The 133173-nt window shown below is 38.9% G+C and overlaps 2 protein-coding genes and 1 long non-coding RNA gene across 5 annotated transcripts; all 3 read right to left on the bottom strand.

Annotated features, from left to right (window-relative positions):
* Nucleotides 1-11954: 11954 nt before the first annotated feature.
* On the bottom strand, nt 11955-68737 carry UVSSA (UV stimulated scaffold protein A). Of its 2 annotated transcripts, XM_026064597.1 has the most exons (13): nt 68524-68737; nt 67892-68222; nt 62742-62862; nt 61148-61582; nt 59943-60052; nt 59151-59279; nt 45105-45219; nt 31992-32169; nt 30331-30483; nt 26128-26311; nt 25166-25277; nt 17170-17353; nt 11955-12581 (listed from the first exon to the last, which is right to left on the bottom strand). In XM_026064597.1, the coding sequence occupies exons 1-13, from the start codon at nt 68619-68621 to the stop codon at nt 12488-12490; spliced, it is 2244 nt and encodes a 747-aa protein (XP_025920382.1). In that variant the 5' UTR covers nt 68622-68737; the 3' UTR covers nt 11955-12487. The 2 variants fall into 2 exon arrangements, with proteins under 2 accessions (XP_025920382.1, XP_025920383.1); XM_026064598.1 differs by lacking the exon at nt 61148-61582 and having other exon boundaries at nt 68524-68694.
* A 6652-nt stretch (nt 68738-75389) lies between these two features.
* Nucleotides 75390-88409, bottom strand: LOC112965571. The gene is made up of 3 exons (XR_003253340.1): nt 88209-88409; nt 77455-78433; nt 75390-77365 (listed from the first exon to the last, which is right to left on the bottom strand). It is a non-coding gene; the product is annotated as an uncharacterized LOC112965571 (long non-coding RNA).
* A 648-nt stretch (nt 88410-89057) lies between these two features.
* MAEA (macrophage erythroblast attacher) lies at nt 89058-124990 on the bottom strand. 2 transcript variants are annotated; one of them, XM_026064668.1, is made up of 9 exons: nt 124804-124990; nt 120955-121158; nt 107189-107311; nt 106156-106269; nt 104056-104132; nt 95821-95929; nt 91589-91722; nt 90694-90889; nt 89058-90263 (listed from the first exon to the last, which is right to left on the bottom strand). In XM_026064668.1, the coding sequence occupies exons 1-9, from the start codon at nt 124909-124911 to the stop codon at nt 90168-90170; spliced, it is 1161 nt and encodes a 386-aa protein (XP_025920453.1). In that variant the 5' UTR covers nt 124912-124990; the 3' UTR covers nt 89058-90167. The 2 variants fall into 2 exon arrangements, with proteins under 2 accessions (XP_025920453.1, XP_025920454.1); XM_026064669.1 differs by lacking the exon at nt 106156-106269.
* Nucleotides 124991-133173: the final 8183 nt, after the last annotated feature.

The following is a 133173-nucleotide window of genomic DNA, read 5'->3' as shown; positions in this document are numbered from 1 at the left end:
CCCGCCGCGTCTGCACGCCGCAGGTGAGGCCCGCCGAGCCGGCTGCAGGCACCAGGGGACACGGCCTCAACATGCCGCGACCCCCACTCCCCACCAGGCGCTCATCTCCCCTCACTTAGACCTGTGCAAAAGTCAAAAGTTTTGATCCAGACTTGCTTGCATTTGTGAGAATAAGTCTATAAAAGAAATGTTGTTCTGAAGTGATTTTACAGGGGAAAAAAAAGAGTGTCTTAAAAGGCATCGCCTTTCAGGTTATAGATATAGCTGACAGCTATTTGGTGACAGGATCCATCCTCCTACTATCACTTCAACCCTCTCGTTGAATACACTAATCAAAACCCAAAATAGTTCGGGTAGGATTATGCAAAAAAAGATACAAAATGTCAAACTGGTTTGGAATGTGAAACTATTTTTTATAGGAAACTAAGAGCATTATTTGAAACTAMTGTCTCAGCTTGTTCAAAATACTATTGCCAAGAGAGGAGAAGACACCCGTGCGCAGCTGGGTGCGGGAACCTGTCCAGCCGGGTACCCGAGGGCAGCGCAGGGAACGTGCAACAGGCCTCGCCTGAGCTTGGCTGAGCATAGCTGGTGCAGACACCTTGCTGCTGCAATAGGGCTGTTTTACAGCTCTACAAGCAGTGCTTAGAGTACAGCCCTCCACAGCTATTACTGACAGGAGAGAGCCGGCAGAAGGGCAAACGGCTGCTCAGGAGACACTTCTGCACCATAAAACTAATGCGTTGCTGACCAGGTTTGAGCAAGAGCTGCTGTTAGCTCAGATGGGTTAAGATCTACTTCAGCGCCATTAAGAGAAATGTCAAAGGCTGTCTACATACTTCAAACTCCAAAAAATTCCCCCTGCTGGAAAATATTTCAGCTCCAACAAGCTGATGCTCAGAGCTTTGGAGCAGATGACTTTCCTGCTCCAGGTCAGTTAGCATCCTGCCAGTGAAACCTGTTCTCCAGAGCATTATTGCCAACAGCTGTTGGATGAAGGGAGTCACTTAGCCTGAGATTCCTAGTCATTAAACTTGTTTTAACAGCTTCATAGCAACGCTGAAAACAGAGCTGCGGGTATCTTTCTCAGCATAGTTTAGGAAGCCTGCTATTGATAATTCTTGTTTGAATATCTCATCGKGGCACCTGATCCTCTGCTCGTAGACGTCAAGAGCAAAGCTGTATAGCCTCAGCTTTAGTGTATGTTTTCCCCAGTGTGCAGACCGTGCAGCAGTACATAGCACACCATCTACTAAAGTCTCAAGTCACAGCATGTGGCCTGTGTGCAGAGACCAGTCTCAGCACGAGCAGCCCTAACGAACTAGCTCTCAAACAGTGCTCTCTGGGCCACCGCTTTGCTGCTGGTTCATGAATTGGATCAAACTGTGATAGTTACAGACTTACCAGAGAGAAGTTTGATGACATCCGCACAGGGCAGCCTTTGAGGAACATCTCTGGTCTGAATGCTCAGCGACCAGCATGCTAAAACTAAAATCTCTCACTTGTCTGAATGCCCTAGCTCCATCGCCTGGTAATAACTCTGACTCTCTAAAGGCGAGAAACAGAATGATGCAGCCATCATCTAGGGTATCATACTAAGGAGATCACACTAGATAGTCATGCTAGCCTCTTCTGGCCCAAAAAGCTATTAACATACTGACTCCCAGCAAGGCCCGAAAGCTGATTCCCATACCATGATGTACCTACTGCACTAGTACAATGGTCCATGCTTTATCCTGCATGGAGCTTTTTGGAGGGATTCAGCTTGTTTTCGGTGAATTATCAATTAGAAATAGAGAGCCTTGTACACTAAGAGTGAAATCAACTGATTGAAAGAAAGCTGATTATTTCTCAATGATGCCAGCAGGAAGTGGTTGCTCTGGGTTCATTCTGCGAGTTAATTTTAAGAATTAATTTATCTTTCATTCATAAAACAGGAGATTCAGAACGCTAAACACATTCAAAAGGACCTTTAGCAAAGCATTTGCCAGAGGACAAATTCTTATCTCAAATACACTAATAGTAGCACATTCAGAGTCTGATTCAATATTTTCAAGTGCCAGAGAAGATCTGGGGCATTGATCCTGGTGTCACATCAGCATATTTTTGATCTAATTCCCATAAAGTCAATGTTAAATACAAGGGTGCAAGCCCATATTAGTGAGAAATGATTTGGACACTAATTGCTTCTTGCCATTGTTCACTACGTTTATGACTGAATTAGGTAAAAAGAGAAGGAAACCACATCTATTTTACCTTGCTGTGAATATTTCAACTTATATTGAACTTGAAACAACTTTCAGTTGTTYACATTCACTGAATGAATGACAACAAAATGTCTTCCAATCAAAAGAACAGAAAAAGCATGTAAATACATTCTAAAAGATTGGGACATAACAARATATTTTGAGGTATATTAACTCATTGCTTACACACAACAGTCAATAAAGTTATACAAAATGATTAGAAACTAGTATTCTCTATTTTTGTCCCCAAAACATTTCTTAGTGTTATTCCTAGCTTGAGCAGGACCTTCATGCGTTTTTAGTGAGTAGTGTCTTATTTTTTTTCACACATATTGCAGACCTTCTGTTTCAGACTTTGAACTCACAGTCACGTTACATGTTTCTCTTCTCATACTACAGAAGCAAAATGTTAAAAATAAAGTTTTCTCTGTATGAACTTAAATCCATTTCCTGAAAATGCACTGTGATGTCTGCTTAAGGTCTGCTGTGTTGGCCAATATACTTACCCATTCATTCATGTGCTACGGGTACAAAATAGTTCTGCTCAAACATAGCTATATTTAACTTAAAAACTCAAAGGAATTTTATAGTGTCTGGACAGTTCTGATATTGAGGTCCCATCTCAAAGAGTAGGCAAGCAGACGTGGTTGTTGTAGAGCCTTCCTTAAGGACAAATAAAAGAAGATTTTTTTACGATGTTGGAAGATTTGGCAGGCTCTGAGATTTAAACCAAGGCACAGATCAGCGTGGGCACCGAAGGTGAAGGGGACAGCCAGGTAAACCAGTGGGGTCCTAATCTGTTTGTCTCACAAACTCAGTTTACATAARCTGTGTTTTTCTCTGTCTGATTGTGCACTGTAAACTTTTTTTTGCCTTCTGACCATAGTGCTCTATTCCCCATGCTCACATTACATAAATGTCTAAGGTGGACAGAATGACTGTTGCTACAATACAAATAACACTGACAGCAAGAGCTTTTTCTACTTTTCCGATCCTGCCTGGCAGAGATGTGGATTCATCATACAGAATAGGCTTCAAAGCAACTCGAGATGTTATCACAGCACCAGAAATCTAGAGCTGCTAAATCAGCTATCAGGAAAAAGGTTGGCACTGAAGCTGTGCTGCAGTGCCCGTTCAGGAGAAATGCTGCGGAAGCTGGATCTGGCACCCGCTGTCACTAGGGAAACACCAAGGACACAGAGGCCAACTCATGATCAGGACCCAAAAGTCTGGGCATGCAGGTTCAGGCAATGTGACAAATAACAGCTGGATCTGATATGTGATTTATTAATTTAATCTCATTTTATGACAGATCTTCAACTAGTTAAAGCTGTCATTCTGCCCAAAGTGCTAGAATYTATTTTAAAACATATCAGAATCTTTTATATTTTCTTCACTGTAATGTCACAAACCAGTAACATTTTACAATAACAATAAATGAGAGATGACACTACAGCAAAAAAATGCAAGAAACAGAAATATTTATGTGTGRTGATGATTGATAAAATAAAGATTCACCCCCTTTTGTAAACTACTGCTTTCTCAAAGGAAAGAAATCTACTAATCTTAGTACAAATATCTCAATTATTGCCCATTTCCTGTTTTTTACAACCACAGACATTCATTAGGAGAACCTGCCCTGTACAGCTGAGCATAAATGGACTCTTTCCCATCTCTCCACCCTTGACATCAGTAGGGTGACAAGCCTCATTTGCTCTGATCTGGTCCCTTGAGACCGCATGGGGGGAGAGCAGTGCAGGAAAAGCACTTGGATGGGCTCCTGGTTGGGCTTTCTTAGCAGGCTGTGTTGCYGGAGAGACTGTAGTATTGAGCTACGCTCTCTACGATCTGTTAAATATTTTGAGATTTACAAGTAAAAATATTCCTTGGGACTTGAAGCACCAGCATTACTCCTTGGGGTGAAGCATGAGAGTGACAAACTGCTTTTGCTTTGAGCATGCTCTGCAGCACACCTCATCAGACTTTCATTTGCCACCTCTGCTTCAGCATTCTGTAAAATAAAGGTTCTTGTACGCTTTGAAGCAATATCTAATTTCAGCCCTAGTAACTGCCTGTGGCGGACTCTCCTCCTTCAGCTGACAAAAATACTATTACAAAAAATCCAAGATATCCAAAAGCAATTTCCAAACAAGCAGAATCATATTTTATATTTCCATATACCTTTTATAGTGCACGAGGATAAGCGTGCTCCATAATGGCATTATAAATATAGCAAATTAATGGTGGATGCAATGCCAACACCTTGTCATTATGCAAATTGGAATGTCGGCAGAAATGGTTATTCAACAACCCCTTTCAAAGTAACCAGACGCCTAATGCTGCTCATTACATCTAAACTAATTAGCACCACATTTAAACAATTTTAATAAGCTTTTTCCTTAACCCCTTGACAGAGGGGATTCCTGATGCTAATGCAAAAATGCACAAGCATTTCACACAGGAGTGGTGGGGTTTTGCTCAGGGCGCTAACAGGCAGAAAAGCAAGGGAAGGCTACCCCCAAAGCCAAATGACAATATTTATGCTACAGACACGTAAGGCTGGGGAAACAGATTGCACTGGAGTAAAGACTAGCTCTGCTGCAGCCACTCACTGCCACTTCCCACCATGTGCCCTCCTCCCAGTACACCAGTCTGCACCCAGACCGCAGCACACTGCATGCGCGCACTCTCCTGAGCTGCTATGAGATTTAGGCTCTGTATTGGCACGTACCAAAGGGGATGGATCTGAAGCCTCCTCCATTTCAGCCACTGCTCTAGGAAAGAAGCAAGGATGAGATTCAAAAAATGGCTTTCACATATTAATACTGATGTTTTAGGTCCTTGACCCCAGAGAAGAATCCATGCTGCAGCAGCCGGACTCTGCACCCGGCTTGCTGAGGGTCAGGTGTTGCAGTAGCATGATGTGACGGCTGAGCAGAGAAAAACCCAAACCTAACTAATACAAAATGCTCAACAAAGGCCTGATTTCATCTCTCTCCCTGCACCACAGTCAAAAGGAAACTCCTTGAGAACTGCCTTCCTTTCTTCAGTGGAGCCCCCAAACTGTACTTGAGGACAAGATACATATGTAAGTGGCCTGTGAGCAAGCAAACGTGTATTCAGATCTTGCCCGAGAAGAGTATGACTGGTATCCAAACATCTCCTCAGACTCAGAGGATTCAAATCTGCTTCTCCCTTTGCTTCTCCCTCCTTTTGGTAGCTAACAGAGGGGAGACCACATGATTTCTGTCTTTTACCCAGGGCCTGTATGAACTGCCTGCCAAACACTGTTACAAACACTTTGTTTGTGAACAAAGGCCAGGTTCAGTCTTCAGGAATTTTTACTAAACCATAAATACCTCCAGCTCCAAGACACCCTAAAAGCCTGGATGAGTAAACTGTGCTTCCTGAGCACCGCAGAGTGAGTTCCCCACTTGCAGAGCTTGGATTTAAAGAGGGATAAAGCAGATGTAGTCCTGAGGAGAGGAAGAGGAGGGAAAGCACCAACCCAGAAACGAGTGGTTGATTAACAGCTTCCAACCCTTCTGCCTTTAGAGGCYGCACCCTCCTTCCACAGATTGCTTCCAGTTTGTTGTGGAGCTTCTTGGAAGTCTAGCTGCTAGGCAGATCCTGCTCTCATCCGCATGTATTTTCCAGGTGATGCGCTAAGTTTTGGGATCTCTAGCATCGCTTCCAGCTGCTGCTGGATGGGGAGGGTCCAGGCTGGAGTTCCTCATTGAGGTTCCTGCTCTGAGGCCTTAGTCTCTATCAGCACTTCCTATTTTCTTTCATAAATCCTTCAGCTTCTTCAGAGGATTTTGTAATACAAAGGACCATCACCGCATCCGTTTAAGAGAGATGCTCCTAGGGCTCTGAGTGCACCAGCAGGCTCTAATTGCTCTGACTAGCCTTTAACTATCTTTCTCTGTAACCCTCTTCCCACACCCCTGCCAGGTGTTCAAGGTCTTCACAGATATGGCACAGCTGTATAATCTTGTATCAGACTGCCATGAATACAGTTAAAATGTGAGAAAGAGGTGTGGGAGGTCTAATCTGGGGTCCCCCCTTTCCATCCTCCAGCCATTAGCATGGGAACTATATTTAAGTGGAGGCCTTGCCTGAGCTGTGGTGTAGATATGCTGTGCCTGGTCTTGTACCTTACTGACCCTGACCTTGCCTTGCTGACTTGACTTCAGACCTGCCTTGTCTCTATGGTCTTTCAAGTGATCCCTGAACTGTTGCCTGGTTCTGGTTAACATCACCGAACCCGTTCTGCTCTTCTTGTCTGGGTACTGTGGGACCGTATCCCTCATCAGGAAGGTCACTGCCCCTGCCTGCCTTGTCACCTTCTGTTCCTGGCTCACCTCCCTCTAACACGTGGAGTTTCTATCCCATTTTTTCTTTCCCACCTTGCCTTGGAAGGACTTGAATTTACTGTGCACTCCCTGCACTGGTTAGAGTTCCCCTTCGGCACCACTTGGTGCAGAACTCTCTTCCATGTTTCCAGACATAAATGCAAACATTATATTCACCCAAGAGCAGAATGGTGTTAAATACTTTGCTTTTATTTAAATGTAGCTGTCCCAATCTGTCCTAAGAGAACAATTCCTCTGTATGGCTATTTAGTAAATGCCAGAATAACGCCCTTCTCTTAGGAACTAGTATCCAGCTGAAGACCTCCGGACTGATCTTATAGCTGGTGACAATGGCTGCTATGAGGGAGCTCCAAGCTCTTGCCTCAAGACATGAGCATCAGCAGTGCTTTCAATGGYAGGTGTCTAGGGTATGAGGATGAAGATCCAGCCCTCCCTTGCCCCATCGAGGGGATTGTAACTGCTAAGGCTCTTTTCTGCCTCTCCCCTGGTCTCCTACATGAAGCATTTCTAGCTCCACTGTGGCTACAGTTCCCACAGCAGAATGGGTGGTGGAAAATTGTCTCCTTCCAGCTCCCTTGCATTTAGTTGCCTGTGGCTTGGACTGCCTCCTGAGACGGGACATTTGAGTGTCCTATCTATAATGAGCTGAGAAAGGAAGTTGAACTCCACCTTCCCTGAACATGTGTTCCAGCCTGACAGCTATTACGCACATGAAGAGGAACACCGTTATTGCCACTGCCTCTTTAAAAACCGTGATGTTTGTTAGGATCTTTGATGGGTGTAAGGCACCCTGTGAAAATACTTGTCGGGTCAAGCCTTCTTGAGTGCTCAAACATTTTTTTTTCCTGTGTTTCATTAAAAGTATAGTCTAGGTGGGAAGGCCAGTGCAGCCCAAGGCATTTACAGAATTCTTAGGGGCCCAAGAAATGTAAGCAGCTACTGGACTGCAATGTTGGACTTAGGCATCCCCTCTTGGGAACCAGTGCAAAGTTTGCATGCGGTCCCCTTCTATGCCTGCTTGTTATGATCTAGAGTCAGACTATCCTGTAAAGGGGTAAAGTTTTCCTACATGGTAGTATCATTTTAAAAAGAGTCGTTTTAAATTACTGATTCTCTAAGCACTCCTGTAACGTTCAGATGTCCTTACTTTTTCTGATGCATAATTTGCACAAACATTTATATCACTTCCGTGATTACGACCATTAATGTGTTTAATAGCACTGGATAAGCTACAAAGAGAGTTGCCTGAACAGTCAGGTATTTGCATGAGTATTAGAGACCACCAGATGGCTATCTCTGCTAAACTATTTTGATACATCCTGGATTAGTTTTTGCTGTCTGGGTTCCTGACATTCAACTGTTCCTGCTTCTGGCTAGTAGCTCATTACAATTAGCAACATCCTTATCAGCCAATTCAACATTCCCTTTCAGTGGAACAGATTTCTTCTTTGTTTTCAAAAAAAAAAAAAATTCTTCCATAGTGTCCGCTTTGAACTCACTGATACCTCAAACCTGAAAAATGTTTTGCATGGCATAATGTTATGTCCATGCAGAACCATTTACAAATCCTGGGTCTTTGTCTTGTTTCCAAAACAACCAGAAAGAAATCTCCTAAAGATCATTTTTAGGAGATTTTAAGGGTTACAATTTTCTAATAAAAATCTTCAGCCAGAACTGCATTGCTAAAGCCAAACCTAATGGTTTAACTAGGTTTAGAGATAATGAAATAGCAAGATATTATGCAAAAGATGAGTATGGGCCCATCATCTTGCATCAGTAACTTTAAAAGGAGATGTGCTGAAAGATTGTTTTCATTCAGAAGCCCTGCTCATAAATTCCACGTTAATCTTATGTCACTATGTTCTCTGTATTAGTTTCCACATATTTTTGACTTCTTCTAAACAAAACAAAGTGCTGCTGCTCTCCTCCCACACCGAGGGGAAGGTGTCTCAGCATCCTTCTTCATAGTGCCACCCTTAAGATAACATCTGAAGGTAATCAGTGTCACTTTGGCCTTGAGTTCCCAGAGGTCTAAAACAGAAGTTCTAGAAAACAGTCATATAACCACCTTTCCAGAAGCACAGCATCAAAGAAAAAAAATCCAATCTGTTTTCTTCAGATACTTAATCTAGCACAATGTAGTACCATACCCTAACTAAAAGGCTTGCAACATATGTATTAGGTCACAGAATATGTGTAACAGAGCCCTAGGAAGCACTCAGGACACAAACCTGCCAGGAAGGGGAACTGACAACTATAGACTTTCCTTTTCTTTCAAAAACATGAAAAATTACCAATGAACATTTTCAGCTTTCTAGCATCAATATATCATGCTACTCTGAGCCAAACCCTTCTTTCCAACCTTAAGCTGCACTAAATTCATACACACTATAGTCTCTTCCTTCCAGGTTTTTCTTCCCAGATGCAACCACGTGCTCAGGTAAGAATAACCATGGAGAAGTTTTTGCTTTCAGTTCTTCTGAACTGAAATGTACCACTGAAGCAGCACAAGTTGCAAGGATGTCTTAGATGAACCAGCACAGCTGACTCCAGCTCAGAGCTAATATGTCCTTTTAAGAACACAAGAAATTCAACCTTTAGTACAGCTATTCACCTTAATAACATAGACTAAAGGCCAAATCTTCCAAGGTGTTTAAGTACCTGGAAATCATATGGAGTATCCCCAATAAGTGAGTAGAAATAGGTTATAATGCAATTGCAAAGGCATTTGAGTGAGTTATAAAGACACAAATACACAGCAGAGGTTACATCAATGATATTTTTTGGACAATAAGAGGACAGGAATAGGGAATTTCTAGTAGAAAAGTCACATAGACAGTTTAACAGCTAAGCTGTTTGAATGGCCAGTGAGCTTGGAATCATGAGATGTCAAATCAGYAAGTTGTTGTAAGTAAAGTGATGCATCTAAAAAGTGGATTCATTCATCTTGCAACTGAAAGGATGTCTATTTAATGAAAGTGTGCTGTATCTTTAGTGACAGATGCCTTTTTAAAAATTTACCTCCAGCAGAGCTACAGACCAACACAGGAAAAGGAGCAGGCTCCTAAAATCCACTCTGAATTATGTCTGACCAGATCTAATTGAAATAGGAACCACTGGTACAACCCAGCATGAATCTCTAGCAGGTAAAATCCCTGAGAATGGTTACAGAGGTGAAGTATTTTGAAATCTATCAGATGTATATGCTAAGTTCTCCTTACATAGGGGAATCCTTTGATTAAATGAGGCAACAATTAACATGGAAGGGGAAACACCTGTTTCTCAAACACTGTGGATGAGGGGAAGATGTAAGAGTAAGAGATCAGGGTAGCATAAAGGCAGTGTTACAGAGGGTATGTGTTTACRCGTATTTTTCTGAGTCATAGTCTTTCTTGCTTCAAGGGCAAGAGAAAGAAAAAATTTCCTATCCAAATGATTATATTCCCTGACTGACAAGGAAAGCTCTAACATCAACATCAAAGTCAAGAAAAGTATCTCAAAAAAGAACAATCTCTGTCATTACTAACCTGGCCCAAAATCCCTAGGCCGGTGTCTGAGTTAGCTAGCTCCAAGCTACTTGCCGGGAAACCTTCATTCTGTAAATTGTAATTCCACATGAAAAAAGCAACCTAGAAAAACACCCCTTTGTAAAAATGAATGATCTGATCCTATAGTGTAATCTGCATATTCATTTAATTGGTGGATTGAACACTCAGGTCTAAGGTAAGTTTCACTTCATAAATCTAGAGCTGATACRACCCTGAGTAGCATCACAGAGTAGCATAACTCACTAAGTGCGTTCTTTCCTCACAACTTTCTATCATTTCCCTTTCCAATCTCGGTTTTGGGGATTTTTTATTTTATTTTATTTTACTAAAGCACAAAATGAGAACTCTATAGGGTGCGGTGGAGCACACCTACAGCTTGCTGGCAGTTTTTTAGTGCTGATTCCTCATGTCCACAGCAAAGACGGGTTAAGTGCCACTGCGCCATATAAAATCCGCCCTCTTTTTACAGGGAGGAAAGAAAACATGTTTTATAAATGAACACTGTCAGTCTTTGCAGGCTCAAAAATCTCTGGAATAGTGGCACAATGACCATTGTGACACATATGAATGTTAAACGCCAAAAATCAAACAGTTTAATTTAGACTGTTCTATGATACCAACATCCAATGGCCTATGTGTAATTTTTGCCTGTATCTCTGCTAAGAAACAAAATCAGTTTAGCAGCTCATACCGCTGACCTGGCGACGAACATGGTTTGTTCTTGTCTACATTTCCACTTCAAGTCTTCACTGACAAATTAGCTAGACTGATGGAAGTGGCTTTGCCTTTCCAGTGCAGCAGAGATATTTGAAGTTCTTGCTTTCGATTAGCTATTTATTTCATTTGTGGTGGGTTTAGAACTACATCTTTTAAATACCTGTATGAGAGAGAAAGAGTCTTCCAAATGGCAGAGCTCTGCAAGATAAATTATCAAGATTCAGTATTAATTGCTTTCTAAGCAGCACTTGCATAAGTCAAAAGGTATTTGGCAAAGCTGTAAATTAGCTTTTGTCTGAGGTGGTCAGAAGCTACACTGAAGAGTTTAAAGTTTTTAATTCCTAAACAGTTTCTTGCTGCATGACAAGGTGAGCGACTAAGCCAGTGCTGTACAGAATCCATTCCAATTTGTGTTCTGTATTTTATTGGAAACATCTGCAGTTCAATTTGAAATTTAATTTCAAACAGGCCATCCGCCTGGATATTCCATATTTCTTTCACGCACAAAGCTGTATGAAACCTAGCAACAGCAAACTTGTGTCAGTGTTTGGTTCACTCCACTTAAGGCATGGCTATGGCAAGCAAAGCATGTGAGAGATCTGGCTAAGTCCTCAGCCAATAACAACATATTGGATCCAGCTGCTTAATCTCAATGTATGTTAAGTCTCCAGAGGCAGAGGAGAGTCCAGATGCTCATGTTTGTGTTTGGGTCCTTAGCTGCACTCTCAGTCCTGAGAGTGAGGTACTTTTAACTGATTCAAGCCAGGCAGCTCACTTGTACAGTAGGATGCATGAATAATTTCTAAACCCCTCATACTTTCACTTTGCGCTAGGGCTTTTCTGTATGACTGAAACTGCAGCACATTCTCTACAACCTTTCAGATCATGCTTTCCAGATGTAGCTGGTTATAAAGATATTGGAAGACTATCCTGGTAAAACAAGAAGCAGACCAGGACTAACTCAATCATTTCAGCTTCTCCACTGGTGCCATAGCTTCTGACTCCAAATTAGTCCCTGGACTTGCCGCAATCAAGGTTGATTCCATTCACTGTCAGAAGACATCCAGTCGATTTGGAGCTTTTTTAATATGCACACAAGAGGTCTTTAGGAGTACTGCAGGAACTGGTATGCTGCTTGATATGGTACATTTTCTAGAATAGTAAGCTGAGCAAATACTCTGCACTGCTACCTTATGTATAAATCTAATTGTTTTTAAGGCATCTTTCTGAAGGCAGGGAAGACGAGGCAAATTACAAGCACACTTGTTGACAAACAAAGTATAAAAATTACATGAGTCCATTAGAAAGGCAAAAAAAGAATCTGCGAATATTTTAATCAGAGTATGTACAAGCCATAAAACTTGTTCTAGTTTATATAAATTTCAAGTAGTTACCAGCTTGTTAAATGCATTCAGTTATATACCACATCTTTGCTAAAATTCATGTCCATGATCAAATAAGTTAGAAATTGATAACAAAAATAACCCCAGTAAAAATGCTTAGCACAATTATTTTAGTTTAAATATGAAGGTCTGTGATAAAGGCTTTGTACAGCTGCACTCTTGTTAATCCTCTTCTTTGCCCGTCATTTTATTACAATTTAATTCAGTGCATAGTTAAACTGGTTGGCAAACTTCTCATGCTTTCTCTGGTCCACTCGATTCATTGCTTTCACCACTCGTTTCATGGCACCTCTGAAAGAAAAAACAAAAAACGAATACAAAAAAAGTTATGTTGATGCTACACAGAGAATGTTTATGAATGTTATGGGGAAAAAAGAACTATGATTAATCACTATCAGGCTTCTGAACACCACACTGATGAGGCTGAACAAATTTGTCTTGTTAACCCAATTAGCTGCAGCAATACAAATAGTTTAATTCAGCAATGATTTTATTAACAGGAGTAAACAAATTAAAGTCTTTCAGTTTAATGGCTGTGCATTCCACCCTTCTAGCATTATTTCTGATAGTCACACATCTGAAGTTTGATTTTCAAAAGCATTTAACTGCTCTAGGAAGAAAAAAATAACTAGATGCACTTAATAGGATCTAAAACCCAGCCTCAGACAGCCTTGTGAAATCCAACGTGTAGAACGTAGAATGTTTTTTGTAAGGGAAGGGCTTGCTGTTCAATTAATGTACATGTAAGTCACTTAATGACTTTCTTTTCAAAGGTTCCTACAAAATGCTTCATCAGTAATGAGCAGAATAAGATCCTCTCTCACTCACACCACCAACATCCCTATTCCCTGAGCAGCGACTATCTAATATGCAAGTAGCAAACACTAGTTTAGGAAGACAGCAGAAATTATCATGTATCTATATGCAGAGAGGTAAGTTAATGTTGCAGAATAGTTAAGTGCTCAGAATTTAGCATACTCAGGACAACGTGTCCAATATCTTATGCTTACATGAAGTGGAATGGGACCTCTACTACCTGGTGATGGGCAGGCCTTCATGCCCTACGCAGTGCCTGCTGTGCTTGAAGGCTCTGGACAGTTCCCCAGACCAAAAAAGGAAATCAAGGAATGAATTTTGGGGCTCTTAAGCTTTCTGGTGCCCCTAAATCTGAACTGAGTGTGCCCCCAAGTTGCTGCTCTTTTTCTGCTGCTCTTTTTCTGCTGCCATGGTTTCTTCCTGGTAGAAGGTGCCCAGAGATTTCCCTTCTTTGGGAACCGGCTGCTGTGCTTTTGAACTGGGTGAAGAGATGCACATTTTTCTTCTCTCCACAAAGCTTTGAGTGGAGATCCTTGCAGTTGAGATTTGAGGGTGGGGGAAATGGAAGAACCTGATGCCTAAATAGCAAGAACAGGAGCAGAAGCAGGAGGTTCTTACAAAAGCTGTAGGGAGGGTGGGTCTAAACATCCTTTGAGTAAGAAGGCAGAAGGGACTCACAGCGTATTAAGATGCCACCCCTACCTCTGTTTATGAAGAATTAAGTTATCTCCTAATACTCCTCTGTAAAGGCCTAGATACTCTGCCTAACTGGGAGGTAAACCACCTAAGGGCATGGTTTGAGGGACTACATCCAGTTTAAGAAAACAGTGCTGACTGATGTGTCTGCTTTCATTTCTACATCAGAAGCCCAGTCCACACGTTCTATCCCAAGACAAAGTGAATGGTTTCAAGTCTACTGCAAATCTGTTAGACTCCACATTGTCACAGCCTGCCTTTCTCTATCGGCTGTGAGGCTGCTGCAGGTTGGGCTGTAAAATGACAATAGGACATCTACCGGGTAGTGTGCACTAGCATTTTTTCAGGATCAGGCCCTACACACTATTCTAGCTAAGCTCCTGTGGCCATATCTATGAGATGCTTACCGACCTCTGTATAGCTAACTGCTTTCTGTAACTGTTTCATTTTAAGAGCCATTTTGAAACATCTGAAAATAGACGATGCTTCTTAATAAAGCTTCTAAATGGTAGGATTCAAGATTTTCTCAGCAGCAACTGTAACCAAATCCAATACTCTGAAAAAACACCTTGGAAGCGGTATTCTTTTAACAAAATTCTGCCAATAAAGTTATGAGGAATAAGGAAAATGTGGTCATGGTTTTGCACTTCAAATATTGCCTAATTGGTAGGAGAAAAGTGAGCCTTTAGCACTGCAGAGTGGCCTTGACACTTTCATGTCATGTAGGTTTTACATTAGCACCATTGGATTGTGCAATACTGTAAATGAAATGAGATCCCACTTTGATGATTTGTGTGCAATTTCACTTAACTTTATTGGCAGACTAGAGCCTGGGTTTATCACCTATACATTTCAAGTAATTTGGGGTTGTTAAAAGGAGCCAAGGTTATCATCTTGTTTAGTGCTGCAAAGCATGGAACCTATTAAAACATGACAGGTTTGATTCCCCACGCCTGGCACTAACACACACTCAAAATCATTAGTACAAAGCATATTAAACCAAAAACAGGTTTTTAAATTTATTTTGTAAAAGCTGATATGAAATTCTGACTATTGGGACTGTGTGTCTTACAGACCTCTATGATCAGGTAACATGAGAATTTCACAGAAAATGTGCTGTTTTGTAACCAAAAGGAACATGCATTTGGTTTTGTTCTTATAACCATTACATTAGAGAAGGGAAAAGAGAGTTTAAACAAATACTGTGCCTTGGATGCTGTTCAAGTCATTCCGTATGTTTAGGGCATAACGCAGCATTAATGATTTTATAATAAYAACTTTACTTTTTGATTTGATAACTTTGCACTGTTTTTGTCTTGTTTTGACCATTTTATTTTTAACACGTGAAACTTTAAATATTTGCAGCTGCTTCCCATTTGAAACGAGCCAGAGCATGTTCGGGCAAATTTATGCTGCAGCCGTATCTAACATAGACTGGATATCAGAAAGAGCATAACAGAGTAGACATATGGAGCTACTATATATTGTAAAACCCATTCAGCTTAGTGAGTTTGTAGGCTCCCACTTGTATCTGAACTAGCTTGCTTGTTCACTTATGGTTATCTCATATATTTCTGCTTAAGTCATGGACACATCTTTGCAATGTCCAAATGCCAGTGGCAGTGTCAGGATGTCATGGGAGTGTTCTCTAGAAGCAAAATCTGTTTCAGAAAGAAAAAGATTTCATTTAACCTGTAGCATCCTAAAATTAAGTAAACAGAACTGTAAACAGGTTTCTACTAGCCTGTCTTTACTGCAGTTATAAATCAAGTTATCTGCATAACTAATGGTCCCTGAATAACAGTGGCCTGAAGCATTTTAGCCCTGCAGGTTCACCTCCTTTACTGCTCTATCAGCCAGAGTGTTAACCTCAGGGGACAGTCGACAGTGGCAACCTCAGACTCTATGCCCAGATTTGCCAACTTTAGCACCRTATTCACAAGCCCAGCTTGAGAGATGCAGCCAGACTGCAAATCACTTTGAACGGTGCCATGCCTGCAGTAACAATCCTGCACTGCTTAACTAAGTTTCTGTAATATTCTTGCTTCAGTGGAACCACTTTACTAACAAACTATCTAGAGTTTTAGAACTCAATTTACCTTGAGCTAGAGAGTTGGGGAGGGGGTGTCAAATTGTGAGAATATTCAATCTACTCATTGAGCTGTCATCACAGAAGAGCAAGCTTCCTTACAGACAAGTAGCTATAGGTTACATTTTTAAAAAGTAAAGGTAACAGTGCATAAATTATCTTGTGTGCATTAGTACCTAAATTTACTTCAATAAGCATAAGTTATGATATTTTAGAATCTTAAACATTTTTGATCTTTGTTTTTTTTGCAGTCCAAACAGTTTCTTCCATAGCTAGCAGTAGGCCAGGAGCTACTGTTTGCACATGTGCCAGGAGGAAAGGGAGAAGTATAGAAACAGCACCATCCTGGAAACAACACTGTGTCCACATGTCATTGCGTAGGGAACGCTCAGCTCCTAACTCGTACATTGAGAAGAGAAGAGGCCTGCAGCAGCTTCCACTTCTTCATATTAACAAAGGACAGTGAAGTGAACAAGACCATAATGTAAAGGTCCAAATATAGGGATATTTTTTATCCAGTTCAATTCATTCTCAGTAAAGGAGGAAAAAATGCAATGGCAGAATGTCCCTGAATAATATAGAAAGGAATCACTGTGTGTACATACTGGAATGGGAGGCACTCTATCAGGCTCAGCTACAAACTTAGCTTACCCAAGAGCAAGAAAAAATACACGGGAGTGAAGAAGCCCAGGCAGCAGTCAAAAGTTTTGGAAGGTCTCTGAACACACACTAGAGTCTTGAGAGCAACTGCCGAGACACTGCTACATGCCAAAAGCCAAGTGTTTTTGACAGATCCTTTTATTAATGACAGTTCTGCTCAGGACAGTCCATTTATGCCTTTCAAAAGGAAAAACTATTCACTTTCACTCCATCAACACTAGTGAAGTGTGTGTCTGCTGCTGTAAGTTGTGTCACTTTGAACACTTAATCTTCTTTTCAGATCCAGTACCATTTGCACCCATACAGTAGCAATCTGATTAATAAATGATAATCCAGAAAAGCCACTACAGAAATTAGAGGATTAAAAGAATTTAAAAAAAAAAAGAATAAAAAAAATAGCTTGTACATGGGAATTTTATAAGTTAGCTGCAAATGATTCTCTAAGAAATAACCCTGTTCATCACTATCTGCCAGTCCTTACCCTCCAGACAGATGGAAGGCATTCCTGCTCTGCATTTGGCTAAGAGAGCTAATATTTGCATGTTCAAGTAGAAACAGAAACTACCATTCAAAGGGAAACAGCAAGTTAGCAGGCTTTAGATAAGGCAAGCATCTTACTTATTGAAGACTTTCTTCTCAAGCCGGGAACGAGAAGTATTAGCCTGCTGCTTCAGGTCTGTCAGATTTGGATATTTTTTCTTCTTCCCTTTCTTTTTCCCTCCTTTTCCATTATTTTTAGAGGACCCAAGATCCACTCCTGTAGCTGCTTCAACTTCTCTCATGAATTCTGGATCTCGCCACTCTGTTTAAAAGAAAAAACACGCACTTTGAAACTCCAAACCCAAGTACAATTTGCAAGCTCCTAAGGTACAGGTTCTTGTCACCACTAGGCGAGAGCAGAATCACTGCGCTGTAGAAGTTACATACACAAAGGAAGGGGAGGATAAGACAGCGAGCCAAAACCACCGATCTTGATGAAAAAGCCCTGCCACTCTGGGATTAGTACCTATTATCAACTGCTATAGATAAAACTGTTCTGCAAGAAGACTTTAATCAACTTTTACAGCAACACAGTAGCAAAATTCCAAGGAGACTATTCCATGTAGGAGAGGTGACAAACATAGTGATCATTATTTATAAATTGAACAAAATGCCAACAATGTAGCTGAGGAGCTTATCTGCAGAAATAAATTTTGAATAAGCAAACTTAAAAATACGGAATATGTCAACTTTAGTGCAGAGTGGAGACTACTGAATGTTGCAACATTTCTGTACCAAAGAATCATATTTGCTTCAAAATATGCAACTGGTATCTGACATCAAAAGAGCATTCTTGAATAAGACGACATGACCCTGTTTCCATGTGCTTAATTTTGCATCCAAAAAAGATACTTCTTTTGAAGTATCCCACACTTCATTAGTTTAATTATCTAAATCAAGTTTCTTCTCTTGAAAATAGCACACGAGAGAATTTATCTTGTCGAAAACTTGTTTGACAGTTTTATCAAAGCCTTTAAGCTTCAGAATGCAAATAACACTGTAACTAGATTCTCATCACAGATGCCACAATAGGAAAAGGCATAAGCAATTTAGGCTAAACTCTTTGAGAAAGCAGTTGTCTTTCATTTTTGGTATAGTCTTACATATCAAAACAGACAGAATAAAAGTTAATAGTAAGAAGTAAAAATGTGGCTAGAGTATAGATAACTTTAAGTAGAAAAACTGAGCTGTGTAAACTTAGGAAAATGAGACCATTTTAAAAAACATTTTGAGAGTATGGGTTGGGAAGAGTAACAAATGCCACTTCAAAGAGTAACATAGTTCTAACTCAGCATAAATACGAGAAACATGGATTTTAATAACCAGTAATTGCCAATCATTTGTCATATAGGTTCATGTATGTCATTCAGCCTTTCTTATTTGCAGAAATTGTAAAATCAAACTGCTACTAAGCTTATTTATCACCTATGTAGATATGAAAAAAATATACAGTGCTAAATGACAATACAATTTCACTTATATACCGAGTTGGTCATTGAGTGTGACAAATATTGGTAACAACATTTCAAGAAGGTCAGTCCCGCTTAACAGTATTTAAAAGGATGTTGTTTAGGAGTACTAGAGCAATTCTCCAAGGAAAGGTTAAATCCAACCTACTAATATTATATATGAAAGCAAGGACGGGATAAAAATCCAACACAAACAAAAGGATGAGGAAAATGAAGCTGTATAGGAACTCAGCAGGAGAAATATAGAGGGAGAAAATAGAACACATATACTTGATAGATCATAAGACTTCACAGAGTTTATTTTTTTGAAGTGAAGGAATACAGAACAGCACAATTCAGATACAGGAACGATTAATCCAAGATTAAGGAAAACTGTCTAAACAGTTTATCTCCCAGTAATAAGAAGGCGTCACAGTTTAGGAACCCAGTGAATGGAGCAATTGTTTAAACACAACGAAAAAATGCCGGCATCCAGTAGAGATGAAATGAGCATTTGAGTAAAATGAAGGAGCAATTTAAAAGCCTTTGAGAAAAATCAATAGGATGCCAGGGAAGAGCAGCCTTTTTGAGCGCTGATGGGCCCCTAAAGCTCTTCATACATTGTTACTGAGTTTAGCAGCAGGGAAAAGAAAATTACACAGTTTGCAAGGGTAGGCGGGAATCAATACTGTAGTTAGTAAAGAGACGCTATTTCACATCTGACTGGCCAGCGGCCTGCCTTCACCAGCCTGTCCTGATACCTGTTTGTTAACAAGTCACTAAGGGCTGAAAAACCAGATACTCTTCAGGGTTGACACAAAAAATAGGCACTTAATTTGCTCCTGTGTGTGAACTATTGGAAAAGGATGAACACTGCAGATTAGCAGGTCAGCGTAATCCCTCATGATTCATTGTTTCAGGACCAAAGAGCCCAAAGCACCATTTTGTGGACATCTAGATAGAATCTAAAATTTTACACTAAGTTTAAAAAAAAAAAAAAAGCTTCGTAACAACAGTGATGGTGTTGCCAAAACACAGCCATTATCACATGAACTGTATTACTTTAACATAATTGTTTTCCCATTCTGCCACATAAGGATGAAAATAACCCCCCTCCAAGAGGAAAAAAACCCTAGGAAGTATTTTTGTGCAATTTAACCATGCAACTGATCCCCAAGTTTTAACGTTTGACATTTTTCAAACTGCGGTCTTTAATAAATGATGTCGTGGATCATAAGACCAAAGGGCTTATTGTACAGAACGGGTCTCCACTTGCACACTCGCAGCAGCGCTGGTCAGACTTGCTAACAGTACTTCAAGTCCTTTGCAAAAACAAACAAGCAAGCTGAAAGCAAACAAACAAATCCCACCCCCAACACAAACCCCAAACAACAACCGAAAAACCACCTTTTTTAATATTTCCATTAACATTTTAAAACAAATGTAAAAATACGGAGGCCCTGGGGGGAAAAAAAAAAGTGTCAGAAACAAAAAGCAATGGAGATAGATTGATATCTGGTATACATATGGCTTTAGAAAACCTTCAAGTTTTTGTCCAATAAATTAACTGCCACAGATTCTTCATCATCTCCCCCGACAGACAGGACGGACCTTTGCAAGACATCGCAGCGCAACAACAGCACTCAATAACCAACGCAGCAACGTCAGCACTGGTTTGGGACTAACACACGCATCCTGTGGGCCAGAGGTGAGAAGCCTCTAACAACACCGCGCTGACACTGTAATAAAAATAAGTATTATGGCTAGCCTAGAGCAACAGCAATTTCACAGAATAAAAGAAGAAAAAAAAAAAGAAAAAAAGAAAATCAATACTTCTCAGTGCAAGTGATTTTCTTTTTATATCAAGAGTACTCGTTTCTAGTTGGAAGCTAGTCCCTCAAGAAACACCTACTAGTTTAAGCTGCTGGTTTTAGTTTGTCATAACTAAGTTGGCAACTCTCCTTTTTAGCACAACATCCACACTCCTGGTCTGGCTTCGGGGGACCAGTGCGACCTTTCCAACGCCGCTGGATGGATGCCCGCTTAGAGACTTCACTCCATCTGGACAAGGATGGAGACTGCTTGCCAGCACAGCACCTCTTGACATATGCAGGCAGTGGAAGGTGCTCAGTAACGGCTGCCTTCACGTGGTGCTGGTAATGGGCCTAGCAGAGCTGCTCAAAGCTGGCCAAATCCGTATTATGGGAAGCCGGTCAGATCATTTATATGTTTAAATGCACCTTTATTCTTTTGGATAACTGACCAGCCTCCGTTGTTTATGCTCTGAGGAGGTTTCATGGGAAAGCTCAGGAGCCTCATTAATAATACACCTAACTTGGAGACTGATGAAACACTGAGTCAACTAGAACTGTAAGAGAGAAAAATGCCTCTCTCCTCCTTAAAGGAAGCACACTAAAAGGTATCAAAATGATAAAGCCTAATTGGGGTAAAGCTTTAATTAGAATACAGAATACTCAACTAGAACAAATAGTTTAAAACAGAGAAAACTAAGACCTGCTGGGAGAAGGCAGATTAATAAAAGCTTTGAAAACAAATCTGCCCCCTCCGATTACACACTATGTCTTTGCTGACTAGATCCTTCTCTTCAATCCTTCTTTGCAGTCCATCAGCCTCCAGGAGCTTCCTGGTCGCAGTCCCCCTCGGGCTCTGAAAATCTACCTTCTGTCCATCACTAACGAGGTTTCGTTGTACTACTGCAAAAAAGTCCGTTACTCCTCTTGGAAGTCTTCCTGCCTGCGTATTCTCTGCTCCCTTGCTTTCTCACTGCCTTATCTAGCAGGCCAGAGCTTCACTCCACCTAAAAATGTTCAAATAATCTTGGGGAAGGACAAGCCTTCACTCCAGAGTATTCCACCTGAGCGCAGCAGCCAGGACAGGGCCTTCGGTTTTGTTGCCAACCCCCCTGTTTAAAAACAAAATAGAGAGAGTACCGCACCGTAAACTGAACAACCAAATAACACAGGTGCTTCTGCTCCCTTCTCTGAGCCCAAACGTCATGCCTATCAGGACTTCCAGACTAGCCAAAACACCAGTGTAACAAATTAAAGCCCAAGGTGAGGGCTTCCCTAGTTCAGGGTATTTTCTAGCAATTCTGCACAGAAGCACAGCAAAAAAAAAGTCCCAAGAGTTCTCCTTCTAAAACATAACAGGAAATACGAATGAGTGGATACTGGAAAAACAAGTTCCCGCAATGTGACAACAGAAACACACTGCCAATGTTCATGGTAACACAGTGGTCCTAATATTATTGTTATGTGACATAAATCACAACTGCTAGGGACCAGCAAGGTTAGATGACTTTTTTCAGAAGCATAGGAACAGTTGCTATCAAGCATTTCCCAGGAAATGGGCATAATTGTTTTTAATATACATGCTCCTCATGATAAAGGATGTAATTCATCTGTTTGGAAAGTGTTAGGCACATTATGAGAACTACTGGAAATAAAGAACAAATGCAACTGTTAACCTTGCAATTGTTTATCTTACTCTTTGTATACATGCATCCATATATATATCACATAAGCAAGAATCACTGCAAATGAACTGCAAGTTAAAATCGACAGGAATTAAAAGGAAAGAATGGGGCTAGCAATGAAACAGAAACACAATCCAGTTCTGAGGATCTTAATTTGCGTCTTTAACTGCAAAAAACAAAATCTGCTCTCTTCCTCCGTATAGCCAGCCTCATTTGTTGTCCAACTGTGTACTGAGATGAGGGAAAGATCCTACAGGGCAAATTTTATATGATCCAGACAACAACATAAATGCACAAATAAAAGGGAGTAAGTTTACTAGGGTGTAAGAGCAGCGATGTTTCTACTTTGCAAGTACATGATTTCACAACTTTCATAGTTTTTGGAAATAATTTCCCAGGTTGTTCAAAATCGTCATGTTGAACCACGCTGCCTAAGTTATTGACACGATTGGGTCTCAAGATCTTAGGCACAGAGGATAAATAGGGCAAAGACAACAGTAATTCTCTCTGTGAGCTAGTTATTAAATTAAGAAAACAAGGGCATTGTGCCAGTAGCTTTTACCAGCACTTCCTGAGCTGTAGGACAAAGTTAGGGATTAAAAATCCTAAAACATAACCCGTAGTCTCAAAGGTTTGCATGTGGTCTAGTGATTGCTGACTGCATGGCTAACTCCTCCCATTGCTATCCGCAGTATCCTTCAGTTCCTGCCCTTCTCATGTAGGGTACTCGTCCCTGCTCAGTAAAAAGGTCTGGGAAATGTGTAGACAGGTTATTAACAGCAACCAGCAGAGCTGAGACTGAAACTTCAGGTATCTTCTTGTCTCCCAAGCTCATTTTCTTCGCAGAACTTCACAGATCTTTTTGCTACTCCTGTTCTGCCTGCCTGTTTCAGTTTGAGAGGGGATTCTCTGGGCATTTTAGGTGTGTAGGAGTTCTGTGGGTTCAAATATTCATTTAAACACAAAGAAGAGCCAGCAATGCTAGCAGCAGACCTCTATCAAGCTCTGAGCACTTTTAAGTGTCACAAATTTAAATTGACCACATAATTTTCTGTTCCTAGCCCAGAAGTTTACTGGGAAAAAAAAAAAGATTTAAGAAAAAAAGAAGCAAGGAAAGTTATTTCAAGGTTGATTCATTTCTCTGAAGTGCCAACCATAGTTGCTGAAGCTTTTAAGAAAAGAAAAAACAACACAGCCCTTGCAAACCCTTAAACCCAAAACTCAGAGCACACATAGGAAAAGTTCAGGCCAGGTGATGGAAATCTGCCTAAAGGGGCAGACAGACATTCCTGCCCCTCCATGGATGGCAGTTAGACAGGAACCCCCCGAGCTACCTGCGGAGCTGTCTGTTGTACACAGAGAAGTTCCCAGGAAGGATGCTCCTCCCCTCCCACCCCAGTTTCTCTTTCTCCTTTTAGGTAAGCTATGTGCCCCAATGTACAAATCATATTTAGATCTGCCTTTGGCTGTATGTATAATCCTCTGAGTAGCTGTGTAGAGCCACGAAGACATCTCCCCAATTACAAACAGAATCCTTTATACAGGTTGGAGTTAGCATGGGGCTCTCAAGATCAGCTGTTTTAAAATTAAATTTTTATCTTAAAAAAGGTGTTTTCCAGACCCTCACAGCAGCAGTTATGCTCATGCAACATTTTCTTCACATTCATAAGGGCCAAAACAATTTTGGCTTAATAAAAGCTGCGGTTTTCAGGATACATCTACAGTGTTTGCACTTTAATGGAATCCAGGCCAAAGTGGCATTTGGAAAAAGAAATACTAGCAACGTAAATCATAACTGTTACTACAAGCCATATCTAACACAATAGCCACGAATTTTACAAGTTCTTTTAGGTACTAATCTTCAGCCCATGTCATCACAACTCAATGAGCAATGGTCACAAAAGCCTCCTTTTCCCCCTTGTTTTCCTCCATTAAATCAGTTTCAGCTAGTTGGAAACATTCTAAGCGGTTCTGCAAAAAAAAGACAATTCATCAAAACAACCTTTTCCACTTGATCATTTCAGTTTCTACAAAACTGCAGAGAAAGGTTCAGCAGATCCAGATTATTTTTGTTGAAACCATGAAAAAGAAAAATCTGTCCCATAGGGCTGAACAGCTTGAACACATTCCCTGGGGATGCAAGAGATGAAGGTTCAAGTCCCCAGAATGACCTGAACCTCCCAAAACTCCAGGTGAAGAGTTGACTATCAAGTAACTTCCTTTTTGATCTCTCTCCCTCTCTCTCCCCCACAACTTTCTGTTCTCTCCCCATTTCTCCCCACCTATTAAACCTGCCTTGCTGGTTTTCATGGAAAAAAAACCCTAACAACAAACAAAAAAAAAACCCCTTTGAAACATTCTGGTTTTGTCACACTGTGAAATGGTAAATAAACATATAAAAAAAAAGTAAATCCTAACAGCAAGAAAGAAAAATGGTCCCCAAGAAGATCCCAAACTCAGCACTACCTGCTTGCCCACCAAAACTGTGATTACAGCTTGTACAGGCACTTCTGAGCTAGCTCACTGGACTGCCAAGGAGATCTGCGCAGTTCAAAGCCTGCTGAAAGAAACCTGATACTGATACCTAAACTAGTTTGTTTAAAACTAGCGTAGTTATTGCTGCACGAGCCACATCACACCTTTACACAGTGGGGCAAGCAGTGTGTTAGCACTGTCCCACGTGCTGGGCTTCAGTTAACTGTAGTCTGTTCAACAGCCGATTAGTTTAAGACTAAAAGAGAGATGTGATTTTGGACTTGAACAAAAAAACAACCAAACAAAATCACTTTTGGTAATATCTGGAAAGCAGCCTCAGCTTATAAAATTTTATGTACTGCCACCTTGACCAAAAAGTACTTGCACTTGTAAAGTCTTCGGGAAAGGCTATCTTTATACACAATTAGGTGCAAGATAGCAGTATCTGTTGTGTTTTAGTACTGAACAGTTTTCTTCCAAACTCTTGCCTGTGACACTAAATTATGCCCATAAAGCAATTGCTTTCAGTGAAGGAGTAGATTAAAAAACAATGTTAGTATCTTATGCTTATATTCAAGGCTTATCTCCCACCTCAATCTACTATTTTGACCTTTTTTTTTTTTTTTTTTTTTAAAGATGTAATGTAGACACAAACCTGGCTGGGCTGCTTGCTTCTCAAACTGCATCTTTTCTTCTCTGGCTCTGTCCTCTGAGTTAAGAGGAATCCCAGATTCATCCCGAGGAATTATCTTTCCATGGAAAGGGCACTTCAGAAAGAAAGGAAAAACTCTCAAAATTTCTGAATGAAAAGAAAACTTTTTCATGTAATTCAGCATAACTCATAGCCAGACACTGGAATGAAATGATAAAACTTACACCTGATCCCCAGTCCCCATTAGAAGGCGTTAGGATCCCTTAAACATCACACATTGAATATATTCAGAATGTCAAAGAGATAAGCTCTTTATGATAGCAATTCCCATTTTCAAGAGGCCAGGTAGCATATCCTGTCACCTCTGGAACTAATGCTACATTGCACTTTGTTATTTAAGCTGTTTCCCTATCATGTAACAGTTCCATTTAAAGTATTTTTAGCACATTCCAATCCTTCAATCTTAGATAATATAGGAAGAACTGGAATATTAGAACAAAGTATTTAAGCAAAGCATTTCTGCTCAAAAGTGCTCATAATTTGAAGTTGCGTAGGATTTGTTTTTCATAAAACCTAATCTGTAAATAAAATCTGTCTCTTTGCCACCAAAACACCCATGTTTCTAAAAATGGTTAATATCAAATATGCCTTTAAATGAGGAAAACTATTCAGCAGCCAACTCATTGTCTCTGCTTCATTGTCAAGGAATCAAATATCACAGTAATAAATATAATATAAATATCTATGATCAATGCCAAATATGAGAGACCTTTAAACATCTACAATTTCCTTAGAGAAAGGATGCTTCCCATTAGCAACAGAACAGCAGCAAATTTCTCCAGATACAATTTTCATTCACTCCTTTTAGCTATATTTGGAATTGGAATAAACATTTGTAAAAATGTTTTTAGTGAGATCTTCTCCATATAGCACATATCTTGGAAGTAATATTATTTGGTGCCCACCTTAATCCGATCTTGTCTTTCACACAGACCTCCATTAGGCATTGGTGCTCGACATTTATGTTTCACTGGTTCAAACTTCCCTGCAAATGTTATATATCTCGTTTTTAACATTTCAGTTACTTCTTTATTTTCGACCTCCTCCTCCACTTCACTGGGTGCCCAAAATCGATGCTGAGAAGAAACTCTGGGAAAACAATGAAAAAAATTATTTGTCTACAGGCGAAGTTGTGCCTTTCCAGTCCAGTCTTGTTGAACTACTTGGATCAGACATAAGCCCAGTATGTAAGAGAGCAGGTAAAGATGTCAGTATCATCCTTTGGTAAACTTGCACATAAAAGAAGGGGAAATTTTATCAGTGAATTATATTTAAAAAAAAAAAGGAATATTTTTTGTTATGACTACTATATCATGAAAACTTTTTTGAGAATATTACTAAAGCCTGACTAACATCCTGAATTTCCAGATATCCTGTCCACCTCAATTTCTTGTTTAACCTGCTCACCTATTACCAGTCTTAGCTCTAGTTTGTGATCTGGCATTTGGAGTCATTTATCCCATATCCAATTACAGTAAATAACTTTCTTTGTAATTCTGTAGTTGATACTCTTCTTAACAAAATACTTCTACTATGGAACGCAGAGCACAGACCAGGGAGGGAACAGTTAAGTATCTACTAACTTGTCTGATCTTATCCATGGCAGCTGTACTCCTGCAGCAGCAAAGAGGGAGCTGAACCCAGAATTTATTGCAATATTCTGAGACCAAAGAGCACAGGAAAAAAACAGTTGAACCTTAAGCAGATTCTTTCTTGTAGGTTCAGTAGACTGTTCTTCTATAAACCATTAACAGCTCTGAGAAACTTATAGGGTGTTCCTCTGGGAAATTAAGTGCAATCCACTGAAAATCTACTTTAAAACTAGTGATCTCACCTATATTTACAGGCATATATATGCAAATATAGTCTCTGTTAATATGGTGTAAAGAAGATTAGTACCATGTCAGAGGATGTGGGGAGTGGGAGAGAAAACAAGGATCCTTGAGTGAAAAACTTTTGAATAGTACAGTATTTTAGCTTCATAAATGTTAATAACCTTGTAGACACAAGGAGGGGAAAGCATTCTAAAAAAGATACCATACGAGATTGCTGTGTGCACAGTAGTCTCTCAGAATCTTTGCATAAAATTCTAGTGCCCAGCAGCAGTCTGAACTCCCCTCCGCCTCTAAATTACCAAATTGCAGTTACAGGAGAACGATGAAGCATTCAACGGTTGTGGGGGCCAACATTTCTATTAGGAAAAAGTTCTATTCAATATTTTGACTCCCCTCCCAAAAATCTACATCCAACAAATCTCAAGGGAATCAAAACTATGTTTTACTCTATATAGTGTTGATCAGTATTTGGGAATTAGACATAAAACAGACTGCCTTCTACACAGATATTCATAAGTATTATTGTTTACTACAACCATATAAATAAAAAGAACAAAGCAGTGTCGAATCCCAAAGTTTTCTGATTTCCTGTTGCTCTAATTTAAGCAATGCTTTAAAGGGGCAGAAAAACACAAGAGATCTTTGAAAAAAGATGCATGAGACAAGTAAAACCTTTTTGCAAGAGGGATCAGCAGAGAAGCAGATGATCAGCTAGAAGATCAACACCCCACTCAGAGAAAGTGTTTTTGATCTAGACAGAGGCTTTAATGGAAATTTTATACATACCCATACATTAGGAGGAATAACAGACAAATAATGGTTAAGTGAAATCTAAAAGAAAGTCCAGCTACTGGACAAGTGTTGCACCCTTTTGACAAATTTATATAAACTTTGTTACTAAGATGATGGGAAGCTTATCAAAAGCTTAGGTAAATACAAATTCTAAAAGCAATACAACATACACAAGAGATCCTGGAGCAAGCTCTAGATGAGCTAAATATCAGAAACACTCCGGCCACAGTAATAAAGAGCTGGGTGCCACCTAGTTTACCTGATCCTAAGAGTAAACTAATTTAACTCAAAGAGGAGGGTAAATCAGCTGGATGGCCCATATTACCCCAAAAGGTGGTTTAAGCTGGCATAGTGGTCTCTATACCATACAACACTCTGCAGTATACACATACCCCCTAAAAATACAACTAAGCTATATAAACTCATTTTAAGAGTTCTTAAACCAGCTTAATGAGTTGAGCGAATGCAAAATGGGGAAAAATGATTTCGGCCAAGCTCTTTATAAAGCCAACAGTTGCTCTCACCTTTTAGAGAAGGTGCCAGTTCATCATTTACCAGCTAATCAAAACCTTTTTAGGAAATGGTCTTCCTGATAGCTACAGTCTCACTATCAATATTTCAAAACCTTAATTTCTCCTAAATGCTGTACTGAAATGTACTGTAGTGTTTAAAAAAAAAAAAAAAAAAAGAGAAAGGTTTTTTCACTTCAGATTTTAGAAGCTCAAATTCCATACACATTCTATACGTGGTGTCTGTTTTTGTTCTAAGCATCCTATAGAGACCGCATGCATGCATACAGAAAAAGTTAACGGGGTTGGCCAATGACTACCTTAATTTTTCCATAAATATATTTTATACCTGGGGCCAATGGTATTGTGTGCGCAGAGTTACTTAAATTATCTTTGGTTAGATTGGCATATCTGTAGTTATAGACTATATGGTTCAGAAGTGTGCCCTCTATTTTATTAGAAAGCATAAAAATAAAACAGTACAGCACAAGACAGGCAGAGAAATATGATTTTGATTTCACTTATGACTTGAATAACTCATTTGCAATGTAAAATAAAGCCTTACTACCTTTTTGGCATTATCACAGACAAATGCTTCTTAAAGCCTTGCTGAAAGTCTTAACCATTTTATAGGCCTTGAAGAGCTTACACCTCACCAGACAGAACCCAAAGCTTGGAGTGACTGTGTTAAAACACTCTGCTGTATCAAATTCCACTGGCCTTCAATAATTTAAAACATATTCAGCATTTTATAAAATCAAGTACAGGGACAGAGCCTTCCTCTTGTTCCTTTCTGCAAAAGCTGTCACTGAGAATTAAGTCAAGCTGGACTGAATTGTGACAAAAGCAGTCTAACTGACGCCATTTAGTGCTTCCCCCTGCAAAAGGCATTGGAAACCAGCAAGCAAGGACRGCAAGTGTGGCAAGACAGTCATCTAGCTACTGTTCTGAAAAGTGGTAGATGAAGAAAAGTATTACATGAAATATTAAAATACTACATGAACATCCGGCAGAACAGAAGAACCTGTGTCTGGGAAACCAATACTCAGTGTGCAAATGTGGAAAAGTTGATGATGATATTTCGCTTGGGCTTCATGCTGCAGCACCATTTATGGTTTGTTTATATAGCATTATTACTCCAGTCCACTTTGCAATTATATAAGTTTGATTTGCAACCCACCCAGTCAATGATTTTTGTCTTTCTTCAAGCCAAGTACGATGCATACTGATCCTAAATTTCTAGAGGCTTTAAACAAAATTTATATATAGGAGAACTAATATTTTTATATGGAGTCAAAGAAGGGGCTAAGAAAAGGCTTTAAAAACTAACTGCTAGAAACAAGTTTTTGGTGTACAGCTATAATCAGTTCTCCCCAGCGCTGCTAAAGCTTTCCCAAAGCTAGCACTGCTTCATGTCCAAGAAACCACAGAACCTTCCTGGACAAGAGTGAAAAGTGAACTCAGAGCTGAGAGATCCAAATTCAAATTCTGGCACTGCCACATATTTCCTGGGCGACTGAGAAAGCTTATCAGTTTCTTCAGTTAGCGCTCTGTAAAGCCAGGAAAAGTACCTTCCCCCACCCCACTCCCCCCAGTCCTCCTACCTTGTCTATTATTTATTTAGACTGTAAAACTCTAGCAGAGGGACTGTCTATTATGTACTTGCATAGCACTTTGCAGAATGAGGTACTGATTTAAACTGAAGTGCTGCCATGCTGCAAATACTACACAAACATGAAAAGAGCAGAAAAATGCTTTGAACCATCAAAGGGTATTTCATTAGTATCACATCTTCTTAAAACAAATATCATTTTAAGTTAGAATTTCTGACTGTGTTTACGGGTCCCATAACACAAGGGAAAGAAGAAAAGTAATTATCAAAAGCAATAAGATTTACCCTTCTGCATGACCTCTGAGTACAAGTAAATCTATTTATTTATTTAATTTGTCTTAAAAGAGAAAGAGCATTTACTTGAGAATCTTCCCAGCACTTGGCTCATCCTGTCCCCAGTAGTGAAGATCTAATCCAAAAGGCATGATGGGAGCTTTAGCTCTTTCTTCTTCTAGTTTTCTTATCTTACTGTCAGGCTCTTCCAAAGCTGCTTGCTCAGGAGTTGCAGACTTGCTGGAGAAAGTTTACGAAAAGTCAATAGAAAACAACAATTATCACAACTTTTTCCTCTGTTTCCATTAACTTCTCATGCAAACACTAACATTAGCTTAGATCTACAACCACCTTTTGCAGGGTTTTCTCCCTTTTTTTTTTTTTTTAAAGGATGCAGACTATTACACTTCACACTAAGTACAGCACAGTGCATGATGAATCTTAACTGTACATTCAGCTACAGCTAGCTAAAACATATCACGGGTGTGGAGGCCTAGAAGTCTGTAGGTGAAGCAGTACGGATGGATCACATGTTGCTGTACTGTGATAGGAGCTACAGCGTTGGTCTTGCAGACTGAATTTAGAATAGTCTTGCTTCTGTGAATTCACGGCCACGTTTGCACGGTGGTTGCAGAGCGCAGTGTTTTTGTTGGCAGAGTGCCAGCTCGCATCTTTGGGACATTTTGCTAAGATAAAGATGGAACTGGAAGTGCGGTGTAGTACTACACTACTTATGGATAAAAATGCTTAAGAAAAGAAGCAAGCTGTACAAGCAAACTGCACAACTTTCATGTATATGCGCAGAAAAGGGATTAGATATAAACAGCAAACAAATGAAACAAAGTAAAATAAACAAATAGGATAAGTAGCATAAGCAATGACTGCAATTTGCTTTCCTTTCTTTGACCAAAGAATACTGGAGTCCAAAGCTATAGTATTCACTGTGCAATATCACTTTAGAATTCACTAGCCCTTAAAAAGCAGAGTACTACTATGGCAACCTCAGGTATTCTGTAATACAATGTTGAATGGTCTCAGTCATCCCTTCTGAAACATTAGCTTTTTTCAGATTAAAAACCAAAATGCAAACCTAAATACTCCAGAGATCTAATGGAGTAAAGCTCTTACTTGCTGAGATTACATTCCAGTTTGCTAGGTTTGGGCTTTTTTTTTCCTGGACAATGTAGAAGTGTCTTTTTGAAACAACATACCATTAATTAATTAYTCCACTCTCGTGGCCACAGACTCACAGGTAAATCTTAGACAAGGCTGGAATTTCAGCAAGCTTTGAATAGGACTGACAATAAATAGTTCTTTGAAATCAATGCTTCCAAACCAGCATAAATCACTAGGAAATCTGAGACTGTTGAAACTAATTTCCAGTTTAGCATAAGTATTATGATCTGTTTAGCTGTAAATCAAAAAATCTCCCAATAAATGGGGATGGATTTTTTGGTTAGGAGAGGGGAAATTGTTTTATATTTTCATAGATACCACTTACACCAAATACAACTTAAACCAAGTTATTAACAAAAGATTTCTGAGAAGCCTAGTGCAATCATTAACAAAAGCTCCAATTTTAAGCAGCAAATGTACATCTGAGTAAAAGAACTGTAACTTTAAAGCGAAAGCAACACAGCCTTAACCTTTAGCTTACCCATTTGAGGATGCACTTTTCTGAGTGCTTTTGTCATTAACAAATACAAGTAATAGAGAGCAGACTCTAAAAGAATTAAAATGAAGATAACCTTGTGTATGGAGGTGATAACTTCGGTAGCTTGTCTCTAATAAGTTTTAGTGTTGCAGCTGCACAGGTTGGGTCAAGTTCATCTTCGTTGCCTTTTGGCCGGGCCCAGGAACTCAGCGGAGCCAGTCCTATCGATGTCTCCCTTGCTGGTGCACTTGGAGGCGACGGCGGCTCTAGCCCTGCAAAAAAGTTAGATGTTTATGAGGGGTCTCTTTCCTTCCCTGAACACTCTGCAGCAGGGCCAGACAGCTCAGAATGCAGATTTTGCATCGAGGAGCTATCTTACTGCTTTCAGTCCACATTAGACACCACTTTACTCATACAGGCTAGGAGACAGCAGTGGTATTTCCATCTGTGAAATTTTTCTTTTTTTGGTACAGAAATGTACTGAGTAACTGAGTATACCAAAACAATATTTTTATTCCTGTGTTGTGGCATGATGACAAAGAACGATATTACTTCACCTTAGAAAAGAGGAGTTTTAACAATACCTGTTTGTTTAAATTGCAATATTGCTTTTTGTACACAAGTTTCTAGGATCACATGAGCTTGCTCATATGTCATTTCTATTTTCAAGGTTACATCAAGATAAAACAGAAGAAGGGAASTATTAACACTACGCAAGTTCACTATGTAACATCCAGAGCCCAAAAAGAAATCCCAGAGCAGTAGAAAGCAAAAGGAAAGTCAGATATCCATATCGTGCTGTGTGCCAAGATTAATTCTCAGTGGTGTCTTAGCAAAAAGTACTGCAAAAACTCTTCCAGCATGGCAAAGAGTGGGAGGGTGATTCACTGCAGAGCATGGGAACCCTCAGCACGTGGCACGGCTGGCAGGGAAACAGCACACCAGGTGAAAAAACAAAGTCTGTTTGAGACGCTTCCCTGTCCTTTGATGATTCTCAGCTACCACGCTGAGCCTTCAGACCTGAGACTGTAACACAACTATCTTTCAGAGGGGCTGTATATACAGTCTCTTCTTCCTTAGCAATTTGTTAAAGGGCAGCACCACTCACAACAGTGAGTTTCGAATCCAAAATACATTCTCACTACAGAACTTTCTTCTTTCACAGATACTGGGACACACTATTAGTCAAGATAAGATATGGAAGTGCTGACAGAAGCACGGAGTGCAGCCACAGAGCACTCGGAAGAGACGCTAACTACCCGAGTTACACCTGAGTTACCAGCCCACCGCGAGGCAGGACCAGGCATAGATTTTCAGCACCAGCAGCTCTGCAGTGGGGCAACATAATTACTTTCTACAGCTAGATTAAACAGTCAGCGTAGACTGTAATGATGCAATTAGACAGGCTGGGCAGTTGGACAGCACATGCCTCTAYCAGTGAGCTGGAGAAGCAACTCTATTAGCTGGCAGTAGTAACAAGAACTTTTCAACCAATGACATCTAAAATGGAGAGACATGATCCCTCACACTAACATAATAGACTACATCTTCTCCTTTAGAACAGAAAACAAAAGACTTTTTATATGAGAAGCAACTGAAATGCAAGGCCGCACTCCCCCAAAAAACAAAAATCAACAAAAAAAATAATCATGATTTCACAGGACTAAAACTTTCAGCAAATTATCTCAGGCTTCATTTAGAAAACAATCCGAATTTACCTGACGTATTTAGCGATCATCTAATTGGGGCTTTTAGTCTCTTGCCACTTCTAGCCAGCACTATTCTTGCTTAGTTATCTTGTTTTACTGGTCATTAAATATAWCACAAGACATCAACTAGAAAAGTTAATATGATATCTACACTCTCAGCACTGAGTGGGCAACTGCAGGACCAGTAGTGTCAGGTAACTTTGGTGCATAAAGTATTTTCATTTCAGAGAAAAGCATATTTAACACGTACAAAATTAGGGCAACTTGCCTTTACCAGAGTCTGCATAAGCATACATTTATGAAATATGTCAGAAAATATATAAAGTCTACTGTACACTTATTTTCCCTTAGATATCTACAATAACAAAGTACCACAACACTAAATAACTATCAGTAACTAAGAATTCCATAACTTAAGATTAAATTGTACACATTTAAAATATGGAAACCTCATAAGGGCATGCAGAAATGTAAACGTGTAGAAATCAAAGTTAGGTGCCCCTCCGGAGAATGCTGTGCTGCAACCAGGACCTGTGAGACAAGATTATTCAGTAAGTCTCAGGCGTGATGACTGAGCACAGCATAAGCTGTCCAGCGCTTCCTGGGAACTGAACTTAGCATGGACTGCGATGCCAAGAAAGATCACCCCTTTTTGGCTTTTCTCTCCTTAGATGGGAGGTGAGAACCTGCCTAGCAGCTGTAGACACAGGTAGGCCAGCTTCTGCTGGCTGTTGGTGATGCCACCACCAAGCGTACCTGACACTTGTACCTCTTGCTCAGTCATGCCCACATCACGTTTCCTAATGAAAGCAACAAACACAGCATGCTCACCTCATCTAACTTTCCTTCCCAAAGTTAACAAGGCTTAAAAAGAAAAAAAAAAGTTAAAAATATATTCATTCAAAAGAATAATCTGTACATTGGAAAGTCATCTGTCTTTCATGCCAGATGGATCATGGATGGTCAAAGGACCATCAATAAGGGAAATAATAATTAAGCATAATGGGATGGAACTAAGCAGAGTAGCAAAAGAAATGATCTCATGAGATTTATTAGGCTGTGGATTTGCCATTCAAGAGAGAATGGTGACTCCACAAAAGTGGGGTTTTTTTGTTTGTTTGTAAAACAGCACTTAATATTCCACTGATGGGAGCACCCTTTAATTAATAGATCTGGAAAGGGGACAGAACAAGATTCCATCTTGGCTTCCATTGTAGCCAATTCAAGCAAAGGAAAGGAAAAAGCTTTTCCTGGCAGGTGCTTTGCATCAAAGTGAAACAGAACTAACCCAAAAGATTCAGTTTTAAACACACTTTAACTACAACCATCAGGATTTGCAGTAAACTTCCTTTTACGATAGAAATAGTTACAAACAGACCGACCCTTTGGCATGTACAAGGTTAGTTGAGAAAAACATGATAGGCTGTATCTGTAACTTAAAATTGCTTCCCCTCCCCAAAGGACAAGAACACCTTTCTGAAAACCATTGCTTAAAGCAACAGTTTTGAGAGCACTTGTATGTGTGCGAGTCACAAATTGTCTCCAAGTGCGTGTCTCTCACCACACCTCTTTCCTCTTCAGGGAAGATGTGTGTATGTGTTAAAAGTTCTCAGAAAATCCTTGTTTTATTCCAATTTTTTCCTATAATTTTTATGGAAAGCGTAATCACTCATTCACTCTACTGATGCAGGGGGAGAAGAGACAAGAAATCAGCAACCCACAGAAAAGGCAAGAGAGATAAATGGACAATGTGACGTTTAGACAGATAAAAATCACATCCAAAAGATCAATATAGGAATTCTTAAGGGCTACAAGAACAAAATATTTTTCCATTGATTTCTTATTTTAAACCATTAACAGAAAAATGGCTAAAGGTAAATACATAACTACATCATTAAAACCACCACTGCTGTGGACTTTTTTTAATATTTGTTTATAAAATTAGTTTTTGCTGACAAGATAAAGAGTTACTAAGCAGACAACAGTAGTATTTGAATTGTATCTAACAGCACGGTGGGGTTTTTTGTTTAAGACATACATGGCATTGAATGAAGTTTTAAAAGTAAAATTTCTCTTAAGAATTGTGGTGCTCTGTGTATTTTCTGTAATACAAGCACAGTACCTGGGTTAAAATTGTTCCAATAGCAGCTTTTAGAAAGAATCATAAAAATGTTCAAATCCCCTTTTTTGTTTAAACTGACCAAATGGCATCTATTTGCCTGAAGCAATAAAGTAGACCGTGTTCACAAGATAAATCGATAGAAGGAAAGAGAGAGGCTGGGGTTTCAGCTGAAGTTAGGCTGCTGAATGCTGACATTATTGATTTTAGCTAGTTCAGCTGGCCTTGTAATTAAAATGTAAATTTGAGAAAGAGATTATGTCCTGACAGAAATGGTGGGATTAGGGGGAGATAAAAGCCCCTCAGTGAAAATTCAGAGAAAGAGCAAGCACAGGTTTCCTCAGCTGTGTGGATTTAGACAAAACCTAGCTACTTCAAATTCACTTAAGTTTAATTGAAAAAATGGAGATAGAATATAAACAAGTATTATGGACTTCAACTTTCCCAAAAGAATATAATAATTTGTTTCCCATTTGCTCAATCTTATTCAAGCCAAATATACATGATTTAGTACAGATACACTGCAAGAAAGCCAGGAAAATCTAGCAGTTCAGGTAAAATATTCACTCACTTACTCTCTACTGTGATCAAAAAGGAAAAAAAAAACAAAACTGAATATATTTTACTCAGCAACTACAATAGACTTCACCGCTAAGGGAAAAGAACTTTGCAAAGTTTACTCTATACAGACTTGTGGATCAGAGAGTTTAAGTCAATGTCTGTGGCGGAGCTCCCAAACAGCTTCCGCGTTTCAGGATCAGTCCTGCAGTACCTACCCATGCATAAATGGATATGAACAAAAATGAACATAGACGTAGGAACAACATTAACATAGGTGATCAGGTGGTAGGAAGACTTCACTATCTCTGAGGGATGAAGCTTTGAATGAATTATACAAGTCATCCCTGACATATCTGATCTTTAATCACAAATTAAAGGAATACTTAGGTTTTTTTTGTTTTTGTTTTTTAACTGGGATCAAATTTCATCTCTACCTATAAAATCATCAGGCTCTTCTCTTGTTAGTACCACTTCATCTTAAAGAACTCTAAAGTGGGGGAAAAAGCAATTATAAAAATAGCTGCTATAAACAAAATCTAAAAAGTATCTTCAGTTCATACAGAGATAAGAAAGAAAAAAACATTTAGCACTTATTGTGGTAGAAAACTTCCCCTTTAATTTTTAAATTGTACGATAGACACAGTTCCCTTTCTTGCCCTCAGATGCCACAAAACAAACTGCTCTCTACACCTACTGGGGGAGGATGCTAAGACGTCAGAGGTGGTTCATGCAGACATGAATATTATGACAGCACAGGTAAGCCAAGGGCACACGAAAAACAATCTGTCACATGGTCAACTGCACATATTACCGTTACCGTGTACATTACAGTACTTTTACAAAGTTGTCGAGGAGTCTTTTGTAATCGGTCTTTTATAATCAGAAGCTCCCTTTAAATGCAGATATGTTCATTTACATTTATCTAAAATTTTAGAATTCTGCTTTGGAAATTAAAAAGAAAAAAGGTAACAGCTGTTAGTTAACTACACAAGTTCAATAGCATTACATAAAGTATTTGGTTTGTCTTAAGGGAATTACAGAATATGGTAATTTGTTCTAATATTAATTGTCATTAATTAACCCTATTTACTATTGTTTTACAATTATAGTTGAGAGAGGCCAAATAAGCAGAGTTTAAGTCAAAACCCTTCTACGCTTTTTGTCCTGATCTTTTAAACTTCTTGCTAATCATTCTGTGCTCCCTGGCTATTATGTAATTCCTTTGAAGTACCTGATATCACAAACACCTCAGACATATTACCATCCTCCTGTTCAGGGATTATTAATTTCTAAGAATTTCAGTGGCAATTAAATACATCCCATGTCCTGTCAGATTTTCACAGAACTTTATCTGCATAAAAGGACCTTGCTTGAGAGTGAGGAAGGGTTTGCGTGATCTGCTGATTAGGATGCATCAGAAGAAACATCTACAATCAATACTACTACATGCATGTAGAAGTATTTTATTGGAGGTGCCAATCAAGTTTTTTGGTAAATGTGCAAAGTTATCTTCATTCCAAACACTGTATTATAATAAATTTTACTCAATTATTGTCCTAACTGTAGCTATATAGAATACGCATTTGCCTATATACAGATATATTCAAAACATGCTAATATAATGAGGCAATCTTACATGTACGTTTATAATTAGACACTTCTAATGTTGCATATGCTAAGAGAAATTGAGATCATGCAATACAAATATATTTGATTACAGCAGATCAGGGCTAAGGTCCTAACTTGAATGATGAATATCTGTTTTCTATATATTTATGGTAAATCAATGTATGCTATTTCAATCACAACTTGCATAATAATCCTAACATACTAACAACCCTAACTGGAATGCTAAATCAGTTATCTCTTTATTTATGGCAATTCAATCATATAACAACTGTCTGCTTTTTTTTTTTTTTAAGGATTTATAGCAATATTAATAGAAATCTTATTCTAAGTATTAGCCTCTTGTTCAGTGAGAGACAAACAACTGTGTTAACTGTACTTTCTTAATTTGTGAAGGGGGAAGCCAAATTTCACAGGGCAGTGAAAGTTGAAGGTAATTCTACCTGGCTGCTCCCCCTACAAAATCTGTTTTAGGTTTTCCCATAAAGAAGTCAAGTAAAATGGACAAATATTTATGYAGCCTAACAAGAAGTAGCGTGACGTAATGGTGATAACGTAGTTCTAAGTCTCTAATTTGATTCCTGAGAACTGTGCTTCATACGTTCTGATGTCTGAGGGTTTGCTTTCCCTGTGGTCTCCACGGAGCTGTTTCTCCATACAAAACCGCTCTCCATATTCTCCACATCCAGGAAGAATTCCCTCAGGAAGTTCCTGAGGTATGGAAAACAGACAAATCAAACCAAACTAAAAAGCCATTAGCCTTTTTAAAGCACAGGCCAGAAAATCTGAGAAGYGTGTGTAATAAGAAAAGCTTAAGTATAATTTTTAATTCCCATCTGGTCAGCAGGTGTGTGTCCATTCTGTGAGTCAGCAGCCAGCAGACCCCTTCAGACTCCTCAGCAAACGATAATGGCATCAAAACCACTTGTTTTCATTACAACTAAGGTAGGGCACGACCACTTGGTTAGTTACAGTGATCTACTCTTTTATGGCTGGTAGCTGATGAAAGCAATTTGTAACAACCTGCTCTTCAGACATACATCCACCCCCCAAATAAACCCACTTTTCCTCTTGTATGAGACMCGGCGACATGTTAGCAACAGAAGCTGCTGTACTGATCTCACACCCGTGTTCTCTCACTTGCACTGACTCTTCCTTGAGTCAGGTCTACTTCATGGTCATCATCATGATAATCTAGCTCTCTCCTGTGGAAGTCTAGGCTCAACCAACACCATACTACCTTTAAAGCTATTGCAAAATTATTTTGATTAAGTTCTTGAAAAATGCTTACCAGCAGGGAACCCTAATCAATCCAAATCACAGACAACTGAACAAAATCTTTCCCTGAAAGACTAATAAGCAAAGAAAGAAGTCCCTCTTTCTTTGAGTATTTCAGAGATGTTTAGATGCTGCAGTTAAGACATGTAAACTCAACATCAAGTGTGTAGGATTGGTGTTTCTTCTCCATGTTTTCCATGCATACAATTAAAAATCACAGGACTGAGGAAAATTTGGCTGGCAAATATAAACTGGTATTTAACAGCTGTAATTTGATTGTTAATTTGAACATGGAAGAACTGATTAACATTTTATTAAAACAACTTCATTTTCAAAGTTTTAAAACAAACAAACCCACCCACGACTGACACTCTTGTTACACACAACTCAGCAAAAATAATAAATAATCATTCTGTWTCAACTAAATCTGTTAAAAGCCTATATGGAGAGAAAGAGACCAGCAAGAAAGACTATTTCTTCATAGGTCGAAATAAGTGGTTTCTATTTCACCTCGTGAACACTTGCATGAATGCTCTTTTTGTCACGTTCAGCTTTAAATCTTTTACATATGACAACAAAGCAGCTTTTTATGGCAGGAACTTCATTTGGATGTAGCATAAAAGAACAGATTATTTTTGTATGCAATAATTAACACTGTTTTCCTACTTTTGTGCTTTTGTAACTACTGCATCAAAAAGGAGCAGGTAAATAACAGCTAGGAAGGCATCAGCACAGAAACTATACAGCCATACCTTTGGTTAGGTAACATGCAAGGCTTAAAATTCAGTGCCACTGTGCGCCGCATGACACAGGTGAAACAGTATTCTCAACCCCACAAACAGAAACAGATTTTCTAAATGCTTCAAAATGTTATGTAGGGAATAAAAGAATCAGATTCCAATAAATTAGCAATGAATTTTTCTATTTTTTATCTCTAATGGTGACTGTTCTATTATATTTCACATTTCCGAGGCAGTTTTGCTTTTAATCAGCGTAAGGACAAAACTTGATAACCAGAGTAGACTGCTTCCACACTCATCTTCCCAAGTCAGGCAGCTTCCTCATATCTCCACTTGTAAAGTTGTAATACCATTTCCCTATACCTCAAAGTAGTATTGCGCAAGTAAATCCATTAATGCATGCACTGGGACGCAGACAAGAATTACAAATAACCTATTAGGGAGAAAGATCAAATGGTAAAGAGAAAGCCTATTAGCACATTGATATTACATAATTAGAATGGGATTCAGCTTTCAGACTAAAACACTCATTTATGTATCTAAACATAGGTGCCTGAATTCCTCCTACAGTAAAGATTTATTCAACACAACCAGTGGTGTCTGGAGAGCTAACGCACGCCCGTGTTTTATAACTGGAACCGCTCCCCAGACGCTGCTGACCTCGCTAAGGCACAAGTAGTGGAGAGAACGGTTGCTTGAAAGGTGGTGCTATGAGCTAGGTCAAACAACTGTTCCCTCTTTATATAGCAAAGCACATCTCAAACCAAGTCACTTCCGCATAGGGTTCACAGCTCAGCTTCAAACGAATGATGTCCAAACAACCGAGGGAGTAAGACAGGGCAGGAAGGAATACCTTATCCTAGTGTCAGCACCAAATTCTTTGTATGTCACAAGAACTGTGTCCCAAACAGCATAGGTCCATCCTTCACCTTATCCACCGTAGGGCTTTAAGCCATTGCAACCAACAGCTAAATAGCAAAGGCTGTAATGCGGGAAATCACAAGTGGACACAAGATTTTACCTGTCCCCTAAGCCTGCTTGGAAATAACACCTCAATTTTTAAGTGGTCAGCAGTGCTAGCTCTACAGAGCAAAGCCGCTCTTCAGTGGAAGTAGGTAACATTGGTGCAGAGTGCTGAGAACCAGAGTAACCTTATGGAAATTATTTTCACGGCGCTGTTGCTCTTTCAGCCAAACGTTCTCTTTAGCAGCATGATGCATTTCAAGCAGCTCTGTGGTACCACGGGATGGCTGGTTTCTTGTCTCTTGCAGACATCAGGTGCAAGTGTAAATAAGGATTATACAAATGGGAGGTCGTTAAAAGTCTGGTAATGCTAATTTGGCATGACACCCCTAATGGGTTATATCTTCACACTTCAGTTATCTAATCACCTAAATTCTTTTAACAAATTTACATTTCATCTTACACATGGAGATTCAAATTGACTTGTTTAATTCTCCCTCCACCCAAACTGCACCCATGCTCAGCTCATCTTACATATTAAATATTATCAACAATTTGGGGGTCATCGTCATCAACTACATATACACATACACACAGACATTACACATGTGCATATATTTATGCATACAAAACCTCCCTGTCTCCAAATATCTCTTCCCTTCACACAGACGTTTCGGATCTCAAGAGAATCACAAATATGTATGCCATCAAAAATAGCATCTGAGCTTGAAACTTATTTTGTTGGTAGAATACTTTCATTTTCTTAAGAGCAGTGAAAGGAAATAAAGTGACTTTTAAATCAGTTATCTAAATGTCACATTTCAAAAGAGTTCCATGGCCATGATTTACACCCTTGTCTTACTACTTAGTGTAAAAAATTTGATCTGATGAGCTGTTCGGTTTTCCTGGTTTGTTCATGTAAAGTAACATGAGGAAAAGCCTTTGATTTGTTCACACCTTCTATATCACAGTCAGAATATATTTAAATTGAAGGTTTAATGTTGCAGTTAAGACATTCACTCAGACTTCTAGATCAGAGTCCTCGCAAACTAAACGTGAACTACACTACAGAAATGTAGCAAAACAAAACTTGGATTATATTAAGATACAGCTGAAGTCACTGCTAACTGCACTTGTATGTGGCACAAACGATCCTATTTGTAGACAGCTGACCTTGTAACACAGCTAAGTCTCCATGGTAGCATATGGCCATGAAGTCAATTTATTCTCATGTATTTTACTTTGATAATTCACTCTTCTAAACAAAAATGTGCCATAAGGATGCTTAGTTTGTTTTTTTCTCATTAAAAATATAAGCACAACTGAAGCCAGTAGAGCAAATACAGTTCTGAATTTTACTTCTACAGACCTGAAGTAATTACACAGAAGTCAGTTGATTTATGCTATAGTTATACAGTGGCTTCTAAAAACAGAATTTGAACTAGTAACTGACAAGTTGGTTCAAGAAAGCACTTAAGTACATAAAGATGGAAGGAAGCACATGCATAAAAGATTGCCTGAACAGATATCCTTTCCTGAACTGGGAGCCTACGTAGTTATTTTAAATGGCAGCAAAAAAGCTAAATTCCTTCAGGAACATCAGGAATGGTTCATTTGTTTCAAAGTATTATTTTTTTAAAACAAACATATCAAATAAAGAACGAGCAAGTGTGACCATTAGCTCCCACATAACTACACGCATACGAAAGATGAGATAGGTTTTGTATTCTGACTGTTTGGGCTTCTTCAATATAAAGTACATTCCTATTAGCAATAGTTTAAATATAATTTAGGAATTTCTTAATCCACTGAATATAGATTCTTATAATTTCCTTGGGCAGATAATATACTGCTGACAAGTGATTGGGTAGTAAGTTACAGTAAGTTTGTTCTCTTATCCTTCTCCAAGAGAAAGCATTCAAGGGGCAGCTATGTATTGGTGGTGTGACACAGAGTGGTAAGATGCTTTATTTTTTCAAATGTGAATACGTATGAGAGAGACAGGGAAGGAAAGGGAGACAAAGAAGGGAAAGGAGCACATTTCGCTTCCAGCTGGAAGTTGACAAGAAATAAATAGAACTTCCATATGTGAGGACTCATCAGGCTGCTGTTATGAAAAATCAAGCTCCAGTCCCTGGAACTGTTAAGAAAAAGACCAGTTTTGGCACAAGGAGCACTGCCAAAGCAGAAAAAAACCACAAAGGACCATGGCTATCTTAGTGACTAACTTCATTTGCTCATTTACTTATTCTCATTATTAATGTTTTTGGACTCTTTCTCACTAGCCACATACACTTAAGATGTTGTTCTGGAAGCCCTCTCTTCCATTATAGTCTCTCCGCAAGCCCACTTGTTAGCAGTAAATAGAACTTAGCAGTATTTATTTGAAGACTGAGGTAGCTGGAGTAGCCAACATATACTGGTATAGTTTTATCAAAATATAACAATTTTTTTCCATGAACAAAAGAGTAAAAGCTGCCCAGTTCCTATGAGTTTGTGTCCTGTGGCCTCTCCTGATGAATACATCCAGCTCCCATTTCACCCTCTATCCCATTTCAACCTCATCACTATCTCAATACTCCAGTTCCACTTCGTCTTCCCCAACTATTGGTTGGACAAAATACGTGCCTGTAGCTTGTTTCAAGCAATGCATGTGCAAAGAGGTCATTCAAGCCAAACCACAAAAAACAGTCATCTGCTCACCAGGGCACTGATTTAGTCTCAATCCTCTGTACAGTTGCTAATTTCCATATTCTTTAAAGGAATGTAGGAACTGAGGCATTTATCTCCTCCAATCAAACCGGAGCCGCCAATTGGACTTGTTGCAAGTCCTTAGGAGGGGAAAACAGACAGATACACAATATAATCAATGCAGGGCTTGCTTCCAAGGGTACCAAAGTGTCTTGATAGAGAAAGTCTAGATAGGGTGAGTTTAACTGAGGCACTATGAGGACTTCATGCCAGGAGAGGTCCTTGAGCTGACCCCAGTCACTGCAGAATACTACTGAACACCTTTCACTGTCTGTAGGCAATTTTGATGGCAGAAGACAGTCAAAAAGGTTACTACAGCCATATCTTTTGGGGTTTACACAGGCACACCCCTTAGTTTTTATCAAAAAGAAACAATTGGCTTATAAAGGTAAAAGCTGCAGCCTGGCTTCTATGTTGCAAACTGCATAAGCTAAAAATAAGTATGAACAGGAGTGAAAAAGGCAACATTACCCAAGCAATACATTTTAGGTCAAAACAATTCTTACATGAAAAACTATGATGAAATAAAGGAGAAAGAAACTTATTACAGTGTCTAAGGTTTTTAACTTTTACTTGATGGCAGCCGCTTTCTCCTTCTCTACAATGTATTAAAGTTTCTGACTGAGTCTTAAAATGCACCATGCTACACAGAGGCAAAGCTGCAGACACTTAATAAGCTAGATGTACAAAGGACAAGGAATAATGCACTGAAATTCAATTATTTTAGATGAACTTTCGCCAGTAACTCTCCTCTCAGTTTCACAAGAACACATTACAAGTATATATTTATTTCAAAAAAATCTTTAGAATGCATTAAAAGAAGGCTTGCTTCATTTAAATGAAGCAGACGAGCAAGATTATGTTTTGTCATCTGGTATGTGCTCAGTGGCTAGAATTCTGCGCTTAAAGGCTGAGCTCCATTTAACTTCTCGTGACAATGACACCACCATCAAAAGGAAAGCCTATGTTCTGAGCTGTAAATTGGCCACCTTATGGGAGTAAGTGGCTGCATATCAGCTATTAACGCAGGGAACAGTACAAAAATCTTACCGCATCTCACCAAACTGTTACCAGTATTTCTAATATCCAGGCTCATTTATAGCTCTACTTCACAATCCCTTCACTCTATACATCTTTTTATTTATTTATATATATATCTATATATCTGTATATCTTTAGCACACATATAAACATACCCAGAGCCGCTTCTTGCTCTAAACTAACAGTGGAACATGATGGAATGAAATAAGCTTCTAGTCTCGGTTGCTTTTGCTCCTAGAAAGTATTTGTTTATCTAGAGCCAATCGCTGCTGCCCTATCTATGTGTAATGACTTCCTCCTAGCAGCCGGAGAGATTACCCACCCCAGTGATCACTTTATTACTTCATAATGGCTGTTTATTTACTTTACTGCAGCAGTAACATGCAGGGATAAAGCTTTTCACAGCTGGGCAAACTCACCATATTCCTTACGCAGGTGGTCTGGAATGTGGGGCTCGTAACCTTCCTTCTCAGGGACCTCCACAAATTCATCATCTTCGTCATCGTCGTCATCAGCAGCATCTGAGGCTTTCATCTACAGAGATAGTATTTTTTTATTATTGTTATTAACATGAAGACTGTTTTTCATTCCCTTCCACATTGAAAAATATTTTGCAGACATCACGATAGCCCTGCTGAGATTACTCTTATGCCAAAAGTATTTCACTAATTATGTATTTAATCTTTATCTAAGATTAGACCTTTGCTTAATGTTTTATCTCTAAAGCCATACTCTATCCTAAGGTATAAAAGAGGCTTTAAAGAAGAGATCCATAACTCCACATACAGCTAGTCTGTCAAAGTGTGAACCTATAAAATAAAACCAAAGAATCTTAAAATAACATTAAGATTTTGACTTAATAAGCAAATTATAGCCTTATCTCTTGTTTTGTTTTACTCATTTGGGTGCACCCTAACAGTCTGTGGCATGTTACATAGTATCACTGATCATTTAAGGGCTTAAAAACACACAGCAAGCAAACAGGAAGGGAAGCTGATGAACTGACAGGCTTAATTCTGACAGAAGTAAGAGCAGTCAGATTTGTCTTTATACCACAATGTTTCACTGTGTTTCTTCACAGCAGCACTCAAAATATTTTGATACATTCATTTCTTAACTAACTTTGTAAATCCCAATCTTTTATACCATTAGACTGCACAGATAGCTACGTATAAGACCAGCAAAACAGGATTTTTAAAATGTGCACTTAGTCTATACAGCATTCTGAAATGCAACATCTATGACTAGCCGAAAAATAAAAATGGAGCTCCTGCCAATTAACTAGGGCAATTAATTCATGTAAGTGGCTTCCTTTATTGCATTTCAGCTAACCACTACTGTGTACATACCAGCAAGCCTCTAAAAACTTTTCCTCGGTTTGTTTCATACCTGAAAATGCATTTTTCTGCTAGACTAAAAACGTTTGTGCCACCTCAGATGTGTTTGTATTATCAGAGTTTTAAAATCCCAAATGCTGACTACCCTAAAAACACAGTGATGTTGGAGGTTTAATGCTCTATTTCTTTTGCCTAACTTGGGAGTTACCTGATCCTTAACAACATAATTAGCAAATTACTGTGTTTACCATGCACTTTTATAGTCTGGGAAACAATACAGGATATCCACTAAAAGCAGCCTTACCACAGAGCTCACTATCACTCTTTTTCAACTTCACTGCAACAAGCCAATGCACTAGGTAAGGAATGGCCTAATTTTTGTTATTTTCAGCCTCGTTCTTTACTTCTCCTCCTGCATCTGACTCATGTTGATATTCCTATCAACTACTCCTTGTTACAAGCACTAGAGGATACTGCAGGTTTTGCCTGCAGCAGAATTTTCCCAATTTAATTCACTACTCTAATCGTGTGTCACAGCTGCACAGCTGAGTTCCTTTAAATCATACATATACTCTGAAGCCACAAAACCTAGAAACCAACCTTGGTTTACTGAATGTAGTTAATAAAACAAAYAAATAAATAAATAACAGCATTTCTTTTTGGTCAGCATTACTTGCAAGCTGGATTGAAACTCATTTCCAATAAACAACATCGATATTAATATATGCTTTAACATATAATGAATGGATGGTGCAAGTTAGAAGCAGGATTCTTCCATTTGTTAAAAAAAAGATTTTGATTAAAGAAAGCTGCAGTTCTAAGTTAAAAAAAAAAAAAYTACTGTCCTGAAGAACAGAGTGGGTTTACTAGCACATCCTTACCAGAGAGTATCTAATTATTCTTCATTTTAAAATAATATCCCAGCATAATCATCTTTGAAAATAACCTGTTGTCAAAGACAACCACAAGGTAGTCTCTTCAGGCAAGCTACCGCTTCCTCTAATTAGCATGAGAAAAGAGCTGCCAGTCTCCCAGCTATGCTGTAGGATCCCGCATCATCCTGGCAAACTGTTTGTTTCCYGCCACAATCATTTTCCTCCTCTAAAGGGAAGAGGCAATTCAGGCCCCAGCTGGCACGGCCAAGACAGATACACGCTGAACCTGACCTCCACAAGAGAAATCAAAATAAAGTTCGAACGTAAAGAAAGGGTCAGACACTCTACTACAAATCACAAACTCGCAAAGGCACCAGACATGAAAGCAGCACGTCTGTGTTAAACTGCAACTTTTAAAAGACCTTTCTGATGACCTTTAGAAAGAAAAAAACCCATAAGGTTTTGTATGCTGTACAACAGAAAAGGGCTAGAGACTGAAGAGAAACTAGTTTGTTTGTATTTTGGTTTCAAAATTCTGCTGGTGTTGTCACTCCCTTTTCATCTATTATGGGCAATTTAATTAAGTTCAGAAATTACATTCACTCCTATTTCTCCAGCCAGAAGCAGGACAACATCATATTTTACATACTCACGTTCTATTCCTGATTTAGCTATTAAAAAGATTACACCAACCTAAAACTTGTCATGGATGATCCTAATCTACAGCTTTAGTCCAGAATGTAGAAGCAGTCTAACTTCTACATTATAAAATGGGGAAAGTAATTTCAGTGTATTTCTACAGTTTTTACGTAGCCTGTACACACATAAGAAGCAACAGGTTTACAGAACTGAGAAATAACCATGAACTAGTAAGAAAAAGAAAACTCAGTTCAGACTTACTATTTAACTTAAATCATCAAAAGGTATGTAAGATGTAGTACTTGTATAATACAAGTACTCGTGCACATGACACGTCTGAGAGGACTGGAAAGAAGCCAGGAGAGCACTATTCCGACTCGAAATTTCCCCTAATTTGTTTAGACGTTGTTGGAGGCACTCAACTCTCTGTATATACTAACACACTAAAATGAAGTGGGCTTCACTAACTCTCAGCTTGAGAGCTGAATTAGAAGCAACTTTACCATGTACCTGCATGGTCTAAAACTTCAAAGCATRTGAAAAGCCTGAGCAAGAAAAGGCATAATCAGATGCAAATTCACTTTGTTTAGGTACAACCCATGAGCTGTGCGTTCAACTACTATAGAAAACATTAATCATAGGAAACTGTAATTTTTGTTATCAGTCTAACACTAATCAAAAGGGAAACCTGTCACTACCRCTGACCTGTGAAACGTCCCAATTATACTCTTCGGAAATGACAGGAGCACTTAACTTCCTCACTGAGTAAATGACGACGATCAATCAAGTTTGAATAACAATGAGCCACGGAGCTGAAAATTATTTTTTGTATAGAATCTACCCAGGAATTTATGAAAGGTGAAAAGCAACCCAAGGTTTTAGGRGCATTATGGCTTTCAGCTAGTGCAGTGCATATCAAACACTAAACAGAATTTATGTGTTTTAATTTTCTAAAAGGTAGATGTGGACTTGGTGCTACAATGCATAACATATAATGCCAGATTTTAAATATGGGGGTCATTTTCATAAAATATTATGCTTATTGTTCACACCCTTGAATTTCACTGGGGTCTTTTATTAAGTTTAGATTTCCTATTTAAAAAAAAATGCTTAGCTAACTATCAGGAATTAAGCCCTCTTTTCCCTTCAAACATAAAATCTTTATTTTGATATCCCCTTTAACAAGATAAGTTATTTTCCTTTTTGTTCTCAAGTATGGAAGTCATCACTGCTGGAAATTCAGAAGTTGCACAGGATCAGTGGCTAGTTATATCTCGATTTACTTCATTCCCGTGATAGTTCATCAGAAGCATCCCATTTACACTGTTTTTCCCACTCCCCTTCTGTGAAACGGAGGAGAGCAATATTACTACAGTCAGAAAAGTCACTTTTTTTTAATTCCAATTTTCAAACATCGAGAAAGTTCCAAAACAAACTCTGCAAATGCAGTATGAAAGTTCAGCCACCCGTTCTCTGCTTTGCCATTATAGGTAAACTTTTTTCAGTCGATTAAAAAAAAAAAAAGAACACCCCCCAAACAATCAACAATCCATGATTATATCAGAATAAATAAATATTTAAAACAACATTTTAAGAGGTGGAATTAGTAAATTACAATCCTTTAGGAACATGTGGTTAGGCATTCACAAACAACAAAAACAAGACAATGAGAAAACAAGCAATCTACCATTTCTAATGCTTCATATATGAAGGAAAGTATGAGCTCAAGTGATAAAAACTTTTCTTGTAGTATACAGAATTAAACACCTTTAAGATAAATAGTCTATATCTTATTAATAATGCAACTGGTTGTTTCTCAATAACCTGTCAAAGAATGTGAAAAAAAGTCTGTGTTCTCAATCATTCCTAATTATCAGGTGATGCCATGAAAGCCACCAGCAGAGTCTGGCACTCTCTTGGAAATCTTAGCAGAGATGAAGGTGAACTACTTCCTCTCTAACACGAGGGGACGGTCCATTTAAAGGCAGACCTGGCAGGTTCTGAGACATCTGAGGCTACCTGCACCATCACTGCTCATTAAGTAAGCGTTTGATGGAGAACCAAAGTTTCTCAGTTCAGTGTCAATCTGCTCCGCAACAACACTGAAATTTGCTTGCATATAAGTGAATCTTATTTTTACAGAAATACATTTTTAATAAATTTCTAAAGTAGTAGAATTACTGACTAGATCTCGCACCCCAGAGGAAGCCTGATTTTAGCTAGCCAGTTTCTAGATTCTTGATGTGAACTTATTTGCGTACGAGAATACAGCAAAAAAAAAAAAAAAAAAAGCAATTATAAACATGCATTATTTTCTTTGATAGGACTAGAACAGAATATAGGGTTCAAATATTGTCTCCCCAGTTCTCCTAACTTTCATTAAAAATGACTTTAAATAGTGCTGACTTTTCCAGGCAGACAAGTATACTTGGACCATTTGTTTCCTAACCCATTWAAAAAAAAAAAAAAAAAAAAAAAAAACAAACAACCTTCCCCACACCCAGATGTTTCCTTCTCAAACTTTGTCTTATAAAAATTAGTACTTAAAACAGATACTGATGCCAGCAGAAATACAATCATATCTTCTACTTTGGAGTTATTACTCTGATGCCTCCAGCTGTTAGTGCACCTCCACGTAACCACAGGTGCAGTTAAGTGCCTCGCTCATTCATCCTAATCAGTAACAAATGCAAAAAACTGCACCCGCTACACAATACTTGGAAAGATATAAAGAAAAACTTTTGCTCCTTTTTCCAGTTTTATCCAAATTGATTACTACATTCTGTTAGGAGGATTTAAAAATCTGAGCCTCCGCAATCGTAATTAAAACAAGCAATAAAATGACTGAAATATACAATGCAATCAGTTTATAGCACTAGATGTGCAGCATTTACTAATTATTTTAGAAAAAGAAGGAAGAGAAAAGATAGCACACGAAGGAGTCATATCTACTTACTAAACCACCACTAGCAAACTATAGCTGGGACCATTAAATAAATTTTGTATGGTCTAATTAACTTGGTTTGCAATCTCAATTACTTTTCACCCAAGAAATCACTTTTGTTCAGTTTTATGTGTGTCTGTTTCCCTTTTTTTTTAAAAAAAAAAAATGATGTAAGGCATCCTCAGACAAGTGAACTCTAAACTTCATTTGTCTTTCAGCAGGCTTGATGGCTATGCATTTAAAAACCCATTCTATCTTATAAACTAAAAATTAAATGTACTCAGCTGTGATGGTCGTCATTGCATCTGCTATTTATATGCTAATACCCTCACTGGAAGATCTTGCAAATTATTCCACCATGCCAATATCTCATGTGCATCTACTCAAAGACACCTAGGTATTTTTCTAGAGGCAGAAGATTTTGGTTAGGGAACCAGAATATTTATCACAGGACAACCTAGTTAAAGGGACAGCTTCAAACAAATAGATTTTTTATTTGACCACAACACAAAACTTACTTCAGTCTCATTAAACAAAATTTGGGGATATTCTGTGTAACCAAACCCTGAGCGGGTAAAAATAACTTCTCCAGTACCAGTAATAGGAACTGACTAGTCAAACAATGTCTCTTAAACTTAATGACTTTTACAAGGTCCTCCTAATCCATCCTTTTATATTATCCAACACAGGATGAAAAAAAAATAAACGCTGGCATTTTGACAGATTTCAGAACTGTGCTTGATTTTTCCTTTGATGACTGCAGCACAAGGAAAACGTAAACTACTAAAAGAGCCATATTTATAGGGATCTCCCCCCCACGCACTCCCTCCCCTTTGCTCCATGATTTGGGCATAAATTCAAATCCAGATAACTGCAAATTAGATGTGTAGCCTAGGCAAACCACATTTTATGCTTACTAATAAAAGTATCACCACTCATTCTACTTGTAGTCGCTCAACAGCACACAGGCTACTTGGGCAATCTGACTTTTATTTGGGAACACACTTTTTGCACTATTTCATAACTCTCAAAACATAGCAAAAATGCTTAAAGGGTTACAGTCAACATTAGCCAAAGTACAATGGTGATGAACGGGCACATCTCGTTGCAAATTGCTTTAGCAATATAAGTTACCCAGGAACAGGAAAGGTTTGCCRGTATGAAGGCTGAAGTAGGATCAGGCCAGAGAAGCTATAGAGCCAACAAGTCAAGCAACCGGAAATCTTGTTTAGAGTCTGAGCTCCGACAGGAACGTACCCATTCCAGAGCAGGGTTCAAGAGATGTTTCCTATTCCTATAAGCAGTAGGAAAACCCTCATTTTTGTCACCAAACAAGAAAGCAGCTATCATAGAGCCGCTCTCGTGGCTACAGCGTTACTTGAACAGTGACTATGCCTCAACTACCCGTCCCTTCTTCTCCTTTTCTGACTAGGCATTTTCTTCTACCCACTGTTGCTGGTACACAAGTCTAGATGAAATTGTTCAAAGCAGTTGTTTAAGGCTGCAGTGGGGTCCACGACTGGCTGTATCCATTCCTGGCCAAAAAGCTGTTTTACGGTCTGATAACTCAAAGGTCATCAACCAAAAATACCTGTTTCTTTCTCCCTTCACAGAGAAGCCTTTAGGTTTTCCAGTGCTCTTCAGCTAGTCCAAGTCATTTATGAGATGATGAACCATATTTCCATGACCCCCTGAAAGACTGTAAGGGATATTTTGAACTATTTAATTCCTTTATGACTCAGAGGCCTATATATGGTAATAGATAAGTTTTAGAGTTGAGAAAAAAAAAATCTCATTTCTAGTTATCTTTATAAAATTTTAAGAAATGTGATTTTTATCTCAAATGTGGTATAACAAGATTCCCATTAGCACTCATTCATGCAAAACGGTTCTACTGCATTTGATAGATTACCACTATAATTTAGACTATCCCAAACTCATGCGACTAAAACTTTGTATCCACCAATGGCTGTGTTTTGTTATATACTTTGCACACACATGCACCATAAAAATCAGCAACTAAATTGCACTTTACTTTAATTATCACTTTTATAAACAAATTTGCAATTACAGACTTTTAAAAAAATATTTCAGATGCCATGTTTTTAACAACTGGGTATTTGCCTCAATTAAATAAACCTAATTTATAACAGGCAACAAGTCAACAAAATATTCTATGCAAGAGCCACATGAGCTTAAGTATTTTCCTTATTGTGGATTTTAGGAACACAGATAACATTAGATGTGTATGTATTTACTTTAATGTTATCACATCGACTAAATTTAAATGACTTACTATAATAAATTCTCTTGGTAGTGTTCCAAGCCTGAATATTTTTCTTTTCCTTTTTTATAAATAAGCTTTTTGCAGTCTACCTATACTGAACTTCACAAACATATTTTATTCACTTCAATACATTCTTTCCCCATGTAAGGCAGGATGGATAAAGAGCAGGAAGCGAATTTACATCTAGTAACTACAGAGCACACATTGCTCAGTATTCATGGATGAATCAAGGGAGATGACCCTTTGGCCTAGTAAACTGAAATACTTAACATAAGGGTTAACTTTAGATGATAGAGACATCCTACTTTATTTTACACTCTACTAGAAGAGCTCCAAATTGCATTGTGCGACCTGCGAATCAGATAGGAACCAGAGGTCGTCACAGTGACAACTTTAAAAATTCATGACTAGATTTGCATAGCAAGATATTTTTAATAACTCTGCAATAGCAGCAGGCTGCATACCCAGTGCAAAGCATAAAATATACCACAGCAACAGGCCGTTCTGTAAAAGAAAAAAATTAAAAATAAACCACACTAGCTGATTAAACGCTGTGACAAGAAAATACTGCTTTGAGTATTAATTCTACAGTGTTTTCTTTTTTGCTAGTCCCACATTCTGGTAAGACTTACAAAAATAGAAAAGCTTCTTTTTCTGAAATTTGATTAAGAAACACAGAAAAAAAAGAAGCCTCAGAAATAATTATTATATGAGGGTTAAAATGGGGGAGGAGGGAAGAGGAAGCATAAGCAACCACCTCTTCTGTATGACCTAGTTAACAGTTTGTGTTTACTTTTACAGTTATGGTTGACCTGGCTTTTTTGATAAATATCAGCTAGACAAAAAAAAAAAAAAAAAGCATCGGCTACTATTTTGATCAAACTAACATTATCAAATTTTATTTACTCTGAACACATTATTGCTAATGATATATACAACCTGAAAAGGGCACCTTAAAGTGTAACATCAATTTAATTATCAAATATAAAAATATTTCTATTCATCTTTAGAAGAGATACTAACAACCAACGTTAAGTTACTATATCATATCAACATTAAAAACATCTGGTTTTCAGAGGGCAACTTTGTTAAGAGTTGGGGTGGGGAGGTTGTGTGCAATTTAAAAGCATCACCTGGGGGAAAGACTTCTTTTACAAAGATGTCTCTCTTGCTCCTTGGTCTGAGTATGTTCTAGCAGATGTGGGTTCAGGCATGGTGAGGGATCACTAGGGACAATGATTTACCCCCCAGAACCAACTTCTCTAAAAAGAAAAAAAGAAAGAAAGGAGGAAGTGAGTGTAAGAAACTCTGTTACACAAAACAGAAAGCAAGCAGCTCAACTGGATTCTCTATGGCTATAGAAGGATGCAGAAAGAAAAAACAATACAGCCTTTGCTTTTGATTGAAAAATCAAGTGCACGGGTTTTTTTTAGGCACGTACTAAAAGACAGACTTTAAGAAAGAGCTAAACTAAAAAATAATTAGGTAAAAATAACGCATTAACAGTGATAAAATACCAAGCTGTAGTTGAAGATTGGGGGTGGGGGGGAACAGCAATAGTCTTGCAGCCAAGTAATTGGCAGAGCTCTTGGCTTAACTTATTGCATATTAACATTTTTATTTTTTTTAATGTATTAAACCATTTTAAGACAAAATTATGATCAGCAAGTATTTAATTTGTAGACATCATTTATAACAACCACCTGAAATTATACTTTCAGAAATAATTGAGTTGTATTGCAGTAGGGGTTAGGGATCAGATTGGGGATCAGGTTCTGGACTATGCAAGGAGAACCTGCTTCAAATCTAACTATTAATGGCATTACTGAATTCAACCAGATGGTTCACATGGATAAAATTAAGCACATGTATAAATCAGGATCCAGGTCCACACTTAGATATGACAGCAGATAAGGAAAGGTGAAACACAAGGTAATTAAGAAAGTTAATGGAAAATATATATATCCCTGGCTGATGGTATAACTTGAGGTTAAAATTTCAAAATGTTATAAGCCTGTTAAATAATCACTCTGTTGACAGACAAATGAGCTAAACATTTCTTACATTATATTGCCTACTACCTTCTATTTGGTCATGTTTTAGTTAGCTTGAGTACTACACCTTCTACTGCTTCCCAAAGGCAGTTATATAAAAGATAAATATGCTCTCAGCATACAAAATAAAGCTAATGAGCTACATTTCTATTAATAACGTGATAATTTTAAGTATTATCCTAATCCTTTATGGAAGCAGTGTATATGAAACAGTGTGTAGGACTTTTAAAACAGAGTACATGTTTGTCTTAACTTTTAAAATTGCAATATAATTTGGATCTGATCAACTGCAAAGCAGACACTAAAGGAGAAGAAAAAAAATCAAAATCTAGTATTTTAAGAAATGGGGAAACCATGAACAACAGAAACTATTTCCAACCAGGAGACAGTTTTGTTTTTTTTTTAAAGGAACATTTCAACCATAAGCAATTTATTCTTACAAAAGAGTTAAACCTCTGAAAATAGGGATTTCTATTACAAATACCAATCTTAGCCAATAACTACAGCAATACTGGTACAATAATTCATCTAAATAGAGTCAAGAACTAACTTATTAAAGTATCTCTAATGCTGCTGTAATAGGTTTGCCTGGAAACATATACAGACTGAGATGGTAGCTGGCTTTGGATAAAGGCGGTGTAGAGAAAAATGCCAGGCATGCAGTGTGCACTCCCTCTACTGGACACTGAGATTATCCTGAACAGGCATAAGAGAAAAAGCAGCATGTCCAAGCATCCACGTACTGTGAAATAAGAGCCCTTTTATAGCTTCTGCGCTCTGTCCTCAGATTCTGCTAAAATTTAGATTCAGATAAAAATGGATTTCAAAACTCTTGTTTATATTCTTGAAATACTTTTCCTATCAGATACCAACATCTGATTCATTCCCCAAACAAGCATTTAACTACGGTGAATGTAACTTGTGTAAGCACACAAAAACTCATTCTTGCCTTCAACCAACACAGTAAGACTGTCACTGTCTGTCCACCTCCCACCCTTTTAAAAAATAAAAACCCCAGAAGATATGTGTTGCAACTTTTGATCTGCTGGGGAGACATATTAACTCCCATCTACAGACGGGATATACTAACATTTATAAAATCTGTCCCAAGGGACTTGTTTCTAGACACTCAAAGGATAACCTTCATCATTTTTTTCCCCCTCTCCTCGTATGGCTCCAGATAGAGAAAAGAGCAGGAGGATGCCACAGCCGGCACGGTGTAAGTGTTACATATAATTGATAATCCTCCTTTTAATTAAGTCTTTCTGATGGTTTGAGTTCTTCACTATCATGGAGATAAAAGAGATGGTTATATCTGATGTAATATATATAAATATATATATAAACCGTTTCATACTATAAGATACAGTTAAAGTGTTTCACTGCATAAAGTTTTGTGCTTTCATAAAACTCCTGTAGTTCACAAAGCAGTGGGGCCTTACATTTTTTCCTGTAAAGATAAAGGCAAAAAGTGTCAGAGAAAATATTTTGTGTTAATTTTCTAACATGCTCTAATTGCATCAGGATACTGCCTGGTAGACTAGTGCTCCATAATCTAGAAAGTGGAACGAGAGACCATGAAAAGCAGCAAGGTTAGAGTTGTCAAAAGCAGCATGAGCTTTGATCTACAATTTCCTGTAGTAATCAAATAATTCTTCCGTGAAGACAGGCCAGGTAACCACTGACTTCTTCTTCCTAATGTAACTTATATCCAGCTACATTACTGGTATATTCATACGGTGCCACAGCATCAAGAATTACTCCAAATGTACAAGCCTTTCATCTCAGCCACATGCACGTGTACCTCGGCTCAGCTCAGCTAAATAACAGTACCAATGGTACGTGGCAATGATAAGGAACTCCAGGACCTTTCTCCTTCTAACTGGCAATTCAAATCTTTCCTGGGTTAAGAAATACAGTATTATCCTTAGAGTTAATAGTAACAAATCTCTTCCAATTCCACTGTACAATCTCTCACTAAAACCTTCCCTTTACCAGCTTTCTTGATCTCAATCTGTGGGTGGGTAAAGCCTTTCCTTTCCTCCTCTCCATCAAACTAAAATCTCTGAGAAGGCTTTCTAGTGCAAGAGCAAGGACAAAAAGGAAACAAAGCACAGAACAAAGATGAAAATGGGGGAAATTAGAGACCACAGGAGCACAAAGAAAAAGCAGAAAAGCAGAAAGGTTGAGGAGACTGAGCAGGCAACATTTCCAAGTTCCTACTTTTCTGTTTTATATTTGCCAGTAAAATAAAACCACACTCTCCCTGAAGGTAAGGCATGCCTGTGGTGCAGGATCATAATTACACTCAAAGAAATGAGCAGGTACACAAACAATTCACTTTTACGTTCTCCAGTTAACAACATATGTATTTCAGATTGCAATCACTAGTTGCCAAGCAAATTGATATCAAATGTCAAAATATTCAGGGCTGTCGGAGATAACTACAAACCAGCCAATTTACACAGGACCTTCTGCACTCAGACGCTTTATTTATTCCCTCGCTCCAATTATTAAGTGCTCTCCTTTGTTTCTACATATGCTCATCTCTACACACATGCAGGTACAGCACTCACTCAAGTGTGCTAACAAATAATATCTGTAATACACTGAGCTCTGAAGGGGTAGGGTGGCTGTGAGACAGTACTCTGAAGGAGAGATTATTAGCAATTCGCTTGGTTCTAAAAATACAGAGATACTGTTACATGATTGCAAGACTTTGGCATGTCAAGAACTATAATTCCAATGACAAACACATACAGACAGAAGCAACTATACATACTGCAAGCAGCAATGTTGAATTAAAGAGGAGTTGGGTGTAGTGTTTCATATGCTGACATGTAAATATTTGATGGATGGGGATTTAATAATCAAGGTCTAGAGGCACTGTTGCTTATTTTGTTCTATCAGTCTCTCATTTTACTGTGTTCTTAAGTTTCAATCAAGTCACCTGACACGTGAATAAAAGACATTTTATACAGTTTCTTCCTGCAGCACAAAGCTGTCTTTCTTCAGGTTTCAAGTTTAAAGTAATTCAACAGTAAAACCAAATTTGGGTATTTTCTACAAAAAGAAAAATAAGAATAAATATATATAGTTTCAATGCATAAATTACATATCTCAATCTGCATTGTTTCATTTTGTATGTCTTTGTGAGCACTGTTATGTATTCTCCTTTTTTCGTAACAGTGGAGTTTATTAGGTGTTAACAGTATATAAACACGCACATAGAAAAATCAAGGCTTGAATGTCATTTATATCTTGCAAGAAATATAGCAACCCATATTCCATGCAGAGGACCAGCAAATGAAGTCCTGTCAAGCAAATGGCAGGAATGACAGCAGATGTCTGGATTCCTTCATAGCTGGTTGCATAAAGGTAGCACGCATATTTCACTGAAGAAAAAAAGCCTCTGACAAGACAGTCTTTCAGTACTTTTCATTCAGAGTTGGCATTTCTGACTGGGGCGGTACATCAGTAATATTAAGATGATGAACCAGATTTATCTTGATAAAGGTTCATTTGCACAATGAAAGCAAGTCTCAGACACTCAGTCACGGCTAAACTAGGCTCCTACACTTTAGTCCAAGATGCAATGACCAGCTCACATTCTTGCAATCCAGTCAGAAGCCAGCCTTTACTCTGGACCCTGACCCAAAACATTTATTTTCATGTCAAGCTATACAGCAACTCTGATTGCAACCAACAGAAATAAGCGTTATGCAGCTCTGCTGCTTTAGGTGTATAAACAAGTCATAAACTCCTTTTGTGGATTTGAATAAAGCATTTGATCTTTCAGCCTCAGCTTACTCAAAATTTAATATCCTCAATTTTACCTGTTTTACAAAAACTGTCATAGGGAGCTAATCTTTGTGAAATACAATCACATCACCTGTTCACTACAGAGAGTGAATGCTATAAAGCAGAGAGAGTATTTCCCCGAACTGTGAGGCACTAGTATAAGTTAGCATGTTGTAAAAGAACAATAATAATACCAATATTTACTGAGAAATACGTATCTACACAAAAGAAGCTGAGGACATAACAACGTTTCACATGAAGAGTAAATAAAGCCTGAACTTAACCAGTTCTCTATATAAAACAGTAACAGCGCTGGCTTATATGTTTTTGTCTGATAACCAGACCCCAGACACTCTACATGTGTTTAGTTCAACTCTCCTGAGTGAAGCTATAACCAGCTGAAATAGTGTACGTATTGGTTAAGCTTGTGTGGAGAAGTCTGCACTTTCTCTTAAGCCTTAATCCCACATTTTTTGTATACAAACTAAGAATTAATAACGGTCCTCTCTAGGATTTAAAACAACTCACCACTTTTCTTTTCCTCTCCTTAATGGAAATGTTCATTTCCTTGTATTTCTTCATAGCAATCTCCAGTTTATTCTTGAGATCAATGGCACATCTTAGTCGATCATCGTTTATTCCCGCTCTGGTAAATAACTGCAAAGCAAGAAATCTACATTCTTATTCTTTTTCCTAGACACCAGAGACAAAAACTATTTTTTCTTCCATTTTTAATGGAACAACACTATCACAAATTCCTTTATTGCGTAAGTAAAAACTAGTGAATCTACATCTTTCATCAGCTAGAATATAAAAGCTGGTAATAACAACTAAAGAGAAATAAAGAATGAACAGTTGCTATAAACAATTCCCTTTGAGAGTGTCATTTAGTACGCCAAATTCCATGTATGAGGTTCCTGAGCAGTAACATCAACTAACACAAAGGACAAAATGTTTTTCTGACACAGGTATGTCTGACAAACTCATTTTTGCTTTAACCCATTCGTGAAGAAGCTGTATTTTCTGAGACATCTGTTTAAAAACAAAAACAACCCCCCCCCCCCTCCAAACTTAAGTACTGCTGTAGGTAGTATACTTATGCTGAGAGCCATCAAAGAAGTTATGCAGCTCCTGTACTCTCATCTTATCCACCTCTATTAAATCAGCAACCTTTTCTATTTGTACCAATGTTTCTTCAACTTTGTTTCAAGTTCAACTTTGTTCTTCCAGTTTGTTTTTTTGCCCTCTGCCCTCAAGCTTTACCATCCCTTGCTCCTCCATCTTTTTATAAGAAATGAAGAAATCAGCTCTTTATCCCACCTGAATCCAGGACTGCACAGTAGGCAAGAACTTATTTCTAAGGAGTCTGTGAGCATCCATGATGTTGTTTATTATGGCTGTATTATCTTCATTCTCATGTACTTTTATATCTGTTCAAAACAGGAAAAAAGGGTTAGTACATGGGGTTTATAGCATCTTCTACAAGAGCTAAGAAGCTACATGGAAAAAGTATATGTGAATCTTTCTAGTGTATTTGATCACTTCAGGGAAGGTTACAGACATCAGAGTGTTACTGTGTTCAGTATTAATTATTAACCAGAAGAAAAAATGAAAAAGCCTTCATTCCATTGAAGACAGAAAGAATGGCTAAGCCATCAGCACTCGGGAATCATTAAATAAACCAAAGGCAAGTGAAGTGTTATTATTTACATTATATGGGCCTCATTGTACCAGTTTCTGCATATTCAGTATGAAACGGTCCCTGCCTTCAATGGCAATAGGGACTTGATTGTCAAAGAAGCAAGTATGCCACTACCCAAGTAAAAATGGAACTGTACATCTGTTAGTCATTCATAATCCCTGCAGATGCATTTCCAGTTCTGTTGTCTGCAAGCACAGAAGTAGGTACCTGTCTTACTGGCTGTTTGCACATAAAACTCTACTAGGACAGCATTTGTAAGACACTTCACTTAAATTACCAAATCATAGCCTACGCTGATTTTTCTACAGGTAACTCATATTAGCRAAGTTATATAAAAAGGTATAATCATGAACCTTACAATTCCCCTAGCAAAACTCTACTTATTGCTTCTTGCAAGTTGTCAAGAAGAAAAGAAATTTTTGAAAAAACTGCCAATTTTAAGATATTTAAATTAGTACCTTATACCCCTAAAGAGAGAGAGAAAGCAGTGAGTCGTGAAGCACATGGAAAAGAAAACTACAGACTGTAAATTTTTTAAGACAGGAAACTCATCTTATTACTGGTACCATGGAGTGCTGTAATACAATTACAATTAATACAAAAGTTTTAAGATTAAAAGTTGATCAGTAAAATCTGTAAAGAATGTATAAGGCAACCCAAACCTAAGAATGGATACTAGTTAAACCAGAAGTAGAAGAGAATTCCAAAATAAATCAAAATGGTGTCCAGGAGCCCCAAGCATTACAGTCACAGAAAGAAGCAACGACAAAGCACTTCAGACAAAGACTCTCTCCAGCTATCTGTGAAAAACTGTTCCAGATACCTGTGGAGATTTCAAGGTCTAGAGTATATTTATGAGAAATAAGTCCATGGTTCCTAACAAAAGTTTGGTAATCATCATCATTGAGAGCAGGGACACCAGATCCAAGTTCTGAGTGGGTGCCTCCATCTAATTCTTTTTGCTCCAGCTTCTCCTGCTCCTCACTCAACTCTTCATTTCTATCAATTTTAACACACTGAGAAACAGAAAGAAGGTCCTTGCTGCAGCACGGCTGTTCATCATCCACATGTCCAAAATAAGATGGGTGAAGTGCTATCTGGGAGGATGAGGGGGATGCAGGTTTGCCCTCGTTAGCAGTTGTTTGTTTGTTGGGTTCCAGTTCTGTGTCATTCACAGTGAAGTCAAAAGGATCTGGCATTAGAAGCCGGAAACAGTTTTCCATCTCTGTCAGTGTGTCAGCAATCTCCTGAGACATTTCTATTAGGAGACAATTATTTTAGAATATTGTTAAACAACATAAAATGCTAATGTCTCTGGAGCAGATACAGATTTACAAAACAAATCTAGCTGCCAAAGGGATGATCCATTTATCCGGTGATCAATAGTATTGTTCCATACGTACTTCACTCCAGAAATCATCTTGATAAAAGTGACACTACTACCTCAAGCAGGAAATCTAGCATTTCCTGAGCAAGAAATTTAGAACCAATGTTCATCCTTTTCCTACTCTCCCTAAAATTTAATTATTTATCAAAGATGACTTAAATAGTTCATAAACTTTCAAGCAGAACAAGGTTCAATGAGGATATCCTTCATGATGTTGGTGGGTACTCATTCTGCAGCCATGGATGTTACGGTGTTTCCAGGTGTACCCATGAACATAAACTATAGCTGAAAGATGCTACAAATAAAAATGACTTTAAGAAGGTTAAACCTCTTTAAAATTCCACCCTCATGCATGAAAACATTCACAGCATGCAGCATAAATGCAGACACGCATGCATACATTGCATAAACCAAAGAAATTTCATTAAATAACCCTTGGTAACTGCAACATAATATACTCGCTTTCTCTGTTCTTCTTCTGTATTCAGAAACAGGGTTGCTATATACATACTGCTTAGAGATTCAGCCCCCAATTAGACATACTTTTTAGTAATATTATGATACTTTTCATTGAACCTCCACCACATCGAGGATTTCAGTGTAGACCAGTGCCCGTACTTCTGGAACTTGGTAACTGTATATACTATATAATTCAGTTCATCAGTCAGCAAGTTATTGAGAAGTCTGCGGCCAGTCATAGACACAGAAACTAAGCCACTGGCTCCAAAAGGTATCTTGATATGCTCATAGTCATGCATTCATACTTTACTGAATAAAGGTCTGGTCTGTAACTCAGTACTTTTTTTTTTTTTTTAATTCCTTCATACTACCTGAGCTCACAGGACTGTCACTTGTTTTCCCTAATATTCCTTAAGTGACAGAGAGTCAAGCATAACATATGTACTATTCCTCCCTTCTACAGTCAGCTATGACCTGGATAGCTACTTTCTTGGAATTTGTTTTATATAACTTTATAAAAGGTGCTTTAATAACAAACAAAAAAAACCCAAGAAGTACCAAAATAATTCACCTGCCATTTCTTTTTCAGCTCTTTCAGCTTTTTCTTTGTAAATGTTATCTAATCGTTTTTGCTTCTCCTCTTCCCTCCTCCTTTCAGCCAGGGTTCTGGCACTCACATCTTGAAAATCCACCTAAGGAGGGAGAGAGAAAAAAAAAAAGAAAAAAGAAAAAAAAGTGTAACACTCCTTGTAAGAAATATACAGAAAATCCATTTCCTAAGATCCTTATCTGTGGTGAAAAATCCGCTAACATCAGTGATCAGCCAGAAGCTCAGCAGTACTTCCTTTTATCTCTTCTCTTCCTGGAATCAATAACTACAGTAATTCTTAATGGAGTTTTTACTTCTACTAATAAGGGACTGCTGAGAATCAATGGCTTTCATAAAGGAATCATAAGGCAGAAAAAAAAAGTTTACATTTCCACATCTAAATTGTAAGAATAAACTAGGCTTTGGGAGACCTCTGTCACAGCACTGGAGACGTGAGGTTGGGCGGGGGAAAGGCACTACATAGGGTAACTATTCATATTATATGAAAACATTGCTCTAGGTCTACTTTCAATAAAGGAAATTTAGGAAAATTTGTAATCACTATGAGCACACACGCATCACTTACTGAACAACTTTGTAAGCAAGCAAAGTAGTACAAAAGGCATCCAAACTCATTATAAGACTGAATTTTAAATTTTATAATGAAACTTTTTGGATTGGGGATTGAGGGAAAGGTAGTAATTTAGTCTCATTTTATCTTCTTATGACTAAAATACAAACAGAAATCTGAGTGAGTCAAGCTGCTGTTTCTTAAAATATTTGCAGTGGGGTTTTTCAGTTCATTCATAAAAGGGCTTGAAAGTGTAAATATTTTTCACTTCTATTTTAAGGAAAAAATCTTGAATTATGTTAATGCATAAGCCTTCAGAAAGGAAAAACCCTGACTGCTACACACGATTTCATTTTGAATGCTACCACATAACTTTCATTAACCTCAATACAGATTATGCTGAGTAAACCCATACTTCAGAACCATTCTGCTAATGAAATCTATTGTAATACAAACATAGCACCAGAGAGACTGTAAAGAGAAATCTTCAGTGGATGCTTGGACTGTTGGATGAGAAAGTTTATCAAAATACAGTAACGATTCCCAGATACTGACATTCTATCTCAACATTTTGGAGCCACGCAAGTAAAACAGTGAATTTAGATCTCACTTACAAGGTAGAGGCCCATATGATGTTGAGATTATCATCAATATGACAAATAAGTCTCACTTTCTATTTAGTCCTAGGAAATCTTTTCTGTAATATGTACATGGACTTACTAGCCAGGGGTCAAGTTAACCAAGTACATCCTACAACTGAAATTTGCTTATTTCTTGCACAATCAAGTATTTTTGTCATTCTCTCTTCTCAAATTTAGTGAAACATTTTCATATTTGTTTAGCRTAAGCAAGTAGGTAACACCATTAAACACAATGGAAGCTAAAAAACAAATGCTTGAACTTGGGCTTAACTAACATGTCATACTATAGGCATGTTCCCATATGCTTAACGTTCCCTACAGCATGCAACAAGGCTTAAGGTGTTCATAAATATTATGTAAACACTTTAGGGATGAATGGTATACCTAAAAACCTCTAGGAGTAAAAGGCTACTTCACTTTTCACAGAAACTGACACGGAGAGTCTCCATCAATTTAGGAAGAGACACGCACTTACCAATCTCTCTTTTTAACAGGGAGATGGGGAAGGTAGAGAAAAGAGCTAATTTCACAACCTATAGCAGCACTTGGATCCCCATGGGGATTTTTTTTGATTTTCAGGATTTCCAAGTTCGCACAGCTCTCCACACAGTAGCAGGAGAAACAGATCCTCCCAAAGATGCACCACTACATTAAATACAAAGCAACATCAACCACAAAAATGGAACAAAGATACTGAATCCAGAAACTACAAGCCCGCATTCCTAGGTGGTCAGATTCGGATTGCACAGCAAACCAGGGACACTTAGAGCTTCCTAAATCACAGTTTCCTCCTCGGATCAGAACACCTATGGCAGAGCCACTTGCCCACTCCTTTCCTTTCTTTGTCCCAAAGGGACCAGCCATGTGCTGCTCTGTCACTCTGCTACATTCTGTTTCATGTTTTGGCACTTAGCCAGGAGCTCCTCTTACAACATCTGTCACATCATTATGGTTTCCCACTGATAATAAAAACTCATCTCACATGCTAGATATACATCACCAGGCATATCTACAGCACACAGAAAGCTTTGAGGTGCCCAAAACACAGCACGCTCTCCACTTAAAGGAGTGCAGCAATGTCAGAAGAAGCGGGGATCTGAGTTACAGCTGTGCACAGGGACTCACTGTGTCAGCACTAACTCAGAAACTTGGTCAGAACGCATCTAACTTCATTTAGGCGACACTGACAGTGACTAGATTTGTTCTTTTGCCTGTGTATTGGTACAGGCTTTATGAAGCTTTTTATCAATGGTCTGTAATTTTGGAACTGGATGCAAAGAGGTGCAAACAATTCTTCCTGATTTAAACGGTGTAGGTACTGAGCCTAGGCAACAATAGGCACCGCAACTTTGGGGAACGTATTGGAGTACAGCAGTTGTAGGCTTTGTTTTGGTCTATTAAAATCCTGTTCCCCTCCTGCCACAGCTCACTGCATAAAACCCACCTATGCATTCCTCAAATAAAAAAAAAAAAAAAAAATCACAGTATTATTGTAGTTGAGTTACCCAAATATGCAAACATTTGGAAACATCTGAAATCAGTTTTTTACTTTGAGATAGGAGTTAAAAAAAAAAAAAGTTATTTTCAGATATACTGAAATATTCTTTGCTCTCAAAGTCAAGCATTTATATAGGTATAACTCAGACCTACTAATGATAAAACAGCAAGTAGCTCTTTGTCTTTATACCCTAAAAGGACAGCAGTACACTAAACCACTGTAGCAAGAACAACTTTAGATACCAGTTGTCATATTTTGACCAAGTGTTTAGAAGGCGATTTTGGTGAAGATAATCCGAAAGAAACAGAGATGTCGCTAACACTCCTCTTGAACTGCCCCATGGCATTGTGCCAAACCTGCAATACAGAATGACAGATGTATTTTACTTGCAGAAAGTCAGAATGCCTCCTCCCAAATCTCTTGGTTGCTTCTTGCACTTCATGTATTAAACTGGCAAGAATCAGGTTAGGTCTGGCGGCTGATCTTAAGTACAAGAGTTATCACACTAGATTAAACCGTTTCTAAAAGTATTCMAATTCAGCTGCTCTAGAAAACAGTACAGTCAACTTGCAGAGTGGCCTAGTATCACAAAGGTACAATGTAACCATCAGGTCCTGACTGAGGAGCAGTCATTAGCCACAGGAGTCCAGGCAGACATGACAATCTTCAGGAGACTCCTCCTGTACTTGCACAACCAACCTGATAAATCCACGTGTTACGTACTGAAGATCCTCTGCATCAGTCTTGTATTTTCTCCCTGTCACTTTCATTTGTTTTAGGTTGGGTTTTTTTTTCATTAAATAATAGAGTAAGGGAGGATTCAAAGACAATTATCCCTTTGTGAGAAGATGCCAAAACTTCAATAAAAGGATCACAATACAATAAATAATACAAATAGTGTAGATTATTAGCTAAATATGGAAACAGAACAACAGAAATATCTCAACATACCAAGAATATCAATATTATTTGATCTACTGTTAAGAACACCGAGCACCTGTCCTTCTGAAGAGAAACACAACCTGTAAGTTTATTTCAAGCACAGTGTTATCCTAGACAGCGTGAATGCTAGAATAGTGTTACCAATTTCACTGTTCCACTTCAGAAGAGATACCAAAGCAGAAGAGTGATGAAAACATAGTACAATTCTAGGCCTAGAAGGGAGGCCTAAACAGTGTTTACATACAAGAAATTCCTCTTTAATTAAGCTTCGCATATGACACAGAATGACACCGCATTTGAGGGGGACTAGTATGTACACATATTGTCTTTGTTGGGCAGCGAAAAGAAGTCAGAACTAGATAGTGCAGTACAGAAATAAGGCTATTTTAAACTTCCAGAGAAAGACTTAATAGCTGAGACTATCCTCAATTTAAAGTGTCATTTCCTTTCTAAAAAGGCTACGCTTTGGGGCTTGAGATAAGCATTAGTGGGTGAAAGCCTATATTGCACTATCTAAGCTAGACTAGGTGAACAACGTCTTTGCACCCTGAGAAAAGGTTGAGTGCAGCTTTTGGTTCAGCCTGGGGGTTTTATTTAACTCCTTTACCACACGAGCAGATGAATAAAAACCCTCCTCCAATGTGTAATCTATTCCTCTAATGTGGATCTGTCCTTTATGGTTTCTCCTAGTATTCTATCACTTTAAAAACAATTCATTCCCCACCACCACCCCACAATCTATAGTCTCTCCATTATAGTTCAACCCCTTCCACAAATACTTCTTACTGTTCTACTGCTGTCAGGCTGCAGCTTAGTTTGGAGATTCAGACAGCCCTTTTTCCTCACCTCAACTAGCTGGCCGGTACTTAAGAGAACACTGAAGCTTGGCAAATTTAATCACTAAACCATAAGTTGTACAATACAATAGTCAATGAAGAAAATAAAAATAATAAAAATAATTTAAAAAAAGGAATCACAAAAAACAGTTCAGCATTCTGAGTGAAGTACTGGCTCATAATAAAAAGACATTTGCTTCAACTGTACTAGAAAGCTTAGCTCGTTTTCTGGCCAGCACTACAGCATGATGTTTGCGCATACTGTAAACTGTGTAAGTTTTCCTCTAAGATTAGTCTTGCTAGCCAGTTGATGGAAACAAGACAATATTTTTCTAAAAAGCATCTGAGGTTCAGAAAACTTTTAGAAAATACTCTATTAAGACTAGTTAGGGCCTACTTCTTGAAGATCCTTAAACTTGTGCTCTAAGGTGACAGTTTTGCTTCATGTAAGTGTTATCACCATAAATCCAAGGAAGAGTGTGTAAGTTTGGGGTTTGCTTTTTAAAGACCATGGTCAAGGGAATGACCCTTAAAGCCAGTGCTTTGTTTCCAACAGTTTTCCTTTTAGATTTATTGATTTGACTTTAAACATCTCCTAGAGATCATCACCTAAAAATGCAAATTGAAGTAAAAATGCAGAGTACCTTCTTATTCTGCTTTAGAAAGTGATATCCCAGAGAAAGCTTCTTGTAGGCCTCTCCATATTTCTCATGCCAGTCTTGTACTGCCTTAATGGCTGCTCTTCTCAGCTTCTGTGCCACCTCTTTGGGCGGGGGAAGAGGCTGCTCATGGTCTATCCCAACCGTGAGCTCCAAGAACTCTTGGAAGTTGGAAATAATTAATGTCCGGAACTGGTGCGATCGGGTAAACAACTCATGCACAATCTGAAAAGCCGAGAAGCGTATCTCGGCATGCTCCTCATTAAGCCGTGTCATCAGCAGATGATAGGCATAGCTGATGTGTTCATCTGAAGACCTGGAAAAAAAACACAACAGGATTTATTTAAAAAGTGTTATCTCACACACAGACACTTTTTTTTTTTTTAAACCAACAGCCTCTGTGCTGACAGCAACGCAATGCACCGCTAAAACAACACACTCGGGAGACTCTGGGGCAGCCTCCGCGGCACCTGCTGCCTGGACCCGAGAAGTGCAGCATCGGGGCCAGGGGGCGAAGGCCCGGCCCGGCCCCGCGGCCCGAAGCGCAGCGCGGCCCGCCCCGGGCTGGCCCGGCCCCCCGCCCCCCGGGCAGCCAGAGCCCCCGGAGAGGCCCGTACTTGCAGATTTTCTTCAGCTCCCTCATTCTGCCCGGCTCCAGCTGCGCCTCCCCCGACGTGGTGAGCTCCTCCACCAGCTCGGCGAGGCGCTGGTCCATCTCCGGACCCCACAGCCGCCCGCCGGCCGGGTCGCGTCAGGCCGCGCCGGGCGCCGCCACCGCCGCCGCCGCGGCTCCAACCGCCGTTCGCCTCAGGGGCCACCCCAACCGTCGCTCCCTTCAGGGGCCACCCCCCCCGCCGCGAGGGGAGTGGTACATTCCTTTCTCTTATACGCCGCAGCACCTACCACCGCTCATAACACACACCCCCCCCCCGCACTGCGCCCGCTCCTGCGCGGTGACGCCCGAGTGTCGTCACGCGAGGGGGAGGTGAGGAAGGCCTTAAAGGGACCGCGCCTCGCTTCGCGGGGTTAACCGCTCGCTCGTTCCCTGTGTCGGGCCGCCGCGGCGCCATTTCCTCGGGGAGCCCCAGCCCCACCGGCGGCGAGGGCGCAGCACCCGCCACCAAAATCATGCCCCCCAAATTATTATTATAAATTATTATACCCACCGGTGGGTATAACACGGATCTGTAAACCCACGCATTAGTTTACAGCGCGCTTGCCGCGTACAGCCTGCGTGACGTGGCCGAGGCCTCACGCTGCAGTTCTGGTATTTGTTGCTGTCGTTCACTTGGACGTGCGATTAGTTTMGCGTAGAGGGGGCAATGATTTTCTCAACAGCATCAAACGCGGCACRCCGGGGCCGCAGCATGGGCATTCGTGTATTAAACAGTGTTCTGAACTGGCCTTGGTGTCAAACCATCGGCCTCCCTCCCAGCTGCCCACGTTCCTCTTTAAAAAGCAAATACGGAGGCATTAAAGCAAGGGAGGCAGGAAACCCAGTCTCTCCTCTACCTCAAAAGGTGAATTTTGGTTTGGCTTCCAGTGAGATACACAATGGATTTGCTCTTTGGGGAAGTTCCTCCACTTTGCAGGACTTGAAAATTATGTTGGCTTTGGAAAATTTTACAGATGAGAGGATTGTTAACGGTGTAGCCCTAGTAAAATGGTACGTCTTGTATAAGTGAGGTACGCCTGGGAGGGAAGAGAATGGTGAATAAAACCCAGTTATCCGGTCTTTCAAGGGAAATACTAGAGCGTAACTGTGTTTATATGATACCTTCCACTTGAGAACCTCAGAGCTAACATTATAGCTAACCCATCMCCATATGTAGGGACAAGTTAATGTACCTATTATATAAAATGATGTTAATCTAGTTTAGAAAAGCAAACTATTCTGTTTTCAGAAGGGCTGAGCATGCATGCTGCTGAGCTCAGCAGAACGCAGAAGTGCTTGATACCACTAAAAATTTATGTATACTAAGTGATTTTTTATTAGAAGTCTGTCAGGTGGCGAGGTAGAAGCTCCCAGGATCTGCAGGCTGACCTGCCTGCCTGCACTTTTATCAAGCAAGATGTTATTAATCCACAGACAAGAGTCACCATTAAAGCATTGCTTGTTTTAATTAAGGCTTGTCCCTGCTGAACTGAATACAATCATAGGAAAAATGAATTTTTAAATCGTAATACTCACAGGCTCCAGTCAGCTGTTTAAGTCTCCATCCACACTGGTACCCCAATCTGTAAACATGATGCAAGTGTAAAACCTTCTCCCTGCCAGAGCCGTGGGCTGCAACATCTTTTATACTGGATATGGCTATTAAGGCCATCAGAAGTTCCAGATAAGAAGAGAAAACATTGGCAAATATGTCCCTGTTTTTGGAAGACATCTGCAAGCTTCGTAACAGAATATCATAGCTTCACTTTTCCTCTTCCTTTCCTTTCTATACAAGTCATGCACACAACTTTCTGATCTTTTCCCTCCTTGTGTTTTGATGCGTTGTAACCATAGTTGCAGCAGCAGGTGGGTACCCGTTGCGGTGATCCAAGGTACTTTGATGATGTACTACACACWTTAAGTGAAAGCCATCAGGAACCAAATAAATAGTGAGGGGTTAGAGAATACTGAGAAAGAGATTAACATAGATGAAAGGAAAAAGAAGCCTGAAAATCTGATCTGTAATACCCCATGGATTCTTATTATAATTATGTCCTGTGGTTTTTCCTCTTCACATCCAGAGGTGCCGAGTGAGATTTTAAAATCAGGAAGACTGAAAACTTCTGCTTTAAACTATGGGATTAAATTTAAGCCAAGTCACCAAATGAGGGGTTTCAAAGGGTCTTTTAATACAGACAGATCGTTCCATAACTACTACATATAACTCCTGAAACAGCCAATACTAGTCACCATCACAAAGTCCCAGCATCACGACGCGATGTGAACCTCTCATGCCTCTTACATGAGACTCGTGCACGAGTGACCCTTCCCGCGTCACGTTCAAYGACACAGAGCCCTGCAGCTCCTTGCTAAGTACACAGCCACGTTTGCCAGAGAGAGCAGGCTGGCCTCGTTTTTGATGCACTGACCAGAAACATTTACTGTGTGGGATGACAGCAGTATGAGAGAAGCTGAAGCACTGCCCACAGCAAAGGGGATATTATAGCCTGATGCTGTGGTTAACCTCTGCCAACGTGCTCCCTCCATCTTTCCCACATGTGGGAAAGCATCCAGCGTTTTACTCCATGTGCAGCTGTACGCTAAGGGCACGTCCCTGGCAYGTGCCCTTCTGCTTAGGGTCACCTATGCTGAGAGAGAAGCTAAAAGACCTGTCCCTATTCTGGTCTCTCTTTGCACTAACCAAGAACGTTATTTAGTTACTGGAGATTGTGGGGCTGCCCTGAATTCGCCCTTGGCATCACCTGGCCTGCTTTCATTTTTACACACCCAATTAGAAATGTCTTACAGGGCCTCCATTTCCAAAAGTGCTGCTTACCCACTGGGAAAGATCAAGCCTTTGCAGGTGCCCATTTTAAACATCTCCAAAACCAGAGATGTTTAAAATAGTTTTTCTCTTTTGAAAACGTGGCCAGGTACTTGCCCAACTTCACTGTTAAGGCACGCGTTGAAAATAACATATGTGAATTCTTGTTGCAGCTGTCTGTACTGGTTTCTGTGATAGGGAAAGACATCATTAAACACTTTTTACAAGCAGTGAACTCTGTTTCAGACATATTTACTGCAGTAAATTAATGTATGCATTTTGCAGAGGTTCTGTTGTTTCTGAACTGATATATGAAACCAATGACATTTTTAATAATGTTTCTCTTTTCCTCATTGTCTTCCATCTAGTAAAATGGATGTCCTACAGTTCATGTGAAAATCACATACAATGGCACAGTTAATCTTTAAAGTTTAGATCAGTTTACTCCTTCAAGATTTCTTATTTTTCAATTTCTTTTCTTAATTTGTTTGAAAGTGCCTGAACAACTGCTTTCTATTAGGCTATTGCTTGCAAAATTAACATTGCTTTACTATCTAGAAACAGTATTTCAAAATGAGCCTCAAGCAACAGACTTAACAGCTACAAAGACACCAATTTCATATCTATGCATAATATTTAAAGAAATCCTGCAAGGAGCCATATGGTTTTGCAAAGAATCAGTTGATGAATGAATGTTCAGTTGTGTAACTCATTCATGGTAGTCCCTTAGGCAAAACCCAAYGACAGCTAAGCTATTTATTTTTTTCTTTAAGACAATTACATAAAACTGTGTTTGCTCAAGTTGTTTGCTTTTTTCCTTCTTCTCCTTTTTAAAGAGCATGGTAAATATCTGCCATTCAAGTATTTCCATACTTCCTCCATCTGCACTAAGAGGCTGAAGAGAGAGCCAGAAGCCTGAAGAATTTATTTAGCTGCACAAGTCACAACCACCRTACTCCTATGTTGATTTTCCACTGATGCCTATGCAGGGTTGTTTGGCACAAGGGAACACAGGACATCGCTCCAGTGGCACGCGGAAGCAGGACCGAACGCGACTGCACTTCACCTTCCAAGCCTCAGTGCTGCGTCCACTTTCCACCTGGTTGCAGTGCAGCACAAGCCTGCTGATTGATGTCACGTAGATCGTGACTGTTCACTGATTCAGTAGGTTGCATTTCTTACTTCTGTGCCGAGATATCAGCAGTGTCTTAAAGACCAGAAAGAGCATCACGGTAACACTTTTCAAAGTGTTCCCTGAAGTGAATGTTTGATTTTGATACCTTGCAGGAGCASAGACTCTTCCAGAGAGCACTGTCCTATCCAATGCCTTCCTAGGATACCCCATGCCTATAACCAGTGGCAGGAGGCATTTCCAAAGGAAATTGCAAATTGTGGACATTTGTGAGTGCTCTAAGATTATGTGATGCTCACTGAGCTGTGGGAGGATAACACAAGCTGGAGGGGGTTATGAAGCAGGGAATGCTTCTGAAGTATGAGAGATCTCCTGTGGGATATCTCCAGGCATGACCAGTTGGCCCTGTATCTCTGGCCAAATACACAGAGAAATACAGGGCTCAATGCAAAGACACAACTTTGTCCATTGACACCAGTTATTTAGGTCAGAGGATTCTTGCAATAAAGAAGAAACAGCTGTTCCTTCACAAATTTAAAAGGTCAAACTGATGGCTCTTAAAAGGATTGTTTCAAACTTTCATGTAGTATTAAATTTTAAGATGCAGTCTTTCCATAAAAGAAAAATTCAGGTAGAAGACAGTTCCACCATTTTGTTAGATGATTCTTTGTCTGTGCTTGTTTTCCACTTTGAAATAAAAGAACATGTCAGGCAGAAATAAATCCCACTGAACTTTTGAGATAGCTGTATTCAGCTTAATGATACGAAATTAAAAAGGAGGGCTTATTTTCCTGCCAAATGGAACTGGGGCAAAAAAGCTTCCCTACAAATAATCTGGAGTTAAAATAACTTTGGTTTCAGGCCTGAAGATGCAGAAACATGATAAACACTGATATTAAGTTGTCACAGACTTTGTGCCAGTTGGGTTGCAAAGAAAATACTGACCTTCTATGCGAGATGAATAGATACTTAACCACCGGTTTGATTCTAGCAAAAGGATGACAGTTAATTGAAAGCTTTGAACTACCTCATCTGGGGCAAGAACTGTATTTAAACAGATGTTCTCAACGGAAAAGTAGTCTATTCATTAAACCATCAATAATGCAAGGCCAAAGATATTTGGCGACCTCTTCTAATTATGTGAAATATTGACTGTGACAACACTTAAGCCTATTGTAATGTTTTATAATTCTGTCATATGAGGAGATGAATGAATCTGCTCTGTACAGTGTAGATTACTAATTAAATAACCATTTGTAAATTGGATGGAATAGGAATAGCTTTAAGAGACCCATCACAGATTGAGAAGGTCCTCTCTACACTTAGCTTATAACTATGTCTAGAATAGTTTTTGAAAAGAATCCTATGGTGTTTCCTGAAAACAGCAGGCCAGCATCGACCTGTTTCACCAGTATCAATGAGGGTAAGTTGCTTTTTCCTATGTAGCCTCTAACTGGAACCTAATGAGAAACTGGAACCTAGTGAGAAAGGCAAATAAAGCYAAAACCAGCTGGCACTTTTCTGGTTTGGATAACAAATGTCTGCATCACAAGTTAATATTTTTCCATGAATGCACCCAAAGAAAGTTAATGAAAATCCCATTACATTGCAAGCATTTGTCTTTGTTTTTTTTCAGATACCAGCCTGTAAAGCACGACTCAGATCAGGTGACTGAGAACAGGAGGAGCTTGAAGTTTGTTAAAATGTAAGAGGAGAGAGCTGAGGAAGACGAGAACCCCAAGCTCAAGAGGGAATGAAATAAGAGGAAATCCAGGCAAATTCTGCTTGAAGACCCTCTGATACTGAATCATGCAGCATTAAAAATGTCACTTGCACACGTATACAAACATGGCTGCTTTGGAATATGTGATAATAGCAGAAGTTTCTTAAACAGCTTAAAGAGATTGGTTTGGGTGTAACACTGAGTCACCAACAGTACATTTTTAAAGCGCTTTCTGCTTGCCATCTAAGCCAGCCCATCCTTGGAAAGCCAACCATAACCTTTAATAGAGCTGTGGTCTCCTTTGCTGTTACTGGCTCTCAAAATGAGAAACCATGCATAGTTGTGGCTTCAGATACCAAAAAGGAATTCCTTTTTCTTCCTTTTTTTCTTCTTTTTCCAAGGATGCAGAAAGGAGGGATCTGCTCTGAAATGCCTAAGAGCTGTAGTGCTAGGAAGATTTATACACTGTAGCAGTGAGGGCAGGAACTTAATGCAGTTTACTGAAGTTTTATACACAGTGTCATTAGACTAGACCTAGGGAAGATATCTCATTTTAGCCACATAAATGCGTCTACATCAGCCATCTAAGAAAACATTATCTATTTAGAAGTCAGATGCMTAGCTGAATTAGTCATCTCAACTCCCTGTATGGTCACTAGAAAGAGAGGGACTTCTGCGGAGTGGTTCATCCTACCAGAAGGGCAGCTCCTGAGCATATGGGAAGATTCGACCTCTCTCTATGGAGTATCCAGAGACTCAGACTAGAGTCTGACTCTTAAGTGGCCAGGTGTAGCCGGGATGAAGTCTGCTCCTGGTGTGGAGGCTGCTCTCAACTCTATCAACCACCGACAGATGTCACACTCCGCTGGAATAACATTGCACAGCCACCGTCCCAGTACTGCTGAGCTGAAGCAATTCTGTTTTCCATTTGATATTTCTCTGTACTGGTTGTATGCCAGGTAGCTTCAACACAGCAATAATGTGCATTCAGAGGCCTCAGTCATATATCAAAATATACTATATCCCTTCAGCACAAGGAGAGTGGCCCAAACAAATGTGCTGTCAGTCTTCAGGCCTTTTCTTGTATTTCCATCATCTTTTATGAGCAATGATCAAGAAAGMCACATGGATCAAAACAAGCTTTTCTAGCGAATTTATTTTACTAGTATGATGAAAGAACACCCTGCTTTTAAGAAGACATTATTTATACAGGTCAGCATTCACAGGCAGACAGAAAGTCCCTGGCTTGAGGAGATTATGAGGTAGTGGGGAAAAATGGAGAACAAAGAACACAGTTTGAGAGAGAAGGAAATATGTATAATTAAAAGGAAGACAGAAATATATTGAAAAGAATAAGGTAGCAAGTCCTGCGTTCTGGAGCCATTTATTTATATCTGTGCTTTTAAAATGTCATGTTTTGCAATTCTATGGCCAGATATTTAAGTAGCAACACAATGGAAAGCAACATTTATTCAGGTTTCATGGTGTTGCCTTTATCACAGCATGAGCTTCTCAGTGTTAAACTGCTGAAGGCACTGTCTGAGAAGAGGAGGAATAGAAGATAATCTGGAAACAGTGAGGGAAAAAACAGAAAACAATAACTAACGAATCTCTAAATTGTATCCCCTGTATGCTAATATCTTTTAAATATTATAGTGATAACTTCTATGGAAAGACAGCGTTTGAACTCAAAATGAGTTCCTCAAATCCTTGGTCTGTCCAGTCAAAGTCAAGAATTCAAGATCTTGGTCACAGATGGTAGAATTTCTTTAAATAAGCCAACATAATTTCTCCTTGATATAAACRGTACTTTCTTAAGATATATGGAAGAAAAGCACACACTAGAACAGTAGGTGCTTGTTAAACCCACCAACTGATGATGTCATTATCACCTCCAAACCCTGCATTTTAACCAAATTCCAGTGCTAAGGAGCGCAATGCTAACAAAACACATTTCTCTTTGGGAACTTCCAAAACGTGTTTCCAAGTTAGAACAATACCATAGAATGCAAATATAAAAATACCTGTCGTGAGATAGAAAAAGAAGTGTATTTAGCCCAGCATCCAGTCATTGACACGAAAGGGCACGTACAGAGAGATCCCTCCCTTCGCATGCCTCGKTTTCAGCCATACGTGCATCGGGCACAACCTACTAACATACAGCTGTTTTATATCGGGCACTGGTGAGACTCCCAAAATTACTTCAAAAACTTTTAGGTAATTGAACCTCCATACACTGTAGAACAAGTATTGTAGATGTAGTCCAGATATGTGAAGAAGAAGTTAAACTGGCTTTTAAAAGATCATGCAAAAGCCTTCCAGAAGAGCGGAGCCCAGACGCTGGAGTCCTGCTCCAGCCCCTGTGTGGTGGCACCTCCCAGCATCATGTCCCTGCTCGAAAGTGAGACCAGCAATCTTACTCGTGCAACCACCGGTATGCTTTGTTTCGGCTTGTTTTATACAAGCATTAAAAGGCCTCTTACATGAAGCATTACTCATTTTCCTCATACAAGTCTTAACAGTAAATTGATATCAAATACTAAAAAAGCAATGATGGTGAAGCTGCCTCAGTAAACAGTACAGTTAAAGATTTCTTGACTTCCTATTAAAAGGGTCAACTTCTCCAAGAAAGACAGTATATCAAAGTAAGCCCAAACTTTTTGCTCCCCAAATTATTTTCTTCATAAAAATTGATCAGTTACTGATATATCAGTAAAATGTAGGTGGGGCGAGACTGTTTTCCAGCAGAATCTCTTACCTCTCGATCAAACCGTGACCTGCGGATATGCACAAGCCTGCTTTGCAACAACAGTTCAACAGCCTTTGGCACAGGCTTATAACGCACTGAACATTCAGTTCTCCCTGAGGTCACATAACTTGAATTCTAGGAAACATTTTTTTTTTTAAGCTAAACACAAAACTGGCACTCAGTAATGTAAAATGGTCGAGATATATTTATAGGGACAGTACAGGAAACTGCACGGTTAATAAAGGTCTGAGCTAGATAACTATGACAGCCTTCTCTCCTCTTAAATCACAGAAAATATGCTGTCAGTGCCTTTGCCACCAGTTTCCTAAATGGCCATGAAAGCAGCACAGCCACCGAGAACCACAGTTTCCTGGATCTGGAAAAAAAAAGACATAACTGATTAAGCTCACGAAACTATAGRGAGGATGAAGTAGTTTAAATTTTTAGATAAGAGTAAAAACATACTTCATAAAGCTGTTGGCTTCCATCCTTCTTCAGYGAAAGTACTCATAATTAATTATAAGCACAGATTATATTTCTTCTACACGAGAAGTACAGGGCATTTCATTTAAACTGCGCTTTGGAGGACTCTGGCCATCGGGCTCATTGAATGAGGGTCTGTGAGATGCAGAGAGCATCACCCATCTTCTGCAAGGCGATTTGCTCGAGACATCCTCACGGACCTTCTCCCAGCTCGCCCCTGCTCCATAAGGTCTCCCAGGGACCTCTCGGCTGTGCGTTGGCGCAGCACCCAGCAGATGGCAATGCAGGAAAACCTGTAGCGGGTCCGGCAAGCAACAGCGTTGCGTTTGCTGCGCTTGGAACAAGCTCCTGTAAGGCCGCAAACAATTTTCACTGCCAGTGATTAGTGGGTTTTGTTGTTGTTGTTTTTATTTTTTTAGCATATTTACGGGCCTGTAGCATTGACCTGTGACAATGGGTTTAACATCCCACATCCAAAACCTTACGGATCACCTGTGAGGATATCTAAGTGCCCAGGGCCCTTCAGCAATCAAAAAGGTGTATATATACCTACATATGTATACATATATATATATAAATCTCACATCATTTAAGGATTCTGCTCAAATAACACGTTCTCTTGCTGCATCTTCTATCTCTCTGCAAGGCCACACTGTTTCCAGGCCAGGGAATGAATTTTTAATCAGATCGGGGTCTTTAATGTGATCAGAGTTTAGCAATAAAATAGCAGGCAAGAGGTTTTATTTGGAGAGCACATTCCTGATTATTGTATAAAGGAAACTACTTTTAATGACAATCAAAGAGAGAAGAGTTTTGTCTGAGGAACAGCCAAAGGCAGAGGCATTCCCTAGGCAGAGCCACACTCTGCCTTCCTGGGCTCGTAGAGGAAAATGGATGCAGCAAAACTTCCAGCAAAACACAGAAGCACCAAATATCTCTAGAGGCACATTTTGCCTTTTATCTGAAAAAGAAAAACAAAAGTCTTAAATCAGTAATAGCAAGGGAAGGTACTTGGGCTTTTTAAGAGTTGTTCAAGAACAAAGCTTGATTGCATCAAAAAGCTGTTGAAGCACCTTCAAGTTCTCCTTCCTTTGTATTAAAACTGAGGTAACTGGACCTGGCAAAATAGTGCTTCTTTCTTGGAAGGGCACCAACGGTGAACTGAAATCACAACCAAACTGCAAAATGCTCCCATGGACACATTTAACCACTGCTGTGTAAAGTGGCTCCAGCTCTTATGTGACATTTCAGCCCTATCTGCAGCTCTAAAAGTCACCAGAGTAGACTGAATTACTAGAGCAAATAATGGAAACACTGAGAAATCCAGTCACAGGCATGTAAACACAAGGTAAGTTTACTTACTACAAACAAGCAACCCAAATTATCTACATCCAATATATTTTCGCTCATCTCTATATGTTTAAATCATTAACATTGTTTGGACTTTGTCTTTTAAATGGCACAATTAAAAACTTTTGTAGTGCTTAGGAAAACAAATGCATAAGTTGCAAACAGATACAATAATTTTCTCTTCAAAAATATATATAGGCAACTGGTCTCAAACTGCACTGAAATACTTTGGCATGTTCTGGATTTAATAGTTTCCAAGCATAAATGCTTGGAAACTCAATACTTCATCCTATACTATGGTCACAAGCTTTTTCCTAATATGTCTATATTTTATTGACTCATACTATGGTGACAGCAGGCTTAAAAAGCTCCAGGGCAATAACGAAAAGCTGTAAGAAAGTGACATTTAATGTGTGTGGCTAATATTAGAATAATAGAAACTTTCTATATTTCTTTAAAAAAAAAAGTCAATGAAAAATAAGAAGAGTACAGGAAAGAGCTGCAGAAAGGAAAGGGTTGAAACAATACCATTAACTAAAGATTTGTATCTGTTTTGATGACCTAAAATAAGATTGAGAAGTAACTTCTTCCTAAGATAAAAGTATCTTCAAGGAGAAAATACCACATCCTAAAACAATCTTTAGTATAGCAGGGAAAAGCATAACAAAAAACAAAAGATGAATTCCAATTGGAAACAAAGCATGTATTTTAATCGCGAGAAAACAGATTCTCTGTTTCTTGGCAGTACTTTTCTAAAAGATGTGGTCTAAACGTAATTTTGGCTTGCAAAAAGTTGGAGAGCAGACATCTAAAATCAGGAGACTGCAGATATATCGCTCCTTGCTCTTTCGTGAGACATCAAGTTACAAAGAAGACTTTTGCCACAGAACAGAAGCGGCAGGACTAAGCAGCTACAGAGGAAGTCCTGAAGCCCCACCACCTTGCTGTGAAATTGCCTGTGGTCCCTACAAAGGGGACAGGATAAAGGGAGTATTTTTGCAAATACAGTTTTTAAAAAGTGTTTTATGAAGCTTTGAAGACTACCAGAGTTAAAAAAAAAAACTTCGGAGAGTGTTCCAAATTTTAAGACACAATTACCTGAACACGGATAACAGCGATGTGAAGGTGCCTCTAATGGCTGGGAACTATGAAAGCAGCCCCTTGACCTGCCCCCACTAGGGAGGACTAGTTGGAGCAGCTGAAGTTGTGAGGTTGCATGTTTAATCTTCTGGATTTTAATAATGTTGATCCATATGGGTATACTTAGTAGGATTTGCCTTTTTTTTTTTTTAATTAAGAACATTCAGAAAACATTGCACTAAACAGACTAAGTTTTAGCCTAGACATTTTAATATACCTTTAATTGAGCCTGGAGACTTTCTGGAGGAGCCCTAAACTCTGTTTCACTGCTCTGCATATGTAACCAGGTTGTAATTTTTATTCTAGCCACCAGAATAATTTTGAAGCTTTGATTTTCTTATGGAGTGAAATCATGAAAATAATTAATTTCAAACTTATCAGACCATGGATAGAGGAATTATTTTGCAATACCAATTTTTAAATAAACACCTGAAGATTCAGCACTAGGTTAATTGGCCCAAAGGTCATAGTTTATTCAGCCAGGAAAACAAAAACAGTACCCAATACTCTGATTTCTTTTTATGCTGATCCTGGAAATATGAAAAAGAGGTATGAAGACAAATGCCTCATCCAGATTCAAAACTCCATCTAGCACCTCACATCCTCACACATGGGCAATGTTATTTATGGTTTCCTGATGCAAAGAAACCAGTCATTATCCTTGCTAATTGGTTTAGAATAAGAGAGGTATTTCTGGATGTCGCAAATGCTCTGCTAATCTCACTTCAGTGAGAAATTCTTCATTTTACCTCTTCAGAGAAGGGCTCCAGACATGGCATATGCTTTGGCCAAGGGCAGGGTAATTTCTCTTTTAATAGGGCAGATGACATTTTTCCCAATTATTATGAAAAATGAAGACATGATAGGTGTTGTGTCAAAGTAGGTCTTTTGGTCACTAAAGAAGCAAAACTTTTGGGACTAGAGAGTTGCAGCCCTTCGGCTGTGGCTGCTGTGCTTTTTTCTATACTTACTAGCTAAACTGAATAAAAGCTCTCCGATAAAAATATCACCCTCTTTCTTCACCACTTTTGGAAATGAGTAATGCGTCATTGAAGGTAAAGAACTGGTAGCAAATACTACAGCAAAATTCAAAGTAAACAGATATCAAAGTCTGGGGTCAGGGAAGCATATTTGTATACAAGCTCAACATTACAAAACGCTCCTGCAAGAAGCAGATTTGCATCAGCGACACCATTTGCTCTTTATTCTTCGTTGTCCAGCATTCCTGCAAGATGAGGTCACGCTCCATCGTGTTCACCCTATGCCAGCGCTATTGCTCCCRGATCTGGATACGTCTCGGTTTACACGCGCACGGCACGCACGCTTGCAGCATAGCTGCTCTGGGCACCGCTGTGCTCAGGGAGCAGAGGCACCCGTTCCAGCGGGGGCTGGATCACTTCGAGAGGTGCCATGGCTAGGTGCCTTCAGGCATCAACACAGGCCCGTGTTCCTGCGCTGAACCCACAAAACTCCCAGAGCTCTAGCACAGAGAGCTTGCTGCAGCACATGCAAAATAAAGCAGAAGAGGTTCAGAGCTGGAAAAAGGGTTACTATCCAGCTTCACGTGTAAGAACTGTCAAGAGGGTTAAGCTGCAAATGCTCTGAGGGCAGCATCCATTTGCAGACTTGGAGACTTCAAGCCTGTCTGCTCAGGCCTAATTCTGACTCTAGGAAAAAGATGGGAAACCGGTTGTAATGATCTTGAAGTAGGAATTGCTAGTTAATTAACACCAGGACTGGTAACATGGAAGAGTTCTTCCAGACACTACAGGAGATTAGAAATCATCCAATAGACTAATGATCAAAGCTGTAGATTACCCTTTTCTACATAATATATATTCTCACACTACTTGGATATCTCTCCGCAGCTTGCTGTGAAACACTGCAAGTCAGCTATCGATTTGTCACTCACTGTAGCTCGTGCTCACAGAGATATTTTCCTGGTGTGTCGCCTTGCCACACGGCCTGAATTCTTCTCAATTACGTAYGGTGGAAATCAGCCCTGTAAGCTGATGTTGCTTATGGCTATGAAAAGGATCAAATTTCTATCATGTTTCCTATCTTTCCATTAATAAGCAGGCTATCTAATCACAAAGAGCACAGTTCCCACACTTGTATCGAAGAGAAAGTTAAGAGAAGCGAAGCACTTTGGTATGGGAACTCCAGAGGAGAGTTGCTTTGTGCAGGCCTTAGGCTGAGAGGAAAACCCGTGTTACACCCAACCACATTAACCACAAAATCCCACAGACCCACTAAGAGCAGGTACGTTCTTCATTTCTGGTGGCTGTGGGGTTCTGTGCACAGACAAGCAGGACAATGAGATGGTGACAGAAGTCCCATGGCTGAGTGTATATAGGTTAAAAAAATCATGTAACAATCATCATGGAGAAACATCCTTTTCTCCTTCACTACGCAACGAAACAGCCTTTACTGAGGAACCTTTCAGTCTTCCAAAATTAGAGGCAGCAACTAACAGATGGTGGTTCAAAAACTGCCTGCTAGTTTTTCAACCTCCTTCACAGCAATTCTGCCAGCAGGGGCTGAGATGGAGGAACAGGCTTGGTACCAGCTGAGAACAATTATCTGGGTATTTGGACACAGCACAAAGCAAGGGCAATGATCTACTTCAAAAGAATTAATGTAAAATTCTACATAGTATTACCCTTAACGATGACTACAAGTACAAAGTGTCTAGGGCAACCTGAGCTTTTCTAAGCTCTTTTCTTTCCTCTCCTTTTTTAATTTGGAGTCTATCCACTTCATTTTTTAATAAAATATTTTTATTAACACTGCTGCTCTCAACAGAGAAGATATCTCCGCACTGGGTATGCACATGCACCCAGAAGAGCTTCCCACATCTCTGGTCTTGCCTCCTCTGAGTAATTTGTCTTGCTGTGGTTCACAAAAAAAGCAAAAGGAAATTGTATACTAATGTTATGTTTATTTCCTTTTTGGGAACATCTATATAATCCTGCTTCATCTCCATGGGAGGGGAACAAAATATTTAAGTTAGTTAATGATTTATTTGTCCTGAAGTAAATTGGCCTTATCCTCTTTCTCTCCTTATCCTTCCTTCTGGGTCCATCAGGAAAAAATCCTGGCTGGGGATCAAAATTAGCTCCCTGGGGGGAAGGGGGGTGGAAATCTAACTCTGTAGGCTATATAGAACTATTTCCTTGAGATGCACAACATAAAATTTCATTTTATTGGATACGAACAAGTATAATCCAACTACTGCAATGACAGAGCAAAATCTGAAGACTAAAATTTCAGGTACTGACTGAGTTTATACAGCACCTGTGCAACCACTGTTTTTGCAGGCAATTAAGAAGGAAGAATATGATCGCGTCAAAGGAGTAGGGACAGAAGTCAGTTCCAGTCCCTTAGATGTTATTCCCTACTTCAACCTGCAAAGTGTTTGGTTTTCCACATGAGTTTGGGAGTGAAGGAAGTGTTTCATCGTGAGCCAGTTGGGTCTAGAAGGGACTCCTGGGTCACTCTGCTGACCATTATAATAATCTCTCTCTGCTCCAGCTTCAATGTAAGAGATAAGAATAGGAGCGAGCAGGATTGTACTCGTTTCCAGAAAAGTTGCACCAGGCCCCTTTATAGCAATCATTCCTTTATCCTGATGGTAACACCATTTTATGGTTGCATTTCTCTGTTTCAAAGATGCAGCACATTGGCAGCTCAGTCTTCCATGATCAACGTGTATACTGAAGACTCTGTTCTTTTAAACAAGGTCCTAACCAACAGCTGAATGAATTCTAGTGCTAAAGGCTTCTTCTTCTTCTTCTTCTTTTTTAAGTCCATTCCTGAAGATTATCAGTTTTTCTTCCCATATAACATTCTAGCATCCTCTGCACTGGCAATATGTGTTTTTTGTCACATCAGCACATTCCTGCTTTTTGTGTAATGTCAGTAATGACAATTAGCATCAGATCCATGACAGACTCCCTAGGAACTCCATCAGTTACCTTGTTCTTCATACTGTCTTTTATCACATCTTCCTTTTGCCAGTAGCTTGAGAGAGGCAATCCTCCCCCCCTCTGCTCGGCCCTGGTAAGGCCGCATCCAGAGTACTGTGTCCAGTTCTGGGCTCCCCAGTATGTGAGAGACATGGAGCTACTGGAGAGTCCAGAGAAGGGCTACTAAGATGGTTAAGGGACTGGAGCATCTCTCTTATGAGGAAAGGCCGAGAGAGCTGGGACTCTTCAGCCTGGAGAAAAGACGACTGAAGGGGGATCTTATCAATGTATACAAATAACTAAAGGGAGGGTGTCAAGAGGATGGGGCTGGACTCTTTTCAGTGGTGCCCAGCAATAGGACAAGAGGCAACGGGCACAAACTGAAACACAGACACTTCCATCTGAACATGAGGAAAGACTTCTTTACTGTGAGGGTGACTGAGCACTGGAACAGGTTGCCCAGAGAGGTTGTGGAGTCTCCATCCTTGGAGATGCCCAGGATTGTGTCCAGATGGCTTTTGAACGTGCTCTAGGTGACCCTGCTTGAGCAGGGGGGTTGGACTTTGACGAGCTCCAGAGGTCCCCTCCAACCTCAACCATTCTGTTTCTGTGATTCCTTAGCCAGATCCTCATACAATTTCTAATTCCCTTCTTCTCCAGTTGTTAGATAATGACATCCCACATAATAGTGTATTGCCTCTATTTTGTTTGAGAAGACTCATCTTAACAAAAGCAGCTATCAGGTTGGTATGGCATAACTTATCTTCAGTAAATATCTTCCCTTCACTTTGTTAGTTACCTTTCAAGTCCAGTACATTTTAAGAATATCTAGGCAGCTCCAGATCAATTTTTTCTCCCCTCCCCCTAAAATACAGTTATTATAGTAGCTATTCTCCATTCATGTCATACCATAGCCAGACTGAGTAGAATAACACATACTCTTATTAGATCTGATCAATTATGAATTGGAGGAGACAGTTTACTTGGTTTTTATAACTTGCACATGCTTCTTTCACTTCTGTTTCTAGAAGATTATTTATTTCAGCTTTTCTCAGTATATTCCTCCTTCTCCCCTTCCCCTGTTAACAGCACCATCTTTATTAGGAGCAAGAACTGAGATGCAAGAAGTGAGAAACTACGTAGTTTTGTAGCTAAGTCTGGATCTCCCTACCTTACAGTACATGATAGTTTCATTTTATTTTCTTCCTCTTACTTACACACTTAAGAACTTTTGCAGCTATTTTAATCTCTTTGGAAGATAATTCAGCTGGACTTCTGGCAATTCTTATCTCTACCCTGACATCTTGTTTTCATTTTTGAGACATCACCACAAAAATGGCTTTCCTTGTCCCTTTTCCTGGCCTTTTCTATTTCTTGTTATCCCTACTATTTCCTGTTCTTCTTGTGGTGCCTATTTACCTACAGCTGATTTTCTCTGGCTCAGGACACAGATCTCTGATAATTTTATCATAAGCAAATAGCAAGGTTTTATGGTGCAGTCTGAAACATCTTACTCAAAACTGTGAGCTCCTCAGTGAAGTTAACTATCCACTAGCTAGCAAAGACAGGGGAAATTTTTCATTTTTCCAACTAAGAATTTTCCTTTACAGTCTTAAGACTTCCTTTACAGTTTAAGACTTCAAACTAAAGTCAGGACTAGATCTCTTGAGCTGAGTTTTTTCAATGACTAGTTCGCATTTATGATTAACTTCTTACAAAAGCCAAGTGTAAAGCAGAACTACTTTGTGTTGGTTCTGTGGCTATCATGCCAAGAAACACTTCAGTCACCACATCCAAAAAGATCTGGGGTCTATAGCTTCCCACTGCCTCTTGCTGGACATGAGTGCAATTTGTTTTCCCCTGGCTGTATGCAAGAGAGACTTTATTCTACTTACAGAACCTACCCAGCTATAAGAGAATATGTTAATAAAGAATTAAGAACAGATTCTGCTATCCATCTCTGACCATGCTAGATCTTGTCTCAAAACAAAAGGAAAGTTGAACTGTTGAATGCTCAAGAAAGCTTAGTTAATGGGTCAGTTCTTCAAAATAAGAATTAAAAATACTGCCTTTCAGCATAGCTGGAAATTATACACATTGCACAACTAACCTGACACGGATAAAAACATATATTGTTACTACAGCATTCAACAACCAGAAGAAACAACTGGCAGTTTATCTGATCATGGATCAGAAAGATCAAAGATTTGATCACCTATCCTGATGATCTGTGCTGGGGTTTACTTGGTGCACTAATTCAAAAAGCATGCATCTAGACAGCTAGGAAAACACCCCCCAATTTTTTTTTCCCTTTAAAGACGCAGATTATTTGTACCATATGCCAGGAAGTCATGCCACAGAAAAATCACTCACTGTTCAGAGCCAGGTAAGCCAAGAAAAACAACCCTTAAAGTGGAGCATGCTAGAGAATGCAACCAAAACCTCTCTCCCCTTTCACAATATGAGAAAATATTCAACTCTAGTCTAGTGATTTGGACCACATCAAACAGAAGGGCAGATTAAGGCAATTCTCAGCATCAGTATAACTGAGACAATCAGTGGAACCTGTCTTGACCACAACTGGAACAAACTCTGTTGACTTCAAACAGGAAAACACCAAAACCAAATTCTAGAGCCTCCAGTCTCATTTTGCTAAATTATTGGCAAGACTGAGCAAAGCTCACATCAATTCATAGTGTCACAGAGAGCATTGCTAATTTTTAGCTCAGACAGATTTTGAGAGAAGACAGCCTTCACTTTATCAGTTAAGCCCTTCCATTTCAAAAGGCAGTCCTTCATCCTACAGGCAGTAACTTGCTCCCTTAAGGAAATAAATGGATTGGTCTTGTCTCTTCAGGCTCAATATACTGCCAGGCATCTATATGATGCACATCATCCATAAAAAAAAGACTGGGAATCTCATCTAAAGTAGTCGATGGCCATTTTGTAATTGATACGAAACGCAGGTATTACCGGTAATTCAACAAGATGTACATATGATTGGCATATGAAACTCAGTTCTGTATAGCAGGATATAGCAATTATTTGTTGAAGTTTCTACATTTGCTTAGGGCAAAGTTGTATAGCAGATTTTCCATCCTACACTTTGTGATCTTACTGTGAGGTATTATGTAGGATACTGCTACAGATTTATCAAGGCCTTTACCCAAGCTTTCAACTGAAGAAAGCCTCTGTAACCCTGCCCTACTTCCACCAATGTTACAAAATCCAAACTTCCAAAGGGAAGTTTTCCTACCAGCAAGCACAGAGGCAGGAATCAATGTACTGTTGCCCTGGGAGATGAATGGAAAACCTCCAAACTATACTTAAATTCAAAACTAGAAAAGTAAACTAAAATCCTAGTATACAAAGGACACCCCCACCCAGTGTCAAAATGTCACTGAGATGCGGAATGGCAAAGCAGCTATAAAGTTATTAAAATACTGCTTTCAGGCAACAGAGGTTTATGTTTGCTGTAAGTCACATAATGCTTTTGGTTCAATGTGTAAAGCCATCTGTGACTATGAACTGACACCTCTGCTGAATTCCAAGCTCAAGGCTGCAAAAAGTAGTCAGGGAATACAAACCAGAAATACCAGGAACAGCAAAGCCATCCATCCCTGCAACCATTTCTGACCCCCATAAAGCTGGAAAGTTTCCAAAGCCACACCAGAGCAAGCCTGAGAATGAAGGCCAACCTACAGGTGCACTTACCAAACATGATCCACCAGGGGCCAGGTGGGAGGCTGCAACAGCCTATTACAAGTCTTGCTGTAGTTAAAGCAGGTGGTTCAATTGCAGGTTTACAAAATGAGCAATCAGGACTAGCAGGGCAGCTGAAGCTCCCCTAGGCCCTTTCTGGAGCGCCTTTCTATAACACACCATCAGGGACTTGGACCTCAGGTTGGCACCCAGCCCACTGAAATGATGCTTTCTGTAAGCAGAGGCTCAAGCCTTTATCCCCCTTCCCTTCCCAGACTTGCTTCTGGGGGAGCATGGATTCTCCATCACTCAGCTTAGGCCACAGAAAGCAAAAAGGGCTGAAATCTCAGGAAACCACAACTCTAACTAGTACTTAAGGAAGCAAAAGCAACAATTTCCACTTTCTGCAATTGTTAAGCAATTATACTACATTTCTCCAGGGTTGATAGGAAGTGACCTCTCCTTCCCCCACCCCCTTTGGACTTTTACGCATTTCTATAAAGCGGGGAAGAGTCTGAGGTTTCCATTCTCAGTGTTTTCCTTGTCCTTCTCCCTGTCATTATGCTGTAAACCTACCAAAGGGCGGACACTTCCACTGGGATTTCAGCAATGCTGCTCTCCACGGTGTTGTCCTCTCCCTCTTTGAGTTGATGATACTTCTACTTTTGCCACATCAGGAAGGAACAGATCAGTTAATGCTTAACGGATAGCCAATTACTCACAACCTTCTCTCGGCAAACTGTTTTCTCAGGAATCAACCTGCATCTGCCACTTCAAGAAATGCTGAGGGAAACAACAAATTTTTCCATCAGGAAGTGCAAGAAACCTGGTCTTTGCCAAATTTACAACTCTGCAGTCTTCCAGATATACCTGTTCAGAAGCATCAGTAATGTATGCTGATTGAAAATGGAGCCTTTTAAGACATAACTCTTTAGAAATCTCACTGTACTTACAGTTCCAGAGTGGCTGATACAGACTACAAATATATAAATGGACTGTATGTAAGTGCTGAACATGAATATAAGTTGTCTGCAATATCCTTTGTTAGTTCTTTCCTTGGTGCACTCGGGGATGCGTAAAACCCCACACCTTGCATCTCCCACAGGATCATTTTAACAGAGAGCCTCCAGGACACTACACGATCTCCAAGGAAGCGACAGAAAAATTTTTGATGGGAAGGTAGATTGCAGTGTCATCTTCATATATGAAGAGTCTAAACCAAAAATGGTTATTTGACTGAGATGCTCGGCTTTTATAAGCCTGAAGAACAACATTTATGATTAAACCTTTTTTTTTTTTTTTTAATTTTGCAGAACACTTGAAAAAAACATGTGGAAGTTGCTCCTTTTAAGAGAGACCCTTATAAAAATGAAAAGTTAAGTTTGTTTACATTTAAATACAAAGCAGCTTTCTAATTTTATATAATCAAGAAATGGAAAACAATTTTTATTAACATGTTTTACATTTACAATCTTTTATTAGCTAATCAACATCAACATGCAAAAATAAGCGCTAAATACAAACCTCTACAATATGGTTTTGTTTAAACTACAATGGTTTAATTCTCTTGAAAAGTCATAAGGATGTGTTCTGTAGTCATTAAAATTGAACTATTAGTTTCAGTAATGAATACTATTTAGACCCTAAAATTATGTAATCATCCTGCAAGGCATCTTCAGAAACTTCGCCCAACACTTAAGAATACCAGCTCATTTTCATGTGAGTACATTCTCAAAGCAAGAAATAAGGCAGTAGCACTAATGATTTCATATTGAACCCTATGCACATAACTAATAACTTTAGAAGGACTTTAACACTATGGTAGACTGGAAAAGGAACATTTAAACAAGCAGTGTACTTTGCCTGAAATGTTCTCAGTTTCTCTTGATACTTATGCAACCTCCTTAAAATATTTGGGTTTGGAAAAAGACTTCATACTCCTTCAAAYCAGTCCCTAGTTGATCCTCCAGAGAAGCCAGTCTTGTGTCAATGACAGCAATATCTTCCCATGGAAATAAGTTACATGATTCGTGTTCAGGATTACTTCACGAGAGGATCATAAAGAAGGCAAAGAGGAGCTTAAAGGAGAAAATACTTGTAGTATTGAAATCTTTGATAACAAAAGGGTCTTGGACAATTGTGAAAAAGAGGGAAGGAAAATGGATTTAATTTCAGATCTGTTGTAACTTTTCCCCCAGTGCAAATGTCCATCTTTAAAGAAAGTTATCCTTTAGAAGATGAAAGTACTTTTGAGAAGAGTCCAATTTTTGACCTTATGTTACAAAACCTTAACAATCAAAATTTGTTTTTGTTTTTATTCAAGTACAAACTTAAGTCATAATTCCTCTCTTTAAGAGTGTTTATTGTTGCTCATTGATCTTTGGTCGCAAGAAACAATAATGCCACCGACAGGTCTGATCCCCAAGGTGGCAGATTTTGCTTCTTTGCCACACATTAAGGCCCCCCCCTTTACAGGGTATGCCAATATACACTGTGTCAAAATTCCAGCGGCACTTCATCATGTGTTTTATGGACCTACATGATGTAGACTTTCTCAGCTTGTGAGAAGTTGAAGACTTCTTTGGTTCTTGGGCAAACTACTTTGTCATCTTGACGAATAGAAAGCAGAGACTGAAAAAAAGTGAAATCAGAAGATAATATTCACAACAGTAAGTGCAACTCAAAACATTATTTAACTGTTATTAGGGAAAAAAAGTGGTTTTTTTTTATTTTTAATACAGGTATTATAGTCTGAGGTCGAAATACCTTTGCCTACAGAAGTTTCTCACTCCACATTTTCGTGCTGCAGAATGATAGATTTCTGGTGGCATTTGATTTTGTTATAAATTCATACGTTCAATCAGAGGTTAGCCTCTTCAAAGACCGATTTCACTGCACAAATATACAGTCTCTTAAGAATTACTTTAAGAAGTCACTTTTCTTTTGTTAAAAGATGCTTCTCGCTTTCTGACTAAAGTTTAAAAGCTCGTATTTTGTTATAGGAAGTTATTATGACCACAGCTATTCTGAACTTTAGTAAGTCATTGATTTAAACACTTACATTGTATCCATAGACATATCCATTTGGTAACATCATGGGAGGATTATTTTCGTTCATTACATCCCCTGAAATCTTGCAGACTAGTCGGGAGTTGGCACAATGTGCCATAGGCAGAGGCTGAGCCAGCTTGTTCAGGGATTTGCTACACACAGGGCAGTCTGGGTTTTTTGAACTCCCATCCTCTTTATAACACTGTCTGTTTAACAGCAAGTTAAAGAACAACCACCACAGAACGTAACAAGAATTAGTGTGTTAGTAACGCTCACTGGAAAAAAAAAATGCAGTAAACTGCAAATATGAACTAGGCTACAGAGTTCACAGAACTATTTAATTCAAGTTTAATGTGCACCTATAAAAAAACCAAATCAAGCGTTTTGGCTCTTTCAAGAAGGAACACGAGTAAGCAGCAAGTGTCTAGTACCCTCTATAGAAAGTTTCTGATGTAGAGCACATTAGTAGCATCAGTCCTATAATACACTGTAACATGGTAAATCCATTAAGTTTCAAGAGATGTAGCATATATTTGAATATTCACATAAAAAAAGACACACGCACACAGGGTAAATAGTGTAAGTGCTTAAAAAAGCATTTTGACCCAGTTCACTAATTTTTCCAAGTATATTCATCCTAATTTACAACACWTGGAAGGAGAGGCTAGTATGTAGGCACAATACAGAATCTACCCTGAAAAAAAAAAGTTTTGTTCTTTTTTTTTTAAACTATAAACCCATTTGTGACCATCTGCCCTTAATTTAATATAAATGCCAATTCATACTCCATTTAAACAAGAGTTTCAGATTTCTCTTTGAGCTCTCTGAAAACTATCTATGAAAGAGAGAGGGGCAGGGGGAAGGACTTTTTTGCGCTCAACAGTATTATCTGCATTAAAGGATACGGTGTTTTTATAGCTGAAAGGCCTGCCTGGAGGGTTATAGTAAAAACAGAATTGTTTCCCAGCTGATGTAGTCTGTAGTTATCATATCTAAACTGTTGGATCAGCATTCTCCATCGAGCAGGGTCCAAGAGATCCTGTTAGAAAAAACACAACTATAAGTTGTTTTCAATGTAGTTGTCTGGGGGGGGCGGGGGGAGACACCGGGAGTCGTAAATTGTGCACAACCCACAAGACTGAATCATAAAATAAAAATATACATGCTAATGATCAATATGACTGTACTTATCTAGAAAGTACCTTTTAATACTACTTTATCAGAAATATAATCCAAATAAAGTTTTACACAAAATTTCTGGTTTAATCATATACAATCTCCATACTTACCTTTTATTACACATGCACACATGAACATCTAAAATACAAGATCTTAGCCCAAACAAAATGCTTTTGTTTTTACAGTATGACTAGTAGAACCAACTTAGTTATCTATACAAAGGTCCACAGGACCTTTTACATACATGCACTCTTCCTCGCGCTATCAAAAGCGAGCTAATTACAGATGCCAGTTCCCCCGTCCCTCATCTACCACATGTTCTAAGGAAGGCATGTAAATCCTGCTAAGGCTATTTTCTGTATTTAGTTTTTAAAGTGTTGGCCTACTTATGACGCAAAATTAGTATTGTGGAATGTTTGCTTTAAAAGCCACTGAACCATTAACATAGGACCAGGCAAACTTCTGTTGAAAAGTCACAAGCATTTCAAGTTAGGCTAATTCCTGCTGATACCTATTTGCAATATATATTGTTTAACAGACAAAAGTGTCATCAGGGTTTTTTTTTGGTGGGGGTGGTGGGGGGGAAGGTTTTAGTTTGAAAAGTTGGCACAGCTCCAGGCTAGAAAAAAGCCTAGCCTGCATTTAAGGGAAGAATTCTTTAATATGCATTGCAGTGCTGTGGCTCACCTAAAAACAAGGAGCAGTAGTTAAAGTAGTTTATTTTTATGGAAACAAGAACTAAACCCACAGAAATCAAGGATATTTTGAACACTAAAATAATGCTGAGAAAGAATCATACAAGAAACCAAGACCCCTTGAAAACATACAGGTTATGGTATGGCACACACAGGCAAGGATCTAACCCTCTTTTCTGCTAGCTCTGCTTTTCCTTTGTATCCAGAACCTGCTTCTCTCGTTACGAGAAAACATTACGGCGAGTATCTTAGAAATAAGCTCAATATTATCAACTGTACACACTTTGAGGCAACTAGGAAAAACAATTATATATTTTTTGTATATTACTGCATTTATTAAACAAGTTTTTAAAAGAAAATCACTGAAGGACTGATTTAGTGGCAGACAACACACAGAGTAGCAGCAGCAATTCCAAACGTATGTTACACGAACTTTTAGGCACTGATACTACCAAGGTGTAGCCTAGTCTTTACGCTTCCCTTTTTACTAGCTTGGCCCATTCTGCCTCTCCGTGGTTCCCTCTTCACCCAAAAAAGGGATCAGAGAGGGAAGGACTCCAGCACCACTTTCCACTGTAACCTCTATGCTGGCATTCCCCCACCCCAGGGGGATCTGAGAGGCCTGGAAACCTTTCTCCAAAAATTTTAATAGTATCAGGGTACATTTTGGGGTATTTTATTCACAAATGCCTTGTCATTATCCTGAAGTTACAGGTTAGCAGAATTGTATTTAAGAGAAACTTGGGAAGTATCTTGCAGAAGTAGAAAGAGCCAACATTTAAAGAACTGTGAAACTAGATTTTGATAGCAATTGTCTGAGCAAGTAGAGAAACACTTCTCCATCCCTTCTCCCTCTCACCCCAAACTGAACTAGCTAAATAGGGCTGAGAACAGGCTCATGTATAACTTATAAATTTTAGCTGAGATTATGAAATTGTAAATCTCCACGAACAGAGACAATAAAACTGCTGGACTGGGACAGGTTTGAAGAAATTTTCACAGCTCCCATTAAACTGGGAATATCTTTGGAGGAAGGAGCAGATGCAGCTTGGGTGGAGTCTGGTTATGTTTTTCTGACAAATGTTTGGGAAGTGGAATTACACTCAAGCCTTTTTTCAGCTTCTAAGTAATGGATTTCAATGGATTAAAAACAAAAAACCTACATCCATCTCCACCCACCAGGAATACTAGATCAGAGAGGGGAAAAAAACCCAAATTTTTATCAGGAAAAAAAAAAAAAAAGGATTAACTACCGTAAAGCAAGAAAAAACAGCAGGAAGAAAGAAGAACAGTTGACATGGGGAAGAGGCAAATCCACGGGGAAGAGTCAGAGGCAAAAGAAAAGGACCCTGGACATGATATGGAATTTTTGGCCGACTTCTAAATACTCCAAACCCACAAGGAGAACTGAGGCAAAGAACCCACACACATGAAGGCAAAGAGAAATGCATACACGTTTCTTGTAAAAAGAAGAAAAAAGAAAAAAAAAGGGCAGAAAAAGCAGTGCAAAACTCTGCCGCGGGATTGCACATCTGTTTGCTCTACCGCCTGTTCTCCAAAAGGCCAGAATGGTCTCAGACCTCCAGGATGAAGCTTTTGTCCTGATCCTAAGGCAACTCCAGAGAAGAGGTAACAGGCAGCCTACGCGCAGGATCCATAATAGAGAGATAAAGTGCTACTTATGCTTAAAAACCCTGTGATTTTAAAGAGCTTAGGTGATGGGACACAAAAGTAGCAACTCATTGTACGTCTGGTTGGAATAATTTTAGCCACAGCAAGACAAGTTTGTTCAAAGGACGTCAAAAGAAAATCGCTTGTTTTCCCATAGCGTTAAACATATTTAGCTTTAGAAGTTTTCCTCAAGTCCTGAAAGACAGGATGACAAGCGAGCAAAAGTTCAATTCACTGGTTATAGAAGATGCTTCCTCCCTTTGGTTAACAAAAATCAATTATATTTTAAGAGATAATACATTCAGACAAACTATTTCTCACAGGTGTAAAAAGCTATTTTAAAAAGCCATTTGTGCCCACAACTCCTAGTGAACACGTTAAGGTATCTCCAAAAAAGCTTGCACTCTACGATTCTCTGTGTAAGTGATTATTAGGGGACCCCAAACATGACTCCCAGAAACTAGAATTAAGTTGGATCTATAGTAAGTAGTAGGGAATTTGTTCCAGTAGGATGGCTGTGTGTTAAACAATACTAGCTTTTCCCCCCCTTGCTCTCTCTCATTGAAACACTCTCTCCAAACTAAGTCTTGGAGCAAAATACAGGATTTTTATTTCCTGCCTATTCCACTCTAGCAAAACAAGCATGAGCTCTGCCGTACAGCTGCCCAGTCTAACACATCTGTCATTCATACTCCTACCTCACACCAAACAGAATCTGAGACGAAGAAATTCACTGTTTGGGCTTTTTTTTTTTTTTAAATACTATTAGTTTCATCATTAATTGTTTAAAAACATGTTTATATTGGCATTGCCATATATTGGCTTGGCATTTCAGAGAATTCTTGTCTTGCTTTGCGCCAGTTCAACTACTATCTACCTTCCACCTCCAAAGCCACGTAAATCAAACAGCACACACAACAGAAAAGCCACCACACACACACGCACCTTGAAGAGACAGAATTAGCACATGACCAAAGAACAAACTGAGCAGAAACAGGAGCTACCTATGAATTCTGCTCAATTCAAATTTAGGTAAAGTTATTGCCACCGATATCTACATTAGTCTGTACAATTTGAATACATGAACGCTTACTTTTAAGCGTAGAAAATTCTGTGTTCAGATCATTAAAAATCAACTTTCCTTTCTTCATCCCAACCTCAGCAAGGACATTAATTTGAAAAATGCAATCAAGAATTGCTGTTAGTGTATTAATACCCTGTATTAAGACCCCATCCTAGTATGCTGATCAAAACCATTGCATCGTTTCCCTGGACTTCCCCATCTTCCGACTCTTGCTGCACACCCGCATATCAGGTTCCAGCCCCAGAGAACTGTAGTCGTGTGTTTGTGGAAAGCCTAGCTCAGGGGCCATCCATTACCATTAAGATCCAATTGCAATAACAATACAAATGCCACCTGGACTGATCGACAAAAAAGGACTGGTTATTAAAATTAAGGACTTAAAGATGGAATTTAGGAAGTGAGATTAGAACAATGTTCAATCTACAGTTCACCATTGTATTCTCCTGTGGAAAAAAAAAAGTCTACTTTAGTATTCTACTTTATCACTGGGTTTTAAGCATAAACTTACCTTATAGGGGGAGATATGAGTGTCTGAAGGAAAAGCCAACATTCCCATCACTTGTCGAACCTCATCCAGCTGGCTTCCCTCAGCCTGACTGAAATGCTTTCTTGCGTGTCTGAAATACAGAGTTTAGAACATTATTGGATATCAAATTGTTTCTAAGTAAACTGAATTAAGATTTTCAAATTATACAAAACTTCAGGGAAAAGCTCTGTACTCAATACACAAAAATCTATAAGGCTCTTTATTTTAAGGGCTTGAAAAGTACCCCCTGTGAATGTGAACACGAACGCAAGAATGAGTTTAAATGTTAGCAGTTTTACACTGTAATTTCTTAGGAACCAGAACTTCCCACTGTAGCATGAAGTCTTCTACAACAATTATTTCTTACCAAAAGCTTCACCTACATCTAGAATGACAGATTATTAAAATAAATGTCTTGGCTTATGCAAGCTCAGGGTACTGCACTTATTCCTTCTGCATGCCCTTGMAAGCAAGAAAAGTGAGGTCTTATAATCAGCTATTGCATACCTTTAAGCACTAAAAATACTTAATGATCTACCTTGTTTACACTGACATTTGAGACCATGTTTACTTTTGAATAAGTGATCTTCTGGTATGGGGTAGAAGATAATATAATTTCCCGTGCAGAATACAATAAACTGCAGGATAATGTATTAAAACCCCCCCAGAACAAAAAAGCCACCCACATACAACTTGCTAAAAGCAGTATTTTTTTTCCCCCCAGGGGCACAAAAGTAAGTAGAACTTCAGTACAAGCTTTTGTACTTTAACATACACTGATTATAAGAAATGCACACACAGGGCTGAAAATTTGTATATTTGAAGAAAGTGACAGAATTACTAAGAATGTATTCAAAGCAAAATGTGGAATTTTATTAATTTTCAGGAAATAAATACTAAGAAACCAGAGAACTATTATCAGATTATAAAGGATATGTGACTCCTTTAAAACACTGTATTAACACTAACAGTGTAAAACACTGAAACTTCCCCTATGTTGTCATCCCAAGATCATCAATTTTCAAGTTGGAGTTTAAATATAAGCTTAAAGGTGAGCAACACTTCAAATACAGAAGTGATCTACAGGAGAGTCCTCCAGCCTTCCAACTGCACGATTAGTTCAGCATTTCTCCTAAAAGCCCTGTTTTCAGTGGCACACGGATGTTGCTCAGTAGATTGAGCACTGAATAGGGACTGTACTGAATTCGGCATTGCATAAGCAGAGAAAGTTCTTCCGTGCTGTATTTCCCCCCGGGCTGTATTATGGAGAAGATCCCAAGTTCTCAGAAGTACCCCAGTTAAGGCTGTGCTCTTTTTAACTATTAAAAAAAGTTGTTTAAATCTCTTTAAAGTTTTAAAATTAGTTTTAGAAATATTCAGTATTCCTCAACTATTTCATGAGTTGAATTGAAGAAATTAAAAAAAACTAGATTTTTTTTTTTTCTGGTTTTAACTTCTGTGTTATGCTGACTCTATGTCATCAGCACCGTGAGACCAGTTCCTTTAGCAGTTTCCGTATTCCAGCTTCCTCTCCCACCCAAACCAGGAAGCAATRGAAGTTATGGGGACAGACTGTTTCCACCCAACTTCCTACTCCGAGCGAGCAATTCAGAAATGTAAATACTGTTCTCTGGGTGATGACTGTGTTACGATAGAAGTACAAAGTCCACAGCTTGAGAGAAGAGACTAGGCAGCCTGAACATACCTGGGAAAAGTTAAAACAAGCGCTAGTGGAGAGCTGCAGAGGAAAGCAATAGCTATTTAAAAGAAATCTTGGGCAAAGCAAGAATTTGGACCTACCAACTAAATTAAAACAAAACAAAAAAAACCTTAAGTGTGCATGCACGAGAGAGAACAAAAAAGCAATCTTAAAAAGAATTGATAACTGCGCATTTGCTATGTTCTGTGAAATTAAGAGCAGTGGTATTTCAGTTTTGTACCAGCCTCAGGTTAGTATTACAGTCCTCCTCCCCGTCAGGCTTCGATTCACTCCTACGGACAGGATTTCCACATATATCCCCCTGTTTTGGAGGCCCTGAGCTGCAACAGGTAAATATTGGCCCCACTTGTCACATGTGCTCAAAACAGCTGGAGTGAACACCCTGTTCAGTGTGTGCTACATGTCGCTCCATGYGCGCTGGCCTTTCAGAAGGGAAGCACGCAGTAACCCCCACTTTGATCATTTGGAAAGTACCCCCCAGGTTGGGGCACGGTGGCTGTCTTAAAATTGTAAATATTCCTGAAGGAAGAAAAAATAGTTTAACATAAAAGAGCTTCCCTAAAGTGGATTAAGCCAGAAGGAATTAGTTTTTTTTTTTTTTTAACAACTTTCTATTAGTTTTTGTCTCCCAATCTTCTCTGATGCCTCTACCCCGTAAGAAAACAAGAAAAAGACTTCCCACAAAGCCAGCAATGCTAACGCCGGAACTTCTTAGAGCGCCAACGCAGAAAGTTAAAATGAAGCAAAACATCCTTTAGAAAAAGAGAAGCAAGTTTGTTAATTCATGGCACTCCAAAGTCTGCTGGTTTGGGAAGCAAGAAACAGTATTCACGATGTGAGAACTCATGAATGCAAAACATCATTTAAATAATCTCTTATGCCTTTATTTACAATTTCCCTTTTCATTCAGCTAATTCTGTCTTCTCCGGGTCTTAGTTAAAATTTTATGCTTTTCTACATTCTGTGACAGCAACGATACTAGAAGACTAAGATGTCACAGAATGTGTCCCATTTTTTGTAACTGTTTTTGAAAGCAGAAGACACAGCCATGCATTTAACAGAAGAATCCCCAAAGTGCAAACAAAACCACCRCTCCATGCATCATTTTTAAAAGTCCACAAAAGAAACATTTTGCTTGGATATGTCTCCTCTCAGCAAGTTTATTTGCAGATGTCTAATGACAAGGCTACATTTCATCTACTCCCCATTAATTTTCCTASAAGTGGTTGTAGGAACACCACTACTAACACTTCAGTTCCCCCATGATTTGGGTGAAGGCAGGAGTTTAGCCACCAATTTAAGGAGGCCCATTGCTGCAGATAGCTTCGCTTGAAAGACAACACTGCATGATTTTACCCTGGTTTCTTCTCAAATGACAGCTGTCTCCAAGTACCACCACAAAGGAGAACGGTGCCCTGATTTTCATCGGATTTTGAAAGCTCAGGTTCTAACTGCAGGCAGGCAAAGTGAAACTCTTCTCTAGAGCTTACTTGTAACACAAATGATTAATTTTTAAATGTAAAATATATATATATATATATAGGAGATACATGTATGTAATGTATGTAGTATCTCCTTTGGCTGAGGATATGTATTCTGAAGATCTGCTATGATCAGAGAAGTGTGTAAAAATGACACCTCATCTCAGATTCTCTTGGGGGTGCAGAGGCACAAACCTTATAATATTTATTCACAGTGCTTTCACTGCCATTAGTGCGCACAAGTCAATATAGCTGCAGCAGAGTGTGCTGCAGTCCTTGGACCACTAACTGAATGCTTCCAACAGATCAAAGTAAAAGGTGGAAAGTTATTTTTCAAATCCCAGGACAATTCTGTAAGCCCTGGAGGGACAGAGTCTACTCTTCTGTTTGTCTGAAATAGCTGTTTCTCCAGCATAAGTGGGTACAGCAAACATATTGTATTTGACAAACCCAAGAAAGAGAGGATATTTATAAAAACTTTAGGGTTTACAATCTACTTTCTGCTATGGGTACAATACATTAAAAAACCTATACAGACTTTTGCCTTCTACGTGAACGAAGGCATTTATCAGAAAGCAGCAATAACTGAGCACAAACAGAAGGTGTCACCAAGGAAAGACTCGGTCCTCTCTGCTCAGTGACCCACGCCCGGACACCTTTATCTCCAAGACCATCATGACTACTAGCAAAGTGCCTCAAAGGTTTTTATACTTATCCACCTGTTCAACCCCCCCCCAAACTAAGTAAAATACCAGGCCAAAGAGATAATGGAGGAACAAACTGTTCACCCTTGTAGGAGGGAAGTTTACTAAAATGAATAGCTGTCCCCCTTTTCTCCTCCTCTACACATCACTGGCTATTTTTGTTTATTCTTTTTGCCCTTTATATCCCAAGAACAAGTGCACAGGGTGTTTTGTTAAGCTTTAAGCTAAGAACATGTTATGCTTCTTTAGCCTCCTATAAAAGCAAAGCAGCAGAATGCTGTCAGGTTTTCACAACACAATCAAAGCCCCAAAACTGTGAAATCAATGTCATCATTAATTCACTGTTACTGTAACAGGTATTGGCTTTAGGAAAAAAAAATAGGAGACTGCAGGAATTAAAAGCTGAGTATATTAGGCTAAACTTTGTGATGCACTTAAGCACAAGAGATTCATGCTTAGTATTAAACAAACAGTTCTGGTATGTTCCCAAAACTTGCGCTTTCAAGACCGCTCCGATAAGCTACCTTAAAGCAAGGTCAGTTTGCACACATCATATTCTAAAAAGCTACAGAAATTCAAGCCCTGTTATTAACTAAGATATATATTTTTAAAGCTCACATCAATTGTATCCTAAAAGCAATATGTCACTTCAGAGGTTCTCAGCAGGCAGTAGGCAAAGCTTTCAAACTTATTTAAACACCAGCTGCGTTTCAACAAAATGTCAGCTCTCCGAGTTCCACTCGTACAGGAAACTACTTGGTAAACAGCCTCTTTCTCTGCTTTCTAATGGATGCCTGACCTATTTATTGCGCCACGGACACAATACCGAAAGAATCCTGCTGCAGGCACTTAACAGAAGCAAGCTAATAAAAACATGAGTTGCAATGGTTTGCTAGAAGCAAGGAGATTTATGGTGCAAGGCTATGAATTCATTCAGTTGAAAAGGAGAGAATTAGGATATAGAAGGACTTCCGTAGCTCCTTTTCATTTATGTTGCAGATATAAAAATCAAAGCAGCATTATTTTCACTTGAAAGTTGTAACTGCCAAACAAAAATATTTGGCTGACCCTGAATTTCAATAGATATGTGGAGTATACACGTTTCATCCCTAATAACATCCAGTATTTGGAATGTATATAGGAATTTGGAATATATGTAGGAACAGTAAATTAAGTCTCAGAGAACTTGATGCATTTTAATAAACACATCTGGGAAGAAAAAAGACGAAATAACCGTAAAGCAATAAAAGGTTATGATAGTACAAGTTATTCCATGCCAAGAGKGCTGGGTCCTAAAATGATGAGGGTGACAACTGACAAGTATTACTAGTTCTGTTGTGGGAAAAGGAAACAAGTTTCCAGCAACGACAATAAAATACAGAATGACCTTATCCACTTTGTCCCAGTTCTCAGCCCATCTCCTTATTCCAGCTCTACCCCTGCCCTCTGGTTTCCAAGCTGCATAAGGAAGCTGCGGCTCAAAGAAAATAAGTTTAGAGCACCAACTACTCATTTTTAAGATGCATGACTGCACATTTGGCAAAGAAGCAAAATTAGCAGACAATAAAGCCAAGTGGCACAAAGACACAGTATTCATCGGATATAAAGAGCATCATGGGCTTCAGAAGACAGATCAAGTAGTTGAGTGTCTTTCATCCTTTTTGTAAATACCCAGCTGAATTCCTTAGCATTCAAGGGACCTACCAAAGGGCAGGTGCAAATACCTAAGTGACAGCATATAGGAAAAACAAATCTAAGGTATAAACATGCTAAAATTAGCTGGAGTTTATGAAGTTGCACATTTGCATTGAGTGTGAACAAAATGAGGATATAGGTGGAACTAGGGCAAAGCAGGAAAGCAAGCACCAGATTTGAATCTAACTAGAAATAACAACTGGAAACATCCTACAACACTTAAGGTGAGTCATTTGGGGAGGTGTTAGTATTAGACTGACTTCTCAACATACTTGTACCACCTCCTCTTTTTTTCACGCTTTTAAGCGACTAAGGCTTTCTCATCCATTACAATCGTCATTTACCCACACCCTCTTTATGGGACATCAGTTAAATTTTTGATAGACTGACAATAGATTTCAATGGGCATTAACTATTAGAATTTAATATTAAACTCATACCCTATCATAAAATGAGCACTGTGTTCTTTCTCTTACTCCTTCAGCTACCATCATCACCCTTCTTATTGCTCTATGGTTTGGCTTATGCCACCACAAGACTGAAGCACCACAGACTCACTGGGTCGAATTCAGTAATGATGCAGATTCCTCCACAGTCTGTAGGTAAAAGAGTCCCCCAAACCGGCTGACATGCAGTGTTTCCAGCTCATAATTTTATCACTAGCTTAATATTACTTCTCCCCTTGCCCCCCTCCCTCCCCTCCAAAATAAGTCTTTACTAAAAATACTAAATCCCTGTAATAATCTTAGAGAGGGCACGTAATCTTCAAGTGGTAAAAAAATTTCAAACACATGACCTAGAGGTAGTCCAAAGCCTACATCTGCTCCAAGCCAATCTCAAACAAGTCACGCAATTCCCAGTACTAAACAGGTAAACTAGAAGAAGGTACGCTGAGAAATACTCTGAATTCGGATTAAAAACAAAAAACAAAAACACCCCACAAACATAGAACAGGTTAATACTTCTAATGAGATTCAAATCCAATTTATATTGGAACATTGCTTAGACCGCTCTTAAGAAGTCTACACCTTGGCTTTGCTTCATTCATTTTCTTCTGCACGATGGTATAACAAGCAAGCAGTTACCTAAAAAGCAAACAGAGTATGCAGCGACRGGCTACATATTAGGCAGTTTATCACATTTCAGATATATGATGACTGGCCTGAAAAGACTGGCTACAGAAAGACATCAGCCTGCAATAGCATAGTAAAACAACGATAGTCCAGAACGTAAGCCTTCTTTGCTTTCTTTTCTATTCAAGGTAAGTCATCTGGTTTGTCCTGTAGAAGGATGTTCTACATCTAAAACTGGGGATTGAGTGAGCTGACAGTCTGCACTCATGTTACAATACTCTGATTTCTACAGCTCTGTACTTGTCTGACCAGAAAGCAGCCTCCTGCTGGTTTCAGCTTTTTTTTTTTTTTTTTTTTTTGCATACTTAGTATGGCTTTAAAAGGCAGTAGGACTGACAACCTCAATGTGAAATTGTCCGAAACACTAAGCAGCAACTGTGTTATCACTAGAAAGTATCAGCAAAGCCATAAATCTTGCCATAAACCTTGTCATACGGCCCTAAGTTTAAATGTTCTTACAAACTAGAAGCTGCTGTGAATTCCTCCCCCCGCTGTCCACATGCAAGCTCCACTCCCTCACCACCTGCCTCATCCTTCACGGTGTGGCAAGAACACTGCCTAGGAGAATTTTCAACACGTTCGGCAAGCCCAGTATCAAAGTTTTACAGGAAACCATTTTTGCTGAAATGAGCGTTATCCTGAAACATTATTCCAGCACCTTAAATTAGGACCACCAACTTACAAGCATAAATTGCTTCATGTCCCGATATTACAAGCAGAACAATTAACTGTCTTGTGGTTGAAGTCGGGCAGTGATTAGGTCTGACTCCAGGTCGGCTACTGACTCACCACCTTGGGCAGCACTACTTTCTTGCCAAAGTAGAAACAGACTGCCTCAAAAAGGGGTTAAGAGAAATACTGAACTGGTTTATTTGGGGGCAAGGGGGACGCGCACAGGGACAACATAACATAGTCATCCCGACACAGAAGACAATACAGAGTTCCAGAGTACCCATTCAATACAAAAGGTAAATCCAGCCTAAAGCATAAGGTCCATAAAACAAAAAAGTTTACTTAAGATAGTAAAACAGAAAAAGAATTCAGTCAAAACTGAAATGTTACTCTTCAGATTAATGTTTGATTAAGCTTTAAATTTGTTTTTTAAATCATAATATTGCAATGAAAGAAGCTTCAAGAAGCTAGCTGTACCTCTTGAAAATTACTTAAGGGTAAATATGGTCATTACATTGTATGCCACCAGAAAATACAGTTGTTTTATAAACAGATCAACTTCTTAACCCTTGATTTTGAAGAGTATGAAAATGGAGATTTTCAGTGAAAACAATTTTTTAAAAAGGTGCATCTGGAATGATGTTATGCCCTTAAATATTCAAACCCAGCTTAAATCCAAAGACTGATCACAGCAATGCTAGCAAGATCCTTTGCTGCAGTGGAGCTTCTGGGTGCTGCAATAAGTCACATGTTTCTAATGAAACATAATAGCATCTTAAGAGAATTGTTTGGTAAGCATCCTAATTTCATACCTCACAGCATCCAGTCTCTTGTTCTGTCGAATGAGTTCAATGAACTCCTGAATCCTTAGGCTGAACTCCAGACAGCTCTGAGATTAAAGACAAGAATGGGTCTTAGATGGTGCCAAAACTGCACTGCACAGTAGGTTACGTATGTAAAGTACTAGGTGTGCACAACAAAAAAAGAAATCAGTGTTAATAACATGCAACCTTGTTTGCTTGCTTTTAGGTATTCATGCAAAAGAAGTTGAAATGCTGACTTAACGGACAAGGCATCGGCACAGAATTCCCCAAAAGCAAACAAAACACTCCTCCTCTTGCCTCCTTCAAAATTTCAGTGTTTAGCAGGGATTGACTTTTTCCTAACAACTGAAAGCATCATCATCCGGGATGCAAGTGAGAATTAGAGCTGGTTTCTTTGTACTATCTTACAATGTAAGGCAGCAGATTCAGCAGGAGTTTGGGGCAAGGCAATAATTTAGACAAGAGGGGTCTACCAACAAGACTGCAGGGAAGAAGTCAGTCTTTGAACACTATTTTGAAATTCCCCTTGTATTAACAAAAAGGAGCACAGAGTTTGGGTTGCTGCAGGCCCCTCCCCGCTCCCTTCCCTCAAACTTTCATCTCTCTCTTCTCGTCAAGCCTAAAAGCCATGCTGGAAACAAACCTCAAACACGAAAACCAAGTGGCATTTACCTGTTTTTGGAAAAAGGTAAAATTTGAAGCCTAATGAAGTTGACAGTGTCCCTTTAAATCAAATTCCATCACCAGTTCACAAAATCTATAAAAAAACTTTGAATATGTGGAATTAAAAAGAAAAAGATTCTCTCCCCCCATAAAAGAACAAGTCACTATGCTTCTTTATAGGGACACAGTCAACTGTTTTATTACCTTAAAGAAACAACCAAAAGCAAAGTCCTCTGACTCTCGAGAAAAGGACACTCCTTAAGTTACCCTGCTCCATTTAGCAAGTGTTTTTTCTTCCCCCATGCTTCTAATGAATAGTTGCCTTTTGTTTATTGTCTATCAGCACAATAATATCAAAATTCCTCAGTGACATCAGCAGGAATTTGAGCAACTCCAGATTTTTTTTTTTKGTATCAGTTAACTGCTTGTGGTAGCTAATGCACACGTTGCAACAATTGCTCACTTTTTAAAATTTTGAAAAGTAAACGACTTAAACAGAAATAAAAAAATGATGCATTCYGCCACATGCTAAAGTGTACTACTTTAAGGCATAGAAAATAAATTACTTTCCAACATCACATTCTCCTGTACTCAAGTCCATGTTTACCAAAGAATAAATTTTTTCCTATTTTATTTGGAATTTTCAAACAGGATATATTAAAATACCCTATTGTTCAAATCTACACAAAATCTTCATTTGAAATTTTAAGTGTGTTTCCATAAAACGAAAAAGTGATCAATCTTTTTAATTGTTAATGACACTAAACCCTGGGGCTTAGTATATCATTAAAATGTTTCAATGGTAAAAACAAACAAAAAAACCACCACATCCCAAAACAATCTTCAGAGTTGCTCTTTGGTTTTTAGAGCTCTTCAAGTAAGCTGCAAGCCAACGGCTGTATCAATTCTGCAAAGAAATGCAACTAAAAAAAATCCTGGACMGTCAGATGATGCATATATTCCAGCGTTGCGTACCTTCAGGCAATTCCACAGCAGCTATTCTCAATGGTTTAGATAGGTCACACGTGTACAGGCTGTAGGACTGTGTGCTTTCCCAAGCCAACAGAGTCTCATTTTTAGAGTAAGCTTGCATTAAGGTGATGGCTGGGATTTTAGGAAGCTAACACTGATGAGTAGCTAAGCAACCAGAAACAGAAGAAATGTTTGTGTTTCAAAAAGAAGCATAGTGATTTCTCTTCTTCCAACTCTGATCGCTCACAGCCTTAGCTTTTATACAAAAAGTAGGGCTTGCAGAAATAGATTTTTTTTTTCCARAAGAGGGATGGGGAAGATTTTTCTTTATTGTTATTAAAGATTGGTGATGAAAAAGAAAGACTTTCAGATTTCGTTTCTTGTATTACTTAACACATTAAGATTACACAAGGTTTTTTTCAGCAGTATAATTATGCAATAGTGTTTACATACCAATTCTGGTTTTCCTTTAATGGTTTCCATAACAAGATCATCATTTTCTTTAGAGTAATCACTGGCCGATTTACTTTTGCGTCCCATCTTCGGTTCATTCTCATTTTGGCGCCCCTGAGTGACAGAAAACGTCACTCTTTGCTTACCGTTAAGTGCACTCAAACATTTTTGGTTAAAGAAAGCGCTTAGTTTAAAAAAAGAAAAAAAAGTAAGACAAACATCTTTGAGGGAGGCAGGGTTTTTGGTTAATATCAGTTAAAAACAGATTTCTGCAAGCCCTATAAAAGATTACAGCATGGTTTTAAATGCAGAATTTAAGAGACAAGGGAATTTAGACCAACTGCATAGGAGCAAATACACAGTATGTTCAGGTCACAGTATTCAATGGCTAGAGAGACTTACTGTGTTTATTACTTAGACCCAGCTTTTGCTTTTGTTGTTGAAGAAAAAAAAAGTTAAAAACCCGAACTTTTTCAACAGTAGTTTCTTACAAAAAGTTAGCTCTTCTGAAGTTTTTTGTTTTTTTCTTTTTTTAAACAACCCTTAAAAATACTAGGACATCATCTGTCTTAAATTCCTCTCACAGTGTTAAGCCTGAGGACATAAGTCTACTCAACTCTTCACCATACTTTAAGATACCTTCATATACAAACTATGAGCTACATTCTCAGCAGGATGCAAAACGAGCTACACTTAAATCCACATGCATCAGGATTCTATATACTTTTGCATTAGACTTTTGTAAATCATATAAAAAAGCAAGTTAATAACTTTATTTGATTGAGTATAATTTGTTGAGCTAACTTTTGAATCCATAAGATGATCTATGCTCAGTTTGAAGTTTGGCTTTTGTGTAAGCTACTTCAGCTCCAATAGCCGACACCTTAAGAGATGAATTTTCTACTTACTGTTTTTACTTTTATACAAGGCCTCATTCAAGACCAACAGTTAAACCAAACTGACCATGTCAAATATAGTAGTTTGGAAAACCACAGCAGTTGAAGTAAAACATTAACATGTTGTATTTTCATACCTTCATTTTCCTGAGTCTGGATTTGTTATCATGACACCAAGCCAAGCAAGTCATAGTCTCTTGCCTTTCCAATGATTCTTCCACTTCTTTAGCAGTCAAAAACATCTCAATGTTTACCAGGTCCTTCAAAACAAACCAAAAAGGAAAGCAGGACTGGTTAAGTTGTACTGATACTGTACACAGCAATCCATTCTTGAACAGATAAAACTAGAACATACAGGTATAAAAGACTGTTCTGGAGACCTCCGTATTTTGATAATGAGATAACAACAGTATTTGTCTGAATCTACTTATACAACAGAACTAGAAGAGAGTAAAGATTAAACTAGAGAACTTTCCACAGAAAGTGATAAGATCCCATAATCAGTTCAACACAGTTCACATTCCCAAGAATACTTGGTTTTTCAAAACTTGGTCCATAACATCAACAGGAACACAACAGTGTCGTTACATTTGCTAAAGTGACCAAGAATTACATAAAAGAAGAGGACCTAAACATACTTAACTAGCTACCTACAACTGCTGAGTTCTAAGCAAAATCCTGCAATGATCTGAGGTCGCCAGTGTACTTTCCTCTCACCTCTAACGTTGCAAACTCCACCTTCAATTGCTTTAGCAACACAATAGTTCAGTCTCCAACATCCTACAGACTTCATACTTTGCAGAAAAACACACTGGGAAACCACACAATTCAGTATATGGCAAACAGTAACCCAGGACTAAGATACTTTATTAACATAAAAACGAACTTATTCCAAATTTAAGTTTACATTGACTTCACAGCAAAAAGCTGAAAACTGTACAATTAAAATATGCTGAATAGGATAAATATTACAGTAGCTCTAGCGACAAAAATTTCTCTCAGAAATAGATGGCATTTTCAGCTGTTGGAAAAACTGAATATACTTAGTCTTAGAATTTATACCTCCCTGAGACAAAAAATAGCAAATGTGAGACATAACACATTCGCATCTTGCGTTTCATTAGCCATCCACCCCCTCCGCCTCCATAAATACAGGAACTCCTAGTATTATTGGAAAAATGGACCATTTTTCAGACTTGTCAGACTAGGGCCTGTATACATTTTTGTAAATAACTGTACTTTCACATTGGAGCACAAGCAGTAAGTATAGCCTTTTCCTTAAAATATTAAAGTATTACCGTATCAAAGAAAGCAGCAAGCTTATCTGAACTACGTGTTCTTTTAACAACCAGCATTTGCTTTTTAAACCAAATCAAAAGAATTTTCCTCTACATGAACTTAGTGCTAGATATGCTAGGCATAAGACAAGTCATCATTTCATCTTGTTTGTTAGCTTTTTATAGTAGGGGTTTTTTTGTGTTTTTTTTTTTTTAAAGAAAATGCTATCCTTATGTTTAAGTCAAAGTGCTGGTGAAAGAAATTGCTATACTAACATGTCATTGAAAAATGCATACAGTCCAATCTTTAACTGCGAGCAAAAAAGACTGTAATTACTGCTGGGGCAGAACACCACTTATAACCCTAGCCTCCTTCTGGAAATTTAAAATAAAAAAGATTCTATTTGGTACAGAAACGCTAATTAGATTTGTGTTTGCCATAGAAGAAATTAAAGGTTGGCAGCTGTCTCTTAGACAACATACATTCAGAAGAGAACATTTTTAATTAAAAGAGTTCCTTTCAGAACCTACAATCACATTTGCTGCACCAATAAATAGGATTTTCTTCTTTGCTGACTAGATCGTGAGTTAGGGAACAATACAAATAAAGCACTAAGAAGTCCATTTGTAGAGGAAGAGGCAGCTTTTGCATTTGATAACAAGTAGTTAAAAGTTCTAATCATGCAGATTGATAGAAGAAAAATAGTAAGATACAATTAAGCAATAAACCTTTACAAGAAACCCACCCATCTCTCATGACCCAAGTTCAATTTGACCACGCTTTCCTGTTTTCCTTTCTTGGTGATGGCTAATCCTGATGCTTCTTCTCCAGAGTGTATTTCCTTAGTTAGGACTAAGGATAGAGGAGGAGGAGGAACATCAAAACTTTGGCTTTATTAAAAATAGCACAACTCTTCTACACTGCTCAGTACCATATGTTTTTGGGAACAATTTGTATTCTACATTTTGTATGAACTAAAACCAATAACGGTGCTGGCAGTTGTGAGAAGTTCTCCACGCTCAAGTCGCAATACCCATGTTAGGGCCCCAGTCCTGAAGAGTTTTCTGCAAGTATTCTGCAATTCCCACACAGTTGTATAGGCTGGAGAACCCACTGAATACTTGCTCATTATTTCCAAAGCAACGTAAGATTTAATARGCTGTTAAGAAAAAACTCTGCATATTTACAGGCAGTTTTATGTGTAAATAAATTCTCAGTATTAGAGAGTTATTATTACCTGTTTTGCAGGTGCCGAAAAAAAAAATTTGAGCAAAAATCTGTTGCTTCCTCCCTCTCCCCACCACAGACTGACAAAACATTCAGCACTATGCCAAATATTGTGACTTCTGTGTAAATTAAAAAGCAGTTCTGAAATCTTTACTTATCTTTTGCAACACTGGAAAGTTTTCCTTCCTTTCAGAATTTCAGTTTTAACACTAGAAAAGTAATTGTAGTACTTTAGTCCCAAGACTGCAGAAGTACAGGAGAATCCTGCACCGCACAGAGTTCAGTTTTGTTATCAAACCGTAACTTTGAGCACAGATTTTCCAGTCACCTGTGTAATCTCCTCCATGATAGTTGTGCCTAAATTACACCTTGCCTCAACTTGCTTATAGATGCAGAATATCTGATTTTTGGTAGGAAGATGGATTAACGTCAAACCTTCGTTTAGTTATGCTTCTACAACTGCGTCAAAAAAAAAAGTTCCAACTGGCCCAAGGGGAAGAAACTCTGGCCATAAAAGTATTACTGACAACTATGCAAACATTAAAAAGGGAGACGCCAGCATAAGCATTCTTCCTTCTAGTACAAGCAAGGAAGAACCACCTAGATTTTATCATTTCTGTTTAAAAAAATTTTGGACTAAAGTCAACCTCACTTCCTTTCCAGGCAACAGTCACTAAACAGGTATCAGAAGAGTAACTATTGAAGCACTGGATGAATTCTTACCATAAAATGACTAACTACATTACAGCTGCTCTGTAACTTCAGAGAACAACGTTATTAGAGCAAACTGTACTGGAATTTTGAAGACACTTAAGTGAAATCAGACAGACTTATTTAAACAAAGAATACACCTATCCATCACCCTGCGCTCTGCCTGATTTACATATATATAGCTTTTAAAATATCAGTGCTTCTTTCTAAGCTGCAAGTGCCTCAAGGGAGGGAGGCTACCAACCCTATGATTCTGCACAGAACTCCAATTATTAAGGTACAAAATGCTATGAAGAATGAGGATTCCTTTAGGATTATTACCACACTCCTGGCACACATAAGAGCTACATCCCTGTGTGCCACCTCTTTCTTTTTCTCGATTGGTTTCTTAGTAAGAACATCCTGAGCATGTACCTGCCTGTCCCCACCTTTGAACAGCTTTGGCAGTCTCTGGTCAGTGTAAACAAGGGTTGACAGAGGCAGAGTCCTCAGAGGTTCTCATTCTTTGCCAGGTTTCTCCCCTGAGCTGTGTCCTCTTTTCGGGAGACTCCAGCACCTGCCCTGACTGGAGGGCAAGTCTGCTGCACACACTAATTATTAGATATCAAAGAGTCCACACAGGAGAGATCTGCTGAAGCTTTTCTCCGCAGCTGGGATGTTTAGAATAAAGCTTACATCAGCGATAGGACAAGCCTGCAGGAAGCCAGGCTCCACTAGCTCTAGAACTCCTGGAACAACCGCTTTGTAATGAAAAATAATTGCTACTTGAAGTTAGTTCCAGGCAGCAAGACTAACAGGAACATGAAAAGGTCTCCAGAATGTCATGAGTTCATACGGCTGTGCTAGAGCAAGAAAGGGGCAAGTGCTTCACAAAAATACAGTGAAAGTTATATGAAGAACAATAGTTGGGAAATAATAAGACGACGAATATAAAGGTAGCAAGAGGATTTGTTTTTCAACTGGTGGATATTTTAGTTTCATGCAGATTTGAAATTAAATACACCTAAATTTATTAGATAGCTGGAGCAAGTGAAAAACTGGCAACCATACATTCAAATGTGGACATTCCTTAATTAAAACTTAAACAAAGTTTGTAACTTCAGGGTCCTATATTGAATTAGAATTCAGTAGTGAAATGGGGAGGGGGGGGAGGACGCACAGATATCCACAGATATCTAAATATTTGCAGGAATCAAACAAATACAAAACAAAACAACAAACAGTTGCCAGATAATGATCAGCAATCAAATTTGTTTAGTTTTCCTGTTCTTTAGGACTAATGCAACTACTGATACTATGCTCAAATATTTCCACAGAAGTCTTTTATTCCAAAAAGATCTCAGGCAAAGTTTAGTCRCTTCATTACAAAATGACTGCATTTCAGTAGGGAAAGTAAGGTAACAAGGTTCAATAACCCTCAGTAATTCCACCTAAGAGTTTGGTTTAGTGATAKACAGTCTAGTGACATACAGTGACCTTTTCAAATGTGACAATAAAATTGCCACTGGGACTTCCTTGGAAAGTTCTCACTTTCTGTTGAAACGTCAGCACGGATGCAGTAGCACTCATCCATTTTTTACAATAGAAGTTTGTTTACCCTTATAAAAGGGAAACATTKTTTACATTGTGACTACATGTCAAGTAAATTAAAACTCTTAGCTTAAGAGTTATTTATTAGTTCACAGTAATAACTAAGAGCAATTTACAGATTAGTATATATAAGAAGTAGAGTTCCTGTTTCATAGCACGTAAAATTTTGAACTTCACTACACAATTTTAGAACAGTCAGTGATAGTCTGTTTTGTCTCCTTAATACGTAAAAAATGTTTTGATTTGTTCATTCTCAAATTTAAAAATCAACCTCTTCACTACGTAGTATCAGATCTAGAAACTGGCCAAGAAACTGCTTATACCTTTCAGCAAATACCACACAAAAGAGCAACCTTGCATTTGATCACATGTCAAAAACATGGCTTAAAAAGAGCATCTCTTCTGCTGTAGTAATACAGCTCTTGCTTAAATTTCTGCAGCATTCACGTGAGGTTATTAGTTTATGTAAGATATTTTAAGACTTGGAGCAATCAGGTCAATAGTCATCTCCATCAATCTCCACCTTACGCTTCAGTTGAAGCGGTTTTATTTTATGACATCTCCAACCACAAGTCTGGAAAGCTGTCAGGAAGAATGTGCGATAAAATCCCTTATGATTTACATGAACATTACGCGTTAGATTAAAAAAGCAGCCCATTTCATATCTGAAGTGTGAATCTTTAAGAAGGCTCAAAACCAATTAGAAACAAGTACAGAATTAATTTAATAAGCAATACTTGATATTTTCAAATTATTTATAAAGTTGTTTGTAACGACACATTTCTCTCCCCCTTGAGTTTTCCTCAAAATTAGATAGCTCATCTAAAAAGAAGAGAGAGGCTCAAGGCAAGATTAGAGAAAGCTGCAAGATTTAATCCAAACAGAAAAAGGTAGCATTCTGCAGAAGGGTAAGCTACCTGGGTGGAAGAAATCTACCAACAGTTGTAAAACAGGTTGTTGTAGTAGAATATCTAGAGATTTAGAGTTCCATCCATTCAAACAGTTAAGCCAATATCATAAGATGCTGTTTATGTATGTTTTTGAAATATTTAATTGCTTACTAGCATCAATACAAAGTTGAAAAAAGGACACTATGCCTCAAGCGACGATTGGTTTGTTACGAAAAGTGTATGCACCAATGACAGTTTTAATAAGATTGACTATATATAGACATTACATGCACAACAGCACCATGTTCACATTAAAAAAATGCTTTGCTGTTGCACTTTGGCATTAAGTAATACAGCAAGCATTCAGTTAGACTACTTGCAGATGAAATACAATAAACACTTATTTAGATGACCACTCTAAAACAACTTTTAAAAAGCTATGTTGYTTTCAATCGCTACTTGCATACTAGACTACTTACGCTGAACTGGCAACCTCATCTTCAATATTTAAGACACAAGAGTTAGCTATAAAACTGAAATAGAAGCTCAATAATGCACAGTTACAAACAAAAAGTTTGCATTAGTCTTCTATATTAGTATATACTGTATTATACATTACAGTTAAAGTTTCCCGTGTGATGAATACACAGGAAGTCCGGGGATTATCTAGATGCTATGATCATTGCACAAATTGGGAAGAAGGCAGATGCAAGGAGCTACAAGGTAGAAAACAGGACCATCTACAGAAGGAAAAAACAGGTTAGTGTATTTCTGCAATGAGGAAACAGTGAAAGACATGTCAGTCAGTAGAAGCATAAAAACTAGGACACACCATAACAACATTGCCAACTTGGAGACGTGCACAGAAAGAAAAGTGAGGTTCAAGGGAAAAACTAGAACAACGCAATAGGTTATGATGGCAGTGACGTGAATTGAAACATCTTACTGTATTCTTCTGTCCCTGTACAGGGAGAGAAGGAAAAGCCTGCTGGTTACAAGAACAGATCCTTCAAAGCAAATTCAGGGTACATACAAACTGCATTTAGATAGAAGGGGAACAAATTAAAAAAACCCACAACAATGGCATAGGTGATAATACAGCAAAGTCACAGTTCCTGAAGATGGCACAAATTAACATGAAGAGGCTGTCTTGCTCTCTGCTCATAAAATAATGTTGTCTGAAGTTCATTAAGCTACTATTAAGTGTTATAATGCTACATATTAACAAGATTACAGAGAAAATAAACAGTAATTGATGGAATGTCTTACTCAAAAGCCAGCTGCAGAGCTAGTTACTGAAAAAAAAGCAAAGATAGACAGCCAAATCACAGATTCATCAACAGCTGGTCCAGAAAAGCCTTAGTTTACGAAGTAAACACAGTATCCCATGGGGTATGTAGCTGAGCTTTCAAACGAGAGCATCTTCTGTGACCTCTGCATAGCACAGACCTTTTAGTTTTACCTCGTTACTTTTGAAAGACCCCAGTAGCTTACATTGATTACCTGTCAGAAGAATGCTGTCTTTATCTGACATTAGGAGATGCTGATACTTCTTTTGGCAACCAGTTCCAATGATTAAATCATGTTATAAACTTGTGTCTTATTTCAAACTTGATTTTTTTCTGACTTAAAATTCTGTGCACTGATTCCTCCTATGCCTTTCTCCACTAGATTAAGTAGTCCTTTGGTACATGATATTTGCTTCTGTAGCTATCAATTTTCTTTGAAAAGTCTCCCCCTGCCCTAGATTTTTTTTTACATTTTCCAGTCTCCTCTTCCCTGCAGTTTTTCAATAGCTTTCCTAAAGCACGGCCACCAAAACTACACACATCCTGGTATTGACTGCTCCAGTGCCAAATAAAGAGAAATGCTTTAGCCTCCTACTTTTGCTCGCATATGTATGCCTTTTGCTAGAGCCTCATGGTGCAGCTAACACTTAGCAGGCTGTTTACCCAAAACATCAGCAATTCCCGTAGCTCAGAAAATGGCTGCACCTTATCCAGTAGCACATTACACCATGCTATGCAGAAACAGTAACAAAGAACTGCTCTAGAGCAGTGCAACAAAGCCTCTAGAGCTTGTACGATGCATCACTGGGCAGAAAAAAGCCTCTCTCTCTCCAGTTTTGGTCTCAGCTCTACCTTGGCCATTTTCTGTAGTAGCCTCTCCTGGTAGAGGGAAGACAACTAACTCTTGCCCACTGAGCAAGAGCCCTGCAGCTTTTGTCCCAGCAGGTGTGGTCTCTACTGGCAGCTACTGACATCCTCTCTGACAAAAGCGAGCTCCTCTCACCTAGTACAGGGATAGAGAAAGTGTTAAAGTACTGTTTGCATTTCGAATTAGTGTTTGGCAGGATGAACGTACAATATGACGAAAATCTCATGGAAGCATGCCTGAAACTGAACCTCAAATACCTAGACAAAAATCTACAAGTGATAACACCATTCCCCCTTTAGGCAAAATACCAACTCAAGTATCTTTTTTGAACGTCAGTACATTTCATTAGTCTTCCAGGCTGAGTATTCTGTAATTAAATAGCTCTCTTATGATACACTGTTTACAATTAGGTAATCCATTCTGTCTAAAAAAAAGACTGAAAAATAGACATTCAACATCACAGTACACTTATTTTGTTGGTTTCTGAAGTGGCAAATGATTCCTAATGAGAAAGTTTGTTCCTCTGCGTGGATTTTGACCATTTCACATTTACATAATTCTAAATCCCAAAGAGACTTGAGACAAGCTGCAGATGTAAGCTTGTTCAGGAATTAGAGCACTTTGAAATTCAGACAGATGAACACACCCAGACACTCATTATACCAATCTAACGAAAGTTGCCATGCCTACATTACGAAGTGCCAAAGCGCATTTAAACGAGTTTCTGAATTGCCAGTCTATAGTCCAGTGCATTAAGGTAACTCAAAATAGGCACTAGTTCACATCCTGGCACCTTTAAATAAGCTGCAGCAGTTTAGGAGCTCTTTCACATGTAGCCTTTTCAAACATCTCTAGTGTGGGAAAAACAAGTCACAGGAGAGGGACACAACAGATAGCTTCAGACAAAAACCACTGTCTGTCATCCAGGCTGCATTTGGGAGGCCAGCATGTCTACGTTCTGCCTGGCAGCAAAGCAAAGAATACATTCAAGTATTTTGCATAATATTAAATGTTTAGCTATGTAAAGTGGAAGTTTTATGAATGTAAACTTGTTTTGATGAATTAATTTAATACAAATTTGTGTGTTTGCTTACAAGCCATTCTTGGACTCTATGTCTTAACATGGAAGATTTCTAAGCGTACATTGTGAGGTTGTTTTCTTCCCTTCTTTCTTCAGGAAATGTATATTTATTCAGCTTCTGTTTAATTTTAAAAAAACATCATACAGCCTCCTTCACTCAAATGGCAGTTTTTCTAAAACATTCATGAATTGCATCTTCTCATCACATCATATAACTGACATCCATCCTATTCCAGTTCCCACTGTCTTCACAGAAAACATGAAGTTTACTGATCTAATGCTCTTAAACTCTCTATTATGTAGCTTATTTGTCATGACTTTAGGTTGAAATTTCACTCCTACTTCACCTAACCAAACAAATCAAAACATCTCAGGCTTTTGGGAAAGAGACTGGTGGAACAAAGCAGTACCAGACTGGGCATACACGTCTACCCTATCAGTCTGCCATGGCAATATTCTGTTCTATTCATTCACAAAGTAGAAAGCAGCTTTAGAAGTGCAAAAAACCAGTGGAGTACAGGTCAGCCTCCCCAAAACCAGAAGTGATACCATACCTGCAAGTTCCTCCTGGTGGCAAACAATGGCAAATTAAAGCTTTATTACTCATTCCAAGCGTGTAGATCTGCTGGCAGTTGCAGGCATTTAGTGATCACAGAATGCCTTTATCCTACGTGTGCCTTGGAGTAAGAATACCACTGACACAAGCATAAAATACTTCCAGGCCAGCTAGCTGGGAAGGTGAAGACAGTCAGCTGCTTAAATAYGGAGCCTTCCTTAGAGCTAGGGGTTCATGGCATCTGCTCTCCTCCRTCAGCAACCAGGAAATGACCTTCAGAATGACTTAAACTTAAGCCTAGCACATTTTGATCAGAACAGTGTTCTTAGGAACAGTCTTAACAGTCTTAACTCAAGATGCAAACGAAAAGCGCTGTCTCCTGCCTGCCATGCTCAGAAGCTTTATAAAGCAAGGAAAAAACCTTAAACATTGGAAACCCCAAACATCGCGGGTGCCGTAGCTTTTCCATTCCTCATTTTCCTCACTGCTTAACTCTCTCTGCACCATTCACCCTCCTCCTAAAACACACAGACACTTAGTTTAAATTTATGCCGCTCTCCACAGAAAAAAATATATTGCTACTTGTACAATTTTATACAGTGTGGGCATTAAGGCAAGGACGTTTATTCTAATAAACTAATCAAAGACAGAAAGAGGGTTTACAACTTATGATAAGAGCTAGCAGCCTAAAAATCCGGATTTGTTTTTAACAATATTGCAAAGCCTACTACATCTATTATATAGTTAAATACAGAACCACAAGGGCAATTTATATGTTTTTTCTTCCTAGCCTATGAAAAAGGGGCTAGAATAAGCATCAAATTAACCCCCCCCAGACACTCCAAAGAACAAAGATCTACATCTCTAATCTAATTATAAATCTTCTCTGCAAACAGCCACTTCCAACTAGAATGCCATTTTTCCAAAACTAGATTTGCCTATCAGTTAATGGCACAGAAATATGATACCATTTAATGGAGCAGAACATGGAATAGCAAAGTTCAAGTCAAGACAACTCTGCCAGCTCAGCTGAATACATGAATTTGCAAATAAAAATATGCATTTTTATATTGATGTTGCACTCCAAGGTCATAATAGAGTCAAAATATGATCATTATTAAGTGCAACAAGCTAATACTGATGAGCTTCATTTGTATGCAATAACAAAAACTTGATTTCTAGTTTATATCTTCAACTCAAACTGTTTGTCACATCATTAAGGAGCCAGAATACATCAAGGGGAAAGAAAAAAATAAATCCACAATAGATCCCTTCCCCGCTCTGTATTTGTTTTGGCACACGTGACATTTCTGTCCTTGACTGTCAGCTCTTACTTTAATATTACTCAGATTTTGGTTTACTTTCCCAAGCAGCATTACTTTTCTTTAAAGATATATCACATATTAAATAGCTCTGATATTTAAATTTCACTGTCATTTTGACATCCAGCATTTCTTTTCATAGCTGTTTGCTTCTTGGTTCATAACCAAGGCTTTTAAGCGTTTCTCTTCCACTGCAAGAATTCAAGAATATAATTTCTATGAAGATAGTTAATTTAGAAGGAAGACTAGAGTTTGCCTCAGTCCATCAATAACTATTCAAAATTGGATACTATAGTGCATAGTCAGTCTGAACAAATTGCTGTTTATTACTGGCAAAGATATGAAAGATTTAATGGCTTGCTTTTGGCCACTGAAGCAGATTAGTTTCTAAACCATTTCCACCCACGAAGTAGTTCAGCAGCTCTGCAGGCCTCTTAAGTTCCTTGTGTGGCTTCTGAATGTTAAAAAAAAGCAGGCTGAGACTTGCTCCCAAGACCGGTCTAAGAGCTACTGAAAGATGCTTAATGTACAACCTCCAAGCTGCAACCGAAATGGAAACAGCTGTTTCCTTCAGCCTTTTAAAAACAGGGGGCAAGGGCTACTTTCAGCCAGTTGGCATGCAATCACAGAATCAGGGAATGGTTGAGGTGGGAAGGGCCCTCCAAAGATCATCAAGTCTAGCCACCCTGCTCCAAGCAGGGTTAACTAGAGCAGGCTGCTCAGGGCCTTGCCATGTCCACTCTGGTATTGAATGTCTCCAGGGATGGAGACTCAAACTTCTCTGGGCAACCTGTTCCAAAGTTCAACCATCCTCATGGTGAAGGTGGAAGAGGGGTGGGTGTGGTTTAGACATAACCAGATTCACTACACAGGAATGGGGTCCTGAAGCCTGCAGTAGTGGAGACATTTATCAAAATTACAGTTGAGACAATAGTGAACAAAAAGAGATTGATTGCTTTGGAGGACAAAGATACTATGATATCTTGTAATCTCTAGAGTACAGTAACATTATTAAGCATTAGAGCATGTTTCTATGCTCATATCTTTCAGCAAGCAAGGGGAAAGAAATTGGGGGAAGTTGTCTGTTATTAAACCAACACCACCACAAATCCTTTATAATGATCAAGTCACATTATCTTGTGACTGTAAAAGCAGTGCACCATGAGCATCATCTTACAATGACAAAGATTAGGAACAATCTTGAGACTATTTGAGGGAAGCCTATCCTCATTTAGCCAAAATATAAGCTTTAACATTAATTGAATAAAACGCATATAATCTTAACTAGCAGCATGGGCTCGGTGCGCTCAATCTGTGCAACTAAATTCTGTGTCATTCAAGTTTTTCTGATGTCTTGCAAATAAAAATGGTTAAGCCTTGGAGGCACTAGTTAAGTGATAAGCTTATTTCTAAAACATTTTTGGAAAAAGCAAAAACTTCTATTTCGCAAACAGAACGAAAAACTATAGGGCTTCACAAGTGTGATGCTTTGTACCACACAGTTTTGTAGTATATTATGATGGACTTCCATGCTCACTTCTAAACCAAAGCTGAGCATTACTTAATCAGGCATAATAGAAGTTGCTAAGAAAGGGAAAAAAGTACTTCCATAGTGCTTTTTCAGCAGATCTACTAGGTACAGAAACATGATGATTCAGCAGGAGATCAGCTCCTGCTCAAAACAGAGGGAATCGTCTACCAACAAAAGTGGAAGAACTGCTGATCATTCAGCTACAGTTATAGAATTCAAGAATTGTCTTGCCTTGTTTTATTGATTCATATGCATGGGCTATCTTTAGTCAGGCACAGCTATCTCTTCAGTGAGGACAGGGAGTAAGAGCAAGATTACGTTCCTGTTTGTGACCTTCTTTGCTCCTCTACTTGCCATTTCTTTTCTGGCATTTACTGAAATCACTTGTGGTTGAACAGGATCAGAGTGGTAAGACAGTCAGGGAATAACACAGATATGTGACAAAGATATGCTCTTTGTAATAGACAAAGAACAGTTAATTTTTGACACCAGTAACACTCGTCAACTAGCTCAGAGAGAATGTTAAGATGTGTTCAACTATGTTGCCTAGGAAAGGCAAAGCAATTCACAATACCACTAAACTCTCAACAGCTCCTGTCTTCATAGGAAGAAGATTAAGTAGAAGAGCTGCATACCATCTAGAGTCAGGAACATTAAAACAACTTAGAGATTCAAAAATCATTGAGGGTCAAATAGTAAATGCTACGTAAAATTAGCAAAACAGAAGATTTCCCTAAATAAATAGCAAGTTATTAAAAAAATAAATAAATCATTTTTAATTTCCTTTGGCCTTGTCGCTCTTAGAGGACCAGTGTGGCTCATTATTTTGCATAAAGAAGCTATGCTGAGGTGTATGAACTCCAAATTATTATTGGACAACATGACTGAAAATCTTCATCAGCAATTATGAGAAGAAATCAAAACCTTCTAGATAACAAATGAAAACAACCACCATGGGATTTTAGATGGGGAAATAAGCAAAATGCACAGCAAAATGTTTCTGTGGACCATATGAGATATACCGGCTATTAAAAAAAAAAATCCTATCAAAATTTATTTTCCAAAGTATAAATCAACATTCCTCTGGATGCATTGAAGAGTAGGATGATATAATAAAGCAGGTGTTACTGCGAACAGCATATGTTATTTTGCTCAGTCTGGTCACCTACACAAGTTACTTAAGTGTGGCTGGACAGATGGGAAGCTCCACCAACTGCTTAATCAGCAGCCTAAAGGTCTCTAACAAGAAACACAGTATGACATTTGAAAATGATTCTAAGTTTTAAAAGGGAAAGGAATTTACCTAAAAGCATTTAACTTCTGCTAAGCTAATAGAACTAAAGTTATGCCATCAATTTTGACTTAACACACGAATGCAACTTATGCCAAGTAGGGAGAACAGACTCCGGCTTAAAAAGATTAACAGATAAATATTAAGAACAAAGGCACTCTTTAATACATAAGAATAGCTGCTATAGGCATAAAGCAGATAGTTTGTTATTAACAAGGAAATTGGAAAATACATTGTGTTTCTCCTAAGTTAGTGCATATTGTACCAACCTCAATACCACTTTGTCTGGCTAGTTTTACAGCTGTATTGTAGTAGCCACAGCGTAAAAGATGTTCCACCATCATACGATCCATGCGTTTCTTCTTCCACATGTTTGCAGCAGCTGGCTGGTCACTACTATGTTCTTTCAGATGTTCGATCCTACGTTTGCAGAGTTTTGCACTCTCATCTTCAGCCTGGATTGATTCAACTGCCTAAAAAGTAATAATTATAAGGAAAAAGTAAGAGCTACACATTTTCAGGTTGCTTTTAAAGCAACACCTAAGCTTTACTAAAAGCATGGCTGGTAAACATTCTTTATATCTTGCACAGATACACCCAATAGCACTTTTTTCAGTTAGAAAGACACTTACTATGGTAGCACATAAGTTTCAGTGTGGTTGGTTCAGTTTTGAGAGATTCTCACATATAAATAATAATTTTGATACAGCTCAGTTAAACATTGCAAGTATACGCATCTCAAACTAATTCTGCTTTTTCTGGTTAATATGCAGTTAGTCAAAAAATGGCAAGGTGTCAAACTGCAGCATCAATTGCTGTAATAATCTGAAAGGAGCTTTGTGAAGGTTTACAGCCATCTGGTCCAAACAGCTGAAACTCATGAGTTTCCATCTATAACYTATGCATGGCTTCTTCCTCAATCAGCTGTGCTACTGATTAAGTTCTGGTAGGGAACCATGAAGAGTAAACCCAAGTTACTTCTAATAAACTGGAGCCATTTGAATCAGTCTCTGCATTAATGGAAGTGGTATAAACATTTAACCTTTCAGCACCTTTAATTCAAGGAACTTACAGAAGTTTATGAATAAATATCAGCACTGTTAAACCGGTAAGTATTATTTTACTTACCTCTAGTACTCTGGAAACATGGATCTACTTTTAGGACTCTTACTTAGAAAAGGTAACAAATTACCTGCATAACCATGTTTTTTGTTGTTGTTTGGTGTTTTTTTCTGTTTGTATTAAACACACCGCGGTCAGGCCTATTCTCCTTCAGCCTTAGAGTTAAGTGGCAAATTTTGCTAGGCAATTTCATTACAGCCATATTTGGAATTTAAAGCTAAGTGGTTCGGTATGAAGCCTGTGGCAGCTGTGGGTCACGTCAGACTGCAGAACACACAAACGGTTGCAGTTCAGTGAAAGCAGGCAGCAGCAGCTCTGTGTGCTTGCTCTTCAGAACAGGTGAAAGCAGACAGGAGCATCAAGGCTTAGCACCTTTCCTCTCCATGCTATATCACTGTTGTGATGCAATTTCAGTTCGATTGCCTTACTTGTGGTGACTTTAAACTCACTAACTTGTGCTCAGATACCTAAAGAGCCATAGCAACAGGAAAAATCAAATTTTGGTTGGCAGATTTGCCAAYCAAACATAGATTAAATAACTTGGGTGGGTTTTGGCAGCCCACATGGCACCCCATGCTGTTAAGACTACCTTCCAAGTACTCAAGCTATTCAGGCTACAGTATCATCCTTGGATAAGGGTGACAACACAGCCCTAAAAGCACAGGTTGATTCTAGTCACTTTTACTACACATGTTCATTTAAAGACTTCTCCTAGGAGGATCAATATTTGAAAGGCAAACAACTGAATAAGAACTTATGCAAGAAAAGCTTTCCAAGCATTTGCACCCTTTTAGGTCTGGCTCTTTGTATAAAATTCAAGCATTTAAAACCCTAGTTACTGTATGAAAAAATGTTTCACTATAACTCATATTAAGTCTTTAGCGAGAGTTATTTTTCCTATGGAATTTACTTTTCCTTTGTAACATATGGTTTGAGATCAGTTTGTTTTTTTAAGTGATAAACCAAGTCTTTTCTATTCAGCAAGAAAACACTAACTTGAGCCAAAATTCACTTTTAATTGTTGGATATCTAGAGTATTATCARGTATGAAAAAAACCTCAAGGGTTATTCAGGGTACCATTAGGAGAATTTAGGGCAAATAAGCACAAAGGCTGAATCCCTTCCCATTCCAAAGGGCATGTGACTCTTCTTATTCGGGTTTTGTATCTGGATTTATACAGCCCGTACTGTTTTGATCCTTCCAGCACATTCAGAAAGGCTGCAGATTTTTTTCTAAACCCTCTGCTGCAAGTCTTACTATCTGGACTTGCCTTGCTGAGCATTAATAGAACTTGAGGAAACGAGCATGTTAAAGAATATAAAGGGAAAACACAAAGGCTTAAGTTCCTCCAAGATCATTTTCAGAACTCAAGAAATCTGCTGTGTAAAAAAGCTTTTCTTGTATAGAAAAGCAAGCAGGGCGTTATAGAAAGGAACCCTCTAATTCCATTATGGCCACCTCAGCAGTTTACCAGATCCTTGTCCAAGCAGAGGAAAAAACAGAGACTCTCACTGGGGTCTTAAGACCCTGTGGAAAACTATCATTTTGCTCCAGGCAGAGATTACAGAGAAGATGATTGGAGTTGAGGGTTTGGAGCAGAAGCCAGACCTCTGGATTTCAGAAGACTTTTACTGTCTGAGCAGATTTTCCTTTTTTGCCCATTGTCCTTTCTGAACAGCTGTAGGACTCCCCACAGTCTTTCAGGCAGGCAGAAACAAATGAGCAATTACTAAAAATGGAGCTTTGCACCAAAAACATTCAACAGTGCCTTCAGACACACCCGCGCAGTCAGAAAAGATTTAACAAGTAAATAACTTACTCCTCCACATCATTACTATACACCTACAAGCAAAATCTTCTAACACCTCTTTCGGAAACAGCAGTAATTTTTTTTTTTTTTTGGTAAATAACAGACAAGCGAAGAAAACACGTTTCAGGACCTCCAAGTCTCACAAAGCAAAGATGAAAACAGCAATTAGATTTAAGACTTTTTTCACAGATCAGCTTTTCAACACCTGGCTAACCTGTCCAGGCAGCAAACCCCAAATCAACACACGTGACAATGTTATTTTCATGTTATGAACCTCCAAGATATTTTGATGCTTGACATAAAGTCTCCTTTTAAGATTTATATCTATTAGTTATTTAAGTTTTAACAAAACACCTCTGCTCCCATTTGTTTTATTTTCAGAGAACTGCTCTAAAGCAGGGCACAAAAATTATTTCTATCCTTCTGCAAGATTTCTGCTTCAAAAAAAAGTGTTCTGATGAGTCTCAAGGTTGAGTAATATTCCTATCCAAAATAAGGATGGCTTAAACTATACACCATATTTTTAACTCATTCTTAGAAAATCATCAACACAAATGTGACAAGGGCCTGAGAGTTTGGCTGAATTTCAGATGAGTGCTGAAGCTTAACAGCTAGAACAACTTCTCTTGTTAAGCTTTGTTCAAATGCTTCTAGTAACATTCCCTAGGAACTTTCAAACCTGCAAGTTTAGTGTTTACAAGGAGCGTTCAAATAACAATCCTGGACAACTGCAAAGAAGTCTCAACACTGCATACAGTATCTCCACTGGAGTTACACATTTTCCAAACTCATCTTCTACTTGGCTTCCCTCCTGAAGTGATCAGTTAAAGTAAACTGCACAAACCTTTCCATTAGCCAATCAGAAATTGATACAAATCGGTTCATTTTGCTGCTATTTCTTTTCTTGGGTAGAGAAATACCTTTTCAGGGCTGTAAGTGTATATTAATTCTACCACCCAACTGAGATTTGTTACAGTTAGTCATGGAATACTAAGTCAAATTTCGTAAGCACAGTGAAGCAAGATACAGGACGTTCTGATATTTTGCTGTGCATTCTATGGCCTTTGTTTACAGTGCCATTAATACCTGTATCTTGAAAGGAAAACCTAAGCGAATGACATTGCAGAAGACTACCACTGTTCACTTTGTCTCTGCAAAGTGATCATGAGGTAGACCACCACCTACCTTTCTTTTTAGAACACTGAGTTTTTCAACTACTCCATCCAGGAGACTAACAACTGAATCCACAGCAGGACAACTGCTCAGCGTCTTCTCCAGCTCTGCAACCACCATTGTTACGTGGCTAGTCTCTCGGTCAATGTTCTTCTGTGCAGCTCGAAACCGTTTGTTCAGTGTTTCGTATGGCACCTAGATGAGCAGTATCAAGTTGTTAGAATTTGTATATTAAAAAGAAATACATAAATAATAAAAAAGAACCACAGCATATACAAAAAGATTCAGGTATTCTCCAGTTTAAGACAGCTCATTTTATTTGATGCAGTTAAAAGAACACCTAGGTTTCAGGACAGTAGATGTCATTAGTTGAACTTCAGTTCTCATATCAAAGCCATTATTTAAGCTCTCTCAGCAAGCAGGTAACACTTCAAAAGACTATGACTACACAGTGACAGGAAATAAAGCTTTGTAGATTCTTTTCCGATACCAACTTCACCTATCTTTCTTTGACTGTAGCAACTCTTGAGCACTAATGGAAACAGATCAGGGAGAACAGAAAGCAAAGATAAATGCACATCTAAAAAAGAAAGCTACAAATGAACTACAAATAAGAGAGCGTCCTTCAGAACATAACWTTTTAAATAGGCATTTATTTTCTTTGGGAGTTCACAAAAGAAAAGTTATGTTTGAGAAGTCATGTAGTACCCATACTGGCAACTGAAAAAAAAATTACGCACAGTACTCCAACAGCTCTTAAGGAAATAAAAACGTGTCTACCTGCTTCTTTCCACAAAGGACTAATTTTTAGTATTAACTCTAGTACTACCATAGTGCCAAGAGAAGCTCCAGGTAAGTAAGGTTTTTTTCAGTGAAAAAGTCTACACAGCATGACCTTAACAGTTTGTTAAATTCCTCTAAGGCTCCATTCCTTGGCTTAGAGCCTCGCTGGTGTTGGAGACTGCCTGTCCTCCTACTTGTCCCATGCCTTCATGGGTCACCCATACCAAAACTGCTATTGACAGCCACTAAAAACACCCAGATGAGAGCAGTCTAGAGCCTGATCAAATTTAAGGGTATTAAGTGAGTTAAAGAAACTTACAGTAAACATTCAACTGCTCCCATGATGTTACTTCCACTACAAAGACAGTGTAAGTAATTTAGATAAGAAATTCTATTATTTCAGAGCTCCAATGGTAACAGGAATTTTAAAACTAAGAACATTCCAGTGTAGATATACAGATGAAACCTATAAGGCACATAGTTTATCTATGTATTTTATCTTGAAATGATCCACGAGAAGTTTTTTGGTAGTTATGACAGTCTTGACAGCTAAATCATGGCTTTGATCAATGGAAAAGTAAACAACCAGATTCCATATATTGAAGTAAACCAGGAAACTCTTATCACAGTGTTGTGTTTGATACACATATCATGCATATGTTTGCTCACAAATCTTTCAAGTATATCACTTCTAATCAGTTATATGAAGTTTGCGTCTATTCCTTCCAATGATTTGCATGCAAGAGTCTCTCCTCAGGTTCCACTCTCCCTTTGGGCTCTAGAAGGAAGGAGGTTACTACACAACCATTGCAATCCATAATTAGAGATGCATTGAGCACTCGTTTAGGTTCAGAATAAGGAAGATGAGACAGAGTACTTCCATTCCAACACTTTGCTTAGCATGCCAAAGGTTGTTCTTATTTGCTGTAGAAGCATAACACAAGGATATTCCTGATAAGATAGGAGAGGGCTTCTCTTCCACTCAGAAGAGCTAAAACAGTATTTAATGTTTTTTTGGCATCTCAAACTGAGATGAAAAAAGACAGAACAAGTCTTTACCTCAAGAAATATAAAGCTAAAACAATATCTTCCTTACCCATCCTCCCCCAAAATCCCAGCACCACAAAACTCCAAGAAACTGAAACCACATAAAACAAACATCACACAGTTTAAGTAGGCATGAACAACCCTGTTAGTTAAGTGCTTCTATAACCATCTTTTATTCTGTCTTTGGCTCTTATCTCGTTTTCCTTCTCCATTCCCCCCCCCCCCCAAAAAAAAAGATGAAAGCTTTAGAGCTCCACAGATCAAACAGGTGTCTGTGGAGGGATTATTCTGAAACCCCGTACTTTCAAGCAGTAAAGCTTGTTTCTCCAACTCCAAGGTTGGATGCCAGACAGCACTAGGACAACTTTCTCCTCCTTTTTTCCCCTCTGATTCATCGTAGTATTAATTGAAATTATTTCCTTCAGTTACTTTCATCTACTGCGCTTAATTTCTGCAAGTACTCTGCTAATGAGCTTTCCACACCACTCTGAAAAGCCACTTCAGTCAAAGCTGCCAGAAGTTGCTATTGATTTGAGGTATCTCGACTACCTAATTTGAAATAGTGTTCTTCAGAACACTCAGTGCAACAATCAATTGAATTAGACACAAATCTGGTCAGTTTGAAAATCTTGGCCTTGATCTCCCTTTTCCTTAGTTTCTTATCTGCACAAGAGCAATAACACTTCCTGTTTCCCATGCTCTGTCTCGTTAGCGTGCAAATTGCTGGCACAGTCCGTGTTCATATGACATTTAGAACAACTGGACCTTCACATTGTGGTTAGGTGCAAGAGGTTTTTGAACTAGTTTTATCCTTTTCTTTTCTCCCCCAAAAGATTTGAATATTCTGCGCAGAAGCGGCTAGAAGCATAGTTGTTTTACTACATACTCTGAAAGTAAATAAATGTATCGCTAAACGTAACATAGGCGCTATTTCAAGGGAAACTGACTTAAGATAAAAAGAAATTATTTACTATCAATTTATCAGCTGTGCAAGTACTCTTTACCAAAGTTTTTTGTAACTTGCATGGGCACTTGTTTGTCACTATAGAGCTGGCAGTTTTTAGAAAAATATTTGTAAACCATATCCAGATACAGCTTTTACACTTACTTAAAAAGACCAGCTCCTACAAACGTCAGAACTTAGAGAGTGCAACTGCTCAGTTCCTTACAGAGAGTGTCTTATCGAGGCTCTACAGCTTGATCCTTTGATTCTTTCATACTTACACAGCATCCGGACCCCAGAAAAGAGTCAGTCTCCTAACACTGGTTTGCTTTACCACAGAATTCTTTAAAGTTATAGTCACTACAGCAGTAAGTTTATTTTTTTCCTCCAGTAAGGAAAGTACCTCCAATAAGGTAAATAAATGGAAGAAAGTAAAGCAACAGTGCTTTGGAAAATGCAATTCCGAGATGATTCTAGATTACAGTTCACCTTTATTCCCAGGTATTATAAAACAGTGGATATGAAACTTTCTGAACCAAGAGACAGCTGCAAAATTTGCATATCGTCAGCTGCCAAAGACATACTAGAGACCTTAAATTTTATGCTAGTAACATTCTGTGACCAAACCTGGGTTACACAACTATTCCTTAAGGACGATATTGGTCTGCAGAACACAGCCTAGAGCTTACAAAACCACACCTCAATTGCCTCATACCACGAACACACAAGAGGATACAAAGGACAGATGCAAAATATTAGTGGGCAGCACACAAAGGCAGCGTCAATAGATCGATTCTGCTTCTTGTTCAGCAGCTTCCACAGCTGCAGACACACTGTCCTGCTGAAGTATGTACTAAAGCAGGTCCAACTGGAGTCAAATTTCTTTTCATTAGGTTTAAGTTAGAACAGCCTATGCAAGGGGAAAAAATTACAACACAAGTTTCTCCAAGATAAAAATTCTGCTAATGAAATGCTAAGGAAAGTCCTTTGGCTAGAGACTTCTGCAAGCGTGCAGCCCCTGGGACAGTTGTGTGCTAAGCGCTAACCCAGAAAGAAAGATAACGGGATACCCTGACCCAAGCATTTTCATGTCAACAGCTACTTCACTCTAGTTATAGGCAGCCAGGAAACTTTGTTGTGCTCTCCCCGAACGTGCTGTAACAACCTCCAGTTTTAGAGGCAAGACTTGGGAGAGGATCCTTCCAGGTCTAACACCTTGGACTAGCAGAAGGAGGAAGGCCTGCCTTTAGAGCTATACCATGGTTGTTCAGTTGGGCGGAGGGAGAAGAAAACAGCAAAGCTAAGAATTTGTCGGAGGCAGTTTTTAACAGTACACTTAAGAATCCGACTGTGTTATTAATTGCTGGGCCTTCAGCCCACCCACAATTCGCTTCCAGTCCATGAATGCAGGTAAAGTAGCAGGGCAGGAATGACTTGTTCTAAAATCATGAAGGACACAGTGGCTAAAACAGGTGGTTCAAATTATGCAACTGTAGATAATACTTCCTTTAATAAGCCATGAAATAAGATCATGAAGTTAAACCAGCCAACCCCCTACACAGCAGCACACAATGCATAGTATCCTTTGTTTTCACATTCACTATCAAGCATTTTAATGACATTCTTCATTTTTCTCCTTAAAATTTTCTAAATACATCTACAGGCACATATTTTAGTACTCTGTCCATGAATCAGATAAAGAGAACAGACTGCCCATAAATATTCTCACCTCAGCCCAAGCTCTCCTCTACAGGCTCAGAAACAGGCTTTAAAAACATGCCATAGGAAGGTATCATCCATAGTCTTTAACAATATAGGAAGGCAGAGCAAAATGCAAATCATTTTCCCCTCACAGAAGTTTCTTAATTTTAATGATCAAAGCTTAAAAAATCTCCATCACCTCTATGGTATTTCTGTTGGTGGCAGTCAGATAACCAGACTGGACTTCTTATGCTGATTTTAGCATCTTGAATTCCACTAAGTAGCTTGATGGAATCCTGAGAATGTTGCAGTGTTTCAGCCTTAACGCACACCCCACAGCTTATACTAAAGACAGAGTCACTTCTCATTCATTAAACATTTTGGTTTCTGAACAAAGTGATGACATATTCCCAAGCAGAGAACACTGCAACAGTGCAAGAATGCGATAACAAAAGAAAGATTAGGTGTAGCAAGATCTTCTTAGCAGAAATGATGTTATAATCATCCAGCCATGAGAGGGAAAAGCATTCAGAGTCACAGCTGGTTGGCTGGAAGTCCAGCACTAACACTCAACCATCAGGGCCAATGTATTCATCCATCTTACTCAACTGCAGTTCAGACTAGCAAGCAACTAATGACAAGGGCTTTATAGACTCATCAACAGCATAAGGAAGATGAAGAAAAACTATCCACAGAATTGAGTGGGTGACCTAGCAAAGGACAACACAAAGACTCAGTCAGTACTAAATGCCACCTTTGCCTTTGTCTTTACTGGCAAGGTCTGCTCCCAAGCCTCCCAGAATCCTGTGCCAAGCAACTGAGTCTGGGGAAGAGGTACTATTCACAGTGGTAGTCTAACTTAACTCTCTGCTGAAGCCAGCAATACAACAAAACATACAAGCCCACACTGGAGATACAAGCTAGAGATATCTAATCCACGGGACCAGAATGGGGGAAGCTGACCAATGATACTACAAGGCTGCTATTATCTTTGGAAGATCAGGGTGATAGAGGAGAGTCCTCAATGACTGGAACAGGCAAGTGTCATGCCTCTTCCAAGAAGTCAAGCAGGAAGATCAAAGAAACTACAAGCTGGTCAACCTCATCTCAGTTCCTGGGAAAATTATGGAACAACTTTTGATGGAAGCCATTTCCAAGCTCACAAAGGTGACTGGGAACAGCCAGCATAGGTTTAACATGAGCAAATCAGCCCAGATACCCTGACTGCTTTCCATGATGAAATGACCACCTCTGAAAGAGAGAGCATTGGTACTGTTTCGTCTTAAGTTCAGCAAGGTTTATGACATGGTCTTCCTCAATACCCTTGTAGCCAGACTGGGGAGACATGGACTGGATAGGCAGAATACAACATGGGTGAAGAACAGACTGAAAAGCCAGGCTCAAAGAATAATGGTTAGTGGTTTAAAATCCAACTGGTGGCCAGTTACAAGTGCTGTTTGACTTCTGAGGAATGTTACCAGCTTCAATATCAWTTTCTTCATCAACAAGCTGTAAAATGGGACAGAACATACAATCAGTAAGTTCACAGAGGACAAGAAACTGGGGGAGTGCTTGGTATGCTGGACAGCTGAGGTGCCATTAGGGAAGCTGACAGGCTGGAGAAATAGGCCAACATGAACTTCGGAAATCCAAATCGGGCAAAAAACAGAGCCCTGCACCTTGCATGGAACAACCCTATCCATCAGTACAGGCTGGGAACTGACCAGCTACAGGGCAGCTCTTCAGAAAAGGATGTAGGGGTTCTGAGGGACAACAGGTTGGAGAGAAGTCAGCAACAAGCTCTTGCGGCAATGAATGTTAACCACGTACTGGGCTGCATTAGCAAGAGTGAAGTCAACGGGTTGAGAGAAGTGATTATTCCCTCTGCTCAGCACTCATGCAGACCCACCTGGAATATTGAGTCTAATTTTCAGCTCTCACCAGTACAGGAGAAATGTTAAATTCGAGAGAGTCCAAAAGAGGGCCAGCCAGGATGGTTAGGGGGCTGGAAGACATTACATCCAAAGAGAGAGCTGAGAGAAGCTTCATCTGGAGATGAGAAGGGGAGGGCACAACCTGATAGTAGTCTTCCACTGCCTAAATGGGAGGATCATAGGGAAGAGCAAGCCAGACTCTTCTCAGAGTTACAGATCTAAAAGGAAGGAGGCAGCGTTCACAGCTGGCAGCAAGGAAAAATTCCAGCTGGACATAAAGAGATTTTCACCAGGAGAGCAGGTAAGCACTGAAACAGCAGCCCCGAAAGGTGGTGGAACCTCCATCGTTGGAGATTTTCAGAACCAGGCAAGACCATGAGCAAACTAACTTAACTTTGAAATTAGTCCAGCTTTGAGCAGGAGCCTGGACTATACAGGGGTCCTTTCCAACCTTTTTTTCTTTTTTAATTTATCTAGAAATTGGCTGGATTATAGCTCTCTACAGCTAATCCAAACACCAAATTCATCTCCATATGAATCCATAAGTAGCCATACTAGGCAAGATCAGAAGGCCTTCTAGGTTACTATCCTTCCTCTGACAGCATCCAGAAAGGGGATGGCACTTCAAGCGTAAGAACAAGGCAAGAACATTGGGTTAATACTTCCAAATAGTTTCCTAGTCTCTGTCATGGACTTCCTGAGCCAGAGGTGGGGTCTTTATAGTAGAAAGACCATAAGCTATTTCCCTTCCATAAACTCTACTTGTTGTTGTTGACCTGTACAATTTTAGCACCCGCAACATCCTGCGGCGAGGCATTTCACAGCCTTAGGCACTGTGTGAAGAAACACTTCTTTGTTTTTGACTTGTCATCTACTAGCCTCATTTGACACCCTTTTGTTCTTGTTTTGGAAGAAAAAGGGAACTTTCACTCTCTCCACTCCTCTCATGTTGTATCTTTCAAGGTTGAAAAAGCTCTAAATCATTCCTTGAAGACATTCAATCATTCTTCTTGCCCTTCTGTGAACATTTTCCAGTTCTACTATATCCTTTTTCAAGTTAATGGAAGGGAGAAAACAATAATAACTTGTACTACTCAAGCAAATGACGAACCACAAATTTTTACAGCTGCATAATGAGGCTCTCCATTTTTCCCCTTTTCCACTCTTTTTTTGTGACAACTTTGTCCTTATTAAGCTGATTGTTCGCAGAAAACATTCACTATAATCCCCCAGATCTCATCGAGTGATAATGATCATTTCAGTCAGTTATTTCATATACAAGGTTAGGATTGTTTTCTCTTCCACTATACTTAATAACCACATTAAACTACATTTATCTATATCAAATTTAATCTACCCCTTAAGTCTCATGTGATTCTTCTGCAATGTTTCACACTTCGGTCTTGTACTTGTTCTCGACTACCTTATTATGAAATAGTACCATGTCAGCATTCATTCTCTCTTCCAGGTTGTTTAAAAAGCCGAACACCACCAGTACTGGCAGAGACTCCAGCAGAACCCTAACAGTAACCTCCTTCCATTACAGAGACTGGCTACTAATTCTTAATGTTCGCTTCCTATCTTTTGGCCAGTTCCCTAGCCACGTAAGGGCTTCCCTCTTCTTTCTTTTAAGAGTTCCTAGGAGTTCCTAGTAAGGGATGGTTCTAAAAAGCATTCAGTAATACGAAAAGACCATTAATGAAATCCCCCTTTTTCAAACGCTTATTTGTTTATAGTCTAATATCTTTGCCTGGGATGACTCCCCTTTACAAAAGTCATTAACTATTGTATATGATTCCATATTTACTTACACAGGACAGTATTTCTGCATCAATATGCTGTTCACTGGAAGGGGATATAAATGAAATCCGTGCTAAGCACCCCATTAAAGCTTTACTTTATTAAGTAGGAACACTGGAACAAAGTCTTCTATTTTGTCCTCCTTTTACAGTTATCCTGAAAAAAATCCTCAGA

Source organism: Apteryx rowi, unplaced genomic scaffold (assembly GCF_003343035.1).
Source record: "Apteryx rowi isolate R43461 unplaced genomic scaffold, aptRow1 scaffold_22, whole genome shotgun sequence".
Taxonomy (NCBI): domain Eukaryota; kingdom Metazoa; phylum Chordata; class Aves; order Apterygiformes; family Apterygidae; genus Apteryx; species Apteryx rowi.
This window is presented reverse-complemented; position numbering and strand designations above follow the sequence as displayed.

What these genes read in the sequence shown, in the direction of transcription:
- MAEA (XM_026064668.1), bottom strand. Translation starts at nt 124,911, where the DNA reads ATGGTGGTTGCAGAGCTGGAGAAGACGCTGAGCAGTTGTCCTGCTGTG. An exon ending in TTAAAGGAAAACCAGAATTG is followed by an intron (nt 104,133 to 106,155) that starts GTATGTAAACAC and finishes CTTTAATCTCAG; the next exon opens with AGCTGTCTGGAGTTCAGCCT. An exon ending in GATATGTCTATGGATACAAT is followed by an intron (nt 90,264 to 90,693) that starts GTAAGTGTTTAA and finishes ACTTTTTTTCAG; the next exon opens with TCTCTGCTTTCTATTCGTCA.
- UVSSA (XM_026064597.1), bottom strand. Translation starts at nt 68,621, where the DNA reads ATGGACCAGCGCCTCGCCGAGCTGGTGGAGGAGCTCACCACGTCGGGG. An exon ending in TTCTAAAGCAGAATAAGAAG is followed by an intron (nt 62,863 to 67,891) that starts GTACTCTGCATT and finishes CTCCCTCCTTAG; the next exon opens with GTGGATTTTCAAGATGTGAG. An exon ending in AAAGACAAGATCGGATTAAG is followed by an intron (nt 25,278 to 26,127) that starts GTGGGCACCAAA and finishes TTCTTTCTGAAG; the next exon opens with TGCCCTTTCCATGGAAAGAT.